This window comes from Balaenoptera ricei, chromosome 15 (genome assembly GCF_028023285.1).
Source record: "Balaenoptera ricei isolate mBalRic1 chromosome 15, mBalRic1.hap2, whole genome shotgun sequence".
Classification (NCBI taxonomy): domain Eukaryota; kingdom Metazoa; phylum Chordata; class Mammalia; order Artiodactyla; family Balaenopteridae; genus Balaenoptera; species Balaenoptera ricei.
Window position 1 is genome coordinate 229,968 of NC_082653.1, and position 136,836 is coordinate 366,803.

Here is a 136,836-nt window from a genome sequence, read left to right on the forward strand (position 1 = left end):
CTCCTTTGCCCTGCGGAGAAATCAGATGGGGACTGGCCTCGAGGCTGGCTCCGTAACAGTGACCTACTCCCGGGGGCTGTGCTGATGGCCCACACCCTGCCTCAACTGGTGCCTCCGCCAGGGTTGGACCGTCTGGCACGAGCCCTTCTTGACAGCCCAGGTGATGCTTCTGGGAGGCCTCTCCTGATCCTCACCTTTCTGACTGTAATCTTAGGGACCGGAAGCTGCTTTGAGGTTTCTCGGAGATACATCCGCCCACTCCAGAGGGGAGAGGCTGAGTGCTTTGCTGCATGCTGACCGTGTGGTTGACACGCTCTCCCCTGTGCTCCAGCCTTTGTCAGAAGCCATGGCTGAGCTCAGCACCTCAGGATGCCCTGTCGTGGTGCTTGGAGGAGGAATTTCCTCCTATCAGTCCTCGAATCAGCTTAACTTTGTCTGTTGGGGAGGCCTAGCTGCGCAGCCTCCTCTGTCCTGGCTTTGAGTGAGGGAGGCTTCTATGTGTGGGACTGGGTTGGATGTTCCAAGCCACAGAGACTCTAAAGCATGACCTAGAAGCTGGTTAAGAAGGAAGGGCCCTGCCCCTTGTCCCCCAGGGGTGGGGCCCTAGGGTTTTGTCCTTTCTCCTCAGGTGGCAGAGGCACCGGCCCCCAGCCAGCCGGGTAGACACTGAACATTGGGCACACAGAGGAGGGCAGGGGCTTGGGGACTGTATTCCAAGGATGCAGAGTTTGTACCCCAGCCCCCGTGACCGTATCCAAGCTGCCAAGAGGGACAGAGGCGGCCGCAGGACAGGGACCAACTTGGGGCGGGGGGCAGAGATGGAGACAGGGCAGGTCTGGGAGCTGAGGAGGGGGACTGGGTCGGGGGGGGAGGGAGACTAGGACAGGGTGTCAACCTGCGGGTCAGGAACCAACCCCCTGGCAGAAAGACTGGTGGGAAAGACTCCCGGTCGCCTCTGCATTGCTCTCTAGGGGACACGTATTGTCCCTTCAGTTACGAATGAAGCAGTGAACCACGTGTCGCAGCAGGGCTGGGACTGACCACAGCACAAACTAGAGCCACTTTGTGTCACAGCCATCCTGCTGATACCCCAGCGTCCTGCCGAGGCCCACTGCTGTCGGGAGCTGCAGCGATAAAGAAGCACTTAGGTTCCGTATCACACAGTTTAGAAAATAATTTGGTAACTGTGTTTCAGTGTAATTGGTTTCCATGGTAACCCCATGGGCTTACTTTGTGCGCTGCCCCGCGATGTGGCACCAGAGCGAGGACAGGGAGGCGAGGAGGGGCTGTCAGCTGAGCACCAGGGCCCTGCCCCGGCTCGGCCAGTGGGAAACCCAGACCGCCCACCTCAGGCCCTCGTCCTCGTTCATGAGAGGCCAGGTGGTCTCTACCTCTGGAGCTTCCGGCAAGGGCCACAGAGACAGTTCGTCAGGAGCCTGACATGTCTCAGAAGCTCTCGACTAAGGCCACCAAGGCTGCACACAAAGGGAGACCAAGACGCCACGGCGCTCGAGAAGAGTGGCCAGGAGGTGGGGCGTCCTGCGGCAGGAGGGCCCAGCCTGGGGAGCCTGGCCCGGGCAGGGCATGTGGTGGGGAAGGGGGAGTGGACGGGCAGGCGGGGGTGCGTGGCAGGGGAGGCAGGGTGCTTCCCAGCTGGGGACCTGCGGACCACGGCCCTTCGCCCCATCACGGGAGCTCTGAGCCCTGACACGGTGCAGTCCCACGTGGAAGCCACCCCCACGCAGGGTCCGGCCCAGGTGACCCGCCTTGTGTCCTGCAGGTCCCACAATGAGCAGAGGCCGCTAGGTGGCAGGAGTGAGCCACAGACGGCCTGCGGGCCAGGTGGCCACCACCCTCCCCACCCCCCAGGAGGTCCAGTGGGTTCTAGCCACAACCTCGAAGCAGCCCGGGTGGGGCTGTGGTTAGTCCTGGAGAGTGACCCTCACGTGTGGGGTCTGTCGGTGGGTCCCACCGTGGCCAGGGTAGCACTGACTGACCAACCCCGAAACCCCCAACTCCCCACCTTAGAAGTCCCTGGTCCCAGGGCCCCTCATGAATTCACAACCCCCAGAACCTTGCTCAGGTCAGTCACGGCCCACCCAAGACCCCTCGGACCCTACCCAACCTTGAGAACTTCTTCCTCCGAGGAACGTCCCCCAACAAGCTGCCTGGGCCCCCAGACCCTCCCGCGCCCGCAGAGAGCTGTGCCTGCAGGGTGACACCAGGACCGCGAGGCTGGCTGTGCCCACAACAGCGTGCTTACCGGGGCTCCAGAGCCCGCGTCCTCCTTGCTGCACCCGGGGAGTCGGCATACCGCCCGGGTCACGTGGGGGACGCGTGAAGCTGCCCACGTGCGTGCACGCCGGGCATGGCACAAATCACACGCACACACGCACAGGGGCTGTGAGACGTCTGTCTCCCCGGGCTGCTCGGCCAGGAGAACCAGGCCTGAGTTCCACCCTCTGCTGCATCCCAGCCCCCAGACACCTACTGGGTAACGGAAGGAACGTGGCACCCTGGGGGGAGCTGGAAAGAACTTACACCTTCACCTTCTGGCCACCCCCAAGCAGGGGAGCCCCCAAAACACCCACCCCCCACCCCGTGAGAGGCCAGCTCGGGACCAACTTGCCTGCTACTCCGGGCTGCAGGCCTGACACACAGACTTTCCTAGAATCAGGTGGGGCCCTCTCCCTAGGACCCCAGCCCCTCCACTTCCTCCTGAGATGGGCCCAGGAGGAGCAGGAGTGGGGCACGGAGAGTTGAGGGCCAGGGGCACCCAACAAGGAGGTGCCAGGCCATGTCTGGAGACTGTGAGCCATGAGCAGGGGTGGGGTGGGGGCAGGGCTCCTGATTAGAGGTCAGAGGTGAAGAGGAATCAGCAAGGAGCAGGGACAGAGCCCCCAAGGGTGGGGGACAGACGAGCTCACCTTCCCAAACCCACCCAGCCGCCTTACTCCAGGATGCCCTCCTGGACACCCCACCAGCCCACCGCCAGGGGGCCTCCCTCCGTCCCCACGATAGTCCCCAGGGAAGCGCCTGGTAGAAGCCCTGTTCCTGCCCCCACCCTGGGGCTGACCCCCCAGCTCCCCCTTAGGGCTTGTGTCCCCTCCTGCAGGGGTCTTCCACGCTTGACCCCTTTATGGCGAGAGATACATGGGTCTGCCCTCAGGAGTCCTGCTCTGTAGGGAGCCTGGCCCTGTCCTGGGGGCTCTGAGGGGGCAGACACAGCCCTGACAGGGGTCTGGGGACACCCCAACAACACGTCCAGGGTCCATCCCCCAAGGGACGGGCTGCACCTTTGGCCCAGAGGCCTGCCCCTCCCCCGTCCTCAGTGCACGGAAACGTCGGAAGCTCAGGCCATTTATTTTTCTATTTGTGTCCCCCACCACTTGCCGCCCAAAGCCGGCCATGACCCCAGCAGGTCGAATCTGTGCTTCCCTTCTGGCTGGGGCAGGGGCCTCGGTGGGAAGGCCAGTGCTGCCAAACTCACACGGAGACCGCTCCCCCGTCTCCCCATGGCCACGGGGGTGGGGCAGGGAGATCTCTCAGCCCCAGAAGCCCCCACCCCTCCCCTGTCACCCTGTCGGCAGCTCTCCCCCGACCCAGGCACCCAGCTGTTTCCGTACCCTATTTCATCAGACCCTCCTGCCCACCCCGGGGGCTGCAGTCCCCCACCACAGGGGCTCTGTGGAGCTCGGACCCCAGCCAACCCCATCCAGGCCTCCCTCCGATCCCGGCCTCTGAGCTCAGGCAGGGCAGTGACCAGGGACCAAGTCCAGCACGAGTCCCCTGTCCCATGTGCCAGTGCATATCTCGGCTCTGCCATCCAGCCGCCCCCTCTCTGGGCCTCGGTCTCCCAGTCTGCAGAATGGGAAGAACCGCTGCCCCCAGCAGCCTCTCGCGGAAAGTCCCCAGCCCAGCCCACAGCCTTGGCCCAGGCCCAGCTCCCTCCCCCAGAGGCAGAACTTTGGGGGAGGCAGGAGGCATCCCCCAGAGGCCAGCAGCAGCCGGCCCTGGCAGCCTGCTCCAGGCTCGCTCTAACAATGCGCTTCCCCCACACAATTCCCAGAAACACCGCCCTCCCTGCCCTGCCAGCCCGCCAGCCTGGCGGCCACTCCACCCTCCCCCTCCACAGGGGCCCCAGCAGCCGCAGGGTCAGGGGCTCCGGTGAAAGCAGGGGGTCTGACTCACAGGGGTCCCCAAGGCAGTGCCTCCTAGCGGTCCAGGCACACCAGCCCTGCCCTGGTGGAGAGAGACAGAGGAAACTCCTGGGAGAGGCAGACTGCGGGCCGAGGAGCCAGGCCTTGGGAGGTGGCCTTGGCCAGCCCCACTCCCACAGCAGACCCCTGCCCTTCTCTCCCAGTGGTGAGTTGGTGAGTCCGTCCTTCTGCCTGCACAGGCCCATCTCCACACAGCAGCTGTGGAAAGCTAAACCAGATCACACCCCTCCTCTGCTCAAAACCCTCCCAAGCCACCAAGTCTCCTTCAGATAAGAAAACGAGACCCTCCCAGGCCCCACACAGCCCCTGGTCCCCTCTCCAGCACAGGTCCCTGCCCCAGGGCCTTTGCATGGGCTGTTTCCTCTGCATAGAAGACTCTTCCCCACGTGTCCCCTCATTGCTTTCACGTGTTTCCTTCAGGGTTGGCTCCACGGTCACCTCCTGAATGGGCAGGCAGTGAGCACCCCGACATAGCCCTCCCTCCTCCACAGCCTGGCGCTCTGGATTCTGACTTGTTTGTGGATATGTTGATCGGCTCCCTCTCCAACAGAGAGGAAACTCCCCACAAGCAGGGCCTGGGGCTGTTTTGTTGCGCTGCTAAATCCCTATCTCCTGGAACAGGGCCTGACCCACGGTGGGGTCGATAACCAATCGATGGATGGATGAATGGATGGCTCCTGCCCCTGAGCAAGAAGGGGTAGATGGTCCCCAAGAACACAGGCCTGCCCCCCGGCCAGTTGGCAGCCCCAACCGGTTGGACCATCAAAGCCATTTGTCACCAAAGCCAGGGCATCAGCCGAAAAGAAACTCACAGCTGCCGTGCCCACCAGGCCCCGTGGGCCAGTGACCGACCACCTGGCGGGCTCTACCCCTTCTTTCCATGCTTCCCAGGGCAAACGAGAACTGTCACCAGAGCCCAGTAGGAGAGACGAGGAGCCAGGCCAGCCCAGGGCAGGGCAGTCGGGGTGGGAGCCCGGGATACGCAAGTGTGTCAACACAGAGTCCCCCAAGCAGCACACACGGAGAGCCCCATCTCTGCCCCACCTCCCCTGAGAGGGACCAGGGCACCATTCCTGGAGAACCTGGGCCGGGGTCACCGAGGTCTGAGCAAAGACAGCCTTCCCAGAGGCTGCCCGGGGCCCGGACTGAGCGGCATGGGGGTGGAGCCAAAGACAGGAACACTGGGCCTGGCTGGCCAGCTGGGCCGGACAACTGGACAGACAGAGTGTCTGGCGCCTGCTCAATCAGGCTGGCCCTCCTCTCCCTCCTCTCAGCTGCGGCCTTCCTTCCTGAGCTGGTGTTTCCTGGCTCCTCCCTGCTGTTGCCGTGGAAACCAAGAGGGGCCTGGGCCCCCTGCCCCCGGGTTCCCACGGAGCCCCCGCTGAGCACCAAGCGGGGCCCACACAGCACGCAGGTCGCTGGATGATGAGCATGGCCCCGATGCCCCCGGGCTCGCCGGGCTCAGCACCCCAACTCCCCTCCAGCACAGCAGCCCGGCGTTTGGAAATGCCTCTTCAAGACCCCAACACCTGGGACACCCACAAAAGTGACCTAACCCAACTGCCCACAGCCCGCCTGCCCCCCGGAAGCCACCGTCACGGGGTCCTCCTCACACACACTGCATTCAGTGCCCCCTCCACCCACAGGCCCCTTCAACCCAGAGAAGCCCCCCACCCATTTGTTCCTGCTGGCCCAAAGCACTCAGGGGCGGGCCCAACCCCTGCGCAACAGCCCTGAGACCTGCAATGGCGCCATTCTCTCCACGCGCCCAAGATGCCCACGAGGCACCCCGACGAGCACACCGACACCCTAGCTCCCACAGCGCCCAGCTCTTCTGGGACTCCCAGGTCCCACGACGGTGGCAAACCATGCACTGACCCCAGCACTCCTGAGAGCACCGCCCTGCAAGCGTGAGCACCGTGCCAGCTCCCTCGTACCCCCGTGGCCCTCTGCACACTGGGCCCGGCACCCCAGGACTGAGCAGCAAAGCATGGGTGGCGCGAGCCTGCAGCCCCAGGCCTGAGCCCCAGGGTCCACCAGGGTCAGGCCTGCCGCTGGGCGTGTGCCCACTTGGTTCTAGGCCATCGGGTGGCCTCCCCAGAAGCCACCCCCATCCCCACCCGCCTCCAGCCTTTGGAGCAGCCTCAAGGACAAGCCGGAGGATCCGGGCCAGTCCTGGAGCCCTGGTCTCTAGGGCCACAAGGAAGGGTCTGAAGTGGGCGGCCTGGCTCCAAAGCCGAGGTGTCAGGAGACCAGAGCCCTCTCCACCTGCATGAGCGTCTGACGGGGACCCCACCCCCGCCCTCTGGGAGCAGGAGGGTCCTGCCCCGCCGGACTCAGTAACTGGTCCCAGCCCCGCGGCTCCTGCAGCAGCCAGGCCCGGGCGGCTGGGAGCCTGTGAGGTCTATGCCCCGGGCAGCAGCGCCTGGGAGGTCTGCCACCCCCAGGGCCCAGCCAAGCCCCCACTCAGAGCCACCGAGGGGATTACCCAGCATCCCTTGCAGGCTTCGACCAGAGCCTCGGGGTCCAGTCCAGGCTGAGGGAGGGAGTGGGCGGAGGGCCAGGAAGGCAGTGTCCACTGGACGCCCAGGCCAGCCCCCGCTCGCCGAGCAAGCTTGCCCTCCCTCCCACCTTCTGTCTGGGGAGATGCGGGCTGCAGACAGGGCCCCCCCAAGGGTGGGCGGCAGCAGACCTGGACCAGGCCAGCCTGAGGGGGGTCCTGGAGACGTAGGAACGCCCCCAGACTGTGGATGGATCAGGGGCCACAGTTTGGTAGCCAGAGAAGTCTTGGGGAACCCCTCCCTTGGTGGGTGTCCAGGGCCAAACCTCCACTCTACTCCCCGCGGGGCCCCATCTCCCCACGGCAGAGTCCAGCCTCACCCCCACACCCGGGCAGACAGACACGAACACACAGACCACATACAGATGCACAGACACACACCTCGGATGCACAACTGGCCACACCCACGCCGGCCCCCCTACAGCCCCAGGGAGTACCCCCAGCCCTGAGGCTCCAAGGTCAGGGCCACCCTGACTGCAGCTCCCACCCCTCTGTCTTCCCAACTGGACCATGGGCCGGAGCCACCGTCCTTGTGCCTGCCGGGCAGCACACAGGGAAGGGTAGCCTGACCCCCAGGAGGTGGGTGGTTACCCCAGGAGACGCTCCCCTTGCCTTGCCCAGCCCTGGCCCACAGGACGTGACAGCCGGACACCTGAGTTCCGCAGCCCAGCCAAGAGGGAGGGTCGCTGGCTGGCGCCAGAAGAAGCAGCCGCCCTGGGGGGCAGGCACTGTGGCCACTGCGCTCCCAGCAGCTTGAGCAACTCAGCTGTCAGGGGCTGCACGGGGCCAGGCAGGGCCCCTAGGGGAACCCAAAGTCTGTCCCAAGGTAGGGCGCTACGGTAGAGGAAGCAGGAAGCCTCCTTCCCAAGCCCAGTGACGATCATCCCAGACCCACGGCTGCCCAGGCTGAGCCAGGCCCTGGTGAGCCTAGATCACACCCAGAAGGCTGCAGGGAGAGGCCACCTCTGCCGAGTGCTGGCCCCTTGGACCCATCCTTCAGCCTGGAGTCCTCCTCACACGTCTCCCCCCTCAACCCCTGCAGGCTGCCCAGTCCACCCACCCACACTGGTCAAAGGCGAGCTGGCACCACTGGGAGGGGCTGTGCACCTGTCCACCCCCAGGCCCCCCGTTCTTGCCTGCCTCCCAGGAAAAGCCAGTCTTCCCCTGAGACCCAAGAGGACCCACCTTGACTATCCCCAGTGTCCCAGCATGGGGTGAGGGTCCATGAATTAGGTGCCAGGGCCTGGGAGATCTGGAAACCAGTCTGAGCCACCCAGCCCTACACCACAGAACCTGCCCTGGGGACAGGGTGCACGCCCAACGGCCCTCAGAGGACCCCTGTGGGCGCGCTGGCCTCTCCCCAGGACAGCTCAGGAGCAGCCGTTGGGGGGAGCTGTCGGAGCCACAGGGGACCCGCCCCACTCATAAGCACTGACTGTGGCCTAGAGGGACTACCAGGGATGGAGGACCCAGAAGCTCTGGCCACACAGACCCAGGGTCACCGACACCTATGGTCACGCACGCACCGTGGAGCTCCCAGCACATGGGGTTGGGGCTCCTGATGTGGTAGTGGGGCTACAGAGCTCCCAAGCTGCGAATGGATGTGCAGGAGGGAAAACTCATGCCAGCCCCAAGAGAACCACCCTCAGCAGGAGGGGCGGGGAGGGAGCCTGCCCTGGGGGAGACCCCTCCATGTCTGGAGCCCAGAACCCCTCCTGATGGGGTGGGAGGGGACTGCAAGAAGGCTAGAAGCTCCTCTGGAAACCCTCTGGGGTCTGATGGCCCAGGGGAGGGCCCCTCTTCGCCCCACTTGCCCCAACTCGAGGTCCAGCCTCATTCTCTTGCTGCAGCGCTGGTCTGGCCCGCTGGGTAACCAGCTACTACTGGTCCCATCAGGCCCGGGGGAGGGGGATGAGGCCCCGGGCTCCACCCACTCTGGACCCCTCCCCTCCGGCTCTGCTAGGGGTCCGGGGCATCTACCCTCTCCCTCCCGGTACTCAGCTGCGGCTGGCCCGGTTCCCACTTGGTTTGGGAGTGGGGTGGGGGACACGGAGACCATCTTCTCCTTTAACCCCATGAACAGGCCTGGGGTGGCGGAGGGGCTCCAAGCCCCCAGCGCTGCAAGTTCCACGTGTGGGTGGAGGGTGGGCGAGCATGATGCCCCGGGGTTATCCAGAGCAGCTCCCCCAAGACACAAGTTGCTTTTCCCTAGGCGCCCTTCCCTTGGAGCCAGCCTCTGGTTGGGAAGGCAGCCTTCCCCAGTTCCTCCCCGGGGGGTCTGACTCTTTGTGTGTGTGGGTTCGTCTCTGAAAGCCTGACAGCCCCCAAGAGGACGCCCCCTGCCAAGCTTCGGGTCACATCAGCCACCCTCTCCCACTCGGGGGGGGTCTCTCCTTCAGAGGGTGCGGGGGGCGCCGCGCAGAGGAGGCGGAATCCGACCGGGCCGAGAAGAAAGGGAGCCCCCGGGCGGAGGGGGAGGCCCGGGCCCGCCCCGCCCCGCCCCGCCCCGCCCCGCCCCGTCCGCCACGCCGCCCATTGGCCCCGCGCCGCTATATCTGGGCGCCCACCCGGCGCGAGGCCACCGCCGTCCCTACCGCCGCCCACCCGCCCCACGCGTCCGACCCCGACGTGCCCGCTGCCCACCCTCCGCGCTCCCGCGCTCCGTTCCGCCCAGGCCGCGCCCAGCTGGAATGCAGAGATCGCCGCCCGGCTACGGCGCACAGGACGACCCGCCCGCCCGCCGCGACTGTGCATGGGCTCCGGGCCCCGGGGCCGCCGCTGAGCCGCGCGGCCTCCCCACCGCCCCCGCCGCGCCCGCCGCGCCCGCCGCGCCCGCCTCGCCGCCCAGCCCGCCACGCAGCCCGCCGCGCAGCCCCGAGCAGGGGCGCTATGGCCTCAGCCCGGCCGGCCGCGGGGAGCGCCAGGCGGCCGACGAGTCGCGCATCCGGCGGCCCATGAACGCCTTCATGGTGTGGGCGAAGGACGAGCGCAAGCGGCTGGCGCAGCAGAACCCAGACCTGCACAACGCGGTGCTCAGCAAGATGCTGGGTGAGTGGCCGCCGGGCGCGGGCGGGGGCGTGGGGGGGCGGGCGGGCGGGGCGCGCGGGGACCTCACGCCAGGGCGCTCGCGGAGCTCGGCGGTCCGCCCGCCCGCCCGCCCGACGGCACCCGGCTGACCCGCGCCCGCCGCCCGCAGGCAAGGCGTGGAAGGAGCTGAGCCCGGCGGAGAAGCGGCCCTTTGTGGAGGAGGCGGAGCGGCTGCGCGTGCAGCACCTGCGCGACCACCCCAACTACAAGTACCGGCCGCGCCGCAAGAAGCAGGCGCGCAAGGCCCGGCGTCTGGAGCCCGGCCTCCTGCTCCCAGGCTTGGCGCCGCCGCCGCCGCCGCCGCCGCCCGAGCCCTTTCCCGCGGCCACCGGCCCGGCCCGGGCCTTCCGCGAGCTGCCGCCGCTGGGCGCCGATTTCGACGGCCTGGGGCTGCCCACGCCCGAGCGCTCGCCGCTGGACGGCCTGGAGGCAGGCGAGGCCGCCTTCTTCCCTCCGCCCGCGGCGCCCGAGGACTGCGCGCTGCGGGCCTTCCGTGCGCCCTACGGCCCCGCCGAGCTGCCCCGGGACCCGGGCGGCTGCTTCGGGGCGCCCCCGGCCGAGGCGCTCAGGACCGCGCCCGCCCCCGCCGCGCCGCTCTGCGGCCTCTACTACGGCGCCCCGGGTGTGCCCGGCCCGGGCCCCTACCCCGGCCCGCTGTCGCCGCCGCCCGAGGCCCCGCCTCTGGAGGGCGCCGAGCCGCTGGGGCCCGCCGCCGATCTGTGGGGCGACGTGGACCTGACCGAGTTCGACCAGTACCTCAACTGCGGCCGGACTCGCCCCGACGCCGCCGGGCTCCCGTACCACGTGGCGCTGGCCAAGCTGGGCCCGCGAGCCATGTCCTGCCCGGAGGAGGGCAGCCTGCTCGCCGCGCTGTCCGACGCCAGCTCCGCCGTCTACTACAGCGCCTGCATCTCCGGCTAGGCCGCCCGGGGCGCCGCGTGTCACCGTGTCACCGCTCTGTCTCTCTCGCAGGCGGAGTTGCCGCTACTCGTCATAGCCCCGCAGGAACCGGCAACGCCGGGGCTTGGCCGGGCGGAGGGCGCCCCTACGGGGGCGGTCCCCACACGTCCCGGGGCTTGGCCGGGAAGCCCAGGCCTAGGACGTGTGGGCTGGCCCTGCCAGGGCTAAGTTTTTGAAGCGCCTAATCCTTTTCTTGCCGTGTATTTTCTAGAACTAGGCTGTATTTTTTACTTTGCCTTTTTTATATACGTGAAACAATATATTTAATTTTTAATTAAACTTTTAAACTTTTTCTTGCAAGGGGTTTCAGTGATGCAAAGCACCAATGTAGCAAGGGCTCTTTAAATAACGTTCGTTTGCTGTAAAGGAGGAGCCGGGAGCTGGGTGCCCCAGGCGAGGCCACAATAAAGTGCCTCTCCTTTCCCTCCCGCGTCTGTGGTCGCTGGGGGTGGGGGAGCAGTTCCCCCCAGGGTCCTGGGCGTGCCCTTCCCTCCAAAGTCCAGGGACCCTGACTCGCAGCTGGGCTCCAGGGCGTGCACTTCTCCACCCTTCCAGGACACTCCGCACCCTGCCAGCTCTCCACCCTTCCAGGACACTACCCCAGACAGCCGGCGGGAGGCAGGGGCTGTGGGCACTCCGCACCCTGCCAGCTCTCCACCCCCCCAACCCCCATTTTAACTCAAGCCTCATCACGGTCAGACTACACCCAGAAATTCCCTCCACACCCTCACCCGGGTTTCACCATCCTCATCTCATCCTGAAAACAACTTCCTTCAAGCCCAGTGAGTGCCCAGGACAGCGCCCCTCTCTGAAGGAGGCTGGTGGGGTTGACGCCTGTCTGCAGACGTGACATCCTGGGACTCCCATCCGTCATTCTCTCTCAACCCAGTGTCCCCAGAGAGGGCAGCACCATGACAAATCCACACTGCTTGCCAGGGTGACGTGTGTGGGCTCTACCAGTGGCACGCGGTCAATGACCAGAGCAGGGGAGCTCAGGCCTCACGTCTCAAGCCTCCACCTCTGGAACCCATCACACTAGCCTTGGGCCCTCTCCCAGCAGGACCGGACACCCTCTTTCCACACGGCTTCCTTGGTTCCACTAGCGCCCCCTCACTGGGGAGCCCATGGGTTCAGGGAAAGTTGGCAACAATCATCTTGGGCGATTCTTCTCTCCTGGGACCGGGTCCTGAAGTGAGGCGTCTACACACTCACACCCTTCCCAGGGCCTGACGGGTCTTCCCAGCCAAGACGAGAGGTCGTGTGTCCCCCTGGCCTGTGCTGCCCCAGTAGCATATGGGGGGGCGTCCCGCTGACCTCTGACAACTCTGATGTAGTGCGTGCGCCCTGGGGCGTGGGCATCTTCTGATGACGTGCACTGCCGTGTGGCTGCCGTGAGCCTGAATCCGACTGCGTGTGTATGAGTGCGTGTGAGCAAGTGCGTGCACGTGCTCCGAGCATGGCTGTGATGCTGTGACAGTGTGACCATGTGACTCGACGGGACCCTCCGTGAGGATGACTGTGTGTGACACCCGGGGTGTCTTGAGACTCTGTGTGCGCGTGCGTGTGTCTGTGTGTCAGCCTGGGTGTCCGTGCACGTGGGTCTGCTGCCTGAGCGTGTGTGCAGAGGTGAACAGGGCGTGGGGCTGTTCTTACAGGTGTCCTGCCTCTGAGAGGCACGGGGACATCACCTCTCTGTTAGCTGGAATGAGCCCCACACCTCGGTGGGTGGAGTCAGGGAGCGACACCTGGGCCCCCACACCCACCTCATAGTGAGCAGGGCCCAGAAACCTCAAAGACAAAGGGACAGAGAAAGACAAGCTGAGGAGGGCAGGAGATGGATTCGGAGGTGGAGAGAGGAGCCCTGGGCGGGTCGAGGCACAAACAGAAATGGCCCCCAGGACACCAAGGACGGCGCTGGTACACAGGAAGGAGACAGGGAATGAGGCCCAAAGCGACAAGGGTGGTCCAGTCCAGCCGCATCTGTCATGGCGGAGGGAGCTCTGAGACACCAATGCTGAGTCCTGGGCTCACGCACGAAGGCTCACGTCACCCATGAGTGTGCACACCCAGCTCTCATGGCCCCTGACTCCCACTCTGGGCCTGCCCCTGGTAGGGGGACAGGTGACCCACCCACTGGAGCCCTGGGTTAGCAGGGCCAACGTGCGCCCCCCCCCCCCCCCCGTGGGGATGGCCTCTGTACGGATGGGGACCCATAGCCGCCAGAGTCCAGCAGCCTCTGCCCCCTGCCACCCCCTGGGGGGCAGACCCTCCCATCTCCTCCCCCCACCCCCTGGCCAGGGCCGGGGGAAGGGAAGACCAGCCCAGCCTCTCCTACCGCCTAGAGCCAGGTGACAAGCCCCTCGGAGGGCCCCCCTGCCCGGGCCCAGGCATCGCCTCACCTGTGCCCCACCCCAGAGACAGCCATGGACACACACAGAGAGAGGCTGCAGACGGGCAGGCAAGGCTGTCTCTCTAGTACGTGGAACAGTTTTCTAACGTCCTCCTCACCCCACCCTCGGAGGCAGGAGGATGGGGGCCCCAAGGTGCCTGGGGTGGCACAGGCCCCGCTGCCCAAGTGGGGAAGGGCCGAGTAGCTTGCTCCCCAGAAGACCCTCCCTCAGTGCCAGGGTGGGATGCCAGGAGGGGGGCATGGGGGGGTCCGGGGGTCCCAATTTGGACCAAGTCCCTGGAGCCAGGGGCTGGGGGCATTCAGGAGCAGAATCAGGACTGGGGACACACATACACACACACACACACACACACACTCACACACACACACACACACACACACAGAGGGCAGCTGTTTTCAGGGAGTGCCTCAGGTGGGCACCATGCCTGGGACCCTCCCAAGGGACCCAGGGCAGGCTGGGCAGCCCTCCTAGGCAGGACCACAGCTCCAGGGCCTGGGTGGTTCCAGCCCTGGGTCAGGCTTCCCCCCCTCCACGCCCCCCCCCCGGCTCCACCCACCTGCTTCCCCTAAGGTCAGAGAAGGGAAGTCCCCACCCCCAGCTCCCGCTGAGTCAGGCCCGCCAGGAACAGACCCAGGCGACCTAGCTCCTGGCGGGAAGTTCTAGCAGCCCGGCCTGGCCTAAGCCACAGCTCCCACACCCAGGACCCAGCCTAGCCCGGGGGTGACCTGAGCCGAGGTGTGGAACCCTCCCCAGCAAGCCGCCCACAGGAGGAGGTGGGGGGGGAGCAGGTAAGGTGCACCCCTCTCCTGAGTAGGCACGATCATCACCTCAGCACCTTCAGGAACACCCCGTACACAACCAGCCACACACCACACCAGGAGCAAAGCCGTGCTCACACACCCGCCCCCAACAAGGCCAGGCTGGGCAGGCGAAGAGGAACTTAACTGTCCACTTGATGGACAAATACGCTAGACGTTCCAGCTGCTCAGCTGTCAGCCTCCAACACCTACAGACACTTCTAAGGGGACAACTCAGTGGTTTTTAATCTATTCACAGGGTGGTATAACTATGATCACTAACTTCAGCACTTTTCCATCACCCCAAAAGAACCTCGTCCCCACTAGCTGTCACTTCCCATCCTCCTTGCTCCCAGCTCCTGGGAAACACTAATCTGCTTTCTGTCTCTGTAGACTTGCCTATTCTGGACTTTCCATGTAAGTAGAATCACACAATAAGTGGCCTTTTGAGTCTGGCTTCTCTCACTGAGCACTGAGTCTTCGAGGTTCATCCATGTTGTAATTTGAATCAATACTTCATTCCTTTTTAAGGCTGTATAATATTCCATTGTATGGATGGAACACAGTCTCTTTATCTCTTCATCAGCTGATGGACATTGAGGTTGTTTCCATGTTTTGGCTACTGTGATCACTGATGCTATGAACATTCGTGTGCAAGGTTTTATGTGGATGTGTTTTCAGTAAAGTAACATAAGTGTGTATCTCTAATGACCAAGTCTGAACAAGTAGATTACCTCAAATTCATGTGCTGGGTAAATGACCCTGAGAAAACCATAATTCAAAAGGACACATGTACCCCAATGTTCATTGCAGCACTATTTACAATAGCCAGGACAATGGACAAAGAAGATGTGGTACGTATATACAATGGAATATTACTCAGCCATAAAAAAGGAATGAAATTGGGTCATTTGTAGAGACGTGGATGGAGTTAGAGCCTGTCATACAGAGTGAAGTAAGCCCGAAAGAGAAAAACAAATAGCATATATTAACGCATATGTGGAATCTAGAAAAATTGTACAGATGAACCTATTTGCAGGGCAGGAATAGAGATGTAGAGGTAGAGAACGGACATGGGGACACAGGGCGGGTAGGGGAGGGTGGGACGAATTGGGAGATTAGGTTTGACATAAATACACTACCATGTGTAAAACAGAAAGCTAGTGGGAACCTGCTGTATAGCACAGGGAGCTCAGCTCGGTGCTCTGTGACGACCTAGATGGGTGGGATGGGGGGTGGGGGTGGGAGGGAGGTCCAAGAGGGAGGGGATATAGGTATACATAGAGCTGATTCACTTCACTGTACAGCAGAAACTAACAGGACATTCTGAAGCAATTATACTCCAGTAAAAAAAAAAAAAATCATATGCTAGAGCAGCTACCCCCAAAGGGGGGGCTCCAGAGCAGCTGATCTCCAATCCCAACTGGGCGCCCACAAGCAAGACTCAACCCTCCACCCAGCCCACCCACCCCCACTCCTGCCCCAGGCTCGGGGAGGGGCCCCCAGGAGCAGGCTCCAGTCCAGTCCACAGTGGGTTTTGGCCAAGCGTGTGGGAGTTCCTGGCCCGGGACTGGGGAGGAGGAGGGATGGGAGCACCCGTGTTCCTCCTCTTTGTGTTTCAGGACACAGCCCACTCCGCTTCCTTCCACCCCCTCTACCTCTGCACAAGCACCCAGCCTCCCAGGGAAGCCCGGCTGGGCTCCCCACCCTCTGCCTTACCTTCCACGCCCCCGACCCACGCCCCCGTCCTGCTCTGGCCAGCACAACCCGGCCCATCCCCCAGGACCCCTCTCCCACGCCCCCGCGCCATTCCCCCACGACCCCAGCCCCCTGCCCCACGCCCCCGCCCGCCCGCGCGAGAAAACAGGAAGCGGCCCGCGGCGGCGGCGGCGCTGGAAGGAAACGCAGGAAGCGGCGGCGGGCGCGGCGCTTATCTCGGGCCCCAGCCGGACCCCTGGCCTCACGCCCCGCGCCGGCCGGGCAGGGGACGTGGGGGCGGCCGGAGGACAGGCCTGCTCACCTGGCGGGGGGCCCTGGCCGCCTTACCACCGAGCCACAACTGTCACAACTGGGCCATGGAGGGAGGCGACAGGACTTCACTGGGCCAGGCTGTGCCCCTCCAGCCCGGGGACCCAGGGGCCGGTGTCCAACCGCAGGACGCCCCACCTCCCCACAACGCACACTGGCCCGCCCCGCCCCCCCCCCCAGGCCCTGACCACCCCGTTTCCCCCCTTACGAGGACTCGCTTTGCCCTGCAGGTGCGGGCTCCCTGCTGCTTCTTCCGGACTTTAACTCTTGGGTTGAGGGGGGACGGCGCGCCGATGGTTGTTTCTGTGTTTACAAAGCTGGGTCTTTTCCTGGGGAGGGGGCAGGATGGGGACTGTCCCTGGGCGCCCCCCAGGGTCCCGTAGGCCACTGGCAGGGACAATGGGCCTCCAACACCTGGCACTCCCTCCCCCCGCCCCATGAGTATGTGCTTTGCTTCCTGGAGTGGGGGGCCGCGTGTGTTTCCGCGTCAACCACGACTGGAACGGCGCCTCCGCGCACACCTGCAGGCAGGGACCCCACACTCAGGCTCACAGGCAAGAGCCCGAGGGCCCTCAGGTCTGCTGCAGGTGTTTCCTCCGCGCCTTCGCGGCACCCAGCGCCAGATGCAGGGTCCGGCCGACTCACGTCCTGTCCCAGAGCCCTGGCTCCGCGAACGCGGAGGTGTGTCTGTTCAGGGCCTGGCATGGCGGGCACCCGTCTTTCCCACAACCTCCCACCGCCTCCTGGTGCTCAGCTGGGCTGGGGTGGCGGCCAGTCGGGGAGGGGACACGGGGGAGGTGCCGCTGGGGCCCATGAGTGGGCCCCAGGCAGGGCAAAGGCGCTCTGCCGCCCTCAGAAGGACCAGTGCTCGAGGTTGGCACGGACCCCACCCCTGCGGTCTGTTGGCAGCCTGAGGAGGGGCAGAGGTGGGAAGTGGGGGTCGGGAGAGAGAGGGGCCTGTGGGCGGGGGCGGGGGACACACAAGTGGCACAGTTGGGGTCACGTTTTTGGTTTTCTGAATCCAGAGACTCGTTTGCCTGTCGCCCGTGTTCCAGATGTTCTTTCAAAGGCTCCCAGTCTGGGAAGGCCGTGGGACCCGGACTACCCTTCAAAGCCTGCCTGGCCCCTCCTTGCAGCGCTGCACATGGGCGGTCTGGCTCCCTGGCCAGTGTCTGCCACCCCGGCACAGCCCCTCCCCCTGGGTCCCAGCGCCCACTCCCCCCACTCTGCCCCGGGGAAGCAGCTGAGAAGGCACGCGTGTAGGACAGGACACCACGGGGTGCAGGCCCCAACCCCACCACGTGTGTGCCCCAGAAACAGTGTTTTATGGGGGAAGAACCAGGCTCAGGCCACATGCCCGGGGCCTTGGCAGGGAAGGCAGGGCACTGGGGCCTGGCAGATACCTCGAGTCCACGACAGGCGGGGCCCATCCACCGGGTCACACCGCCTACACTCTGCCCTCTGTGGCGCCGTGACCCGTGGCCAGTGGCTCTGTCCTCACCGTTGAGTCTCTTTCCATCTCTCTTTTGGTTCTGGTCAGTTCCAGCCAGCAAAGATTTGGGTAGTTCATGTGCCCCGGTGCCGAGCCTGGAGGGCCAGACCTCAGGGCTGAGCAGGGTGGCCCCAGCTTTCCCTCCACCTGCCCCAGACGTGGTCTGGTTGGGATGTCCCCGCCCTGGACAAGTGAACTTCGTCCCAGAAGCCAGAAGCCCACCCTGCCCTCATCCTGCATGAGCAAAGATGCTGAAGTGGGTTGAATGGTGGCCCCAGAGATACGTCCACCTCCCAGAACCTATGAGTGGGACCTTAGGTGGAAAAAGGGTCTTGGCAGATGTAATTAAGGATCTTGAGGTGAGGAGATCATCCTAGATTACCCAGGTGGCACTAAATCCAGCAGCAGAGATCCTCAGGGAGGAGAGACGGCCACACGAAGCAAGAGGCAGGTACTGGAGCAACGCAGCCACAAGCGAAGGAATACCCGGAGCCACCAGAAGCTTCAAGAAGCAAGAATGGTTTCTCCCCTGGAGCCCCTGGAGGGAGCACAGCCCAGCCCTACAACACCCGATTTCAGGCCAATGATACTGATTTTGGACTTCTGGCCTCCAGAACTGTGAGAGAAGAAAATTTTATTGTGTTAGGTCACCTAGTTTGTGGTAATCTGTTATAGCAGCTCTAGGAAACTAATACAGATGGTTTCTGAGATATGGGGACAGCGGCCCACGTCCCCACAGCCATAATGCTGACCCGTCATCGGGGCTGGCAGAAGCAGGCCTGGGCACGATGTGCAGAGCCTCTGCCTGGCACCGAGGCCTCGAGAGAAAGTGCAGAGGGTGGACAGCGGCGGCCGGGGCAGGGGGTGGGGGTCTTGTGCTGAGAACAACTTCGAAGTGAGATGAGGGAGGGACCACTGGGGTCTTCGAGCTCAGGCCACAGGCCTCCAGCCCCCGCGCCCAGGCAGTCAATTTGCCAGGACAGACCAGGGTTAGACGTCAGGAGGGTGTGCCTGAGAGAGGGGCGCCCTGCCAGGCAGCGTGGGGCAGGAACCTGGACCCGTGCACTCACACATCCCTGCGCACACACACCTCGACATATACATTTGTGTACACACACACACACACACACACACACACGCTCACTACCAGGGAGGCTCTGGCAGGAGACCCCAGGGAGGAACAGCCGGGCCAGGGCGCAGGAGCATCTCGTCCACCACCATGGCTGCAGCCCAGGACTCAGGCGGAGATTGTGTCCCCGTAACTGAGGCCTCTGCTCCTCCTCCCGGCCCCCCTGAAACGGGCTTGTTGGGAACCGCCTCAGGCGTGGGCGGCCGGAAGGGCTGCCCATTGCCCGCTCACCACGGCAGCAAGGAGTGCTGTGGGCGGGCGGCCGCCATGACGGCCCAGAGGCCACGCCCAGGCGCCCTTAGGAGAAGCGCTCTCCCCACAGGCCCTGGCGCGGAGGCAGGTCCGAGTGCAAGGAGCCAGGTGCCCTTGGGAAAGCAGGAGCATGGTGGGGGCCTCTGTGGAGGGCCTGTCCCCTCCCCGTCCCCACACCCAGACCCCCGGACTCTCTTACTGACCTTCTACCAGGCCCGATTCAGCTCCCCCAAGCTTTGTGCTCCAACCAAAGCAGGACTCTTCCCTCCTACCCGGACAACTGGCCACAGCCCCAGGCTTGCACAGCGGGAGCCAGCGACGTGACCGCGCCCCTCAGCTTGCTCCTCCACCAGTGTTCCCCAAGTTCAAGATGAGGACTCCCCCAGGGACTCAGGCCAGGACCCTGGGGTTGCCCGGACCTCCCCTCACCCCATTCACGGCCAAGCCCACCTCCTCCAGCTGCACCCCAACCACACAGGCCCCATGCCCAGGCCACCCTCACACTCAGAGTGCGACCACGTGGCCGGGGAGCCTATAAGGTGACGGGATGCACCCTGAGGTCCCCAACCTGCACACAGGGCACAGGCGGGCTGTCATCTGCTTGGGGCCTGGCTCTCATTGCGGCTCTTACACTTCCTGGCTGTGAGACCTGGGGCAAGTCCTGAAAGCTCCCCGGGCCTCAGTTCCCTAGTGTACGAACCAGGGACAGTAGTTCCTGCTGCTCGGGCTGCACGCGCTCACACGCACACAGTGGGGGCGGCCAGGGCCAGCTGCGCCCTGCTGACGGCTCCGCCAGCAAGGCCTGTCTGCATCTCCTGCTTGCCTCTGTTCTGCCAGGGTGCCCAGGGCAAAGCCTGCTTCGGTGCCTACTGGGTCCGTCCACCTGTCAGGGAAGAGCATGACGACAGGTGTGCCGACCAGGCATCCACCTTGACCAGGTGCTCTGCCTGCCCCGCTGCGCCCCCCTCTCCACAGGCTGTGATCCGGGAGGGGGCCGCGGACCTCCAGGCCTACGCGGCTGTAGGTGCGGGACTCCAGGGATCAGCCCTCCACCCTGCCACGCAAACATAAGGTCCCGGGACACAAGACGGTGGGTCCCTGGCTGGCCTGGCCAGTCCCGCAGAGGAGCTGCTGCCACCCTTCCCAGGCCACAGGAAATGGCCTGGCCCAGCTTGCAGCCAGGGCCGCAGCTCGCTTCCCTTCAGGCCCGTTTCCTTTATCCGGTTGTTTTGCTCCGAATTCACAAAGCTCAGCCTTCCCCTCCCCTCCATTTCCACCCTTCCCCCATCCCAGAGTGGAGCAGGACGGATACGATGCTACATTTTAGGACCAGCAGGAGTCCCCATCTGCCCCCGCGCCCCCCGCCCAAGCCTGCAGCGCCGACTTAGCAGGAGTCCCGTCCCGAGGCGCCCCCTGCTGGCCGAGCCTGGGAGCACCGCCGCTCCCCCCCTCCCCCACACCGCGTGTGCGGGAGGCCCCAGCGCCCCCTCCCCACCGAGGCGCGGAGCCGGGGCTGCCTGGCCCCACAGCTGGCAGGCGAAGAAAGAGCGAACAGGGCCGCAGCACCAGCTCAGTTTATTGGGGCCTTGCTGGGGGCGGAGGGCGGGCCCACTCCGGGACCAGCTCGCCAGGCGGGCCCCGCCTCCCAGTCCCGGGCCCTCCGAGGAGTGCGGGCCGCGGCGAGGGAGGGGCCGGGCCGCAAGGCCCTTTCCCAGACCCGCGCGCTCGGGGCGCTTAGGAGCCCCAGGAGCCGTCGGTGGCCGCGGCGCGCAGCGCGAAGAGCTTCTCCCAGCAGGTGGCGACGGCGTCCAGGGCGCGCAGCAGGAGCCGCCTCCGGCCGCCCCGACGCCGAACAGGGCGCGTCTCGGGCCGCCGGCTCCGCTGTCGGGGACGCGTCGGTCAGGGCGTGGGCACGGTCCCCGCCCGCCCCCTCCCCCGCAGCTCGTGTCCAGCCCCTGGGAAGGGAGACCGCGGGGCCGTGGGAGCGAGCGGGGACGCGCACCTGGCGCAGCGTCCGGCAGTGGCGCCGCATCACCGCCTCGGTGCGCACGGCCACGGTCCAAGCCGCCTTTTCCAGAGCCCCGCGGCGGCCCCCGGCCACCGCCCCACGTAGGGTCCGACCCAGGGCCACGATGGACAGTAGGATACTGTGCTCCTGGGGAGGGGAGGAAGCGGGGGACTGGGGGAGGAGCCCCGTGGGGAGGGGGCTGGAGGGCTTGGGTGGTGATGTCTCCATACCTTCTGGGCGCCACAGGAGGCTCCCACCCGGCCCCGCCATCGGGAGGCCGCGGCTCCAGTCAGGTTTTTCTGAATGAAATGGAGCTGCCTGGAGCCCGGCCCGGTCCACCGCACCGCGGCCTGCAGGTCCTCGAAGATGACCGCGCGGTAGTGGTGGAGCACGTCGGGGACGCTGCAGGCGCCGAGCCTGGCCCGGCCCGGTGCAGCCCCCAGCAGCGCCAGCAGGAGCGCCCAGAGCGCGGGCCTGGGGGGCCCCTGGAAGGGATACAGGCTCAGAGTCTGCGGAGGGGCCGACCCTCCTGCAGCACTGCGGGCAATGTGCTCCCCGCCTCTGCACCCGACTCCACACACACGTACAAAGGAATCTCTGAGCTGGTATAACGGAGACGTCGCCATGCCATTCAACAAATGCTCTAGGCACAGGGCTGGCAGGTTTGGGGAAGGACAGACGACAGCACCCGCAGCTCTGGTCTGCATGGGTGTGAGGGCCCAAGTGCCCATAAGACTGGAGGGCAGGACTGACCTAGGTCTGGCTACAGCAGGAAGCACCCCCTGTACAGCCTCACCCTTGGCCATGCCCTGACCCATGCCCACCAGAGCTGGGCTCATCTCCAGGTGCCCCACAGGAGAGGGCAGAACTGATCTGCCCCCTCGATGGCCGGGCAGCTCCTCCTCACCCTCCCCATGGCTCTGCTACCAGCTCTGAGAGCCGTGGGAGCTGGGGTTCCCTTGCACCCCCAACCCAACCAGGACAGGGGTGAGGGCTCAGAGCTCAAGGCCACACCCCCTTGGAAGGGGAAGGCTTGGGGAAAGCCCAAGGCGAAGGGAGGAAGGGGACTGCGGTCCACACCACCAGGGCTCCCCTCCCCCAGAATGAAGAGAACTGGCTCTCACGGGGAAGAAGCCCACCCCCACTCACAAGCCCAAACATCAGAGAGAAAGAGCAGCTTGTCTGCAGGCTCCCAGCCCCCAGGCTGGAGTCACACAGCACTGGAAAATCAATCATGCGAACCCAGCGAGACTTGGGACTCCAGACACAGGACTCGACTCTGCTTCCCAGTCTGGCAGGAGAGCCTGACCACGCAGGGCCGGACCTGGAGTCCGTGGGGGCTCCCTGCCTGAGGCACCTGGCAGCGTTGGCCGGAGGATCAAATGCAATTAGCTGTGGGCCCTTCTCGAAACCCACCCCCTCCCTAGACAGGCTTAGCATGATGGTCGACTCGGTCGCCCCCTCTGCCTGCTGAGGGTCAGAGATCATAGTGAGAACAAGAGCCGCTGGTGCTGGAAGGATGTCCAAGTGGGGTAGGTTGGTTGCCCAGGGGGTCCCGGGAAGGCCTGTCTGCCCCTGACCAGGGCCCGAGGCTCAGGCCAGCCCAACCCATGAGGACACGGTGGCCCCAGCTCCAGGAGGGAGACTCCCCGCCCCCCCCCCCACCCCCGCCGCTGCCGGGAAGGCCAGTCAGGAGCACTCCGGGCCAGGCTGCGGTGACGGGAACCAAGGGGGATTTCCCGGTGGGGACACAGCGGGACAGCAGCCTCTCCTGGGCTGTGCACGCTCCCTGCCCCTCAGCCGAAGTCAGCCCCCTCCCCAGCGGCCCACCGCTGCTCACCATGGGCTTCTCAGGGTCAGGCCCTCCCTCACTCCCGCCAGTGGGCCTCGGACATGGTCCTGGGGTCCTCAGGTGGGGAGTGCCGCTGCGCTCCAGGTCCTGCTCCAAACCTGGCCAACAAGGCTTCCCTGGACGGCAGGCAGACGAGGCTTTTGAAGTTGGCTCCTCTGAGCAAAGGGGGGAGGGAGCAGCAGGGAGGCCCCAGGATCCCAGCCCTGCCCCCTCCCTCTCCCCACCGCTATCCAATCACTTCTTCAATTAACCTGACCCTGGAGCCCAGCCCCAGCGGGCTGTCTTCCCACCCAGTGGATCTTGGATTAAGCCATCGGACCTGGGAGATCTTCTCTGCCGGGGAGGGGGTAGGGTGCTCCGTGGGCAGAGAGCAGGGCAGGGCCCAGCTGGTGGGGAAGGGCAGCCAGGAGAAGCGGGGGCTGCCCCGCGCCCTCCTCCAGGGCCTTCCTCAGTGGTCAGCAGGCGCTGCCTCTGCCAGGAGCCTGGCCACCAGCAGGACCAGGTGAGCAGGACTTAACCCCCCCCCACCCCCCAGCTCCCCCACCCTGACGTCCGGGGGGTCCTGCCCCAGCAGGTCCCAGGCAGGGGACTTCCCGGGCTCCCCGCTGGCCCAGCACTCAGGGGAGAGCTGCTTCCCACTGCTCGCCCGTCCTGGGCTCAGGGGGGTCTTTTGCTGGGGGAGCTCACGGCCACTCACCCAGCCAGGCTTGCAGGGAGCTGGGCCGCAGCGCCCTGCTGGGCGGTATCCTGGTGCTGCCCAGCCCTGCCCCCAGCAGTGCCTCCGAACAAGGGAAGCCTAGGAACTCAGCTAGCCTTGAGCTGGAACTGAAAAATGTCAGTGGAAGAAAAGCTAAGATATGTTTTTCCCAGGGAGAAAAGTAGTTTCACCACCACCTCGAGGCACTGAGAAAACAATCCCCAGGCAAATGAGGAAAGACATTTGCACGTGGACAATCAGATGCTCTGGAACGTTCCAAGGGCCCTGTGGGAGGCCTCACCTGACCTGAGATCAGAGAAAGTGTCCGGGAGAAGCCACAACCAAGGGCTGCCAGCTGCCCTGTGGCCGCGGCCAAGTCACTGCCCCTTCCTGGGCCTCAGTTTCCACATCTGTACAGGGACAGGCTTTCAAGCTCCTAAAAACTTCAGGACTCGCTTTTCAGCGCGACGGGCAGGATCCCTCCCACCTCCTCCAGAAGAGACCAAAGGCGACTCCTGAGGGTCAGTGCACACACCCAGGAACCCCCGGCGCGGCCCTCGGGGACCGGCTGACCTCGGGTGAGGAGAGGAAGGGTTTCCAGAGCCACAGACCATCCGTGAGCGGGGCCTGCCCCGGCCGCCCACCCTGGCACCAACAGTTCCTGACCCCACACAGGGATGGTCCGATCCCGCCCAGGGCTGGCCACGTCCCTGTGGCTCCCAGAGCATCGGAGGTGGACCCGGCTGGGCCCGCGCTCTGCAGGCAGACGCCCACGCCCTTGGTGCTGATGAGGAGGGCATGCTCCCCAACCTCGGCTGCTGCCAGAGGGCTAAGCCACGGGTCAGTGACTGACCCGCAGAACGAGGCACCGAGGAGCCCCTCTGGGATCGTTTCTTACAGAAGAACGTGTGGGAATAACTGCCAGCCGCCCTTCTCGTCACCACACGTGACAATCTGCATCTCTTCTCTCTGGCCCATGGCCTCTGGACCAACCCTGGCCTCCGGCCAGATGTCTCCAGCCGTGGCGAACGCACCCCCTTCCAAGAGAACTAGCTAGTTTCCAACTGGACACAGACGCAGGGATCCAGAGCCCGAGGAAGTCTTTCATCCTCACATGGTGAAAACACACTCAAGTCTCCCAAGTAATGAATGCATTTTCAGTCTAGAGAGAGGACAGTTATAAGTGCTTTAGCATAAAATTGCTGACTACAAATTAGCAAAAGTGAATTCACCTGCCAATGGGAGCGAGCCTCTCACACGCTGGGGGCAGCACCTCAGGGGCCAGGCCCGTCCGCACCCAGGAAAGTCACCTACCCAGGGGCACACGCAGCCTGCCGCTGTGGGCGGGTGGGGGCCGCAGACAACCCCGGGGCGGGAGAGCGCGTGCACCCGCAGGGGCACTGGAGTCACCGGGCCAGCCAGACCCCGGCTGTCCCCACGCAGGGCTTTTACCCAGGACATGAGGTCCTGCCACCATCTCCATAAAGCCCTGGAGAGCCTCACCGCTCCCCTGGCGTCTCCCCTGTGGGCACGGGCTCTCACGAGGCCTCCTGGAAAGTGAGCCCCGTCCAGCGTGGGGCAGACTGGGGCGGCCAAAGCGCGTGAGGGGAGGGCTCGGAGAACACCCGCCGGCCACGAACCCCACAACTACTAGAAAGCCTTTAATCAAAGACAGGACAGACAGCTCTCGCACCCCCCGCCCCGCCCCCAGCCAGTGCAGGGCCGGAACAGTCAGAAGGCGTTCTTGATGCAGGCTGCCACCAGCACCAGGATCTCCCCGATCTTCCGCTGCCAGTTGGCGATGTCCTTGGACGTGGCGCACCACAGCTCCCCGTGCCGGGGCTCGGCGTTCTCGCAGCGCCTTCTCACCTCCTCCCGCTGCTCCTGGGTGGGGACCGCGGGCGTGTGAGGCGCCCCCACTCCCCCGCCGCCCCCAGCCCCGCCCCCCGGGAGCAGGCCCGCCACATTCCACCAGGCCTCACACCAGTGCCCGCACCCGCCCCCCAACTAGGAGCCGACCAGCTCCCCCAAGCCTGGCTTCCACGTCCCGTGGGGACCCCACGGGACTGGGCTCCGGGAGGGCTCCTGCACAGCAGGACAGGGCCCCCGAGGCACAAGGACGACCCCCAGGCCTCCGGCTCCAGCCCCATTTCTGCCATGGCCCGAGCCCCCATCACAACCAACTCATTAAAAGATGCCCCAAACAGCTAAATGTCAGGCTGAGAGGCTCCAAGGCTGTAGCCAGAAAGCCGCGTGGAAGCTGAATCGGCCGTCAGCGCTGCGGGACAGGCGGGGCGGGGGGAGCGGGCGGCAGGTGACTCACCTCCGTGCCGTGCTGCAGCTCGAACTTGTAGAAGAAGGCCCAGGCATCCCCCAGGTCCGAGTCGATCTTCACGGTGCGGTGGAACCACTCCCGGGCCTTGGTGATCTTCCGCTCGCTCCAGAACAGCCTGTGGGGAAGCAGCAGGGCGGGACCGAGTGAGTGGCCAGGGCATGGTGCTGGGGGGCACTCTGGGGCCGCAGCAGCCACGCTGGGGGTGGCCCTGGCCTCCTCGGGCCACAGCTCGCTCCCGGGTGGGCTGGACGCCGAGCCTGGTGAGCCCAGTGGCCTGCCACAGGCAGCCACGGCGGCACAGAGCCTGGCGCAGGCGCTGCTGGTCTTGTCCTCTCCCTGGAGAGCTTGGGCTTCCCACAGGGGTGCCGAGGAACCAGTCCTGGCCACCCGGAAACCACTCCAGGTGACTAACCTGAAACCCTCCTTCAAGTGTCTAACCAAAGCATTTCTTAAAAAACCACCCACAGAGCAAGAACTTCAAACTCCCTTAAATTATTTTCCTTTGAGTAAAATACAGGGAGATGAAAGTAATAAACCTGACAAAAATTAAGTCAAGGCTTTGATTAGGGAAAGTGAAGTTTCCGCCTGCTCCTCCATATTCACCTTCTGGAACGTTCTGCCCTACCAGGCAGCTCCAGCAGGAACCCAAGCCCACAGTGAGAACCTGGGCTATACCAGCAGACACAGAAACGTGAGAACTAGGCCCAGGAGAGGACCCACAGCGTCAGAGACCAAGTCAGGGGCCCAGGGAGCCTTGCCGACGTGCCAGCAAGGGGACGGCAGGCCAGCGGGGAGGCACGGTGGGCACTGACAGCCGGGGCCTGTGGGTGGCTTCCATCCTCCACCCAGCTCCGCAGCCAGAAGCACCAGAGCAGACGTGCACCACGCACCCTCCAGGCAGCTGTTTGGGCTGGTCTCAGCTACAAAACGGAACAATTTCACGCTCTGATAGCTTGATTGTTTTTTAAGCCTTGTGGTATTCTTAATTGCTAATGTTAGATAAACTGTGATTTAAAGAGCACAAACCCAGATAGCAGCACACAGAGCACCAGCCTGGGAACAGCAAGGAGGGGCCTGTTTACCTTACAAAGCCTTTTATGAGGTTTTATGGCAGCCCTATCAGAATGGAGTAGGAATAGGAGGCGGAAGCACAGGGCGGGCGGCCGGAGGGAGGGAGCCGCCAGGTGGGGGGCAGCCCAGGCTGCGGCCCAGGCTGCGCCTCAGGGGCCTGCGGGAAGTCCCACGCGCAGTGCCCTCGGCCCCCACGGAGGAGGTGCTGGCAGGAGCTGAGCAAGCAGCTGGGCCAGGCTCCTGCCGGGGCAGCAACAGCGCACAGGAGCTCCTGGGCCCCACACACCCCCGGCCCAGCTGAGAGCCCGAGGAGCCCTCCGCCCCAACCCCAGTCGCTCCTAGCCCGGCCACACCCAACCCCGGCCCGGTACTCAGGTTGCTCCTCTCAGGCCGTCGTCCTCCTTCTAGAAGGGAGCAGAGACCCTGCGGGGCCAGGAGGTTCTGAAGGCCCTCCACGCCTCCCCAGGGAGCCCCGGACCCAGCACCCTGCATGAGCTTGCAGTGGGAGGTCGCTTGCTCACCTCCTCTTGCCCTTGAGGCTGGGAGGTGGCCTCCACACCCCCAGGCACACTGACGGCCTGACCAACGGGCCCTGGGTTGTTCTCGGGGTCACACAGGTCAAAGGGTCTGGTTTCTGGAAACAATTGTCTTGCTTACAGCCCTCTGAACCAAAGAAGGTTCGCTTGTAACCTAAATTCCGTGTGGACCAGCCTCAGCAAGCCTCTGTCTGTCCTGCAACCCAAGGCCCGCATAGGAATAAACTGAGTAGTAGAGACAGAGAGAGCAGAGCCACAGGAAAGAACCAGGACAGAGGGTCGGGGTCCAGAAGAGGCCGCCCTCCTGGGGGTCCAGGACGACCCAGGCCATCCAGGTAGCCCATGTCCAGGGGGCCTCTGCCCAGAGATGCGCGCGGTCATGGAGCTGCAGAGGCCGCGGACCAGGGGAGCCCGCCCTGCTCCGGGGCCAGTGGGAGGCGCCGCACCGCCACCAGGACGCCGACTCACTTGGCCACGGCCAGGAGCACGTGCGGGTCGTGCTCACACCGCTTCAGGGCGTCCACGCTCTTGGTCTTCCGCTGGGGCCTCGCCTCCAGGAAGACGGCTTCAGACCACAGGACCCCTGAAATCCAGACACACAGACGTCTGCCTCAGCTTTCAGAGATGTGCCCGTCCACACACAGGTTGCCCAAGGGCAGCCTTCGAAGACTGAGGGTGTCCGCAGCTGCACCTCCCGCATGGCCGCTCACGTCTGCTCGGGCAGAGAGCAGAGGCCGCCTGTGCCGCCGGTCCCACTGCCCACCTGGAGCCACAGGGCCCCACTGGCACGGATGGAGGCGGCGAGGCTGGAAGCCCCAACAACTTCCAAGGGTTCACTCCCAGGGCCTCAATGACTTCACAGCTGAGAATTTATTGTAACAAAATAACCAAAAGTGCTACTAAAGATTCAGGCAGAAAGACAACCTGGGATTGATAGCAGCCTGCAAACTGGCCCCCAGTGAGTGGTGTATTTCTGACATAACACGCAGGTAATTCTACAATGCCACTAAAAAATGTGCGATCTTAAGAATTCAATAATGAAAAATTGGGCTTCCCTGGTGGCGCAGTGGTTGAGAGTCTGCCTGCCGATGCAGGGGACACGGGTTCGAGCCCTGGTCTGGGAAGATCCCACATGCCGCGGAGCAGCTGGGCCCGTGAGCCACAATTACTGAGCCCGCGCGTCTGGAGCCTGTGCTCCGCAACAAGAGAGGCCGCGATAGTGAGAGGCCCGCGCACCGCGATGAAGAGTGGCCCCCGCTCGCCACAACTAGAGAAAGCCCTCGCACAGAAACGAAGACCCAACACAAGCCATAAATAAATAAACAAATAAATAAAAAAAAATTAAAAAAAAAAAAAAAAAAAAAATGAAAAATTGTCACAAAATTTTCAGCTTTAAAAAAAGGCACGGGGCTTCCCTGCCTGGTGGCACAGTGGTTAAGAACCCACCTGCCAATGCAGGGGACACGGGTTCGAGCCGTGGTCCAGGAAGATCCCACATGCCGCGGAGCAACTAAGCCCGTGCGCCACAACTACTGAGTCTGCGCTCTAGAGCCCGCGAGCCACAACTACTGAAGCCCACGCGCCTAGAGCCCACGCTCCACAACAAGTGATGCCACCGCAATGAGAAGCCCACGCACCGCAAGGAAGAGTAGCCCCCGCTCGCCGCAACTAGAGGAAGCCCACGTGCGGCAACGAAGACCCAACACAGTCAAAAAAAAAAAAAAGCACAAAACCAAACACACAGTCTGACTTTTTGTGCAATAATACAAGTTGTAAAAAGACAAACAAGCTAAAAGCAGTGATTTCCGAGTACTGGGCTTACAGGTGATTTTCATGTCCTTTTCTGCTCCAAATTCGTTTACACTGCACATGCACTAACTTACAGACTTGAGATGAAAGAGTAAAAAATTAAATCATATAAAAAAAGAAATGGTAGCACCTCAGAACACGAGGTCGAACGCCTCACGTTGAGGCTTGGATTCAGTCGTCTAAATGACCGCGTATAACAGATGTATTTCTGTCTATTTGCACCTGACGCCCACTGTCTGGCCTGGGAGCGGGGTGCTCACCGGAGTTGGGGCACTCCTGCAGCGCCTTGGCCATGAGCGTGCTGGCGATGTTCTTCAGCCCCGCGCGGTACTCCAGCCGCACGGACTCCAGCCTGTGGAGAGAGGCCCAAGGCGGGGGTCGAGCGCCGTCCACTGGCAGCCCGACGACAAGTGGAAGGTCCTGGGGAGCCGCAGGGGCTGGATTTCCCTGCTCCGCCCAGCGGCTCACCTAACAGAGGAGGGAGACACTGGCGGCCCCCCACCCTCAAGCCGCCACCTGGGACTCCGATGTCATCGAGCTGCGGACAGGCAGGCCTGCTGACGGCTGCTGGGGCGCCGCGGTGAGCTGACGCCCTGAAGGCGCACGCTGCACCCCTGTGTGCACGGCCTCCTATGGACACTCTTCACCCGGCACACTCCTATCCGTCCCTCAAGGCCTCTCCCGGACACCACCTCTTCTGTAGAGTCCACTCTCTCGGTGTCATCCACCCCCGATGCCCCATCAACAGCTCCTGGCTCTCCTGAGGAACCCTTAATCTGAACACAAGCTACACTGTGTCCAACTACCTTCAGGCCCGTCTGAACCCTCCCACGGCCGAGACAGGACTCCTCACGGCTGGCACCTTCCCACGGAGCCTGAGCTGGAAATGCTGCACCAAGGCCTCGGCCTGAGGGTGTGAGCGAGGTTGGCTCACGGCGGGGCGGCGCAGGGGCTCACCACAGGCCGGGGTTCTTCGGGTTCTTCAGGCGAGACTTCTCCAGAATGGCCCGAGCTCGGGTCAGCTGCCCAACCTTCTCCTCCAGCCGGGAAAGCAAAAGCCACAGGGGTGTGGAGTGGGGACATTTCTTCAACTGCAGCCACAGACACAAGTGAGAGAGGGCTCAGCTGGCATCTGGGAGGGGCTGTAACAGCCGTGGTGGCTCCTCCAGCCGGGAGTGAGGGCCACCTTTGCCTCCAGAGACCCAGCCGCTTCACGCCCAGGCGTGTGTCTACACGCACGGCTGCCTTGTGCACACGTGCACGGGGTGCGTGTTCATGAGCACGCTGTGCCATGTGCACGCACACACGGGTGTTGACCCAGCAGCCTGTGCCTCACGTGGGCCGTAAACCGTACTCTGCTGAGTGCACAGCCTGGTGGGGGGCAGAAGCCGGGACCAGGTTAGGGGACGGGTCTGCCCCGAGCCCGCAGCTCCTGCGAGCCTGGGCCCGAGCAGGCCGCTGAGCGGCTGCTGCGGGAGGAGAGGGCGCGCGGGCCCGGGCGGAGGCTCACCCCCTGGCTGTAGGCCTCCCGGGCCTTCTCCACGAGCCCCTCCTGCTCCTCCATCTGGCCCCTCATCATCCAGAGCTTGGGGAAGTCCTCGTAGTGCCTCAGCGCCTCCTCGCACAGCTCCTGGGCGGCCGCAATCTTCCCCAGCACCCACTCCAACTTCACAGACTTCATGAACACCTGAGGGATCAGACGGCCTCAGCCCGGCTCCGGCGCTGGGCCTGGGCCGGGCCGGCCCCTTCCTGGCACTCGCCTCACCGAGAGCTCACCCCGAGCGCTGTCTCGTATCTTCTGGGACAAGCTAGGGCTACACACGTGAATGCATCTTAAAGCCAAGAGTGAACAAATGAGCTCCGAGCACCGTGGCCTCAGGCGGGGCGCGGGGGCGCGGGGGGTCCCCGCCCGCAGCGGGCAGGGCGGCTCTGCTTACCCGGGCGGTGGGCGCGCTGCTCCGCGCCTTGGCCAGCAGCCTGCGGGCCCGCTCGTACTCGTTGTTCTCGGACTCTAGCTTCACAGCCGCCAGCCAGATCTCCTCGCTGTTGGGGTTAGCCTGCGGGGCGAGCACGCAGCATGAGAAGCGAGCAGGGCGAGGGCACCCTAACCAAAGGCAGCCCGCCTGGCGGCCAGACCGGGCCTCACCCGGCAGCAGGACGTCTGACCCAGGCATGGCCTGGGCTAACGGGGAACACAGCAGAGTCCAGCCCCGGGACACCGACTTCCTCACAAACAAGCCAGCCTGTCTCACTGGCACAGACGTGCAGCCTCCATGGCACTGGGGCCGTGGTGCCAACCGCCACCCTCTGCCTGCTGACGCCGTCGCTCACGTCCCACCCGCGTGGATCCGCCCACCCAACCCTGCTCTTTCCCAAGCCTGGCAATGAGGAACTGGCCGTCCCAGTGTGTCAACGTGGATAGGACGGAAGGCTGCCCGGGACATCACGGACGGCGCGGAGAGGGCTCCCAGGGTCAGGACTGGGTCACGTACAACCCAGAGTCCAGCAGACACGGGGGTGGCGCCCTCCGGCCTCCTGAAAGCACAGCCAGCTGCTGGCCACGCTCAGCTTGACCACGTCCCCAACCTGAGAGGCAGCCCCCCGGTGGCAGCTAAGGAGAAGAGGGGCACTGCCCGGGCAGTGGCGGGAGAGCGCCGGGACCACTGGGAGGGGAGGAGTGTCCTCCACCCTGGGCGCCCAGACGACAGCTGAGAGCAGACGGGAGACCCAGGCCAGGCCCCTCCACGTATTTACTCAGGGAAGGACAGGCTTGACTATGCCAGCCTGGGTGACAACAGAGTGACGCAGACTCCCTCGTTTATACAAAAGCGTGCTGCAAACCACTGGCTAACACCCCTGTGGTCATAAAGTATTAGGATGTTACACGTGACAATCAAAATCAGGTCCTAAGAAAAACGCACAGGGACTGCCCAGGTGGTCCAGTGGTTAAGACTCTGCGCTTCCAATGCAGGGGGCGCGGGTTCGATCCCTGGTCAGGAAACTAAGATCCCACATGCCATGCGGCGCAGCCAAAAAAGAGGAAAAAAAAAAATCTAAAAAAAGAAACGAAAAATGCACAGCTCACGGCATCAGCCGAGGTAAGCCTGCTAGGCGCAGCTGTCTGAGCCCAACTCCACCCGCCGACGGGCCTGGGCAGCGCCAGGTGGCCCACGTGTGACCCCAGTGCAGGCACCCATGCTCGGGCCTTCCTCCTGCAGGGACTGGGCACCCTAATGTTCACGTAGGAAAGCGGCTGTCGCCGTGCCCTCGTGTGGGGACGTGGCGCCCTGGCTGCTGCGCCGTCCCTCCTGTCTCCCTGAGTCTGTGTTGTGGAACACTTAGCCCGAGGTCAGACTGAGTGGCGGCAAATGAGAGGTAGGTGTCCATCGTCTGGGCCATTTTTCCTCCTCTCCGGCCCCCTCAGGGCCCCACTGCCCACAGAGCAGCCCAAGTCCCACGCGGCCTGACCGTGCTCGGCCCCTCTAGGGTCAGCTCCTGTCGACGAGGGGGGAGGGCTTGAGGAGGGCACGGGACCCTGGCGCCCTCAGGCCAAGGCTCACCCCTCACCCACCTGGAAGGCCAGGGCCAGGATGCTCCTCGCCGCAGGCACGTCCCCGGCCAGCCACTTGGACTTGGCGCCCATGAGCCACAGCACCTCTGCTTTGGGGCAGTGGGCCACGGCCCGCTGCAGCAGGGCCTCCAGCGACTCCCTGCAAGACAGGGGCTGGTCACCACCAGAGCACGCAGGCCGCTCTCAGCCAAGCCGCGGGCACTGAAAAGACAGTTAGCGCTTCAAAGTTCGACGCTGTCAATGATTTACCAGACTTTTACAATGGGGAGAGTGTGGGGAAATCTTTTCTCTCCATAAAGGCTCGAAAGTCAACTACTGAAGAGGGTGCTACAAAGCAATGCATTGTTCAAACAGCAGAGTCTGATGGAACTTCTCAAGAGAGCCTTTTACAGCCGTGTGTCCTGGAGGCGTGATAACTTCGCGGTCTGGGGGCCGGGGGCCTTTTCATCTCTAACCACAGATCCGCCGATAAAGATTACGACCCCGAGTCTACTCTCCGGCATCCAGAGAAACTGTCTTATTGGAAGAAAGTTATTTTAGGTCACCATCAAGCAAGAAGCCTGGGTTTCAGGTGTGAAGCCCCCAACCCCTGTGCAGCCCACCACCCCTGTAATACCCCCGGCACAGACGACCTCCCCGGGCCTCGGCAGCAAGACCGAGTGAGCGCCCAGAATCGTCTGCATGGCGTGAAGCTCGACACCGGAACCAAGACCCCCAGGTCTGAAGCACTTGGCCCCCCAACCCCGCCAAGGACGCCAGAGCCAGGGGAGGGGAACTGCCCCTGAACCCAGGGACCAAGACCCTCGGGAGCGGCCCTGCTCTAGACAGGACTGTCCGGGTGAGCTTGTACAGGGTGAACCGGCAGGGTCATTTCAAAATGTCCCCAAAGGAGTTAACTGCAAAACACACAGCAGCCGGTGGGAACGGGAACTTCAGCAGCAAAGACTCCCTGAAAAGCCCAAGACTGATCGATGAGACAAAAGAAAAGCAACAGGGGCTCCGTGCTCCCAGCTGCAGCCCAGGTGGGACCAGCAAGGCCCGAGCAGAGAGGACGCAGCAGAGGACCCGGGCAGAGGCTGCCCACCTAACTGCAGACGTTGCAACATCTAATTTAATCAGCAGTTACAGCCAATAAGGCAGACCCGAAAGGTTTTTTCAATTAAAGAGCACAATTAAAACTGTCAAGGACCTCCTCGGAGCACAAAAACCAGCCCAAACCCAAATGCAGCACAGCTGAAACGAAAAACAGGCCTGCCGGGGCCCAGATGCTGCACCGCCCACACTGCCGAAGGCAGAGCCCCCACAGACGCGGGACTTTGGGCTCCAGCCCTGCCCCAGGGACCCCTCAAACCACCAGTGCCCCTGGCTCAGCTGCAGGCACTTGGGCAGATGGGCCCCTCGGTGCCTTGGCACTATACAACAGCAGCAATGCTAGCGCAGAAGGTGCCAGAAAGACAGCCTGGCTGAAAAGCCCAAGAGCTTCCGCCCCTCGCTGCAGAGGCTGGACCTCGAACAAGGCCCTAGCCCACCCGCGGGGACAAGAGGCCTAAAGCCGGCGCAGAAAGGCGGGCCTGCCACGTACCTGGTGCCGTGGTTCTTCTCAAAGTACGCGGCCCGCAGCCACACACTCTTCTTGCTGGGGAAGACCTGCAGGGCGTAGGCGTAGATGGCTCGGGCACACTCCAGGGCGCTGTGGGCCACACACTAGGGCAGAAAGAGGGCCATGAACAGGGCAGCCCGGCACTGACCCAGGACGGGTACCTGCTCTGTGACTCCTGACCTGAGCCCTGTAGGCCAGTTACAAAGACTCTGGGGCTTCCATGGCCCCACGGGACCAAGTGACAGTCGCTCAGGGCCTGGGGGATGGGCAGGCCAGCCCATCTCTGGGGGTGAGCCCTGGAAAGCCCCACGCTCGTGGGCACCAAGGGCTTCCGCTCTTCCTGCAGGTCACAAGGCGCCAAGGACAGCTGCCTGCTCCAGCCCAAGTGAAGAGACGACAGAGAAACGGAAGAAAGTCTGAAAGGGCTCCAGAGTTACTGCTCCCACAGTCTGTCATCTGTCTGCAGGGTGACGCCCACCGAGGCCCCTGTGTTGTCAAGGGCGATGAGGAAAGTAAGGAGAAGCACAGAGTTCAAGTCCACACTCAGAATTAAAAGGGCTCAACAACCAGAGGGAGCTGGGCTCTTCCACACGTTGGGGGGGTCTCCTCCCAGGGCGGAGACCGTGGGAGCCTGTGAGGTCATTCTTCACACTTTTCTGTCTTAAATGTCATGTAACAAAAAGCCTTGAAACCACGATGTTGGCACTGGAGACTTCAGTGCTCACGAGGCACCCGGGTCACACGTGTGACACCGCGTGAGTTCCATGCAGACAGCGGCCACGGCCTGCATCCAGGGACCGGAGGAGCAGGAGAGCGCCCACACGAACAAGGGAGAAAGAAAAGCTCTGCACTGCAGGAGTCCAACTGATCAACTCTCGTCAAACGCAGAAGCCACGATATTTAGAAAACCAGCACCTGACAGATACCACAGTAATAACTGACAGAAGCCAGAAGCGTCATTAATGGACCCGCAAACTAGCAGGTCAGAGTTTGGTGAGCAACGGCATGTTCACACAGTCTCAGTGTCTCCCCGCAAAACACTGACTAGTTACAAAGGGCCACAGCAGCCTTCCAGGGGAGGGGCCTGGCAGGCACCGCCTGAGCTGCTCAGGGGATGTGCCCCCACCGACCCAGCAGGACAGAGTCCTGCGAAGATCAGAGCCCGGCCGTGAGGACACAGCGTGGAGACCGAACCAAGGGGCCTGTCCCCTCAAAAAAGTCACACTCATGAAACACGACAAACCAAAGCCCTCCCCCGAACTCTCGGGGCCACGGAGACTTGTGGATATGACCCTGGGCAGCTCCCGGGCAGCTCCTCAACCAGAACACAGTTGGGTTTTTCCTTTTGCCAAAAGGCACTTAGTGAGCCAATCGGTGAAATCTGAATAAGGCCTCAGATTACATCATAGTCCTACATCAACAGTGATCTCCTGAGCTTGATAGCTATGCTGTGGTTGCATAAGAGAAGGTCCCCTTTTAAAGAAACACACACTGAAATGTTTAGAGGGAAAGGGCCACCACATGTGCAATGTACTCTCAAACAGTTCAGGGAAAATAAGGGGCGTGTGTGTGCATGTGTGGAGAACACAAAAGCGAATGTGGTGAAACGGGTAAATCTGGGGGAATCTAGGTGTAGGGTGTAAAAGAATTCTTCTTACATTTTTGCAACTTTTCTGTAAGTCTAAAGTTATTTTTAAATCAAAGGCTATTGGACTTCCCTAGTGGCGCAGTGGTTAAGAATCCGCCTGCCGATGCAGTGGACACGGGTTTGAGCCCTGGTTCAGGAAGATCCCACATGCTGCAGAGCAACTAAGCCCGTGCGCCACAACTACTGAGCCTGCGCTCTAGAGCCCGCGAACCACAACTACTGAACCCACGTGCCACAACTACTGAGCCCGTGCTCCGCAACAAGAGAAGCCACCGCAGTGAGAAGCCCGCGCACCGCCACGAAGAGTAGCCCCCGCTCACCGCAACCAGAGAAAAGCCTGTGCGCAGCAACGAAGACCCAACACAGCGGGGGGGAAGAGGCTATTAAAAAGAGAGGGCCACATTTAAGGTATTAAAAGCCTCAAATGTTTTTATTGATTTTGAACACATCATCTCTTCTCTGGAACACCACTCCAAGGAAATCATTTCAGAGGGGGCAAGAGCTTCATGTGCAAATGTTTTCTGAAGCTCAGGTTATAGCAAAGACCAGAGGTAGGGACGGCCCAGAGGTCAGTGGTGAACAGCTGAGAACGCTTGGGAGATGGATTCCAGGTCCAGGTTAGCAAGCGCTCAAATTCTAGCTCTGCAGCAGACTAATAGAAAACTGTACTCCTTACAGTTGCAACTTATGTTTAAAAATCAGGGACTTCCCTGGTGGCGCAGTGATTAAGAATCTGCCTGCCAATGCAGGGGACACATGTTCGAGCCCTGGCGCGGGAAGATCCCATGGACCGTAGAGCAACTAAGCCCGCGAGCCACAACTACTGAGCCTGCGCTCCACAAGAGAAGCCACCGCAATGAGAAGCCCGCACACCCCAACAACGAGCAGCTCCCACTCGCTGCAACTAGAGAAAGCCTGCGTGCAGCAACGAAGACCCAATGCAGCCAAAAATGAATTAAATAAATAAATTAATTAAATAAAATAAAAATCAGCAGATCAGAAAGATTTCCAAACCAGAGCGGGTTCCCCACAAACACAGACTCCAGGCCCACGCGGCCACACTCACGCTGTCAGCGTCTTCCATCCACGTGTGCTTCCGGTCTTCCTCCTCAATGCCAATCCCAATCACGGCACGCATGACCGCCTGGCAGGTGGCCACACTCCCAGCCTTGTCACACTCCTCGGCGTCCTGAAAGAGGGACACAGAACTGAACTCACCACCCAGAGCTGCAGGAGCCTGACAGGTGGACGCAAGGCCTGGACGGAGCGGGCTGCAGGGGGTGAGCGCGCAGGGCTCTGATGCCCTCGTGGCCCTGCCAGCGCCCGCTGACTGTGATCACCCTTCCCTGCCACAAATCCCTAACCTACCCACTGAACAAACATTACATAAGCACCGACTGTGTACAAAGTACTAGAGTAGGCTACTCAGTGGCCATAAGGGGTTGCTATGCTAAGAAAGTTCCAAAGCACTTGGGGGTAAAAGATGAGGTCACTCACACTCGTACTGTCGGCCTGGGATCCAGATTCGAAATGGACAAAAGGAAGAGCCACTGTAACCCAAAGAGGCAGACCTGACGGGGGGAAGGAGCCCAGCACATGGAGGGTGAGACGGAAACCTGGGGAGGGACCAGCCACCAGGGCGTTCCGGCAGGCAGGGGGCGCGGGCTGACCAGCAGAAAAGCACTGGACCTCAGGACAAGCAGAGAGAAGACAGTCGTGGTTCCAGAGACGAGACACCGAGTGCCACTGAAGCCTCCTGCACGGCCGGTGGGAAGGACCAGCAATGCAGAGAGGAACGCGCGTTTACACACGTCAGACCAACGACATCGAAGTGTGCAGGCAAAGGTGGGGACAGAGGTACGTGCGTGCGGCCGAGGATGGACACAGGGACGACCTCTACCGCGGGCAGCTTCAAGCTCCCTATCAAAAGAAAACTCACACAGGCTGACCCAGCAATGCCTTTTAAGGAACGTACTCCCAGTCGTTCAAAACGACGGATGCGCCAGGACGCTTCTGTAGCACTGTTTGCAGCAGCTAAAGGAGTAGGAAGCGCCCTGCTGATGCCATCACCCAGAGACTCCAGGCCGGCTGGACACGCGGAGCCAGGCTTCCCCGGTTGTGAGAGGAGCACAGCACGGCAGCCCTCGCCTGAGCCCCTCGGGCACGGTAATAAGCATCAGAAAGGCCTCCCAGGCAGAGGAGAGCCCAGGGCAAAGGCTCAGGAGAGGGCACAGGCTGACCCACAGCCAAGGGGCAGAGCCCAGCGCCCCGCAAGAGCTCGGAGGGCAGAGCACGCGGCGCCAGGCACGAGAGAGGAGAGCCACACGGGGAGACAGCCCCGGGTACCCGCTCTGCAGAGGGTCCCCCGTGGTCTCCCCTGAGCACAACCCAGCACAGGCGGGCTGGAAAAAACCATCCAAAAGGAGTAGTGGGAATGGTCCTCGGAGTACACCTGGGTCCAGGAACAGCGCCTGTTCCCACCGGCCAGAGCGGAGACCCCCAGGGGATGCATGGCACTGAGCACAACACCCAGAGGTCACCTCCACAGGAGAGCGAGTCCCAAACTGCTCCACACTGACTACGGTCGGTCCCACCCAGCAAGGGTCGAGGCAAGACCCACGGGGTCAGAACGTTTCCAATAACAGAACCGCGCTCCAACACCGAAGCCCAGAACGCTCACAGTGGCACAGAAGCATCTGGCACCCAACAGGGGACAACGCACAGCGTCCGCAGCAAAGCAAAGGTTGCCAGGCAAAGAAAGCGGGAAAGACGGCTCGTAAAGAAGAAGAAAATATTCGATGCCTACCAAGAGCAACCCCAAGCTGACCCAGATGTTAGAGTGAGCAGACAAGGACCCGAAAACAATTACTATAATCATGATCCCCGTGTTCAGAATGTTATATGGCAACATGAAAGATGTGATAGAAGGTTTTTAAAAAGATCAAAATTCCTAGAAGTGAAAACTGCCAGGATCTAAGATGAAAAATGTCCTCGATGACATAGACAGCAGATTAGACATTACAGAAGATTAGCGAAACTTGAGGACAAAGCAATATAAGTTATCCAAGACGAAACTGAGAGAAAGAAGAGTATTTCTGTAACCGACCAGAGCATCAGAGGGCGTATGAGCTCACACCACACCCACAGGAAAGACTAGACGTCCCCCAGGTCCATGACCAGAGGTGGGGGCCCTCACCACTGCTCTTCTAGCCGGGCAAGCAGATGGGAAATAAAAGGTACCGTGCTGGAAAAGAGGAAGTAAAACTGTATTTACAGACGGTAGAATCCTATACATAAAAAATCCTGAAGAATCTGCTGAAACTATTACAATTTGATAAATGATTTCAGCAAGGTCACAGGACATAAGATCAATACTTAAAAATCAATTGTATTATACTACACACTAACAACAAACAACCGGAAAATGAAAGTAAGAAAAAATTCTATTTATGACAGCATCAAAAATAATAAAGTACTTTAGATTACATAAAATAAGTGTAATACTAGTACACTAAAACATTACTGAAAAAAATTTTTTAAAAACTAAATAAATGGAAAGACACCCCACGTTCACTGACTGGAAGAGTTACTACTGTTAGGATGGCAACAGTCCGCCCAGATGATCTGTAGTATAGATTCAACGCAACCTCTATCAAAATCCCAGCTGGCTATTTTGTAGGATCTGACAAGTTGACCCTAAAATTCATATGAAAACACAAAGAACCAAGCATAGCCGAAACAATCTGTAAAGAACAAAGTAGGAGGACTCACAAAGCCTCCTCATTTCAAAGCCACAGTAAGCAGAACAGTGTGGTGCTGGCATAAACCCAGACATACAGCCTAACGGAGCAGGACTGAGATTCCAGAAGTAAACTTGTACATTTATGACCAGCTGGTTCTCCACAACAGTGCCAGGACTACTCAACAGGGGAAGATCTAGTGGCGCCGGGACAACAGGACACGCACTTGTAAAAGCATGAAGTTCAACTCTTTTAAGGCAAATGGATCACAGACCTAAATGTAAGCACTAAAAAAATAAAAATCTTAAAAAACACAGGAGTAGTCTTCATAACCTCAGGTTAGGGAAGGTTTCTTTGATATAACACCTAAAGCACGAGTAACAAAAGAAAAAAATAAACTGGACTATATCAAAAACATTTGTGCTATAAGCGATACAATCATCTGACAAATGGCTTGTATCCAAAATATATACAAAAAATTCTTAAAACTCAATAATAAAAATAGACAATAAACAATAAAAAGATAAATAACCCACTATATTAAAACCCACTGAATTACCCACTTTAAATGGGTAAATTTTATGGACGGTTAATTATAGCTTAACAAACTGTTAAAAAATGAAACAGAAAGAATAATTTAAAAAATGAATAGCTCACCATGAGCTGGAAGACAGCTTCAAGTAGCCTAATGAGCAGGTAATTGTGCCTGAAAGAGGATGAGTTGAAGAAACAGGGGACACAAATTTTCCAAATCTGATAAAATCTATAAATCCACAGATCCAAGATACTGAACGAACTCTACACACAAGAAACATGAAAAACCACACCAAGTCAGATTACAATCAAACTGCTCAAAACCCATGATACAGAAAAACATCTTAAAAGCAGATAGAAATCTTTTAATTTAGAAATTTAAAATTTTTTAATTTAATTAAAAAAAAAAGTACTTACAGAGGAGCAAAGATGACAGCAGGTGTCTCGCTGGAAACAACCCAGGCAAGAACAGTGTCTTTAAAACACTGAAAGAAAAAACTGTCAACCTAGAATTCTACACCCAGAGGAAATATCTTTCAAAAGCAGGGATGAAATAAAGACTGTTTCCAGACATTTAAAAACTGGAAGAACTGACCACCAGGCCTGCACTGAAAGAAATGTTCAAAAAAGTCCGTCAGGCAGAAGGAAGATGACACCAGCTGGAAACCGGGATCCACACAAAGGAATGAGAATGTCAAAAATGGTTAAACAACACTAAATAAATAAAGGAGCTGAATCTAGATGATTAGATTTTAGAGATACATATGAGGCCTTGCACCTGAGATTTTAAAACATTGCCCAAACACAGGAAGGGAAGAGAACAGAGGCACTGATCCATCGCCACCTCCTCGGGAGGAGGGAGACGCTGGAGCAGCTCCGGCGCAGCAGCTGGAGCCACTGGCAGAGGGCAAGCAGCACTGCGGCAGCAGGGGCGCGAGACGGGAGGCGGCAGAGGTCTGGGGCCGCCTTCCGAGGCTGAGGGCAGCGGGTGAAGCAAAGGGGCAGGAGGAGGCAGGAGAGGGCAGCTGTGGCCTGGCGGCGGGTTAGAGCGCTTTCAAAGACCTCGCTGGCCACGATCTACAGAAGGAGTTAAAGACGGGGACCTGAGTGACAGAAGCTCTAAGGCTCACTCTCTTTTAAATCGTATCCTCTCTACTGGAAAAGCGGGGCTGGTCGCAAGCATCGGGACACTGAAGTTTCCCCCAAGGTGCACTCAGGCTTGCACCTCCATAAAAAGCCACGAGGCGGTCACATAAGGAGAGGCCACCCCTGTGCCTGCTGTGCCTGCCAACGTGAGGACGGGCCTCTCAGGTGCCACCCCGGTGTCCCCACCCTCCAAGGGAGTCTGACAAGCAGGAGGGCGCCCGTGTTTAAAGCGGACACCACGGCACCTGCCAAGCTCACCTGGATCCACTGCTCGCGGTTGATCTCCACGCCGTTGGCCCGCAGGGAGGTGATGGCCCGGTCGATGATCTTCTCCACCATCTGCGTGTTCCCATTGGCCTCCTCCAGCTTGGCGGCCGTGATCCAGATGTGCCGGTCCGTAGGGATGTTCTCCCGGGCCTTATTTAAGACCTTGCGGGCATTTTCGTAGGTCTCTAGCCTGGCCAGGGCGAGCCAGAGCTGCACGGAGAGACCCGCCAGGTCAGGTAGGCCCTCCACAGGCCACAGCCCTTGCACAAAATCCTCTGTACAAGTTTTCAAGGACCATTTAAACAGGGCCCAGGAACGTGTGCGGCGGCATTTTCTGCCTCATCTGAAAGCTGTTTGGCTATGCTTCTGACTTACTTAGTGATGTGGGCAACATGAAGAGTTGACGGATTCTCAGCCCCGCGTTCCAAACACTGGTTAAAGGTACACAGTGTTAGGACAGAAGGTGAGCAGGGTGTGACTGTCGCCTGCGCAAACTGAAAGGACACAGGTGTCCAGCTGCCTGGAGTTCTCACACCCCAGGCCTTGATTCCGCAACAGTTTATCACCAAAAATGTGTGTGGGCTCTATTTATTTTTATGTAAATAAATTAAGATTAATTTTGTTTGGAGAATTTCACAACACCCCTTAGGATAATTAAAGACAGATTGGACATCATAAAATCATGACTAAAAGTCACATCACAAAACGCTGTGAACCAGAAAATTTAAAACTAAAGAAAGCAGCTCCAAGTAGCTCTGAGGCAGAGCCAACCTCCCGCTGGGCCGGCAGAAGGACACGCCAGTCTTTTGTGTCACCCTTCACCCTTCAGGTCCCAGCGACAAACTCCGAGCTGAACCCGGAGGACCGGTCCCCGAAGAGGAGTGCTCAGCGCGGAGCGCCCCACGGGGTCGGGCCGAGCTGAGGGTCTGCTCTGCGTCTCCTTCGGGAGCATACGGTCACTGTGCGGCCCGGCAGCTGGGCCACAGGGCAGCGGCCCAGGAGTCCCTCCCTCAGCGAGCTCGAGGCCCCGCCGACACCTCCTGCAGACACGGGCCTCGGGCTCAGGCCTCCGCAGGGCAGGCGACTCACCTCCACGCTAGTGGGGCAGCATTCCACAGCTCGGCTGAGCATGATTCTAGCATCTTCGGGCTCTTCCAGCTCCACGGCCGCCTTCCACAAGCGAACTGAGTTTGGAACGTGCTCAAGGGCTGGGAAAGGTCAAACAAGAAACCAGATCACAGAAAAACGGAAGTGAAAGCAAGACACTGTGTCACAGAGGACGCTGCTGCCAGCAAGTCCAGATGGTCTCCGTCCGGGGTGACAGGCCGGGACTTCACACGGGTCCCTCGGGTCTGGCCAGACACCAACGAGACCAGTGCAGACGTCCCGAATCGGCAAGCAAGGGTGGCAGAGAAGGCTGTGCGTCACCTCACACCCATTCACACTTGAAAATCAACACGAGAAAACGAGGCAGCGCAGACCAGACACCCGCTGCCCAGGAAGGGCCAGCCGAGCAGGCTACATGCGAGTGAGTGTGCGGAAGTCACGGGGACAGAAAGTGCCAATGACTCTGGGATCCGCATCTGCCCAGGACGGCAGAGCAAGGGCTCCTCCCTGGACCCCAAGGAGCACGAGCGCAAAGGCACCAGGTGCTGCACCACACTGGCAGCCTCGGGGCCTCAGTTCACACGAGTGACAGCAGGAAAGGGGGACCAACTCCCAGGAGAAGCTATGACATCCTGCAGTCCGGAAACTCCCAAACCTCTGTTTAAGCAGCAGAGCCCTTCCTTCAGATGCAACATACTGAAAAGGTCAAAACACTGGGCAGCTAAACACAGAGCCCTGCAGCAGGGGGACTAGGGAGGCTGAGGCAAGGCCTCCACAGTCAGCCCCTGGCAGGAGTGACGGCGACTAAGAGCTGATGAAGGCAGGAAACCAGAACAGCCCAAAGGAGATCTCCTTTCCAGAAACCACACGGGCCAAGCTTGCGGGAAACAGCCCTAAGGTTCAATGGTGCAGAATCTGCAGACCCACCAAGTCTCTCGCGTTCCTCCCTTCAGCAGAAGCAGCCCCTCCCACTTCTGGGAGACGGGCCTCCCTCCTTTATAGGCCCTGTAAAAACGGGGCACCCCTCTCCCCTTTATAGGCCCTTGAAAAAGGGGTGCCCCTTCTCTCCTATGGCCAAACCAGATGGCAGTGGCTCCAGGTCACCGCACACCACGCCAGTCCCTCCCTGGCTGGTGAGCAGGAAGCAGCACGTGCCCGAGATGCTGAAGACCAGTGGGCCAGAGGTGGGGAGACACACCCCACGAACCCCAGGGGCCCACCCCCAGTGAGTTTCAAAGGTTGCCATGGTCCAGGGCTCATGGGGACCTCCCCTCTAGGACAAAAAACAAGCTGCCACTCCGGAACCACCTGCCATGCAAGACGATGCCCAAGCCTGAGGCCCAGGGCTCTGCAAGGACCACAGCGCCACCAGCCTGCAGAAGAGGTGCAGCCAAGGGCTTGGCCCCTGGGCTTCCCTGGCCTGACCACACCTGATACTCGGCCCAGCGCCAGCAGGGCGCCAGCTGGGGGACCCTCGCAGGAGGCCACACGCAGTGACAGCGGTGCTTCTCGCTCGAGCAGGACCCCCCAGGGCCAGGAGGGAGCGCCGACAGGCACATGGCCATCCCTGGGGGAGCCTGGTCCCTGTCCCCACGGGTTTGTACTCAGCTGTCCAGAGGTCTCATCCCGAGGGACGATGTGGCCGTGGTTCTCCTGCACTGGAGGCAGAGGCTGAGCCAGCTCTCTGGCCTCCACGTGTTGCCAGACCAGCCCCGGCTGGCGAGGTGAGCCCTGACCCCCACGGTGAGACCGGTCTGCCACCGTGTGCGGGAGGGGAGACCTCAACCACAGCCCAGAGCGTCCTGAGGCCTGGCTGAGCAGCCCCACTTCCCGGAGTGACAGTCACCAGGAAGCACAGCAGCCCAAGAAAGCCAATACCACCGAGAAAACAGCCCCTCAGCAGTGACGTCAGAAAAGGAGGTCTGCGGGGGCCTGCCCCGCCCGCCCCCTCCCCCTGGTCACACTCCACGCCAGTGGCCATGGGGTCATTAACTTCATCCCGCGATGGGCATGAGGCCCAGGACAGTCCCCACTTTTCGGGAGAGACTGGGAACTCCTCTGTTGGCATTTCATCAATAGCCCACAGGACCGGAGCTGAAGCCAACCACTGCTGGCGAGTCCAGATCTCACCAAGGTGCTCCCCAGAGACCATCCACCACGCCAGGTCAAGGCTATCTCCAAGTGCTGTGGCCAGCCGAGGTGGAAAGGGCGGCCCGGTCAGGAACGGAGCAGTCTGAACTAGACAGCCTGCGATCAGAGGCCAATGCACTCTCTGGCCCTTGGCCCCAAGGTGGGACACACGGTGCCATCCTGGACTCACTTTACGGACCAGAGCACACTGTCTGGAGACAGAGCCACTCCACTGCTCCAGGCCCGCATGATCAGCAGAGGAACATGGTGCCTGACACCTTCATCGCGAGCGAAGCCCACAGGAAGCAGCCGCAGCCTGGCCCCCGGAGCGCAGCGCTCACAGGCCCACAGGGGCCCTTACAGACGACAGCACGCAGATTGAGGCCAAGCACCCACCCCACGTCACTCAGCCTCCTAAGGCCCCAGGTCTCAGAGTAGCATGTGAAGCTCAAGTTCTCCCAACAAAGGACCACGATGTCAGCTGCACCAGCTGGGACCCAGAGCTCAAGCAGAAACTGAGAGCTGGCACGAGTCCTCCCCAGTCACTGATGGAAGTAACTGTCACTGGTTTCCAAATATCAGATCCTTCCGGCAGTAGCTGTCACGTTCACCAAGAGCTAAAGGAGGCATCGCCAGCTGTGCCCCAGGCACCTAGAGAAAGAGCACTGTTTTTGGAAACACTCTAAGGACGGGGAAGGCCAGGAACAGGACCAGGGAGCAGGGCGGAGGCCAGCGAGGGGCTCCACGCTCTCCCCACCTTCGCACAGCCAGAAGGAAAGCAGAGCCGGGAAGCCCGCTCCCCTTGAGGCCCAGGATGGCCTGGAAACCAATCACTCGACACTCCCCTGGAGGCCCCCTTCCAGGCCCAGTCCCCTCTCCAAATCTGAAGCCAACTGGAAATGAACCCAGGTAATCTGGGGGTGAACAGGGAGTGGCCACAAAGCCATTCTGACCATTCATCACACTGTGGCAGGGGAAATTCAGTAGCGCTTTCCTAAATAAATCGTGCTAATTACCCAGAGTTTAATGTGCTTGTCATTAGAGAACTATTTTCCTGGCTGAAAGGAGATGAGCTGATTTCTATAAACCAAGACAGGGGCTAACTTTCCGCCCCGGCCTCATTTTAAGTGTGGCAGGGCTGCCATCAAGAAACCAGACCCAAGAGAGGAAAACACACTGGAACACACATTCACACACAGTCAGGGTCACACACAAGGTGGCCACCACCTGGCCCCTATCAAGCACAGAGACTAGAGCACCACAGGCCGCAGCCAACAACCCCTGCATATCTGACATCACACGCCCCGGACGGTTCACGCAAACACACACCTTAGAAACAAGAGCTGGAAACTGCCCACTGCAAGCTGCCCTCAATTCCCCAAAACACACCTAGTTTTACCCACGCTACAAATTCAAGGGGAACAAGCGGTCTGCACAGGCTTACTCCAGGTCAGCCCTCCGACCAGCTGGTGCTGAATCTGGAACAAAAGTCAAAAGCAGCATCTCCTCTACAGCTCCAGTGAAGGGAGCAACGCTGTTCTTTTCTCACTTCTGCAACAATGAAAAGCAAACCACCCACAAAAGCTCCATCTTGGCCGTGAGCCCTAGGTGGACTCAGTTTCCCTGGCGTGCCAACCGTTCAGCGTGCCAACCGTTCAGCGTGCAAACCGTTCAGCGTGCAAACCGTTCAGCGTGCAAACCGTTCAGCGTGCAAACCGTTCAGCGTGCCAACCGTTCAGCGTGCAAACCGTTCAGCGTGCAAACCGTTCAGCGTGCAAACCGTTCAGCGTGCCACAAGCCAACGGCGTACACGCCAACACGCTGCCCTGCAGGAGTTTCCCAAGACGGGACAGAGTTAATTCACGTGCCACTCTGGTGCGGCCGCCGAGGCCGTTAAGACTCAGACCCGGGTGGCACCTTGTACCTGCTGCAGGCGGAGGCGGGAAGGCTAGCGCCGCAAGGCCAGCTTCTAGTGGCCCCCTCGCCCTGCACACAGCACCTGCACGCGGCACTCCACGGCGCCACAGAGCACCTGCCCTCACCAAGGCCACACGGCAGGAAAAGGCAGGCGCGAGCTCTACGCCCGAGCACCTCAGCCAGAAGCTTCCCTGACAGAGGCTCCTAGGGCAGAAGCAGCCCAGGCCGGCCGAAGGCCTGGAGAGCGTGCCCCGCCCTCTAAGCCCTCCCAGCCGAGCCCGAGCGAGGCAGCGGCGAGCCCGCCCCCACCTTCAGGTACGCAGCCCGGCGGCGCCGCTCCTGCCGGGCCCGAGGGAGGCTCACCCTTTCGAAGAACCCGCTTCTTGGCGCGGATGTCTGTCTCCAGCTCTGCTGCTCTGATGTAAATCCTAACGGACTGTGGGAGGTGACGGACAGCTTGGGCCACCACGGCCTTGGCTGTGTCCCCAGGCTGCAACCTGGCTGCTTCCAGCCACACATCTTCACTCTGGGGGGCAAAGGGACAGGACAGGCAGCGTACGCGCAGGCTGGTGGGGCGGCAGGCGCCCCCGAAGGGCGCACACGAGCCTCGGAGACAGGGGGGGCCAGGGTCCTCCCACCCAAGGGGCCCGAGGTTTACGGTGAGCTGGGCACCCAGCACGCCTGCGCCAGAGACCCCCTGAAAGCCCCACACGTGGGAGCGTAGCTACAGCACGTCTGTGCCTGTGTGGGAGACACGCCACCACACTGTGAGGAGAGCACAGCCTGCCCTCAGGGTAGGAAGTCAACCCACGACGAGGTGGAGACACACAGGCAGGCAGCCTTGCGTCTGCCTGGGAGGTTCGGATTGATGTTAACGTCCTGGGGGAAGAATTCACAGGGCACCTCTGGCTGTCAGGGTGCCCCAGCCTTCACAGTGAGCGTACAGTCCCTCAGAGGGTCTCAGGACTTTCTGGAGCTGATCTACTCCCACCCCCTAAGAGTCAGGCCCACCTCCAGGTTTCTGACATCGGGGAGGGGGAAGGGCTGGCCAGTCTTGCTCTCTCCAGTTAAGGTTATCTCCCTGTTGAAGCAGCGGCAGTCGGGCTTTCACTCCAAGTAAAAATAAGCAGGAAAAACCCTTTCCCGCTTTCTTCCCCTCCTCGCCTGTCCCACCGCCTGCAGCTTCAACACCAAAAGGCAGGCAATTCCCTCCAAGTCCAGCTCACGCCCACGGCGTCCTGCACGGCCCAGACGCCGAAGCCCCTCAGGGGCCTGGTGCGGCTTGGGGAGGGCGCCCACCTTGGGGCACATCTCTGTCCCCTTCATGATGAGGTTCCGGGCCACCTGCAGCTTCCCAGTGACTTCCTCCAGGCGGGCCGACGCGATCCAGGCTGGCGGGTGGTGAGGGTTTGTCTCCCGAACAGACTTGAGGAGCAGCCTCGCCTTCTTGATGTCGCTGTACAGGCGAGAAAGCACAGGGTCAGGCCGCCACCTGCCGAGGGCGTGCCCGGCCCGGAGGAGGGTGCCACTGCAGACACGACGTCCAAACTGTCACATCGGATGCCCCTGCTGACAGAACCAAGTCAGAACTCAGTCGGCACGCTTCCAAGTCTGCGGCACCTCCACACACACAGGCGTCGAGCCCAAGGTCAAGGTCAGAAACATGGGATGCAATCGGCAAGCTGCTCGCTAGCTCGGCACACACACAGATTTGGAATGTTATCTGTAACAAATTTAATGTCCACGATGAACGGGTACGGATATGCTTTAAACGAGAAATCAAACAATTCCACTCTACCTTTCTTAGAATATCCACATCCTGTTTTGGCTGCATATTTTTCAAATAAAATCCAACACGTTCCCGGCAACCTGAGCCCACCCAGCTGCCGGCCCTGCAGGGTACTCACTTGATGTCCCCTCCATGAGTCGGGATCATGGAATTCAAATCTGTCAGATAGCCTTTGGGGTCAACCACAGTCTGCCCACTCACCGAGTCAGATACCTGCAAGACAGGCCAAGCCCAGCTAGTCGGACAGAGCCAGGAATGCCTGGAACGAGGTCCTCGGAGGGTCCCTGAAGCCCCTTCCCATAATCCCGACTACCAGTGGACACTGGAACTTTTAAGTAAGAAAACAACCTTAACTCAAACAATAGTTTGTAACGATAATAAGCAAATTTCACCCATACAGAACAAAGATTTTATTAAAAAAAGAAAACATAAAAGTCCCAGGGGGAAAAGCCTAACTGACATAAGGTCCATCTAAGAATGAGTGAAACCCAGAAATCACAAAGATTGATGATTTCAACTAACGTTCTTTACATTTTCATGGAGCAGTTCATTGTAGCATTCTCTCAAGTTGTGTCTTAAAGTTACCATGACAACAACAAAAACAAAACCACCTGAGTAAAAAATGGGCAAAAATGCAGCAGGACAAGAAAGGGATGAGAGGAAAAGCGATGGGAAGGAAGAAATAAAACTCCCTTTGTTTGCAGGTAACTTGATTGATTATCTATGTGGAAAATTTGAAAAAATCAACAAAAAACTCCCAGAACTAATAAGTAATTACAGCAGGGCTGCAGGATACAAGGTTAATATCAATCACTATCCTACATACCAGCAATAAATATGTCGAAACTGAAATTAAAAACACAACATTTACAAGAGCACCCAAAATTGTGAAACACAATGGACCCTTGAACAACACAGGTTTGAACTGCGTGGGTCCATTTATACTTGGATTTTTCCCCTCAACACATACCACACCGCTACACGATCTGCAGCTGGCTGAACCGATGGCCATGAAGGGCCCTCGACTGCATACAAGGGTCAGTGCCCCTAACACCCCACACTGTTCAAGGGTCAACCATACCTAGACATTAATCTAACAAATACGTACAAGATCTGTAAGAGGAAAACTACAAAGCCTTAACAAATGAAATCAAAGAAAAACTAAATCAATGGAGAGAGATTCCATGTTCATGCACAGGAAAACTCAGTATTGTCAAGATGTCAGTTCTTCCCAACTTGATCTGTAGATTCAACACATTCCCAATCAAAATCCCCGTATGTTAGTTTGTAGATATTGACAAGCAGATTCTAAAGTTCACATGGAGAGGAGGCAAAGGACCCAGAACAGCCAACACAACATTGAAGCAGAAGAAGAAAGTCGGAGAACACGACCCAACTTAAAGACTTACTATAAAGGTATAGTAATGAAAACAGTGTGGTACTGGCAAAAAAAACTCCTAGACAATAACATAGGAAAAAATCTACATGACCTGAGGTTTGGCAATGACTTTTTAGATACTACATCAAAGACACAATCCATGAAGGTAAGAATTGATAAGCTGGACTTCATTAAAATTAAAAATTTCTGTCTGTGAAAGACACTGTCAGGAGAAGGAAAAGACAAGCTATAGCCAGGAGGAAACATTTGGAAAAGACATATCAGATAAAGAACTGTTATCCAAAATACACAGAGAACTCTTAAAACTCAAGAAAACAAACAACCTGGGGAATTCCCTGGCGGTCTCACTGCCAAGGGCCGGGTTCAATCCCTGGTCGGGGAACTAAGATCCCGCAAGCCGCGCATCTCGGCCCCTCCACCCAAAAAAAAAAAAAAGGGGGCAAATGACTTGAATAGACATCTCTCCAAGGAAGAGATACAAACTACCAATAAGCACATGAAAAGATGTTCAACGTCACCAATCAGGGAAATGCCAACGAAAAACCACCATGAGCTACTACTTCACACCCATGAGGATGGCTACTATCAAAATGCCAGGAATAACCAATATCGTCAAGGATGCAGAGGAACTGGAACCCTTGTGCAGGGCTGCGCTGCTGGGAACCTAACATGGTGCAGCCACTGTGGAAAACAGCATGGTGGTTCTTCAAACAAGTAAACCTAGAATTACCATGTGATCCAGAAATTCCACTTCTGAGGTTATATCCAAAAGAACTGAAAACAGGGACCTGAACAGATATTTGTACACCAAGGCTCACAGCAGCATTAGTCACAATTGCCAAAAGGTGGAAGCAACCCAAGTGTCACGACAGATAACAAGATAAACAAAATGCAGCTTATACATACATACAGTGGAGCATCATTCAGCTTCAAAAAGGAAGAAAATCCTGACACCTGCTACAACATGCGTGAGCCTTGAGGACATAAATGAAAGTATGTGAAATAAACCAGCCACAAAAGGACCAATACTGTATGAATCTATTCATATGAGGTCCCTAGAGCAGTCAACTCACAGAGACAGAAAGTAGGATGGTGGGGCCAGAGGCTAAGGTCGGGGATGAGGAGTAGGTGTTCAATGGGGACAGAGTCTCAGTTTGGGAAGATGAGAAAGTGCTGGAGATGATGGTGGTGACAGGGCACAATATGGATGTACTCAATGCCCCTGAGCTATACACTTAAAAACGGCTAAAACTTTAAATTTTATCTTATACATATCTTAGCACAAAACATTACAATTTTTTCTCTACATTTTACACACAAGTGTGAAAGATAAACAACAAACTAGATCCACGCAACATAAATGAAGCTCAACTTCACCACTCACAAGGATGCAAATTAAGTGGAGGCTTGTTGGAGGGAATGGGCCTCCCAGATTGGCAAAGACAAAGACAAAGGCCCCCTGACCAGAGCTGCCAACGGGGTGGGGGTGGGGGGCGATCGATCGCACAGCCAGCTCCCCCATGTTGCCGAGTGTGAAATGTCGTGCCTTTGAGAGACAATTTGGCACCTAAGTGAAAATACGCCAATCCAACAATTCCACTTTAAAGATACTGTAAAAATATTTACTTAAATCTGCAAAGATAGAAGCACGAGGAGTTCATCAAAACATGGTTTGTGGGACTTCCCTGGTGGCGCAGTGGATAAGAATCCACCTGCCAATGCAGGGAACACGGGCTCAATGCCTGATCTGGGAAGATTCCCACATGCCACGGAGCAACTAAGCCCATGCACCACAACTACTGAGCCCGCGTGCCCTAGAGCCCGCGAGCCACAACTACTGAGCCCGCGTGCCACAACTACTGAAGCCTGAGCGCCTAGAGCCCGTGCTCCACAACGAGAGAAGCCACCACAATGAGAAGCCCGCGCACCGCAACGAAGACTGGCCCCCGCTCACTGCAACTAGAGAAAAGCCTGTGCGCAGCATCGAAGACCCAACACAGCCAAAAATAAATAAATAAATTTATTAAAAAATAAAAAAAAAACATGGTTTGTAACCACGAACAAGCAGAAACCACCCAAAAGGTCCATCAATCAAAGACTAAATCATGATATTCACAATGAACTACTCTCCTATTTATAAAGTAAATACATATCTAGTAACATGAAAACGTGCAATTTTTTGGATCTGTAAGCTACTATTTTTTTTTTTTACTGTAAAATATCTGCTCACCATAAAAAACTCAAGTATAGGCTTCCCTGGTGGCGCAGTGGTTGAGAATCTGCCTGCCAATGCAGGGGACACGGGTTCGAGCCCTGGTCTGGGAAGATCCCACATGCCGCGGAGCAACTAGGCCCGTGAGCCACAATTACTGAGCCTGTGCGTCTGGAGCCTGTGCTCCGCAACAAGAGAGGCCGTGATAGTGAGAGGCCCGCGCACCGCGATGAAGAGTGGCCGCCGCTTGCCACAACTAGAGAAAGCCCTCGCACAGAAACGAAGACCCAACACAGCCATAAATAAATAAAAATAAAATAAATTTAAAAAAAAAACAAAAAACCTCAAGTATAGCAAAAGCTCAATTAAAATTTAAGTTTTCCACTGCAGCAACAGGAATGGTTGAGTACTTCACTCTGCTGTTTTTCTAAGTATGTGTGAAATTTTTCCATAAAAATGTTTAACACAAAGCATTCCGCAGTGGTGTGGGTGCGCCGCCCTGGTCACGTCCTGGCCTGTGCAGATCCACACTCTCTTCAACACACACGACTACTCTGGGTCTGGTTTTCATGTGCATGATGACTCCTTCCCGATTTGCTGGTTCTCTTGACTTTACAGTGCTTTCTATTGTGCAAAAGTTTTTAATTTGTATGTAGCCAATTTGAAAATATTTTCCTTCACGGTTTCTGACGTGCATGTCATATGAGAAAGGGTCTTCACTCTGCCTGGGTTTTCTAGAGCACGGAACCAAGTGCACGCCCCGTAAGGACACAAGGATTCACTAGGGTGCAGGAGGAACACACGTACGTTTAACTTTTATGTAAAGAGGGAAGGGCATTAAGCGACATCAACAGTAAGCACGTGGCTTGTCACGAGTGCCTGTCTGGGCTGCTCCTCAGGCAGCCCTCTGTCACCTGCCACAGACCCCAAGCCCCAAGGGAGCAAGAGAACCGCATCAGGTGGCCCTTTGCTGCCGGCACCGAATGCAGCACACCTGTGCCCGCCCTCCGGGTCGACACACGCGCCAGCCTGAGTGCAGAATCCCGTCACACTGTGTAATGGGACAGGGAACTGGACATGTCACAGGTCTGTTTTAACATGTGACGAAGCACTTCAAATGGTGAACTTTTCACAGATATAAATTAGTTTTATAAGCAAAACCAAAAATTCTTTAATATAATCTGTAGGAAAATGACGCATGACACAACCTCTCACCTGGCTCAGCCTCATGTCCATCAAAGTGTTCCTGGCTTGGCCGATCTTCCTCATGTCCAGCTCACCTGTGCCGGGTGTCATCAATCCAGGTGTCATCCCACCTGGGTATGGAGTGTTCAGTCCGCCTGGATAGGGTGTGTTCAGACCTCCAAATTGCTGGGGGAAGCAAGGACAAAACGCTGGCTTGCATCTGCATGCATTTCATTCTCACCTCTGGAAACTCTTTCCACTGGACCCCGACATCTGGACCAGCGGACAGACTCAGCCGCAGCACAGCCGCAGCACAGCAGGAGCACGTACTCCGGCTCCTCCAGCGCCGCCCCCACCCCCCCGCACTGATCTGTCCGACCAGACACAAGGAGCCCCGTGTGCCTTCTCTGTGGGTGCTCACAGTCTGCCGGGGATCTACTGACGTGTGGTTCTCTCCAGTCTGTAGATGCTTGGCAAAGAAACTGTCGGGAACAGGGGTCAGCTTCTCATAGCGGGGGTTCCGCTGGCGCTTGTTTCTGGCGTCGCCGACCTCAGGGATGCTCAGCCACTCTTCTTCTGTGACTTCTGCCAACTTCCTCTGGGAACACCCGGCCCCCAAACATTAATTCTCTGGCAGAATTGCACATGCACAAGAAAAATTATGTTCTCCCTGACCCCTATCGCCCAAATCATGATGCCTTAAGGACTCTGATGCAGACATGGTTTATCTACTTCCCTTAGAAAAATCAACCTGTTGGATCTGCTCTACTTCACTCAGATGTAAATTGTTCTGTCAAAGCCCAGGGAACACAGTTCAGAAAACGTGATGCCTAAATGGACATAGTTACAAAGTTACAAAGAAAATCAGCCCCTCTGTCCCCCCTTTTCTGGGGAGGAGAGCTTTTCTGCACACACATGTAGGATTCAGCACACCCAAGCAGGGCCCTTCTTCTCCCCCCGGAATGAAAGAAAGAGCAGAGCGAGCACAGCTGTGATCCAGAGCGTCTGTCCTCCGCTGGGAAGCCCACGAGGGACAGCCGGCCACCCATCTGCTCACTTTGAGATCTGAGAACTGCTGCTGGATTTTGGGGCGCTCCATACGGTATTTCTCAATTTCTTCTTTCTCCCTTTGCTCCCTAGAAGTAAAATGTGTGCACATATTAGAAATCCTGGATGTCCATTCTGAAACAAAGTCACTTTATTATCCTTCCTACTTAAATCACCAAAAAGAGTAATTCCAGGGCTTCCCTGGTGGCGCAGTGGTTGAGAATCTGCCTGCCAAAGCAGGGGACACGGGTTCGAGCCCTGGTCTGGGAAGATCCCACATGCCGGAGCGACTAGGCCCGTGAGCCACAACTACTGAGCCTGCGCGTCTGGAGCCTGTGCTCCGCAACAAGAGAGGCTGCGACAGTGAAAGGCCCGCGCACCGCGATGAAGAGTGGCCCCCGCTCACCGTAACTAGAGAAAGCCCTCGCATAGAAACGAAGACCTAACACAGCAATAAATAAATAAATAAATAAATAAATAAGTCAGGAGCTCTTTAAAAAAAAAAAAAAAAAGTAGTTCCACACACTAAGCAGTTAAATCAAATCTATTTTAAGGCAACAATGGATACATTCACAAATATCTCAACTCGCTACCAGATGAAAACATGCAGAACTCACTAAAATAAAAAGCAAGTTGTCTTACTCCATTAAATACTTGCATTTGAACACAAGTATATTTACTGCTTTAAAATTCTATAAAATCCCAAAGGTAGGGCCATCCTCTGAATAACTCAGCTCAGAAGAAAAGCTGAACCGTTGTCCTAGTTGCCCATCCAAATGGGTTCCTGGTGACTTAGGACCAGGTCATATGTGAACACAAAGAGCCGTGGGCAATGGTGACAAAGTGTCGACCAAGTTAGGCAAACCGGAGTAGACATGAGCCCAGCAGCTAGGGCTTCCCAACGCTGAGATTTATATTTCCCTCCATAAGGTTAGACAGGAACTTGAATGCGTTGTGAATAATGACGTGCTTGGAAAAGACAAACACCTCTCGACCGGCTGGAGACAGCCTGGCATCACAGCTCCTGATGGGAAGCAACTCGCACAGATACCGTCAGGTTTTCTGGCCAAAGATGTTCCACCTGATCTGAATCAAGCCTCAGGCTCCAACTTCCAATCCACAGGAAACGCTGAGAGCGTAACAAGTAAAAGGGTGCCATGAGGAGGTGGGCAGTCATTCCATAAAGGGGGGGTGGCGGCTAGGAGACATGCCCGAGGAGTGGTGCTGATTGCGGCATGGCTCGTCAAAGGCAGTCCTACGACGTTCTGGGGACAAGCAGGGAACGGTGGATGTGGACCGGCTGCCGGGTAACAAGGATGGACTGCTCAGCGCCAGGGCGAACGGACCCCAGCGGGACCCAGCAAAGCCCACCTGCAGAAGCAGAAGCAGCGAACGTGCAAACCGAATAGCGCAGACTCCGTGCGGGCACATGCCTGTCTGCTGCGCGGTTCTTTCTGCTTTTTTGTATTGTGAAAAGTTTTCAAAAGCCAACCACTTCCCTAAAACCACTTAATACAACAACTTTCTGTATGTATCCACATCACTCAGATTTTTTTAATGAATGAATTCCAGAAGATTGGACTCAAGTCTTCTTTAATATGCAAAACCACCTAATTACGATACGTATAAATTCATGCACATTGATTAAATAACGTGCTTTTATTTTTTTATTTTTTTTATTTTTTTTATAATTGCCTTACAATGGTGTGTTAGCTTCTGCTTTATAACAAAGTGAATCAGTTATACACATACAATATGTTCCCATATCTCTTCCCTCTTGCATCTCCCTCCCTCCCACCCTCCCCATCCCACCCCTCTAGGTGGTCACAAAGCACCGAGCTGATCTCCCTGTGCTATGTGGCTGCTTCCCACCAGCTATCTATTTTACATTTGGTAGTGTATATATGTCCATGACACTCTCTTACCCTGTCACATCTCACCCCACCCCCTCCCCATATCCTCAAGTCCATTCTCTAGTAGGTCTGTGTCTTTATTCCCGTCTTGCCACTAGGTTCTTCATGGCCTTTTTTTTTTTTTTTCCCTTAGATTCCGTATATATATGTTAGCATACTGTATTTGTTTTTCTCTTTCTGACTTACTTCACTCTGTATGACAGACTCTAACTCCATCCACCTCATTACAAATACCTCCATTTCATTTCTTTTTATGGCTGAGTAACATTCCATTGTAAAATAACGTGCTTTTAAAAAACTCCCCTGAAGAACGGTACTTCACTCTTCTAATATGATTTTGAAAAAGCTAAAAATTCTACAAGTTATGAAAAGAAAACTGTATGTATAATGAGCAATAGAAAGAAAAAAGTATACCCTGAGAAAACCATAATTCAAAAAGAGTTGTGTAACAAAATGTTCACTGCAGCTCTATTTACAATAGCCAGGACATGGAAGCAACCTAAGTGTCCATCATCGGATGAACAGATAAAGAAGATGTGGCACATATATACAATGGAATATTACTCAGCCATAAAAAGAAACGAAATGGAGTTATCTGTAGTGAGGTGGATGGAGTTAGAGTCTGTCATACAGAGTGAAGTAAGTCAGAAAAAGAAAAACAAATACAGTATGCTAACACATATATATGGAATCTAAGAGAAAAAAAAAAAAAAGGTCATGAAGAACCTAGTGGTAAGACCGGAATAAAGACACAGACCTACTAGAGAATGGACTTGAGGATATGGGGAGGGGGAAGGGTAAGCTGTGACAAAGTGAGAGAGTGGCATGGACATATATACACTACCAAACGTAAAATAGATAGCTAGTGGGAAGCAGCCACATAGCACAGGGAGATCAGCTCAGGGAGATCAGCTCAGGGCTGTGTGATCACCTAGAGGGGTGGGATAGGGAGGGTGGGAGGGAGGGAGATGCGAGAGCGAAGAGATATGGGGACATATGTATATGTATAACTGATTCACTTTGTTATAAAGCAGAAACTAACACACCATTGTAAAGCAACTATACTCCAATAAAGATGTTAAAAAAAAAAAAAAAAAAGAAAGAAAAACGTAAACCAAAATGTTAACTGTCACCTTCCAGGCTTGTGAATAAACATTATGCTCTTACTTACACTTAATCTTATCGTCCTAATATTCTAGAGTGAGAATGCATTCTTTTTGTAGTAAAAAATATAAAAATGTTATAAAGCAATAAAACTTATCATAGTTTGCAAGATCCTATGTTGACTTTGCATATATTTCCCCAGAAAACGACAAGGAATCAGAAAGTTGCCAATGAGGTAACATCAGTAGGACAGACGTGCTGGGCCAAGTTCAGTCCAACACACCCACCTGAGAGCCCCAGAGGGAAAACAGGAGGGCTCTGAGAGGGAGTGGTCTTCCCCCAACGGACCCCCAGGAACAGAGGGTGCCCCTCCCTCAGCCTGCCTGGGCCTCGCACCCTCCAGCTCACTGGAGTCCGTCCCCACCAGCCCAGCTCAACAATGACGTGTGCAATAAGATTCTCAAGACACAGCCGCATGCCCACGAGGACCGCGATGGTCATTTGCCATCTTCAGTGAACCTCCAAATTACTTAATATACACTCATCGACATCACCACGCCCATTTCAAAGATGGTAACCCTGATGCATAGGCAGAATAATCCCCCAAATTCTGTCGATTTCTGGGAAGTCAAACATGGAGTTCCTAAGCTCTCCACTCCAGTCCCCAGGCCCCAAGGCTACTCTGCAACAGTCCAGGGTTTTCCAAGTGTGGCTGCCACAGACCAAGCCCCAGGCAGCCTCAAAGCTGAGCAGACACACGTCCTATTCTTGCAACTTTTCTCCAAGTCTGAAATAAATCGAAACAAAACTTTTTGGGACTTCCCAGGCAGTCCAGCAGTTAAGACTCTGCGCTTCCACTGCACGGGGCACGGGTTTGATCCCTGGTCGGGGAACTAAGATCCCGCAGGCCACGCGGTGCAGCCCAAAAACAAACAAACAAACACACACTTTTTTTTAAGTTGGATAAACACAGCATGAAGAGCGATAATTTGTCTTACCTTCTCTCTTTCCTTCTTTCATCCATCCTTTTATCCAGGGCTGCATAGATAGCATCTGCTTCCTCGTCATCTTTCTCGTAGGGCCCACTTGAGAAGAGGCTCCCAGCATAGCCGTTAAACTGAGAACCAAACAACACACTTAGAGTGTCAGCTTTTCTCCAATACAACCCCCACCAACAGAAACATCAATAGAACACATCTAGCTGCAAAATGCTTGCTCAACAATTTTTTTCAATCAGTCGAACCCAAACTGAAGGATAGCAAAATAGCTGATGAGTACTCTTCAAAATTGCCAAGGGCATGAAAGAGAGAGTACCCACACCAACCAGAGGACACTAAGGAGGCACAACTAAATGCAAGGTGGGGTCCTGGGCCAGAAGTAGGACACAGGTGGAAAAACCAGTGGAATTCAAGTAAGATCTACAGGTTAGTTAATATTGCTGCGTCAGTGTTAATTTCCTGGTTTCAATAACAGTACTAGGGTGCATATACCCAATTCAATATCCTGGGATAAACCATAATGGAAAAGAACGTATACATCTGTATAACTGAGTCACTTTGCTGTACAGCAGAAATTAATACAACACTGTAAATCAACTATACCTCAAAATAAAAACAAAAATAAAATAAATAAAAATTTAAAAAATAGGGACTTCCCTGGCGGTCCCGTGGTTAAGACTCTGTGCTTCCACTGCAAGGGGCACTTGTTCGATCCCTGGTCGGGGAACTAAGATCCCACATGCCATGCGGTGTGACCAAAAAAATGAAAATTCTTAAAAATTTAAAAATAAAATAATAATAATAGTACTAGGGTCATGTGAGATGGGGAGAAACTTGTGAAGAGTATGCAGGAAGTCTCCATATTATTTTTGAAAGTTCTCTGTAACTTTAAAATTACTCGAAATTGAATTTTTAAAAAACTTTTCTCTGAGGAAAAATGTTGTAATATATCTGTAGAACACTTCAATAGACCAAACATGAATTCATTAAGAAAATAAGCACTAAAGCAAAAGAAGGTAAATATTACCAATTCCACTTAAAATTTTCATCATTAAAGACCAGCCAAGACACAACACCAACGCAACAGTGCTAATATTTGCAAGTGCATCTCTTCTGAAGAGACCACAAAAAGGCACATCTCTTTATACCTTTCCTGCTCCCCTCTCAAACTCCGTTTGAGCTATCCCCTACCCCCTGACTAGCTGAAGTAGTCAATGTACCCAGCACTCCAAGCCACTCATCACAGATGCCAACAGCACACTGGGTTAAGAGCATGCACGCTGGCCGGGGGGCCCCTCACAAGTCACCTCATCATAGTTGGTGTCATTCAGATCCTCGTCATCGTCATCCGCGGCCTGGCTCTTCTTCATCTGGTCCCCGACAGTCCTCTTGCCTGGGGGCGCATGGCGGTCATCCACAGGATCATTGGCATCCCGGGCAGGCCCGATGTCCGAGCGGGTGGTGAAGCCAGTGGCACTGCAGGAGACCCCAAGATGCCCATTTATCTGAGTGGCCTTGTTCCTGTGCCAAGACCCTCCACAGCTGTCACCTAATGACACCTTTTTTTCTAACTCCTCTGGGAAACCTCCAAAGAGCCCAGAAGCAGTGAACTCCACACAGCTGTCCTCTTCAAGAGAGAAACCTGAGAAGGTTGTGAGGCTACCTTCTGCCACCCCACATTCTCCTTGAGGGAGATTCCCCCGGGCACCAGGCCTCTCTGCTCCCAGGTCACAGTCTCCCGTTCCCAACAATCTGCCAATCAGCCCTCTGTCTGAATCCAACCAGGCCCCCAAACCCAACGTGGCCCAGTCGGAGTTCCTCTTCTGCGCCTGCCCTACGGTTGCTCTGGGTTGTTTCAGCCGATGGTGGCAGTGCCGTCCCAGGCACCACGGCATCAGCTTTGCCTTCCTCTCCCTCCCATCTGTCTCTAAATTCTGCGGGGTCTACTGCCAAAATCCCTCCTCCGAGACCATGACTCCCATCACGGCTGGGATCCAAGTTAGCTACCCCCGCGCGTAGCTTTCCTCTGCTTCAACACAGCTCTGAGCACGGCGTACTGAGGTGTCTACTTCTGCAGTGCCTACGGGGGCTCTGGGCCCTCTGCTCCCGCAGCGCCACGCCACCCACCGCACGTCCCACCCACACAGACTCCTCACAGTTCCTTCCTCTTCCTCCACGCCTCATCTTCCTTCTCAAACGCCCAACACGCAAAGCATCAGTTTCTCCTCTAACCCTGCCACATCTGTACACCCCTACGTCCTCCTTCTGAACTTGGCGCAGATGTTGACCGCGGGAACCCCAGAGTTCTAAATCTGTTCCTCTTTATGCACTTATTTATGCAACCACCTCGTCTCCCCTAGTAAACCGCAGGTCCTCCGAAGACACTGTCAAGATCTTAGACTTGTGTGCGCCCCAGATTCTAAAGTCCATAACGCTGGACATAATACTCCCAACAAGAGAAACCTGATCAAATGAATAACAAATAAACAGGGTGACGATGCCTGCTCACGTACTCGACAATACGTGGTGGTCATCTGACCTGGGGGACCCAGTCACAAGGCTCACAGATGCCATCCCCACCCCCGCGGAGCAGAGAGTCTGAAGCAGCAGCAATGTGACCACCAGCACCTCAGGGGAAGAATAAGGTACCACCGTGAGAGGCCACACAGAGGATTCCAGCCCGGATCGTGGGGAGAGAATCAGTCACGTTCAGGACAAGGATGGGGGGGGGGGGGGGGCCGGTCTGCCCGGCCTGGTGGGGGGAGGGTAGCCACGGTACTCCGACTACATGACGGAGATTTACGTCCTCGCCACGGCAGACTCGCAAGACGGTGCTGCCATCCACCCCGGGGACAGAAACCGGGCTCAGAGCCGTCGCTTCAAGCCCAAGCGTCCCGCCTCCTAGGAGCAGACAGCCTCCCTCGGGTCTGCCCTAACCCAGAGCGCCGTTCTTCCCACCAAGATCAGGCCAACCCCGCGCCATCCCTGTTCTCGTCCTCCCCGTCGCTGTCGGCGGCCGCCCAGACCCGGGCCCCTTCCCCCAGCGCGCGGCCCGCCCCAGGCCTCACCCGCGGCCCAGCCCCGGCACGTAGCCGAGCGGGGCGGGCATGCCCAAGAACGGCTTCTTCTTCTTGTTCATGGCGCCGGTGACGCCGACGGCCAAGAAGGGAAGGGATGGAGGCCGCGGCCGGAGGCGAAAAACCACAGACGTCCGAAGCTCTGTAACAGGAAGGATCACGGCCCGCGTCACCCGCACCCCGGAAGCAGAGCTCGTGGTCCCACGTAGCCCCGCCCACCGCGGATTCCCTGGGCGGAAGTTTCCGAAACTCGACTTCCGGCGGCTCCCGGCGGCTCTGGACCGAGGCTAAGGGGACAGAGACGCGGCGAGCGCATGTGCTGTAGCGCCCGCTCCTGGTGCGGCGGGCAGGCGATGTGCTCCTGGACTAGCCCTGGGGGACCTCAAAACTGAGCAGGGGCGGCCCTGCTTACTGCGTGTTTTCGATGCATTTCCGAGACCTGCCTGTACGAGCAGGACCCATGGGTCCCCTTCCTCCCTGAGCCTCCCACCCTGCCCTTCAGAGTCGCCTTGGCCGCGGGGTAGGGCCTAACACACCTGAGCAGGCTGCACACCTAGCCGACTGTGTAGGGCTTGTGCGGGGTGTATGTGCCCTGATCGCGGCACAGACTGCTGCCCTAGCTCTCCGCGCTCAGATTCCTGGGCCCAGTTCGGGCCCCGCCCACACCCCCACGATACCCTGAACATTCCGGTGATTCCGGTGACCGTGGGAGCCCAGACCCTAGAGAGCTAATTGACGAAAATAAATAAATGCAGCAGAACAAGTCAGTATGTGGGCATGGGCGGTCACAGCATGTGGGTGAATTCCGTGTGTGTTGGTGCGCACGGGTGCAAGTCCGACCACCCGTGCTCATATTTTAGGTGGACGCGCAGGACTGTTACCTGGATACATGACTGTGTGTCCATGTGCACCTTTGCTGAGGTGGCAGTGGAACATTCTTTGGTCCCCACATACACCTGGGGAGAGCCCTTGGGCTCTTGGCAGAGCAGGCAAAAAGCTGGTCACAAGTCTAGCCTTCTGCTGGAGCAGGCAGCCCCCAGCCCACCCTGACACTTCTCACTGGAGTCCTGAAGCAAGCACATCCCTCCTGCCTGCTGCAGCCCCCTCGGAGTTTCTCTCTCCTCCCTGTCCCCAGCCTACCCCTTTTCGGTGCCACATCCTGGGCACTGAGCCAGATTCTGGGGCTACAGAGGGAAGGGGAGAGACCCTGATGTCCTCCTGAAGTTCACAGAGTGGGGAGGGGGAGGTAAGAGAGGGTCAAACTGGCTTCTCTGGGGAAGCAAGTGCCCATTCGATGGAGAAACCTCCAGAGAGGCCTGGAGAATGCATGAATAAAGGAATCAGTAAGTAAATTGACAAAGGAGAATGGAGGGAAGTGGTGGGTCTGGCCCCTGACCTAGGCCCCATGGGGCAGAGGGTCCCAGGAGCAGGTAGGACACCCCCTCCTCTCCATACGCAGAGAGGACTAAGGCACCCTCAGATGCTCCTGCAGACGCCTGGACCCCGGGCGGCCGCACAGAGTCACTCGTCCTTGGAGCCATGCCCAGGTGCGCACAGCCGCCCCTTGCCCTGGCAGACGCCCTCCGCGCTCGCACATCCGCGCGCCGCCGACACCCCTCGGAGCTCCCGGAGCGCGCCCCGCTCTCAGGGCTCGGCAGCAGGTGCCTCGCCGCGCAGACTCGCCGGGCGCGGGGACCGGCTCGGGCGCGGGGCCGGCTGGGGCGGGGCAGCGGCGCGCGTTCCCCGCCGGCCACACGGCCGCCCTGCGCCCGGCGAGGGGCGTGTGCACCGGCTGGGGACCCGCGGGCCCCATGTTCACGGAGCTGAGGCCCAAGCCGAGCCCCCCGCGAGGCCGCGCCGGGGCTGTGCGCGCCGGCTTCGGGGAGCAGCGGGATGTGGACGGTGAGCAGGGCTGGACCCGGGCGCGGAGCTGTCGCGGTCTGGGGGCTCGAGGACCGGAGGGACCAGGGCCGGCTCCTAGCGAACTCCGAACTGCAGCCGCGCTAGGAGTAGGGGGCGCGTCCCGGCCGAACGGGGTTCCCGGTGTCTTTATCCCGCGCTGGGGCGAGGGCGGGGGGGGGCGGGCGGCGGTCAGGCCTCGGGAATCTGCGCCCCCTGGTTTGGGGGAGGTGACCCGCCGAGGCTCCTGTCCCCAGGCTAGCACCACCCTGCGGTCACCTTTTCCTTCGCGCGGAGAAAACCTTCCCCGGCCCCTGCAGTGGGGCCCAGAGAGGGTCCCCGCCCCATTTCCTCCTGGAATTCTGACGTTGGGGCTGGAAAGGAGGGACGGACCGACAGCCGGACGGAGAGCCCTCCCCCAGCGCGGGCAGGAAATGGGCGGGGCCCGGCTGGCCCAGGACAGGTGCGGCGCGGGCAGAGGCATCCGACTGGTTCTCCCGCCTGGAGGCCCCTCCAGGCGAAGCCCTGCGACCCGGGCGCCCGTCCCCCGAAACGTGCCTGCTTAGAATGAGTCTCCTCCCACCGTACTAGAACCACCCTCGGCCGCGCCCTCTGTCTGACCCCAGACCTCAAATTTAGAGTTGCCATCCAATTCCAGAAAGTTGCGAGACTGGGGAAGGAGGAGGGGGAGGAAGATGTGGGTTTCCCTCATTACTGAAACCTCCTGGGCACACCACCAAGCCCTGCCCTCAGTGGGGGTGAGGGGCTGTGTCTGTGGTAGCCGGGTCACTGACTCTCCTGCTGAGGGGGTGCGGGAAGGACCCCGGCCTGGGAACCCGATCCTGCCTGCTGAGTCAGGGCGCGGATGCTGTAAGATGGGCCAAGGCTGGGCCCTGCTTCCTGTCTCTCCCCAGGGCTCTGTTGACTCGTGGACACCACACGGAGCCTTCATCCATCCATTCAGTCATTCACCGTGTTTCTGGGCACTTCCTGTGTCCCGAGACCTGTGCAAGGCCTTGGGAGGAGTCAGTCCGGGTGTCACCCTCCCCTGACTCCTGTCAGCAACCAGCACAGAAACGATGGTAAAACTAAAACGCGATGAGCGTAACGAAGCTGGCGTGGGAAGAGAAAGCACAAGGCGTCAGCCTGGGTCCCCGAGCGCGTGGTTGCAGCCTGCGTGCCTGCGCTGCCGCTGCCGCGCACAGGAGCTGCCCTGGGCCGGGGGGCCTGCAGGAAGGGGGAGCAGGAACCTTGTGGGCTTGCCCAGAGTTCAGGCTTCTTCTTGTTCACAAGTCACAGCCAGTGAGCATAGCAGGACAGAGGCCAAGCCTCCAACGAACGCCAGGTGGGGCTGCAGGGACCAGGTGCCTTCGACGACGTGGGCAGGCAGCCCAGCCACAGGGGTCTCCCCAGCGCACAGAGTGTCCCAGGACGCGGGGGCCGCGTTTCCTCACAGGCAAGCCTGTGCGTGCGTGCGCCCTGGTCTGATGTGGCTGTGCCAGCCCAAGGAGAAGGTCAGGGGCGTCCCAGGAGAGCCCCAGCTGGTTCTGAGTGCGAGGCTCCCTGGTGGGCATGTCTCTCTCTAATTAAACAGAATCCATCCTGCTCCCCAGAGCACAGACTATGCTTCTGGAAGGTGGAGTCCTCAGGACAGCTCGCGCACACTTCCTTCTCTTTGGGGAGGCTTGGGAACCCCTAATTGGGAACGTGCCTCTCCTCTTCCGTGGAGGGAAGATGGGCTGAGCAGGAAGCCAGATCACAGGGAGGGAGGCCCTGCCCCTGACCGCTGTGACCAGGCACCCCTGCTCTGCAGCCACTGCCCACTTCAGCTTCTGCCGGACCCTCCTGGAGCACACGGTGTCGGCCGAGAGCATCCCCTGCCCCCTGCCTCGGACCCAGGGCACCAGCCTCACGTGGCACGACTCCCGCAGCCAGAGGGCAGCTGGCAGCCGGCAGGTCAAGCTCCTTCAGCAGCCCGGCACCGAGGCCCCCCAGGTACCCACCCACACACTACACCCACCTCAGCCCCTGCCCTCCTTGCCACCCCACTCCACCGGCCACCCCTCTTCCCACAGGGCCGGCTGTACTCTGACCACGATGGCCTGTACCACACAAGTCCCTCCTTGGGTGGCCTGACGAGGCCCGTGGTCCTGTGGAGTCAGCAGGACGTCTGCAAGTGGCTCAAGAAGCACTGTCCCCACAACTACCTCGTCTACGTGGAGGCCTTCTCCCAGCACGCCATCACCGGTGCCGTGGGGGCTGGCGGGCTGGGGTGTGGCAGGGGCCGGCTCCCCGGAGAACCTCCTCCCCCTCCCCTCTCTCTTCTGCTTCCTCCCCAGTCTGCCTCTCCGTCTGGGTCTTTGTCTCTGTTTCTGTCGCCACCTGTCTTTGCTCTGCTCAGCCTCTATTCCTCCTTGCCCTCCCTCCGCCTCTCTCCCTCGCTTGCCCTGTCTCTCTGAGTCTCTCTCTGCATCTCTGTCTCTGCCCACCCGACCCATTTCTTTCTCTCTCTCCCTTCTCTCTCTCCGCCTTTGCTCTCGAAGCCCCTTGGATGGCAACCTCGGCTCAACCCCTCTCCCCTCCCTCCCAGGCCGGGCACTGCTGCGGCTGAACGCGGAGAAGCTGCAACGGATGGGGCTGGCGCAGGAGGCGCAGCGGCAGGAGGTGCTGCAGCAGCTGCTGCGCCTGCAGGTGCGCGAGGAGGGGCGGAGCCTGCAGCTGCTCAGCCAAGGTCAGTGGGAGGAGCCAGGAATGCCCACAGGTTCAGAAAGGCCTGGGGGGGGGGCTGGGCCTCGAGGTCCCGGAGTGCAGGGTGGGTGGGTTGACCTCAGGAGGGTGGCCGGGGACCCCAGTAAGGGCTGTCCTGCACCTGGGGCAAGAGGGGATGATGCCAGAGGCCCCCGACCCTCCTCACCCCCATTCACCCCATAGCTTCCTTCGGAAACATGTCCTAGCTGCTGCCTAGGCTTGAACGCCGGACCTCAGCACTGTGACCGGAGCCCCTGACGAGGACGAGGCAGAGCCGGCCGTGCAGCCCCTCTCAGACCCCGCGTGAGGCCCCAGGGGCCAAGCCCAGCCCCAGCATCGCCACCTCCAGCCACCTCTGGGTGTGCGCTCCGGGCTGTGCCTGCGAGTGGGCGGGCGGGCGGGCGGGCAGGGGCTGCCTGAGTGGGGCCCTTCCGCCCGGGACCTGAGCCCAGGCCCACCCCCTGGTGCTGCTGGCAGCATGCAGGACAGTCGCCCGGAGCCGGAGCCGGCCTGGACACCCCCCCCCCCCGGACTCCCAAGGAGTCTGTTTATTTACATTCCCTTCCCCTGCGCCCTCCGCGCCCGCTGAGTCACGCGTCTTCTAAGCATCCTGCCCTCTCCCGGGGCCAGAGGTCTGCCCCCTCGCCCCGTTTACGCCCTCCCCCGGCCTCTAGAGGACTGCCCGCACAGGTGGGGTAAGCTGCCAAGGCTCCCTCTGGTGTGTGCCCCTCCCCTGCCCTTGCCCAGAGAATGGTCATCGGCCCAGCCCAGCCAGCCACCGTGCCAAGTGCTCTCACGCATTTTTGAAACCCTTACCACGCCCCCATCTACTCATGGGGACTGGACACACGCCCAAGACCTGACCCCCAGGAGGACCCCACGCCCAGTGCCCAGCACCAGGCTCACCTGTGTCCTGGCCTTAGGCTGGGGGACAGCTCCCTCCTCCCAGGGTCATGGAGACTGCCTTCCAGGCTTAGTCATGGGTGGGCGTTCCCACTGCCCCTTTCCCAGGAGAACCCGGATCCACACAAGAACTGTTGCGACAGCTGCACCCCCCCATGCCCACCCAGTGGAGACCCAGCCAGCACCTGAGCAACCGCTCCGTGGGCCCAGCAGAGGGGTAGCTAGGGCAGTCCTGGCAGCCCCACCCTCTTGCACCTCTGCCCACTCAATCCCCTAGGGGATTCTGAAAATCTTGGGGACAGATGAGGCTGAGCCACCAGACCCCAATCCGTGCCCTGTGCCAGCCTCAGGATGGGAGGTTGGTTGTTGCAGGTCCCATGTGGAATTTGAACAACTGGCCTGGTGCCCCCCATCCCGTGTGCCTCCCCATGGGAGGCCCCTCATCCTGCCCGGCTGCCCTGAATATCCCTGGCCACCTCGTGCCATCACGACACGACCCTTTCCAGGGAGCGCTTCCTGTCTCTCTCCCCTTTTCCCTCCCTGTCTTGGACCCTCAGCCCCGCTGTGTTCCTGTCTCATCTTCCTTGTTTTGCGCTTTTTTATATTCTGACAAAAAAATGAGAAGTAAACTTGGTTCTCAAGTGCCGTGAGTGTGGTGTCTGACTCTGGCCACCCAGGCATGTGGGGGACACTCAGAGCCTTGAGTGGGGCCTGGGCCTGGGAGGAGGGGGCGCCGGGCCAGCTGCCTCCAGCTGGGGCCACCAGGGGGCAGTGGTGTCCCGTCCTGGTGGGGCGCCTGTTTACCCCAGGCCCCTGCTGGCCCCAGCTGCCCCATGGGCCGCACCCAGAGGCATGGACACAGGTGTGTTAGGTTCCTGGGGCTGTTGTGACAGATGACCACGACGGGGAGGCTTAACACAACAGAAACGAACTTTCTCACTGTTCTACAGGCCACAAGTCTGGAATCCAGCAGGGCAGCACTCCTTCCTGGGCTCAGGAAAGAACCCTTCCTCGTCTCTCCAGCTTCTGGGGGCTGCCCTGGGGGGATCCCTGGGCTCATGGACACACCACTCCATCCTGGATTCCGGGGTTACATCACCTCTTCCTAAATCTCCAAATCTCTGCCAAATCTCCCTCCTACAAGGACACTTGTCACTGGACATAGGGCCCACCTGGATAATCCAGGATGATCTCTTCATTTCAAGATCCTTAACTTAATCACGTCTGCAAAAACGTTATTCCAAATAAGGTCCCATTCATAGGTTCCAGGGATCTGAAGTGACTATCTTTTGGGGATCCCCATTTAGCCCCCCACACAAGTGAAAGCCCTGACATAAGAAACACATGTCACAGCACATGCCCCCACACATACCCACACAGCAACCAGACACACAAATACTAACACAGAGGCATAAACCGAGCCCTGCAGTCTGGACACACATGCACCAACACACAGAGACACGATGACACCAGCATCCAGACACACAACACACTGACACACAGGGTCCCAGCATCCCATGACCTCCTAACATACAGAAAAACACCAGGCACAGTGCACCCCATACACAACACACACAACATCACACGTTGCCCTGACATGCAGACGCGCTGTGGCCTGGACACACATCCACCAAGACCCAGACATCCCCCCACACCTTGTGTCCAGTCACTCGGATACTAACATACGACCAGCATCTTTGTCACCTAGTATGGGACACAGAGACATACCCTGACACCCTGATGGCCAAACAGGACACAGCTTGACATATGTGGTCATGCAGACACACACCTACCAATTGGATGCACCTGAGGGCACACACACTGAGCCCCCCCTCCCAAAATCCTGCATGTCTTGACCCTGGGGTGGGCACAGTGAATGAGGGAGGGATTACACAGGTCTCTTTGGCTCTGATTTCCAAAGGAAGGACTGACTGACCCCTCCACAGAGGGCCCCTCCCTGCCTCTGCCCCAGTATGGACACGTTGTGCCTCGAGAGAAGCAGCTCCCAAAGGTTCCTGTGAGAAAAGGAAGACTCCAAATCTGCCCACATGTTTTGTGCCCTGCCCACAAACAGTGTAGCCGAACCTGCTCCAGCGTGGACAGAGCAGGTAGAAAGAGCCTCGGGGAAGGAGGAGCACCTTTTACCTCTGTCTCCAAACTAGCGCTCCTTCCCTACTTCATTCATTCCCAAGTCTTGGTGAGGTGGGTGCCCTGTCACCCCCAGACCTGATACAAGCATCCCTGCCAAGAGCCCAGTTCTGGGGCACAAAGGAGCAAGGAGGGCACTGGCTGCTGGTCTAGGACCACCGCCCTAAAGTAGACAGGCTGCTCAGTCACCCCAATAAAGCCCACGGCCTCAAACTGCCCCGGCAGTGCCAGGAGCCGGGCCACTTCCTGAGCGTGGCCACAGGCAGATGTGGTCACAGGGCTGCTTGGCAAAGAGGCTGGATCCTGCTTTGCAGGCTCAAGGCCCCCGGGGGGCCAGGAGGTCAAGGTCCCAGGGGAGGGCGGCCTCCTTCGCTGCCCCTTCCAGTCGCTTCCATCCGTGCACCCTGGGCTTGGGGCAGCACCCAGCGCCCCATCGTGCCTCAGTTTACCCCAATGCCTGAAAAACACCTCCCGCCCGACGGAGGCATAACTGGCCACTTCGCCCTGACGGCCCAGCCCACGCAGGCGACGGACGGGGTACCGGGCAAGCGGATGGCCGCACGAGCCCCCTCCCCCGACCCGTCTCTCCCGTCGCGGATAGCGGCAGGAATACCGCGAGAGTTCGCCCCCTCCCCCCCACAGTAAAACTGTCAAAGGTGGGAGGGGCGGGAGCGCGCATGTGCGCAGCGCGGCGCGCAGCCTGCGCCGCCCGGACCCCGCGCCCCGCGCCCCGGCCCGGCCCGGCCCCGGCCTCCGCCCGGCCCCGGCCCGCTGGGCGCCGCAGGTAAGCGCCCGGCCGCGCTCCCGGCCGCGACCCTGGGCGGCCCCCGCGCCGGCCGCACCCTCGACCCTGACCCCGCGCGCAGGTCGGGAGGCCGGACCCGGAGCCCCCGCCCGCCGCCCCCGCCGCGCCCGGACCCCCGCGCCGCGCCCCGCGCCCCGCGCCGGCGTCGCGTCCCTGCCTCCTTCTCCAGAAAAAGTCGCCATTTTGGTTCACTGCCTTTGGGCCCCCCCCTCCCCAGGCGCCCGGGATCGGCCCTTCCGGGGCCACACCGGGCCCGCACCCGCTGCAGGTGACAGGTGGGTGGCGAGGCCAGCCCCCAGGTGTGCGTCCCCTGGCCGGCCTCACCCGCGCGCCCGGGCCTAGGCCGGGGTCCCGGGCCGAGCGGCCTGGGCCGCGGTCCCACCGCCAGCGTCGCCTGTGGTCAGCGCGAGGCGCTCCTATCACCCCCTCCAGAGGGTCCCACCTCTGCGACCCTGCTGGCCCCTCTGGGGAGGGGCGAGCCCTTTCTCCTCCTGGTGCGCGAGTCACAGGCCTTGAATGGAAGGGGAGTCTGCTTCCTAGGCCAGCCCTGGTCCCGGGGGCTCCCAACTCCGAATTCTCCACCCAAGCTGGAGGAAGACTGGAAAGGTGGGGCTCAGCAGGTACCCACAGTAGCCTCTGCTGGGGTCAAAAGGGCGCTGGCATGTCTCCTTGGAAGTATCAGTGTGAGGGCTTCCAGAGAAGTTTGTTTAGAGCCCTCTGGATCCTTACCGACCCCAGGCCCAGGATGTAGGCAGCCCCCTGACCATGGGCAGTGAGTGTCCCGATCTCTGATCTCAGCCGCCCAGATGGCCTCTGGACCTCCTAGGCACAGCAGATCCTTCTTTTTCTCTCTGTTAGAAGTTAGGAGACTTCCCTGGCGGTCCAGTGGTTAAGACGCCATGGTTCCACTGCAGGGGGCACCGGTTCAATCCCTGGTCGGGGAATGAAGATCCCACATGCTGTGTGGCGCAGCCTTAAAAAAAAAAAAGTTAGAAACCATCAGGGGAGGGGTAACCTGCCCACATGCCGCCCCCCCTTCCTCTGTGGCCTTAAGCGTCCCTGTGGGAGGACCCAAAAGGGCTGAACTCAGAGTCGCCCCAGCTCTCAGAGCCTGGGGTCCCCCAGCAGAATAGGCCCACAGAAGCCCAGCCTCAGTCGGCGGAATGTTCTCTGTGGCCAGGGGCCTGTGGTCTCTGGAGTGGCACTGGTGGGCCTGTAGGTTGGGGACAGAGAGTCTCTTGAGGGTGGAGGTGAGGAGGAGGTCAGCCAGGTGGAGGGATCCAGCATGAGGCGTCCGTCTGGTTGGAGGGGCCCCAGCGGGAAACCAAGCAGGGCAGGGGGTCAGGGAGGGTGGCTCAGCTGGCACAGGGACCAGAAGCCGGTGCTGCAGGGTCCTTGGTCTGCTCCCGTGTGTGCGCAGTTGGGGAGTGGTTTGGGGCCCTCGGTGCCCACCTGGGCCATCTTCCAACTGTGTCCTGGGGAGAAGGATGCGAGGGCACCCACCTGGGCCCCAGAGCGTGGCCTTGGGTCTGGGTGGGGCTGTGGGGGAAGGTGTTTCTAGGTGCTGGGCCAGCACAGCCTGTGAGCCGGCAGCCACGCTGGTGTCATAATTGGCCCCTGAGGGGTGTCACTGGCCTCCCTCCCCTGGGGCACTCCGCCTCTCCTGGAGCCATCCCCAGCTAAGCACCAGGTACGAGGTGCATGAAAGGTGCATGATTCTCTCGCTCTCTGGGATTGTGTGTCTGGAGGCAGGGAGCCCCCGGGAGCTGGTGAAGGTCTCAGGACAGGGCTAGATTCTTCCACGCTGATAGTGTTTTCTGGGTCATCCAGGGAGGCTTTGGCTGAGCAGCCCCTCCCCTAAACCGGAACACCCCCCCCCCCCCGCCCATCCACCCCTTCACCTGCTTTCCCTTGTGGCCAAAAACACAGGTGGGCAGGCTCCCCTTCCTCAGGCCGGAGAGTGGGCCTGTCTGGGGCAGGGTCAAGAGCAGCCCATGTCAAGTCCTGAGTTGGGCCCAGTGGACCTCATGGGCCTGTCCACTTGCTCTGCAGAGATGACCGATCCCTTTTGTGTTGGAGGAGGCCGCCGGCTCCCGGGGTCCAGCAAGAGTGGGCCTGGGAAGGATGGCGGCCGGAATGAGGTCCGACTTCCCATGCTTCACGACCCACCGAAGCTGGGTAAGAGGAGTCAGGGCAAGGTCAACTCCAGGTGGTCACGGGCAGCCGCTGCTGGGTGTGGGCCTCCCTGGATGTCCAGCTCCTGGGCGCCCAGCCTTGGCTCCTGAGAGGCTTCCCGGAGTGGGGGCAGCCTGGGGCCCTGGGTGGACCACGGCCTCCTGCCCCTCGTGCCTCAGTGCAGGGGGAATGAGGCTCCTTCCAGGCGGGACCAGCGCCCTGGGTGGCAGACAAGGCCGCGGGGAATGCAGCCTCTGAGCCTTGGTGTGTTGTGTGCTGCAGGGCTGCCGGTAGTCCGGGGTGGGCAGACAGCGCCCAGCCAGGCCCCGCTCTGCTTTGACCCGGGAAGTCCAGCCAGCGACAGAACGGAAGGGAAGAAAAAGGGGCGTCCGAAAGCCGAGAACCAGGCGCTCCGAGACATCCCTGTGAGCTCCCCTAGGGCTGGGTGAGGGTCTGCGGGGGAGCCCACTGCCTTGCCAGGCCCGCCTGCTGCGTGTCCAGTGCCGAGCCCTCAGCCCGGATCCGCTGGCTGCTCCGTGTGCGAGGGCTTCGAGAGACGGCCCGGGGCCCAGCGGGTCCTGTGCGGGGCTCCTGCAGGCCTGGGGACAGTGCTGAGTCGGGGGCTGGCCAGCAGAGGCCTGGGTGGCTGCAGGGTCAACAGCCTGGCCTTTCCCACGCCCAGCTCTCCCTGATGAACCAGTGGAAAGACGAGTTCAAGGCGCACTCGAGGGTGAAGTGTCCAAACGCTGGGTGTTGGCTGGAGTTCCCCAGCATCTACGGGCTCAAGTACCACTACCAGCGGTGCCAAGGGGTAAGGGGCTGCGGCCTGGGGAAGGGGAGGCCCGGGGCCCACCCTGCCCTGGCTGTTGGCTTGGGGGTGTCCACGCCTGCCCTCTCCACCCAGGGTGCCATCTCAGAAAGGCTGACCTTCCCCTGCCCCTTCTGTGAGGCTGCATTCACCTCTAAGACCCAGCTGGAGAAGCACCGGATCTGGAACCACATGGACCGACCCCTGCCTGCCCCCAAGCCTGGGCCGGTCAGCCGGCCAGTCACCGTCAGCCGGCCCGTAGGGGTCAGCAAGCCCATTGGAGTAAGCAAACCTGTCACTATCAGCAAGCCCATCGGCATCAGCAAGCCAGTGACGGTCAGCCGGCCCGTGCCGGTCACCAAGCCAGTGACAGTCAGCAGGCCTGTGCCGGTCACCAAACCAGTGACGGCCAGCAGGCCCGTGCCAGTCACCAAGGCTGTGCCGGTCACTAGGCCTGTGCCAGTCAACAAGCCTATACCGGTCACCAAGTCTGTGCCAATTGCCAAGCCAGTAACAGTCAACAAACCGGTGCCGGTCACCAAACCAGTGACCATCAACAAGCCGGTGTCTGTGACAAAGCTTGTGACAGTTACGAAACCCGTGCCAGTTGCGAAGCCGGTGACGGTCAGCAGGCCCATTGTGGTCAGTAAGCCGGTGACGGTCAGCAGGCCCATTGCCATCAGCAGACACACGCCACCCTGCAAGATGGTGCTGCTGACCAAGTCTGAGAACAAAGCTCCTCGGGCCGCGGGGAGGAGCAGCGGTAAGAAAAGGTATGGGGTCTCCTGCTGGGCTGGGGTTGGGTGTCCCCGGCTGCAGCTCAGGGGTAACAGGGCCCAGAGCGGGCCCTCCCGCCCCTTACCTCCCTGCTCTCTGCAGGGCTGCAGACGGCCTGGATGCCTGCCCCCTCCCGCCCAAGCAGGCGAGGCCGGAGAACGGGGAGTACGGCCCGTCCACCACAGACCAGAGCTCAGCCTTCCCGCTGAGCACAGACCCCAGCAGCAGCCCCCTTTCTCTGGGCAGCAGACCCTTGGGGGGCAAGGAGGCGCCGAGGGCCGCGGGCCCCGTGTCCCTGCCTGAGGAGGGTGCGGAGCGCACGAAGCACAGTAAGACGAGAGCAGGGGGCGGCGGCAGGGCGGGGGCGGCGGCAGGGCGGGGGGCAGCGGCCAGCCGGCCCGAGCCTCCCGATGGTTATTTGACCAGAGCCTTGTTCTCTGTTTTCTCTCCCCCGAGTCAGGAAGGAAACAGAAGACACCCAAGAAGTTTACGGGTGAGCAGCCCTCCATCTCAGGGACTTTCGGACTCAAAGGTGAGGCCTGGACCAGCCGGGCACCTGTGGGGCCGAGCACACGCGGCGGCCGCGCCCTCAGCCTGCACCTGCCCCTCCCGCGTGTGCACGTAGGCCTGGCCAAGGCGGAGGACAAAGCCCGCATCCACCGCGCCAAGAAGCAGGAGGGGCCGGTCCCCGAGGAGGCGCGGAAGAAGGGGCCAGCCCCCACCAGCGCCGTCAGCAAGGAGGTGCCGGCCCCCGTGGCCCACCCAGCCCCAGGTGGGAGCTGCCGGGTGGCGGGGCACAGGCCGGGTCTTGATGGTGGGGCGGGTCCTGAGCCGCGGGGACGGGGGCCGAGCGTGGACCCTGGGTTCTGTGCTTGGCGTCCAGGGCATCTGGGAGCTCCTGCCTGCCCCTGAGGCCCTGGCCCTGCTCCACAGGTGGCCCTGAGGAGCAGTGGCAACGGGCCATCCACGAACGGGGGGAGGCCGTCTGCCCCACCTGCAACGTGGTCACCCGAAAGACCCTCGTGGGGCTCAAGAAGCACATGGAAGTGTGTCAGAAGGTAAGGCTGCCCCCGGTTCCTGGGAGGGGAGGCGGCCCAGGGCCAGCTGCTCACAAGCGTGCCCGTCTGCAGCTGCAGGATGCACTTAAGTGCCAGCACTGCCGGAAGCAGTTCAAGTCCAAGGCGGGCCTCAACTACCACACCATGGCTGAGCACAGCGCCAAGGTACGCCACTGGGCCCAGCTGCCGTCTGGCCCTGCCCGCTGGCCGCTGGTCTGCTCCCCCCGCACCCGTGCAGCTCTGCCTGCTGGCCTCTCACTAGCAGAGCCTAGTGGCTCCCGTGCCTGACTGGGGGCGTCCGTGGCCCCGGCCCCTGGGCAGGGGCAGGGGCAGGGCCAGGGGCCCCGTGGTGGCGGGGGCACTGAGGCTGGCCTGCCCCCCAGCCCTCTGACGCCGAGGCCTCGGAGGGGAGCGAGCAGGAGCGGCGGGAGCGGCTGCGGAAGGTGCTGAAGCAGATGGGGCGGCTGCGCTGCCCCCAGGAGGTCAGTGGGCCGGCGGGTGCGGGCGCCAGGTGGGATGGGGCCCGCCGCGCTCCGGCCACTCACCTGCCCCCGGCACCCCAGGGCTGCGGGGCCGCCTTCTCTAGCCTCATGGGCTACCAGTACCACCAGCGACGCTGCGGGAAGCCGCCCTGCGAGGTGGAGACCCCTTCCTTCCCCTGCACCCACTGCGGCAAGACCTACCGCTCCAAGGCCGGCCACGACTACCACGTGCGCTCGGAGCACGCGGCCCCGGTGAGCGGCCCACAGCCCGGCCTCCTGTCCCTCGGGCACCAGGCAGGCGCGTCCATGTGCTGCCTGCCACGCGTGCTCCGCCTTCCCTCCCAGGGGCCCACGTGCATCATGGGTCGGGGGGAGTGAGCCTGGGGTGGGCTTCCGTGTCCCCAGGGCGCTTGCTCGTACATGCTCTCTGTGGCACGCGCCGCGTGGCTCCCGTGGCTCATCCGGCCTCCCCCTCCCCACCCCCGCAGCCCCCCGAGGAGCCTGCAGACAAGGCCCCCGAGGCTGAGGACCTGTTGGGTGTCGAGCGGACCCCCAGCGGCCGCATCCGCCGCACGTCGGCCCAGGTCGCTGTGTTCCACCTGCAGGAGATCGCGGAGGACGAGCTGGCCCGAGACTGGACCAAGCGGCGGATGAAGGACGACCTGGTGCCCGAGACCGCACGGGTGAGCCCAGCCTCCCAGTCTCTGAGCCTGAGGCCCCCAGGACCTGGGAGGGCGTGGTTGAGGGCTTTCTCAGCTCAGCAGGGAGTGTCTGGGTCACCTCCAGCCCAAGCCCCGAGCTTACCCTGGCACCTGCCCACGTCTGCAGCTCAACTACACGCGGCCCGGCCTTCCTGTGCTGAACCCCCAGCTGCTGGAGGAGTGGAAGAATGAGGTCAAGGAGAAGGGCCACGTCAACTGCCCCAACGATGTGAGCCAGGGAGGCTGGGCAGGCGTGGGAACGCTGGGACTCAGGACGGAGGGCCCAGGGGTGGCCTTGGGGGGGGGGAGCCCTCCACGTGGCCCCTGCAGGGTCCTCAGACGGAGCCCCACAGGCAGAGAGGCCTTGACCTCAGCCCTAGCGGCCCAGCCTGCCCACACCCCTGGGCAGGGGTGACTCCTGGGATCAAGTCCCCCCACTTGCCCGAGATGGGCCCCGGGTCCCCCGGGCTGGGCGAGGGGTGCACACTGGTCGGGGGGCGCCTGCCGGAGGGCCCGCCCCCACGGTCGCCTCCTGCCCCCAGTGCTGTGAAGCCGTCTACTCCAGCGTGTCCGGCCTCAAGGCCCATCTGGCCGGCTGCAGCAAGGTCAGTGTCCAGGCCCTCCCGGCGGCCAGGCGTGCGTGCTTGGTGCTCCCAGCTGCCCCCCAGGGGTCTGCACACACCGGGTGTGCGCCCCTGCCCCTGTGGGGCCAGGGCCAGCACAGCCCAGGACGCTCGCCGCCTCCAGCCCCGGCCATCAGTCACTCGGTCTCGGGTGGTTCTGCCTGTGGGGGTTGCTCGTCTGTGCCGGGGCAGCCCGATCTGGGCTTGGGGTAAGGGCCCTTAGCAAAGGGCTGCGACCCTTCCCAGGAGCACCTGCCTCCTCTCACCCTCTCCTTGCTTCCCGCCTCCCTTGCAGTGGGGGCACCTTGGTGGTCCTGCCACGGAGTGGCCTCGTGGGTCCCCAAAGCACACCTGTCAGGCACCCATCCAGATGAGCCCCACAGGTCGGGGTGGTCCTGGCTGCGTCTGGGTACTTCTGGCCCTCCAAGGGCCAGTGGTGGGGGCCAACCTCCAGGGGCCGGACTGCCCTGTGCCTTCCAGGGGGACCACCTGGTGGGGAAGTACTGCTGTCTGCTGTGTCCCAAGGAGTTCAGCTCCGAGAGTGGCGTCAAGTACCACATTCTCAAGGCCCACGCGGAGGTGCGTCAGGGACGGGCCTGGTGTGAGAGCCCTGCCGGGCCTGCGGCTGGATGCGCTGGCCCCACGGAGGGGGCCGGGAAGGGCAGGGGCGTCAGGGTGACGGCTCTTCATTTGAGCGAGTGGGCGACGTTGAGGAGTCTGCTGGTTTCTCTGCAGAGCAGCCTCCGGCTTCCTTAGAAGCTCGGGTGTCCCCAGGCCCCAGGTCCCCTGCCTCCCCGCCCTCCAGGGTCCTGGGGCCCAGGGTTTCCATCGCTGCTTCCCTCCCCCAGAACTGGTTCCGCACTTCGGCAGACCCGCCTCCCAGACACAAGGGCCCAGACTCCCTGGTGCCCAGGAAGGAGAAGAGTCCGGCTGGTGGGAAGAAGCGGGGCCGCAAGCCCAAGGAGCGACCCCCTGAGGATCCAGCCCCTGGGACGCCTCCCCACCGGGACGACTGGCCCCCAGGAGGCAGAGACAAGGGGGCCCGGGGCTCTGCTGGCCGGAAGGTGGGAGCCGGCAAGGCGCCCGAGAAGTGAGTTCGGAGCCTGGCAGGTGGGTGGGGCCCGGCCCCCTCTGTCCAGGGTGGGGCTCCAGAGCCTCCTGCCCTCCAGGTCTCCACCCCCCACCCCTGCCTGTTCATCTGTCCAGCGGGGGCGGCCAGCCCTCTCCCCTCCCCGAGGGTGGCCCTGCCCCACGCGGGCTGCCGCAGGGCACCTTGGGCTGGGGCTCCCGGGAGGGCCAGGGCAGCTGCAGAAGTGCAATAGTCTGGAGGGACCTTCACGGGCCGGCAAGAGGAAGGGCTACAGCCTGGGCTTCGGTGCTGGGGCGGCATGGAGCAGGCAGATGGCCTTCTGGTCCTCGGCATGTGAGCTCCATGCCCCATCTGCTTTCTCGGGCCCAAGGCTCGGGGGTCCCTGGTGGCCCATGGTTCTGGGCTGATGAGGGTACCTGAGCAGCCTCACCTCGTGACCCGACACTGGAGCCCCGGCACCCCCCAGCTACCTCCCGGGACAGGCCCCAAGTCTGACAGCTGCCGTGCTGACCTGCCCGCCCCACTGCACCCCATCCCCCCCACCCCCACCCCGCCATCTTCTGGTTCCTGCACTTCCGCTCTCTACCTCTCCAGGCCCACCCTCCCCTGCGGTGCAGCCCCTGCTGTGCCCGGGCGCTGCCCCACTGGCCCGTGTGCAGCATGGTGGCGGAGGCAGCCCTGCTGCACCGTCCCCAGTAGCGCTCCCCACTGGGGGCCAGGCGGAGGCTCTGCTTCTGCCACTGCAGGGCTGTGGAGCAGAGGCCACGTGAAGTGAGCTCTGGCCTCAGCCTCCAGCTTCGCTAACGCCGCTGGCCCAAGTCGGGTAGCCTGATGGGTTTAGGGATGGGCCAGTCTGGGTTCCGGGGTCACCTGGGGCCCACGGGCATGAGGGGCGGGGACCTGGGGCCTGGCTCGAGTAGTGACCACTGTGGGAAGCAGCCTCTGTCGCTGGCCTGGGTTGGCCCATGGCCAAGCTCCTGTGGGAGCCTCCTTCCCCGTTTTTTACCTGCTCCTTCGTTTCTGGTTGTGTGGCCTTTTGACGTGAGAGCCGAAGGCCAGGGGGAGCTTGGCCAAGGTCACAGTAGGTTGGTGGCAGCTCCAGGGCTCTGTCTTGGCTCCCTTTGGTGCCCTGAGGGCAGCGAGGTCTGTAGGTTGGGTCAGGTGGCGTCCAGGGCACCCTGAGGATGCGGCCACGTGGTTTCTGACCTCCTGCCTGGGCCCCACCTTCCAACCATGGCATCGCTGGGACAGGGAGGGTGCTCAGAGCTGCTGCGTTTGGATGGAGGCTGTTTTCCACGGGGGGGTGGGGGTGGGCTGAGGGCTCGGCCTTGCCGACCCTGGATGATGTGAATTTTGATATTTGCCCGTGTGCGTGTGTCTCCTGGGTGTAGTGGATGCCAGTCTTGTTGCTGTGACAAGTAACAAACCTTTTTTTTAATTCTGTTTTTTATACGAAAACTCACAACAATCTGACATTTTGGTGCTAAGGGTTTCCTGGTGCCGACGGTGGATCTGGGGGCTGGGCTGGGGTCCCTCTCCTGCTCAGGGAGGCGGTGCTGACTGGGCACCCCTCTGCCCCCCAGCTCCTGTCCTCCTCCAGCCCCTGGCGAGGAGGGGCTGCAATCAGGCTCAGCTCTCCTCACCCTGCGCTAGGGAGACAGTTTCCAGGAGGGCTTTGGGGCCGAGGCGCCGTGCTGCCCGTCTCCGGCTTCTTCCTTCAGCCAGAATGCTCTGACGCCAGGCAGTCCTGGCCTGATGTGCTAGGGAGGGGGTGTGGAGATGTGGACTCCCCCGCCACTCACACGCACCTGATCTGATCAGGGGGTGGAGGCCTGGGCAGGTGCAGGTAATCCAGCATCAAAGGCTGAGGCAAGCAGCATGACTTCGGGGCAGGAGGGCTTTCTTTCCTGTGTTCCTGGGTGTCACTGGGGTGCAGCTGGTGGAGGTAGAGGTGGGTCGGGCAGCCACTGCAGGGGCAGCTGCCGGGGGGAGGGGTAGGGAGCAGGCACTGATGGGAGCCCCACGCGCACTTTGTCCTTGTCACCAATGGTTGGAGGAGGTTGGACCTCAACACCTCTGCTGGGGATAGCTGCCTGCCCCGGCCTCTCAGGTACTTGGCCCTTGGGGAGCGGGGGCTGGTTTTGGCTGGGGGATGCGTTTCATTGTCACCCCCGAAAGTCCACGTGTGGTCCCTGGCGTGGGAACCCCACCAGATATGTGGGAAGAGGTGGGGTCCTGGGTAACTTGATGTTTAGCACTTTAACCCCCTTCTTTGTCTTTAAGGTGGGCGTGGGGACTGCTGCCAAAAGTGGCGCTGGGTTGGACCCCTCTCTCTCCCCTCTCCCCTCCCGGCTTCCATGCTCTGGCTGGTGGGTGGCAGCAGCAAGCTGGTCCTCAGAGCCCTCCTCCTACGGTGGCAGAGCCCTGGGCGGCTCAGCAAGATCTGCCCACTTCCCACTCTGGTGGGAGTGCAGCCAGGTAGCCTTGACTGACACCTTCAATGAGAGGGACTGAGCGGCAGACACCCGCCTCCGTGCGGTGGGTGTGGACCCTGCCTGAGACCCCAAACCCAGGGCACAATGTCAGGTCCCTTTCTGAAGATCTACCTCTGGCCCAGCCCACGCCCCCTTGCCCTGAGAACAGGAAAGGGTCGACTCAAGGGACCGACACGTCACACGAAAATAGGATGCGCTTTTGTGCTCATGCAAGGGCAGATGAGTGTCCCCTGGTGTGAGTGGTGGCCCTCCCAGCCGTAGGCCCCTCCTGTCCCTCTGGTTTGGAAGGGAAAGAATGGGTGCACCCTGACCCGTAGAGGGTCCCCCTGGGTGGGCCCCAGGCAGCTGTCCTGGAGGCCTGGGGTTTTGGCGGCAGCCGGCACCTCCTGCCCGGCAGCCACACGTCCTGTACTTGGGGTTTCTTGGTTTGGGTGTTTTAATGCCAGTTCTCCGTAATAAGTGCATTTCGAAAGAGAGGTTCCGGCTATCAACTTGTAACCATATATATACGTATATATTCTATCTACAAAGTGTTTATTTGCAAGATGTTTTGACGGTGAGCTCGGGCCCTGCCCGCCTTGTGACCATCTGTCCCCGGTCCTCGTCCCCGCACCCCGGCCCCAAGTGGCACGGGGGCGGGCCATCAACTGTATGTATTAAAAATGACTGTATCAAATAAATGTTTATTGATTTTTTTCCAGGGGTTTTGTGCAGCTGAGTTTGTGGTAAAGCGCGGGTTGGGGCCCTTCCCCGCACTCGCGCCGCGCGGCCTCGTGGGGCTCCTGGTTTGCGGGGCGCGCGCGTCCTGGTGGGACTTGTAGTCCGCGGGGCGCGCGCAGCCTGATGGGACTTGCAGTCCGCGGGGCGCGCTGGCGGGCGCCCGGTGAGCTGGCGGGCGCCTGGTGCCGGCCCCGAACCACAGCTTCCGACAGGCTGCGCGGCCGGCCCCCGAGCCCCGCCCAGCCCGCGGAGAGGCCCCCGAGCTTATGGCTGCGCTCCCGGCCTCAGCCGACGCACCCCGCCCGGTGCCGCCGCCCCTAGCGGCTGGAGACGGGCCAGACCGGCTGGAGGGGAAGAGCGAGGACCGGTAGGCGCGGCGCGCCCCTCGCGTCTCGTGGTGGGGGCGGCTCCGGGAGCCGAGCCTGGACCAGCGGAGGGTCCCCGGGGCCTGGCGGTGGCGGGCCCTCGCGGACGGCCGCGGGAAGGGGCCCGTGGGCAGGGCCCGCGTGGGGCCTCGGTCTGTCCCGAGCAGACGGGGCGCCGGGCCAGCGAGCACCCGGGCTGGACTGTGCGCCCGCCGGATGTTCCTAGATGGTCAGTTCGTTCCGGGAGCCGCACGGGCTCGGCCTGCCCCACTCGAGGTCGGAGGTCGTGATGCTGGGCGGCGCGGTGCTCAGTGCCTTCCGACTGACGGCCAGGCTCCGGGGGAGGGGACCCTGGAGGCTCTGGGGGCTTTGCAGGAGGGGAGGTGGTGGGGGTCGCTGTCCCCTGGTTGGGGGGTCGGCTTCCGCTGTCAGCCTCGGGCCAGGCCCCAGGGGGTGACGGCTAAGCGGCGCTCGGGCGAGGGCTGGCTCGTCACTTCTGGATCTGAACCGTCCCTGGGCCAGGGCCAGCGCTGGCCCCAAGTTGGGGCCAAAGGAAACTTTTCCAGCCAGGTACCTGTTCCTGGGAAGTGCCGTGGCCTGGACTGCTTGGGACTGTCTGGGTGCTGCCAGCAGAGCCGCTGGGCAGGCGGGGAGACGGGTCGCAGGGGTGAGCTGCCGGCAGGAAGAGGCTCCCTGGGCCTGGAGGAGCATCTTGTGTTCCTCTAGGCTCACCCCCTCCTGGGGAGCAGTGACTCCGAGCCTGGCTCAGGGTGATAGGGTGGAAGAGGGAGGATCTGAGTCTGTGACACCTATTAGTTCCAGAGAATCTGATGTAGCCTGAGGCCACATAAGCTCTTGAGAAGAACACTCCCTGCAGACACAGAACGGTGGCAGCAGCCGTCTGGCTCTGCCCCGTGCACACACCGCGTAGTGGGCATGGGTGCCCCTCACGGGGCCGGGGCGGCAGTGGCCTTCCTCTCCTCGGAGCGTGGTCCTCAGGGGACAGGAGGGGAGCCAGGGCCCGTGGGGTGGCCCTGGAGCTGCCTCTGGACATCACGGGGAAATCGCTCCCGTTACACCCTGCCTTCTCTGCGGTGTTCCTCAAGCACGTGCCCTCCCCCTCCGTCCCTGCATGGCCTGAGGGGGCCAGAGCTGGCTCTGGTCAGTGTCCGGGGGTCTGTGCAGATGTCTCCAAACCGAGGCTCTCCCCGCCTGACCACGGCTCCGGCTTCGCCTTCCGCATCATCGTGGCTGCACGATGTGGTCGGTCTACCTTGCCGTGGCTTCTTGTGTGCCTGTCCCTCCGGAAGGTCAGTCCGGTGAGGACGGGGACCTCGGCCTACCTTTGCACTGGACATGCTGGTGGACAAGTGAGCACCTCGCAGTGGTGACAGGGTATCCCTCGGGCTGTCCCTTGGTGAGGTCCAGGTGGGCACGGGCCTGGGGGCTGCCGCTGGGCGCCTGGAAGGAAGCTGGCTGGACTCACCTAGAGCAGCGAGAAGGAGGGGGTCCCATAGAGGGATTTCCAATGGGGGGGTGGGGACAGTGCAAGTTCCTGGAGCCTGTTGCACCCCTTTAGGGCTGCAGCCCCCCCAGCCCCCCAGTTCTCTCCCTGCTCTGAGAAAGCTGCCCTGATTTCCCTGTCCCTGAGCCAGTCTGGGACCGCCCCGCCTCCCCAGGCCAGGCCCCAGTGGGCCAGCTCCTCCCTCCTGCTTCTGGCTTCATTTGACTCACTCCCCTGGGAAACTTTCCTAAAGCAGGACAGGGCATCAGGGCTCCTCAGCCCCGAGCCTGAGTGCGGTGGGCAGGGCGGGAGCAGGAGGGAGCAGCTACCGTGGGGCAGGCCTGTTACCCTGAGGCAGCGCCCGGGAGGGGCCCCCTTCAGTGTGCGGACCCCAAGTGAAATTCTTTCTCCTCTGAGCCCCTGCCAGCCGTCTCCACGTTGATGTTGTCGGAAGCCGACTAGGAAAGCTGGTGTATGGGCTGGATTAATCACAGGGAGGGGGCCAGGGACCTGGGACAGGAGTGAATACTGCAGCCGCCCACCCGAGGGCCTGCTCTTCCTCCTGCTGCCAGACTGGGGCGCGGCTGTGTCCCCAGCTGAGCAGTGAGCGCGGGTGGCCTTGGGGGACATGCTGGAGCCGTCGTGGAAGGGGTGGGGCGGGCAGTTATTCTCGGAGGAGGCCTCAGCCGGCTAGAGTTTCAGGTTGTTTATGCCTCTCGGAGGCACCTGGGGGCAGGGGTGCCCAGCTCAGCGCCGCTCCTCGCTGACGGCTTGGCCGGCTGAGAGACACCTCCGATGTCCCTGTCCCGCTCGGGGGGGTGCGGGGGTGGGCCCTGCAGTCCCCGGCAGACCAGGGGTCTGGAGCTTTCTCCAGGCTCTTCTGGAGGAGGGGGCACAGTGGTCCTCAGCCAGCCCTGGGTGGGCAGCGTGCCAGCCTGAGCACAGGAGGGGCAGTTCACACCCGATGCTGGCCTGAGGTCCGCCTGGCTGTCTTCGGCAGGTCAGTGCTATTAATATCAGGCCAGCGCACGGCCCCCAGCCGGGTGATCCTCTTATGCCGGTAGCCTCGGCCTCGGAGGCCAGTGGTGAGTGCTGTTGCTTCGGCACGGGCTCCCGGGGCCTCTCACCTGCTGGCCCCCCGCCTCCCAGGGGACAGCCTCTGCCAGCCAGGGCTTGGACCCCACTTCGGCTCCTCACCTGCTGTGCTGCCCACCCGTGGAGGAGCAGTTCCGGGGGCTGCCGAGCTGTGCTGGGGGGCTGCCGGGGGTCGAAGAGGCGGCGCGATGATGGCCTGCACACACCTGGGATCGCCCTGCCGTCCCGGTTTCCCCTGTGTCCTGGCCATGAGCAGCCCCCCAGCTTACCCTGGCATCAGGGTCTCGGGGTGCTGGACCCTTGGCGCAGAAGGCAGGTGAGTGGCAGGCCTGCTGTCTTCCGGTGAGGATGCCCGTCTTTGCTGCGTCTCGGCCGCCCCCAGCCCCGTGTGCCGTGTCTAGTGGACATCAGGGCAGAGACAGGCCAGGCAGGTGCTCGTGGGGACCAGCTGCCGGCTTTGCTTGGGGCTCTCAGTTACCAGCCGACCTGTGTCCATGGGGCTCATAACCCTTTGGTTGAAATTGCCTTCTGTCCTTGTGGCTGGCAGCACCCTGGCCATCTGTGAGCAGGGAGGTGAAGTCCTTCCCACGTCACAGTTTGTCCCGTTGTGAAAATGGGGTGAGGCCTGCTCTGAGGGCACAGTGAGCTCTTTCCCCGGCTTTGAGAGGGAGCTGGGCTTTTGGAGGAGGCAGCGGAGCTGGACTTCGTTGCGGACCTGGCCCGATGCCGTTCAGGCCTGTTGCAGGCCTGTGGCCAGACGGGTTTCTGGCAAGGTCGTCCCTGGCTAACCTTCGGCTCTTCCCCGAGGAGGCGTCCGTCCCGGGCTGTTGGCGCCACAGGCCTTGGACGTCGTCAGTGGTAGTGGTCGTCGTCACCTCAGTAGGACAAGGGCCAGTCACCGAAAGGGGTGAGGGCTCCTGCTGGACGGGCCAAGGGCACCAGCCTGGGGTGAAACGCAGGGGAACGGGAGCAGCACCAGCCCAGGCCTCCCATCCCACATCGGTCCCGCGAGGCCGTCTGGCTGTCCGTGAGCGTGCTGGGCACAGGGGCTGGTTTGCTGGGGCACCGAGGCCCTGCTCCTTTGCAAGCCAGGCTTTCTGTGTTGGCTTTTCCTCCCCGGGTAGAGGCGCAGACTGGACTTTTTCTCTGGGGCTGTGCGGAGCTCCCCTCTCCGGCTGTAGGCTGTCGGTCATCTCCAGGGTCTGTGGGTCGCTTGCGGGCAGGGCAGCTGTGTGTGAGCCCTGGGGGCCCCGTGCTCGCTGTTGGGGGACAAGTGCGTCCAGGGCAATGGCCAGCGCTGCCCTCTGGCCGGGGCCTGAAGACACCACTGCTTGCGCTCCGTCCGTCTCCTGCTTGGCTGAGTGAGGCATCAAGTGAGCCGTCACTGCCCCGTCATCTGGGTGTCCCACTGTGTTGTTTGCTCCACGGACGCGTAATTGCTGCTTCCAGAGGCAACACAGGCAGCCAGTGACTCCCGGGGCTCGCTCCCCACGCCGTCCCAGTGACGGAGGACCGAGGCGGCCCGGTGCTCTCTGTCCCCCGGACGGTGCTGCATGCCTCCTGTCACATCCGATGGCCGGCTTTCCTGCTGCGTAACTTGTGCTGACACGGCCCTCTGTGCCCTCGAGAGCTGCTGGTGTGGCTCGTCACGTGTTAGGCCTGAGCTAATTCCTCCCACTGCTCTCCCCCCGCCCACACGTGTGTGCACGCAGACGCCGTCCTCCTGGCTCTTGGCAACGCTGAGTGTGCTGGGAGCACCGCACAGCTGGAAAGGCCAGTGTTCCTGGCGGGGGATGCCCGGGCCACCCTGAGCAGGAGGCGCCTGTCATGCCCTGGGCCAGCCGGCCCTGCCCTCGCGGGGACATCTCCCCGAGGCCACTTTCACAGCACCCTGCGCCCTGGCTGGGACAGCAGGCTGTAGCGGTGACAGCGAGCTTCAAGGACAGACAGAGGCGTGGTTTGGTTTCTGATAAAGCAGGGGCGTGTGCTCATAAAACATGCAAACCTGGCGGAAGTCCTTGCTCCTGCCCTTGGTGGCCGTCTCTGTGCACGCGTCTCACAGGGTGTCTCACAGGCTCCCGCTGGCTTTCATGGCTCGAGGCGCTCTGCCATCTCACCTGATGGCGCCTCAAGGAGGCCGGCCGTGTGTGTGATGCCGGCCGTGTGTGGCGCCTCCTCCGGCTCCCGCCCGCGCCCCAAGCAGCATCACGGGGGCTCCAGCCACGGGTGGACACGCGTCCTGCCACGGTTGTCCGCTGCACCCCCAGCTTCCCGGTGCTTTCTTCCTGCCTAGCCGATCAGCTTGCCTCCGGAGTCTCCGGGGCGGGCCTGCAAGCTGACGCCGTGAGCAGCCTCTCTCTCAGGCAGTGGTGGAAGCGCCTTCTCCCTAAGCTGGTCCTGCCCCCGGGGCCACCTTCACACTGGGTCTGCGTCCCAGCCTCTTAGCATAGGCTGAGCCGGCATCGGGCAGACGCTACCTCTCGGCGGGCCCTCAGCCGAGCCGAGCCTCCCCAGCTGTCCCTGAAGGCTTTGAGGCCTTGAGGCCTTGGGCCAGTCATCACTTCTGTGCCCTTTAGGGGTATAAACCTACAGAGAAGCTAGCACAGCCCCACTTGAGTGGCGTGGCACGGCGAGAGCAGGCACAGGTGGCGTCTGCGTCTCCCAGGCGGGTTCCCACCTTGTGCACGGCCTCTGGGGGCCTCCGCCCTTCGGCAGGGCGCCCTGGGTCTCCCTCCCGGTCCGTCCACACCACGTCCGGCCCATCCCTTTTGTCAGCGGCCTCTGTCTCTGGAGCCCCTCTCCCTGCGTGCCCCGCAGGGTGGCACAAAACTAGAGGGCCGCCCAGAGTGTGTCTGGGGAGAGGGCATAGTCCTCGACAGGGTCTTGAGTGTCCTTGGCGTGCCCACCTCTCATCTCGTGGGGGAAAGGGGGCCCTCGTGGCCCTGCTGCGGCCCAGTCCACGTGGGAGGAAGAGCTGGGCCCGGACAGCGCTCCCCTTGTGTCCTCCTTGCCACTTGCTGTCCCTCTGGATTTGTAGACAGTGACAGTCCGAGGCCCCGGGCCCAGCGGATGGGCCGCGGCCAGGTTTGCTGTGTCCCGCGCACGAGCCCGCTCACCTTGGCCGTGCCCACGTGCCTGCGTGGAGGCACCACGTGGACCAGTCACGCCAGGCCCAGTGTGGGGTGGCAGGGGGGCTGGTGGCCCTGGGCCGAGGCAAGCGTGCCCCCGCCCCCCCCCCCCCCCCAGCAGCAGCAGCAGCAGCAACGCGGAGTCCTTGGACAGGCTTCTCCCACCCGTGGGCGCCGGGCGCTCGCCCCGGAAGCGCACCACCAGCCAGTGCAAGTCTGAGCCGCCCCTGCTGCGCACCAGCAAGCGCACCATCTACACGGCGGGGCGGCCGCCCTGGTACAACGAGCACGGCACCCAGTCCAAGGAGGCCTTCGCCATTGGTGAGCGTGGCTGTGGTGCGTGGGTGGGCCGAGGCCGCTGCCCGCCCAGACCCCCGAGTGGGCGGGTCAGGCAGAACCCACCGCCATGCCCGAGCCGGTGTTTCCCTGACCCATGCCGCTCGGGCCCCTCGGTCCAGGTCAGCCCAGGGTGGAGGCAGCGTCGGGTGGCGGGCACCGCTGGGACCCATCTGTGAGGCTGACCTGGGCCACTCCGCTCAGGGTCTCTCTGCCCCTCCCCACAGGCCTGGGAGGCGGCAGTGCTTCTGGGAAGACCACTGTGGCCAGAATGATCATCGAGGCCCTGGACGTGCCCTGGGTGGTCTTGCTGTCCATGGATTCCTTCTACAAGGTAAGGATGTCCTGCACGAGCAGCTGCCTCCATGAGGTCCACGGCTCCTGCCCCTGCAGATGCTCCTCCCCCCGCAGGTGCTCCTCCTCCGCAGATGCTCCTCTCCCCTCAGGTGCTCCTCCCCCCAGGTGCTCCTCCCCCTGCAGATGCTCCTCCCCCCGCAGGTGCTCCTCCCCCTGCAGATGCTCCTCCCCTTGCAGGTGCTCACCAGGCAGCAGCAGGAACAGGCCGCCCACAACAACTTCAACTTCGACCACCCAGATGCCTTTGACTTCGACCTCATCATCTCTACCCTCAAAAAGCTGAAGCAGGGCAAGAGTGTCAAGGTGCCCATCTACGACTTCACCACCCACAGCCGGAAGAAGGACTGGGTAGGCCCCGCAGGCTCAGCTGCACGGGGCTGGCGCAGGGGCCTCAGGGCCGCTTCAACACACACGATTCCTTTGCAGAAAACGCTCTACGGTGCAAACGTCATCATTTTCGAGGGCATCATGGCCTTTGCTGACAAGACACTGCTAGAGGTGAGGACGGGCTCCAGGACGGATGGCCTGGCTCCCGGATCCTCCCGTGGGACTCACCTTAAACCTACCTCCATCCCCGTCCCGTGCCGTAGCCCCAGGGTTGGGTGAGGAACGGCATTGTCTCCTGAATCTCACCCCCCCTGAGTCAGGGTTTTGGCTGCTGTTCTCTTCGGTCCACGTGGCTGCCAAGGTCAGAGCGATGTTGGTGGGAGTGGGTTCACCTGTGGGTGTGCATGTGTGTATTCTTGCCTGGGAGGGAGCCAGCCTCCTGCGTCTGCACTGTTTGTGAGGACATCCTGTCCCCTGGGAGGCTCTGGGCAGCTGCCCCAGGTGTGACCCACTCCGGGCCAGGCCTTGGGAGCCACCTTCCCCGCCCTGCCAAGGCCCCAGGGGGCACAGCCGGCTATGCCCTTGTCCTTGCTCCTTCGCTGGTCCCAAGTATGAGCGTGCTCAGGCCCCAGGAACCCCACTGCTCGCCACGCACGCACACGCACAACACTCCACGTGCAATGCACACCCCCCCCCACACGCAGCCACACCACACGCTCCCCCCGCCCCATCCAGACCCGAGAGGTGCCGCGCAGGCCTGGTCTGCTCCTGGGCCCACACGCGGACCAGACGTCTCTGCCGGAGGCCGTCCCCTGTTGTTCACTCCGGTCCTGCTGGTGACAGGGCCTTGCAGCCCCCTGTGTCAGGCCCGCTTCAGCAACTCACTCTCCCCGTCCAGCTCCTGGACATGAAAATCTTCGTGGACACGGACTCTGACATCCGCCTCGTGCGGCGGCTGCGCCGTGACATCAGCGAGCGGGGCCGGGACATCGAGGGTGTCATCAAGCAGTACAACAAGTTTGTGAAGCCCGCCTTCGATCAGTACATCCAGCCCACCATGCGCGTGGCGGACATTGTGGTGCCCCGGGGTGAGCCTGCGGCCCACCTGGTGGGGGGAGGGCAGGGGGCGGGCAAGGCCGGACCTCACCCTCCCTCCTGTCCCGACCCAGGGAGCGGGAACACAGTGGCCATCGACCTGATCGTGCAGCACGTGCACAGCCAGCTGGAAGAGGTGAGCCGGTGTCCAGGCCCTGCTCCCCACTGCCACCTGCCTGGGCGGCGCCCACGTTTACTGCCCCGTCGTGTGCCGGCCAGAGGCAGCTGGGCTCCCTGAGGGACCATGGGGCACGGAGTATCTCCAGCGCCCCCAGCCTGAGCTGGGCCTCGTACGGAAGGGTGCGCTCCTGTCCCTCCAAACCCTTTTGGGCCACCGTTGGGTTTTGGTGCCGAGTCCCACGTCCTGAGCATCCTAGGAGGTCACACACCGCGGGGCGGCCCAGGGCGCCACCCACCCCTCGGGCAGGCTTTACGATGGGGTGCTCGGGGCCTGCGGAACAGAGCCCCACGGGTCCTGGCTCTGACAGCCCAGCCCAGAGGTGCCCACGCCAGAGGCCACAGGGAGCTGGCCCCCTCCCATGGCAGGCAGCCCCCTGGGACTCTCCCGCTACGGGGCTGTGGTGTGTCCGTGCCTGGGTGGGGGCGGCCCGGCTGGCTGAGGCACACGGTGGCGACAGGCCGTGCCGTCCGGTGACTCCGAGGTGAGCAGTCTGCTATCACTGATGCCCCACCCCATTCCCTTGTGTCTCCCTGTGTCGCTGCCGCAGCGTGAGCTCAGTGTCAGGTAAGACTTCCCACACCTGTCTGCACAGACGGAGGCATTTCCAACATCCACAGGGAGCTCGGAGTCTGGGTTGTCACCCAGGCAGGCAGCGAGGTCCCCTCCCACCATGCCCACCCCCTGTGGTGGACCCACCCCAGGCACAGAAGGAGTGGTGTGGTGGCCGCCACACCGCTTCTACCTGCCCTTGCCAGTAGTCAAGGGAATTAAGGCCCAGAGAGGTTAAGGTGTTTGCCCAAGTTCACACAGCACCCTTACTCTAGGCTGGCCAGACCTCTCTGGAGGCTCTTACCCGACTTGGGGCTGGTTGTGTGGGGTCGGACCCGAGGGCACAGCTGTCCTGAGCCAGCACCACTGTGCCCCAGGGCTGTGGCCACAGGCCTGTCCTTCAGCAGCCAAAGGGCCTGGGTCTGCGCCTTCTCTGCTTGAGCCGAGGGGCGGGTCTTTATTCCCCCAAGCGGTGCTGAGGCACCCCACCTCCCGCGTCCCGGCACCCCGGCCCACCCTGGCCCTGGAGCTGAGGCACAGAGAGCCAGGAGGAGCCCCCAGGAGTCCTGGGCTGCGTGTCCTTCCTGCCCACGAGAGGGATGGGGCGCCTGTCCCCACGCAGTGGTCAGCGGAGCTGGGAAGCACCAGACCGAGCCTCCAGCTCAAGCTGCATTGGAAATGCCTCCAGGCCCGGGCGCCGGCCTCCAGCTTCCTGCCCACGCATGAGTCTCCGCTTGCCTCTCACCCGGCCCGGGGCACCTGCGGGTCTGGCCACGTCATGTCCTCTGGAAGCCTTGGTTCAGAGAAATAGAAGTTTCCAGGAAGCGTGGCTGTGGTGGGTGGGAGGGAGGGACCCGCAGGGCCGAATGCAGTGGACTCTCGGGTGCTCGCGGGCCCGGGGGCGCGGGCTGCAGGGTCTCCCTGCCACCAAGCCGGCCTCCTGCTCTTCCCTTCCCCAGGCCAGCCGGTGGCCACGGAGACCAGCGTGCTCCCCGCTAAGTGGTCTTTTCTCTCTCTTCTTTTCCTCTTCTTTGTAAACCCTGGGGTTTCCTGCCCTGTTCCCTCCCTGACCTACTCTTCGCCTCTTCACCCGGTGGGCAGAGGAAGCTGCGCTGGGATCTGTGAGGACAGAGTGCTCTGGCCGTGGTGCTGCCTGCGCGCTGTGTGCCCGGCGCTCTGCAGGCTCCGCCCCTCCCCTCCCCCCTCCCCCCTCCCCCTCCCCCCACCCCCCCACTCCTCCTCCTCCTTCCCGCCCCACCCCGCTCCAGGCTGGGGCAGCAGGGGCAGTGCGAAGCCAGCTCTGCCCGCCTCTCCTGAGGGGGCCGCACATCACCTGGGGGGAAGCCTTAGGCGCGGCTTGGCCCCAAAGCTCAGCTGTTTCCCCAGGGAGAGGTGTCCTGAGGTTGGGGTCCAGATGCCCAGCTTGGGGGCTAAGATTCATCTGCACGTGTGAGGCCTCGCCCTCCCACTGCCAGGTCCCGAACGGGGAGGGGACCTGGAGCGGGAAGAGAGGCTCGCACCGCAGCCCCTGCTTCCTGCCTAACGGTCAGCTGCTCTGCCTTCCACCCTGTCCGTTAACCGTTGCCTGGCTGTTACGGGGGAGGGCATCTCGGGATGGGCCCCTCCCTCCAGATCAGCCACTGGGAGGGTGGCCTCCACCCTGCACACCCACCGTGCCCACCACGACTGCCCCCTACAGTCTGCAGCGGGAGGATGGGGCTCTGGGGGAAGATGCCCCTTCTTGAGTTCCCCATCGCTTTGTGTCCCCAGGGCCGCGCTGGCCTCAGCGCACCAGTGCCACCCCCTGCCCCGGACGCTGAGTGTCCTCAAGAGCACGCCGCAGGTGCGGGGCATGCACACCATCATCAGGTGAGGCCCATCCCACTCCCGCGGCCTGGCGGGCGGGCGGGGCCGACCTTCGCTAATCCAACCGGGCCCGCCCTTGGCAGGGACCGGGAGACCAGCCGCGACGAGTTCATCTTCTACTCTAAGAGGCTGATGCGGCTGCTCATCGAGCACGCGCTCTCCTTCCTGCCCTTCCAGGTGCGGGGCGGGGGGAGGGAGGGGGCCGGGGGAGTAGGGGGGAGGGGAGGCTCCTCGCGCTCACGCCCCGCCCCCGCCCTGCGCAGGACTGCGTCGTGCAGACCCCGCAGGGCCAGGACTACTCGGGCAAGTGCTACGCGGGGAAGCAGGTACCAGGGGCCCGACCTGGGCGACCAGGGGCTGTGGCGGCCGGAAGGCGGGGGCCTGGCTAGCTCATCCTCGTCCCCCCAGATCACAGGCGTGTCCATCCTGCGGGCCGGTGAGACCATGGAGCCGGCGCTGCGGGCCGTGTGCAAGGACGTGCGCATCGGCACCATCCTCATCCAGACCAACCAGTTCACCGGGGAGCCCGAGGTGGGGGGCCTGGGGACGGGGGTCGGGGGGGCGGGGAGCCCAGGCGCAGCCTTCCGTTTGGGCCGCCCTGACCCTGCGGCCGCCTGCAGCTCCACTACCTGCGGCTCCCCAAGGACATCAGTGACGACCACGTGATCCTGATGGACTGCACAGTGTCCACTGGCGCGGCGGCCATGATGGCGGTGCGGGTGCTGCTGGTGAGTGGGCGGGAGGGGGGCGGCGGGCGGGGGCGGGCCCTGGGCCCGGCTCACGCCCTCGCCGCACAGGACCACGACGTGCCCGAGGACAAGATCTTCCTGCTGTCGCTGCTCATGGCGGAGATGGGCGTCCACTCGGTGGCCTATGCCTTCCCGCGCGTGAGAATCATCACCACGGCGGTGGACAAGCGCATCAACGACCTCTTCCGCATCATCCCCGGCATAGGTGAGGCTGCCCGGGCCTGTCAGCGACAGCTGGGGTGGGGGGGGCAGGTGGGCCTGAGTCCCCACCACAAGGACCTGCTTCTTCCCCCAGGGAACTTCGGCGACCGCTACTTCGGGACCGACGCCGTCCCCGATGGCAGCGATGAGGAGGAAGGGGGCTCTGCGGGGTAGCCGCCCACCCCGCCCCCAACCCCTCCTGCTTCCCCGGGGCTTACAGAGTAGAGATGCTAACTTATTTGAATTAAAAAACGTGTTACCGGTGTACCTTGTCTAAATATTTTGTAAAATAAAACTTGAAAATGAAGCTGTGACTGGTTAGCTGGGGTGCGGGAGTGGTGTCCCGCCTGGGCCCCCAAGCTGCGAGGCCACTGTGGAGAGGGAGGGACTGAGGAGCCTGGCCTCCGCTGGGTCCTGGTTAGGCCCCCGCCTTCCCCGCAGCAGGACAGGGGCTTCTGGTCTTGTACGTGGCTTTCCTCACCATCTAGAGTCAGTGCAGATTTAGGAGAGGGCAGAGCTGGGCCTGCAGCTCCTGGCCCTGCTAGACTGGCCCCTCGGTGGCCACCTGGCCTGGGCCTGGGGCTCTGGGTCTTACAAGATGTCAACAGCCTCCACAGCCACTTCCCTCCCCCAGCACGTGTTTGTCCGCAAGGCAGGGGCGGAAATGGGTGTGGGCGGGGCTGGAGGAGGGAGTGAGGAACCGGCCCTGGCCTCGCAGGAACCCCACTTGCAGGGGACGTGGCCGGTGCCTCGCCGAGCCGGCCACACCGCTCAGGGTCAGAAACCACATCCCGCCCTGCCTTCACCGCTCCTGGGCAAGGGCACCGGCGAGGGTACTGCCAGCCTGGCTCGAGAGCCTGATGCCGATCGATTCGCAGCTGCTGCGGGTGAGCGCTCAGAACCATCCCCACCCCGTCCTCTGCCTCCTGGCCTGGCACTTGCCCTTTCCTGCCCTCCTGGTCTCCTCGGTTTCCCCTCACCTCACAAAAGCCATGTCATGGAAAAGCTTGTCATGGGGCGGGGACAGGAAGTCCGTGGGTGGGGCCCAGGCCAAGGGCAGCAGATAAAGGCGGGAGCTTGTCCAGAGGTGGCCAGGCGCCAGGGTAGAGGAGCGACACAGCCCCGAGGTCAGCAAGAGGGGCATCTCCTCCCCAACCTGGTGAGTTGACCCTCCCCCATATCTCCAGGGCCCCATTCGTTGGTTGGTTGGTTGGTTCATTCATTCATCCTGTGCTCTGTGCCTGGAGCCTGGAGGCCGCAGCAGGCCTGGCCCTGCTCAGGTGCTGTGACGCGGCTGATACCCTTCTGTCTGGCCAGCTCTTCCCAGATGAGCAATGGGGCAAACTGTTGACGAGGAGCTGGGCAGGAGCTAGGTCGTCCTGGGAGGGTCCCCGAGTCCAGCTAGAGGATGAGCAGCTCCCACAGAAGAAATCAGACCCACATGTGCTGATGCGTGTGCAGATGGCCACATGGCCCCAGACACACACGTGTGTGTGATGCAGCTCAGGGCCCCCACCTCACTCAGCCACCAGCCTCTGGGGGTGGGACGGCTTCCTCCCACTTCTCGAGGGTCGGTGGTGGCCTAGGGCCGAGCCCTGCCTGCTCAGGCTGGGGTTCCTCATCAGAGACGAGGTCACGGCTTAGGGGAGTTCTTGGGCCACTTCCTGCCAGGACCCCAAGGGGTGGTGGAAGAGGGTCACCTTCCAAACAGACCTGACAGAGGGTCTTCGGGGTGCCGATGGGAGGAAGGGTCAATCCCTCCAGCCCCAGGGAGCCTCCTGGTCCCAGAAACAGGACCAGGATCCAAGGTCCAAGGCCGTGCTGGGGACAGGGCTCAGCACAGCCACTGGAAACATCGGGGGCTTCCCGTCTGGGAAGAAACCTTGGGCGGTGCCCTTCAGGGCCGGAGGAGCCCACCCCCAGGGAAAACCTCTCAGGCTGTGTGGCAGCTGGGACTGATTAGCAGCCCCTGGTGTTGCCTTCCGGGCACCTGGGCTCCTGTGGGCCCAGCAGAGGCCGAGGGGTCGGGGGAAAGGGGAAGAAGCTGAGGGTGGGGCTGCAGCCTGCAGCCTCAGAGCCCGGGACAGGACAGGGGGCGGGAAGCAGAGCCGGAGCCCCTCCCTCACTTGTCCAGAAGTTCCTGGGACACAGGGTGAGGAGCCCAGAGGAGCAACGTGCCTGCTGAGGCGCCATCAGCCACCTGGGCAGCGCCTCCAGGACTGTCCAACCTGAGAATGGTGAGCATCCAGGGACAATCTCAGGTTCGTCAGCCCGCGAGGTGCCGCCCCCTCCCCAGCATCAGCTGCCACGGGGCGAGGGGCACGTGCACTTGGGCCGGTCGGCAGAAGGATCTGGAGGGTCGGTACCACCTGGGCAAGGACTCCGCCCGTCACGGTGTCTCCGCTGGGCCACCTGGCCTCAGGACGCACCCACAAGACGCCTGTATCCTGGGCCCAGCCTGACGCAGCCCTAAGTGCTCCAGGGTGAGTCCGAGGAAGGGGCACCTGTACAGGTTCCCGGGCCAGGGCCGGGGCACGAGGCAGCCAGAGATGCTGCGGGCCGCTGGGAGACTTCCAGGCTCTCTGAGGTCAAGCTGAGGGCTTGTGGGTAGCAGGAAGGGAGGGGGCCGTGGATTCAGATGTGAAGGAACAGGGCAGGGGCAGCAGGTGGGTTTTAGCTGTGCTTGGGTTAGAAGGGTAAGAAAAGGGCAGCTGGCACGGAGTTCACGGGGACCCAGGTCTGTGACCCCGGGATGGGAGCCATGGCGACATCAGCAGCGACACATCCGCTAGAGCGGCCGCACTGCCAGGCGGGCGGGCCGGCCTAACCCCCCGCGCGGAGCCCTCGGGCGCCGCTGGTCACCGATGGCTGCCCACTGCGGGGGCCGAGAACCGCCCCGGCGTCACGTGTCTGGGGGTGGGACTGGCGCTGGCTTGGACCCTCCCCAACCGCCACCACGCCCCCCCCAGTCCCAGCGCGAGCGGAGTGTCCCGGCCCAGGGCTGCTGGGGGCCACGCGCCCGGACGGAAAGGGCCGAGAGCACAGGGCTGGACGGAGCCGCGGTCTCGGGCGCCGCGGGTGCTGCCTCGGGGCCCCCCGGAGTTCTGGGGAGTCCGAGCAGGGGGGTCTCCCTGAGGCCAGAGGGAGCCGAGTCCCCGGGACTTGGAGCGGGTGGGCGGCCGGGCGCGCCGGGGGCCGGGGCCGCTCCACAGCGACGGGTTCCTCCCGCCGGGACGGGCCGCGCGGCGTCCTCGGGCCCGGAGCCCGACCGGGGAGACGCTGCTCCGCGCGGGCAGGTGACGCCGGGCGCGCCCGGCCGCCCCTCCTCGTGGCCACGCCCCGCGCGCCCGCGGGCGGGGCTGCCTCGTGGTGCTGCGAGTGGGGCGGGGAAGGGGGGCGGGAGGTGCGCCTAGGACCCTGCCCGCGCGCTGCGACCCCGACGACCACGACTTCAGCCAGGAGCTTCAGCCAGGGTCCTGGGACTGGGCACCGGAGGGCAAGGGGCATCGGGGGGACTTCGGAGTCTTTCCGAAGCGCCATTCAGCCACGCCCGCGGCCCTCGGTCCCCCTAAACCAGGGCCAGTAGGGTTGGCGGTCCCGTTGTCCACCACCCTGAATGCGCATCATTAAGGGTTGGTGTCACGTTGTCACGTCCTGTTTCTCTTTAAGTATCCCAGGTAGAAAATACTGAAAATAAGGAAAAACGTCTGAGGACGCCACGGCTGGCAGGGAGATGGGAAGGGGGCCTTCCTCTCTGTGGATGTGCAGGGCATTTGGGGCCACCAGTCAAGGGAGGGCTTCCAGACCCCTGCCCAGCGATGGTCCCCGGCGAGGGCAGTGCAGCTCTGCTTCACCAGCCAGTAACTAAAACCCACCTGTGTCCTCAATTAACAAGACCACCAACCACTTGTTTAATTCATATGATATATGCTGTACAGAAATTAAATTAACTAGACCTAGATGTAGCCACACGGATTAAGAAAAAAAAACCCTGCACTAAATGAACACTCACAGTGATTTAGTGCTGTACAATTTATGTAAATCTTAGAAATCAGTGGTACATGTTATTTATGGAGCTGAGACTGGTAGGCAGGGTTTAAAACCACAAACAGAAGTGAGCTGAAGTGCCTAGTGGGCCACCTCTGGGCCTGGGAGAGAGGTACAAATGGGTCTTCACTGTCATGTTTTCTTCTCTGGAAAATCTAAATTAAACTACTTCGTATTTGTTATGTACAAATAAAGAGTTTCAAGGTGTTTGTTATACAAGTCTTAGTATTTTTAGGCAGTTTTGATTTTTTGAAATCATTTCCGCCAGGCCCTTCACTAAGACCAAGGACACAGAAGGAAGACCCAGCGCCCGCCCCCGAGGGGGGCACAAGCGTGAGGGGCCATCACCCCCCGGGGTGTGGAAGGTGGCGACCGCAGCCGGGGCCTGGTGTTTCTGGAGGCACCTGCTCCCGACAGCCCTGCAGGGCCAGGTAGTCAGACCCATGGGCCTCCTGGGTTAGGGTGGCCTCTCCCACCTAACGCCAGGGTCCTCAGGGCCTGAGCACCCCGATGTGTGCAGAAGGGCACACGTGGTGGACGTGAACCCCCATGGACATACACGCCCTGAGGCAGAGATGGCGCCTCCTGCCAGAGCCCAAGAGTGGATGCTTGTCTCGGGTGGGGAGACAGGCACAAAGGCACCTGCCTGCACCACGTCCAGGGGGGCGTGGTGGTGCTCAGGCTGTCCCCTGCTCCTCTCTCCCTGTCGTCCAGGTGATGGGGGGGAGGTAAATCTCAGAACTCTCTGGGGGCCAGGTAGGAGGACGGGCCCTGCCTGGGAGATGCCAGAGAGCAGGGCCAGGTCCCCAGCAGCTTGGCGACAACCCAGGAAGACGGGGCAGCGGTGTCCAGGTGTGAGGACCCGAGCATACTCCACGCCGATGCCCTGGGTGGAGCTGGACGTGGGTGGGGCTGCCCAAGGGGCAGAGGAGCTGGCCAGGTGCCCTCTGTGGTAGCCCTTCCTGACTTTGTGCTGCCAGCTGAGGACAGGCCCAGGACTGGCCTGCTCTCCTGGAGAGCTGCAGCCCCGCTCACCCGGCCAGGCAGCTGCTCACGGGCAGCAGGATGGAGGGGCCGCTGTCTGAGGGCGGCAGGGATGGTTCCCAGAGGCTGAGGTGGCAGGACGGTCAGCTGGGTGGAGAGGAGGGGACAATGGGACCAGTGGTTGTTGGCCACTGGCTTGCTGGCCGTGTCCCAGGAGGGCTCCAGGACCCACAGTCCAAGCTGCCCGTGGCGTGTGGCTCTCCCAGCTCACACATTCCTTCCTTCACCCCAGTCGCGGTATTTAGAAAATGGAGGGGTCTGTCCACACTCGGACCAGGCAGGTGGTAGTGAGGTCCCAGCCTCCAGAGGACTCAGGAGGGCCGCTGAGGTCAGCTGCCCCCAGAGTGCAAGACTCCCCTAAAGCAGGATTATGCAGGGATCATTGAATAAGACATACACCCAGTCTGCAGTGAAAACATTTATTTTTTACAAGTTATCTTTATTATAGGTCAACATTCAGACGTAAGAGACCATCACCATGGGGAACCACCGTGACCCTCCAGCCCCGCCCCAGGTGTGTGCGTGGGCTCAGGGCAGAGGCCGGTCCCAGCAGCAGGACACAGCAGCACACGGACGATCGTGGTCCACGCGCCTGCGTTTAGCTTCTAACCATGACGCATACGTGTTTCAGTGTAAACTGCTCCCCTCACCCACCCTGAAACACCCTTAATTCCAGGGAGACAAAATCACCAAAAGCTGCTGCCCACAGGACCCCAGGCCCAGCCGCTTCCTGCCCCGGGGACCCTCCAGGGTGGATCTGGGGTCAGAACAGAGACCCCTTTGAATGTGGCTTTGTCACTGATTGTATCTGATGCTTAGAAAATTGTTTTTAATGTTTCAGGGGAGGGAGGGGTTTCCAGCCACTCACCTCTGGGTCAGGTGAGCCCCCAGGTATGGGTGTGACCTTGGCAGCCCTGCACCCTACCCTGGAGGAGCCGACACCGGCAGCGCTCGGGCGCCCGGCCTGCCGTCCACACTGATTCCAGGGACACAACAGGGCCGGTGTTTCCTTCTGTGCACCTGGCAGAGGAGCTCGCCCAGACCCCCTGCTCCTGCCCCGACTCGTCAAGAAACCAGAGGCTGTTTTGGAGCCCGCTTTTATTGTACTGTCGCTTTGCCCCGGACGGCGGCAGTCACGCCGCTGGGTGATATATACATATACACATATGTACACACACTGCCCACACCTACAGCAGAGACGACGCCAACCGTGCTTGAAAGGACAGTAAAAATGCTGCTTTTGCCAAATTCCACAGGAGAAAAGGAGTCACAACCAAAACAGCAAAACAGGTGAGTCCTGTGTCACACGGGCTCACAGCTCAGAACGCTGGGAAAGGAATGAGATCAGTCACTTTTTCACGCCCCTCACCACCACCCCCCCCACCCCGCGCTGTCCCCCTGGCGGGATGTGCTGAGAGCCAGGGAAGAATGGACGGGGCCCCTGGGCTCTGCCCCCGCAGAGCCTGGCCCCTCCAGGGAGAGCCCACGAGCCGGTGCCCACCCCCCTCACAGGTGGTCTCACACCAGGGGCCACGGAGGCTGCCCGTCTCCCCGGTGGGCACTGCACGAGCTCCCCTGGAACAGACCGCCCGAGGTTAGAATACACCAGATGGTCCCGGCAGGGCCCCTCCCCGAGCAGGAGCCCTGTGGACACAGCACGCCTAAGGGGCCCAAGCGGTGCTGGCTGCTCGACTCATCAGAGAAGTAGGAAAGCTCACGCACGAGCGGTAACATCTACAGCAGTTTGAAAACAGAAAAACGCCCGGAAAAGACAAGAGACCACGTCACCAAGCAAAAGCAGAAACCTACGGGCCGGCAGCTCCCGTCTGCACCCTGCGGCCTCTCCACGCCGCTCCCTGCAGGCCACAGGCGGGCAGTGCTGCCATAGCCTCAGGGCACCCAGCACTGGCCTCGGCGGCCCTGGAGCGAAGGCCGAGGCGCTCCTGTTCCCACCACAGCAGGCAGAGAGGGTTGTCCCCTCCGAGCACACGAACAGGGGACCCTCCAGACACAACACCCTGCTCACCAGGGAAGCAGGTGGGCCACACAAAGAAAAGCGAAATGCAACCAGGGACCTAGGTCTTCAGTCAGGGGAAGGGCCTGAAAGCACAGACAGGGAAGACTTTGAAAGGGCTTCTGCCTCCAAATCAACAAAGTGGACGTGCTTCGGGGTTGGGGTCAGGGTCAGGGGAGGGGGGGGCGTGGTCCAGACCCTGCGCCTGGCCCCTGGGGTACCCAGCTCTCATGGAGTCATCAGCACCGCCTCGAGGATTGTTGTCACCACCGTCACGATTTATTTAGTTTTTACAAATTCTACAGGAGACTGGGTTCAACAAACTTCCGGACCTGCCCCTCTGGCCTCCAGGGGAGCATCACGTTTCTAGCGGACGATCAGTAAGATTCAGGAACCAAAAGACACCTGGCAGGGACTCGCCCTGACCTGCGTGATGGGCCTCGGAGTTTTCTGCCCGCGAAGCAGTGACACAGTCCCGGTGGGAGGGGCAGCTGCCCACCTGAAGCCCCACCTCTGAACTTCGTGCTTGGCCACTCCAGGGAAAGACAACTCACTTCGTAAGTCATTTCCAGAAACGCCAGGAAGGCCGACTAGGGCCTGCTCTCAGGCTGAATTCTTGCTGGCCTGGAATTGGCACCTAAGACTGTCCTAGTGTCTGGCCTCCTCCCTGTTCCAGGGTAGGTCAAACAATGGATTTCTTGTCCTTTTGAGAGGTCGGATTTCAGCAGATTATTTCTCATTTAACATCAGCGCAGATCTCCCCTCTTGCTGAACATCTTCGTGATTGTTTTCAAGGGCAAAACCCCAAACAAAATGGAACCCACACGTGCCCATGGACCTGGTGCCTGCAGAGCCGGCTGCTCACCCCACACAGCACCGGGAGGGCAGCAGGCAAGCTGGGGCCTGGGCGGGGGCGGGGCGGGGCGGGGTGGGGGTAATCAGTGGCTCGGGAAGGTGTCCTGGTGCGTCTGACCTCCTTGCCTGCAGCCCTCTGCCCCACGGCCTTCCCTACTGGACATTCCGGAGGAGCCCAGCGGTTGCAAGGTGCACGATGGGAAACCAGACCCACTTGGGCCACGCAGGTCCCGGGGCAGGTGCTGGTCTGACACGGGCCCAGCACAACCACGTCTCCAAGGCCTCAGAGCAGGGGCCACCACAGATCTGGACGCGGACAAGACAGACTGGCTTCCAACAGCCCACAGACGGTGCACGGACAGACATGCGCGGGGCTTCCGTGGTCTGGCTGCAGGCTAACGAGCCCAAGGGCACCAGGGCCACTTGGGGACCCAACCCTCTGCCCAGAGTGTGCCTTTGGTCCAGCTGGTCCTTTCTCCATGAGCCCGATGTCTCTAGCTCTGCCCAAACCATCAACGACGGCCAAAGGGAGCAGTCGGAGGAAAGCGGGTGGGTGAGGGCTCTGGGAAGCACAGAGGGGAGGGCTGTGCAGCCCACTCGCCACCGGCAGCCGGGACTCTCAGCCCCCCTGACCACCACTAATTGGGCCGCTGCTGCCATCTGTGGTTCTTAGAGGTTCAAAAAAGCATTAGTAAGAGGCCAGGAGGGCCTGAAGGAATGTGGAGGGCGATGCAGGGAAGGGGAGAGTGGAGGCCGCGGGAGGCGCCCCTTCCATCCAGCTCATGGCCTGGGGACGTGTGGGAGCGTCCCCACCCCGGGAGGGAGCACGCTCGAAGTGCGGGGGCCTCAGGTCAGACATGGGGAACAACTGCCACGAGGCTGAGCAGACGGGGGGGAACGGGTCCCGCACAGACTGTCCTCGGGACGAACGCCACAGAAACACCCTGGCGCTGGGAGAGGGGGCCCAGCTCCTTCCTGGCAGGTGAGTCCAGAGGCCCTGCCTGTGGCCACATGGTAGGCAGGCACGGGGCAGGGAGCAGACCCCACAGCTCCAGCCAGGCAGCACCTGCCTCAGGCCCCCATGGGCACGAGGAACGGAGCGCCCGTCCCGCCCGAGCCCGCCTGACCATGAGGGACCACACAGGCCGTCCAACCACTGCGTCGACCTGCCCGAGAGCCCTGAGGCGGCCCCACGTCCGGGGAATGTGGCCTGGCTGCAACACGCTCACAACACAGACAGACATGGAACGTAACCCCGTACATGCTATTAAAAAAGGAAACAACAGAAGAAGAAGACCGTAGCTAAACTGCTTTAAATACTGCATGCTACGCACTTCGTGTGTCAGGGATCGGCGGGGTGGGCGGGCACAGAGGCGGGCTGGCGCTGCGCTCCCGGGGCCAGGGCGGCTCCCGCCCCCTCTCTGGGACTACAGTCCATGATTCTAAGGTCGAGCGGCTGGGTGCTGACTGACCCTCGAATCACAGCTTCTCCTGAATTTAGTTGAACCCATCGGTGTGATAGCTGGGGTGGGAGTCGGCTGTGAGCTGGGTGGTCTCCGTGGCGGACGCGGGCTGGATGACGATCGGCGTGTCTGCGGCCTCTGCAAGCAAGCGACGCGTGGCGTCAGGTCGGGCCGGTGGGCCTCTCGGCCCCTGACACCGTCTCTGGGTGACACGCTCGGCCACCTGGTGGCTCAACCGGGGTCGGAGGTCGTAAGACGAGCGCCCAGGGCGGGGCGAGGCTGCCAGGACCTCCGCCCCACGCGACCTTCCTCGGCGGCCTCGGCCCTCCCCGCCTACTGAGCCACCACAGTCGGCGGCGGGGACAGCCCTCCGCGCCTGCTTTACCTCCGGCGTCCACGTTCACACCTCAACCGTCCCGCTGCCACCACAAACACTCCCGCACAGTGTCAGTGCCCTCCTGTTTGACGAGACAGGGCGACACGTTCAGGGCCCGCTCCGGCCCTGCCCCTCGCGCACGCCCCGGGCGGCGGGCACACTCACCCCTCTCGTCGGACTGCAGCTGCGCTTCCAGGTCCTCGGGGGACACGTAGAACTCGGTCTCCTCGCCCTCAGGCGCCTTGGGCTTGCACTTCCCGCAGCAGCAGTTGAAGCAGCAGCAGAGGCAGCAGCAGCAGTAGCAGCAGGTGAGGAGCCCGCAGAACACGAACAGGGCCTGGGGGCGGGAGACGTGGCTGTGCGGCGAGGCCGGGACGCAGCGCTCACCCGGCCCCCCCCCCCGCCAGGCCGGCCCCCCCCCCCCGCCAGGGTCACAGAGGGGTCCCCACACCAGCAGCGGACTCTTTTCCAGATCAAGGAGAATAAAGAAAGCACTGAACACGGGAAGACAGGAGGGCAGGAGGGAGGAGACCCGCTGCGTAAAGAAGGGTGACTTCTGAGAGGGGAGGAGGGCTGACTGGCCGCTGCCAGACCGGCTTCCGACAGCCTAGTGCCCAGCAGTGAGCCACATGCTCGGGCCTTACACGACACATGCTTTGGACAGAATCAGGAAACCCAGTAATGTTACGATATAAAACAGTAATATTTCTTCAGAAGTTTCTCAAGCTAGATATTTCTAACAAGTCTTCCCTAATCACAAAAATAAATCTATCCACAAAGTGATGAAAAAGTTCGTTTCCTACTTCTACCACAGTGACTCACGAAAGAAAATGCTGTGGACGCCACCACTCAGCACAGACCTCGCTCTGTGCGCTCGGGCTGGATGCAGGCAGGCCACAGGCCAGCTACCATCCGCTGGGACCGGGCGTTTGCCCCTATCTACGGGGACGAGGAGCCCGCCACGTGCCCAGATCCACCTGGCGGGATGCGAGTGTGGGAGCTGCGTCCTCACCTTGGCCCACCAGCTGGAGAGCACGAAGTAGGTGTTCACGTTCTCCTCCCCAAACTGCTCGGCCACGTAGAGCCCCAGCGAGCCGTACTTGTCGTAGATGTTTCTTCTCGTGGCGTCCGTCAGGATGGCGTGGGCGTTGTTGATCTCCTTGAACTTGTCTGCGGCCTCTGGGTTATCTGGGTTCTTGTCAGGGTGATATTTCAAGGCCAGCTTCCTGCAAACCAAAACCATCTGTTGGCCTCACGTCTCATGCCCATCCACCGGATGGAGGGCCGGCAGAGGAATGTTTACCCGTCACCACCTCCCTTTCCAACCGGCCACAGAACTAGAGAACGCCAGGCTCAACAGAAATCTCTGCAATTGCCTCAGGGCAAGCCTCCCGTCCTGAACCATCCACAGAGCAGCAAGTGCCCGGGTGAGAGCTGACCTGCGGGCACTCCCAAGAACTTCCAACCCCGCTGCTGCCCTCTAGCGTCCTGACTGTACATTTGCCAAACGGAGGGACAGGCAAGGAGCGTGCGGCACAGGCATTTTATTGTACTGATGAGGAGATAAGCTGAGAACACAGAGGACAGTGTCGGTCTCTGGCAGCTGCTCAGTGACACCGCACGGGAGGGGCCAGCTCAGCCATACGGGAAGGCTACCCCGGGGTGTGCAGACCCTGCCATCACAGCTCAGCACATCCAGACCTGCCCCCCGAGCCGTCTGTTCCAGGGTAGGGAGTACACATGACCCACAAACTGCTATTTTTTTGTTGCCAAGAAAACATTAAGGTAATAATCGTAAGCTATAAGGGAACACACTACACACACACAAAGATGCAATGGAATGGCTACCAGTGAAACAGCGAGTAGGCCGGGGAAACACACGCAGATAAAAGACAGGAGGGGCGGGAGCCGCCCGCCCCGGGCCCAGGCCTCTTACCGGTAGGACTTCTTAATGTCATCCGAGGTTGCATTCTTGTCCAGCCCCAGAACGTGGTACAGGGATTCCCCAGAGGTAGAGAGTGAGCGCTGTCTCTGGTCTGCCATGGCAGGCTAGTCTACAAGGAGAACGCAGAGAAAACATCAAAAAGTACAGATAAAAATTCCAAGCGCAGAGCTGATGGACTTGATTCCATTTGACTATTTTAAGCAAAAAAAAAATCACAGCGCTTTGTAGGGGTCACAGCGTACACCAATATAACACATTCAACTACAGCAGGAAGGAGGTGTGGTCCCACGTGGGGGTAAGGGGCAGTTTCTAACTGTGCTACACTACTGTCACCCTAAGTAGACTGTAAAAAATTTAAGTGTGTTTATTGTAATCCCCTGGGCAAGCTCTAAATAAAGATGTAAGGAGGCAAAGCTAGAAAGCTGAAGGGAAAATGAAAATGAAACTCCGTAGACTAAAAACTCCATTAAGAGGAAGAGATTGTCAAAATGGATAAAAAATGCAAGACCCAACTAGACACTGTCTGCGAGAGACACTTTAAAAACAGAGCCTCAAAATACATGAAGCAAGTGCTGACTGAAATAAGGGGAGAAGCAGACAACTTCAGTCACAAAAATCTTAACACCCCTCTCTCAGAAACTGACAGAACAGACACACACACAAAATCAGGAAAAATACCGACAATCTAAAGAACACTATCAACCACCATGACCCAATTACCTCTACGACACCCACATCCACAGAACTTACACTTCTTAAAAATCACCAAGACATACCACATGATGGGCCTTAAAACAAGTTTTTTTTTTTGTTTTTGTTTTTGTTTTTTTTTTTTAGTTATACAATTTTTATTTATTTATGGCTGTGTTGGGTCTTCGTTTCTGTGCGAGGGCTTTCTCTAGTTGCGACAAGTGGGGGCCACTCTTCATCGCGGTGCGCGAGCCTCTCATTATCGCGGCCTCTCTTGTTGCGGAGCACAGGCTCCAGACGCGCAGGCTCAGTAATTGTGGCTCACGGGCCTAGTTGCTCCGCGGCATGTGGGATCTTCCCAGACCAGGGCTCGAACCCGTGTCCCCTGCATTGGCAGGCAGATTCTCAACCACTGCGCCACCAGGGAAGCCCCTAAAACAAGTTTTAACAAATTTAAGTGGACTGAAATCATACACAGTATGTCCCCAACCCTATCAGATTAGAGATCCAAAGGAAAATATCTATGAAAACCTCAAGTGTTTAAATATTAAACGATACACTTCTAAATAACATGCAGTTCAAAGAAAAGAGGACGGACATAATTTCTAAACTCATTACTGATCTAATAATCTGTGCGTGATTGTAGGCTACTACTTAAAAATAAGTTGACATATTCATAGTTGCCCAAACTCAGAAGCAACCAGGATGCCCTTCAGCAGGTGACGGATAAATAAACTGTGGTCCATCCGGACAGTGGAACATGATTCAGCAAACTTGTGTTTTCCATGAAAAGACAAGGAGGAACCTTAAGTGCATTTAAGTGAAAGAAGCCAATCTGAAAAAGCTACAGACTATAATGATTCCAACTCTGACATTCTGGAAAAGACAAAACTATGCAGACAGTAAAAAGATCAGTGTTTGCCAGGGGCTGGGAGAGGGAGGGATGAACAGGCAGAGCACAGAAGATTTTTAGGGCAGTGAAACTATTCTGATACTACAATTGCAGATACATGTCATTATACGTTTGAAAAACCCCACAGAACGTGCAACACCAAGAGTGAGCCCTGATGTAAACTACAGACTTGAGTTACTCTGTATCAATGGACCACACCAATGCTAATAAACTGTGGGACTGGGGTGGGCAGGGAGTACAAGGGAACTCTCTGCACATTCTCCTCAATTTTTGTGTAAACCTAAAACTGCCTTAAACAATAGTTCTGCTATCCTCAGAGACTGAGATTACAATAAGCTGTGAAGAAAAAGGAGCACAGAAGGATAAGACAGTCTCTGGAAATCACTATCTGAGCAGTGAAGTTGTCAACGAAGCAGACGGGTACAACGAACGATATGCCTGAAACGGCTGAGGGCCAGAGTACAGAGAAGGCACAATCCAGGAAGCGTCTGAACAGAACCAGCACAGAGAAAACAGAAAATGAGAAAATCTGCCAGGCAGGAATTTGAAAGGCAAAGAATACAGACAACTGAGAAAAAAGAGTCAATTGAAAACAAAACTAGAGCTGAAAGAAAACACAAGTGTGCAAACTGAGGCCCCACCAGGTAGAGCACCAAGGCCATGCTTCAACATCCTGGGCGCTAAGAACTTCCCCAAACAAAACACGTTTCGAATTCTAAGGAGATAGGAGTTTCACCTTAGGATTCCACTATCAACAGTGTAAAGTCAGAAGAAGGTATAAATGCAAGAGTCTGGGAAAAGTACTGCTCGCGCATCTTCAACGAAACAATGATCTGAGGCGTATTTCAACAAAATGTGGAAAGAAATCAAGAAACAGGAAAAGATGTGATAAGAGGAGTGGTGGTGTCCCGGCCTACGGGGGAGTGGCCCAGGAGTGCCCTCTCCTGCAGGTGGCATGGTCACCTCTGATCACAACACAGGACACGCACATGAACTCCCTCCAGACTGGGGTCCGCAGGGGCTGGGCTCCCCTGGCCCCCGGTAGCCTCACGACGCAGGCACTCCGACGGTTATGTCACAGACAGAGAGACAGATACACAGAGAGGTGAAGTCAGGACCTGAACCCAAACCGAAGGGCGCGGCCTCTCGGCTGAGGGACACCAGGTCAGCCACCTTGGTACGAAGCCTAAGGGACGGTGGTATACAGCTGAGGGCAGGAAATTAAACACGCCTCACTTCAATCCCAGAGATGGTGGGCTTTGGCATCACGGCGTGAGGACCCTTAAGCCCAGTTCCGACAGCTTCCAGATGCTGGGCGTGGCCAAGTCGCTGCAGTGCTTGGAGCCTCCCTCCTCACCTGGATGGACACAAGGACCCCCTTACCCCCCGCCCCATGGCAGGGCTTCACAGAGCCCAGGGACCCTCAGTGATGTTGATGGCGGAACATACTCTCGTCAAGTCTCCATTACTAGGAATTTTGTTCATTTACTCCACAACAGAAGTACCATGACTTCGTCAAGTTTAATTACTACTTGGCTAAGTAATTTTTTTGGTCCTTAGGTACTGTTACGGAAAATACAACTCTGACAAATTATTTTGTATTCTCAGTTACTCAGTGCCTACTAAATAGCACTTTTAGAAGCCCATCCACAGGAAAATATCAATACACACTTTTGTATCTGCTTATAGAAGTAACTATATAATTATCTAAGACATCTAGAGGCAGTCAGCTACTTAATTTGACTAAAAAGAATTCCCTGTGGAACTTTAGCATTTAAGTCATGATTCTCCAGCACCGCTTACACCAGAGATCACAGACGTTCTTGCAACAAGGGGCAACATTTCCTAGTCTAGGACAGAACCACCCTAAGAAAAATCAGCACACACCTGGCTTAGTTACTAGGTAAGCTAGTCACTGTGATTCATCATCACCTGCTTGTTCACAGGTACAGACAGATCACTGACTTTCAAAACCTTAGAATTAATTTTCTTTTGTTTTTTTTTTTGTTGGTGTTTGTTTTCTACTGCTGAGTTTTAAGAAAGCTTTCCATATTTAGTTATTTTTAAAAATTTTTATTTTTTATTTTTTGGCTGCATCGGGTCTCGTTGCTGTGCACGGGCTTTCTCTAGTTGTGACGAGCGGGGGGCTGCTCTTTGTTGCAGTGCGCGGGCTTCTCATTGAGGTGGCTTCTCTTGTTGCAGAGCACGGACTCTAGAGCGCAGGCTCAGTAGTTGTGGCGCACAGGCTTAGTTGCTCCGCGGCATGTGGAAGACTTCCTGGACCAGGGCTCGAACCCGTGTCCCCTGCATTGGCAGGCAGATTCTTAACCACTGCACCACCAGGGAAGTCCCAGAATTAATTTTCTTAGTTTCAATGAACTGCCAGCAACTATGACCAAACTTTAAAAGGCCAATACTTGTTTAATAATAAACATATCTCCTCAATCCCAGGGATTAAAAATCAGCTTCCGCATTCCCAGTCCTTAGTGCCCGGCAGCTTTCCCTCCCCTACCAGGTGTGGCGCGACTCTGTGACACTCGGTGCCAGAATGTGGTGGAGCAACGCCGGACATTCTGCCTGGACACTGACACCATCAGGCAAGTTCTCCCCACACAGAGGGCAGGTTAATGCTCATGTGCATTCAAGAACGTATGGAACCAAGAGCTTCCAGAAAAAACGACTTGGTGATAAAATCCAGCAAGTGAAGATGTGAACCAGAGGAAAGTCATCAAAAATGGAAGCCGGGGCAACAGGTCTGCAGGCAGGCGACAAACCCACAGAAGTGCAAGACCCCGAATGAGGAGCGGCAGGAGCTCCAGCAACAAACCCCCCACAAACCTCCTGGCCCCAGCGGCGGGTCAGGACACAGGTGGGCACAGTGTGTGCAGCCCCACGGCCCCAGCGGACCCTGGCACACGGGTGCCCCTGGTTAAGGGGGTGGGTCTGCTGTGGTGAGGGAGCAGCAGTTTTATTAGTATCACCGTGATCTTTTGTTTGCCAGATTCGAGGGAAACTGGAACAAACGCTTCTATTTAAAAGACGATGTGGGGATTTCCCTGGTGGCACAGTGGTTAAGAATCCGCCTGCCAATGCAGGGGACACGGGTTTGAGCCCTGGTCTGGGAAGATCCCACGTGCCGCGGAGCAACTAAGCCCACGTGCCACAACTACTGAAGCCCGTGCGCCTAGAGCCCGTGCTCCACAAGAGAAGCCCTGCTCGCCACAACTAGAGAAAGCCTGCACGCAGCAACAAAGACCCAACACAGCCAAAAATAAAATATAAATAAATAAATAAATTTTAAAAAGTAATAAAAATAAAATAAAAGACGATGTGAATATCTTCGGAAGGTAAGTATCTGGTAATCTGGTTGTTTCTGGGAAGAACCAGGGAGCAGAGGTTAAAAGACTTATTCTTTGTTGTCTACCATTTCTTTACCTATTCCCATACTATTGTTTGATTTTTAAAATCATGTTCTTCTGTAGCCTTTTCTGCATTGCATGAACTTTTTACAAATCTATATATGTATCTTTTTTAATAAAAACTACAAAGTTGTCGTTCTCCTTGTGCTTCCAGATGCATGTCTGCCCTCCTAGAGGCTCTGTCACAAGTCACTTCCAGGACACACGACTTTAGCACATGTCGGACTGTCGGGGGTACTGAGAACCCAGCCTTCCTGGGCAACAAGGTCCTTTAGCCCCAGGAGTCTGGCCCACGTTCCTGTGCACTAACTTCCCTCTCACAGCCAGCAAGCCTCCAACAGTCCCCACAGAATCCCTTCTCATCAGAGTTCAAGAGCAAGCTGTCCATTTGGGAATCTGTTTTGGCTACTAGCCAATCAAAGGGACCTTAATGGAGGATCCAGCCAACCAGGGTCTAGTCAACTCCAAATTCTCCTAGGAACCAGCAAACATCCTCGTGTGGACTCCCTCCAACCCAATTTTCAATCAGAGTTTTCTGACATCACAAACAGTAAAGAGTGAGAGACTAAATAAACTTCCTTATATTTTAATGAAATCACTGACAGCACAGCGATGGGTCTGGACAGCTCAAGCCTAATTTAATTATGTCTAAGCCAAGAAGTCAAACACCAGAAAACAGCAAGCTGGGGACAGTAAAAGTCAGCACAGACTTTAACACCAAGGCTTACTTTGGTGCTATTCATCCAAGTATTATTACTCTAGAAGCAGGTGTGCAAGCTTTTTGGTACAGGGCAAGATAGTAACATTTCCGTCTTGTGGGCCATCCAGACAGTCTCCGTGTCCCGAGCTCTCAGCTCTGCCTTTGAAGCATGGAAGCACACAGTGTCTAAAAGAACGGGCACAACTGTGCCCCCATAAACCTGACTTAATTACAGAAGCAGGCACAACCCTTGCCCCAAGGGTCAAGTAATGGCTCTCTTGTGAATTATTTTAGGGAAGTTGGGTGTTGTGAACAGGCACTTACATTTGTGTGCTGTGGGCAAGTGTCGGCTTAGTTACTGTGACTCCTTTTCGGTCCTCAAAGTTAACTCTGCACAAATACAAAACGAAGACGTGGGCAAGAAATGTTGTAAATATGCATTTCCAATCAAGATGGCAAAATCCAAAGAAATTTGTTGCAACGTGAAGCGATTAGGCCAGACAGCAGCAACAGCGCCCACCCCGAAAAGCTGCTGGAAAAGCTGTGAACGAGGTGATGGCATTTTTGACATAAACCATCCAAGAGTGCTCACTGTCGTCCCCCGTCAGTCACTCTTCTTACTTCAGATCGTGGTTTAAGCACCACTAGCTCTGGCTTCCGAGGGTTTTTCCAACTGGAATCTTAGGTTCCCATGTAATATGGAACAATGACCCTGATAATATCTTCATACCAAAGAACAGAGAAACGAGATCGTCTACTTTGTGAGTCTCTCCACTGACACGAGGAGAGCCCGCTGACTGCATCAGATACAAACTGTCCCCGAGGATGACGCCCCCCTCCTGTCACCGCTGGCGGGTACGGATGCCGGCACAGCGACAGTGCAACGCTACACCCACGCAATAAAGACGACTTTCAGTGTGCTTTGCTGGGGCTCCAACGACGATGACTCTGTTCACAGGACACACGTCTGTCTCGAAGGGCGTTGACCCTTCCCCAGGGTCACGGGTTCAAAAGCATTTACACACATGCCGGGTGCTGGGCAGGAGACACCACCCCTGATGCCGGGGAGTGCTGGGGCGGGAAGACACCCTGAATCAGGGTGAGCGTAACTCCCCTAGAACACTGTGATGGGAGCAGAAGAGGCCCATTGTAGGATCAGCTGGCTGCAGAAGACAGAATGAATATGGACAGAATCACGCCCAGGCCCCCCAGTCACACTGCTGAAAACCAGAGATCAAGAGAAAATGGACGCGTTGCAGAGGAACGAGCGTGTGAACCATACTCTCCTCATAAGAAATCACAGGACCCAGAGGGCAGTGGTACCCAACTGGAAAGCGCTCAGATAAAATACCTGTCAAACCAGAATTCTATTTCCAGAAAAAACACCCCTCAGAAACAAAGGCTGAAATGAAGACATTTTCCGACAGAGACTAAGAGAACCCATCACAAAAACCTAAAATTCAAGAAACACCAATGAGAGTTACCTGGACCGAGGGGAAATGACACCAGATAGAAACCAGCGTCTTTAGAAGGAATGAAGGCCACTGGAAGTGGTGAGCACGTAGGTAATAGATGATCTTTTCCTTTTTCTTTTTAAAAAATACACAGGACAGCTGGAAGCAGGAACGATCAACCTTGGCTTGCGGGGTTTGTGCTGCAAGTAAGACAAACAGGACACCTTCGCACAGAGAGGCAGGGGGTGGGGAGAAATGGACGCCTTATGTGAAGTGGGCAGCATGAGCTCTAAGAAAAGCAAACACCACACAGGGCCATCAACAGAAGGACTGACAATTTCTGGTCTATTCTATACAGAACACTACTTACCAATAAAAGAAGGATAACATACTGACACAGCAATGAAATCAATAAATCTCAAACACAATGTGTTACACAAACAAGCTAAACACAAAATGACTCCATTTATACAAAGATTAAGAACAGGAAAAACAATGTCGTGATATAAACCAGAAAAGCGGCTGTTTCAGGGAAGTAAGGGGACCTCCTAGGAGACAAGAATATTCTTAATTTAAATGCAGCAGTGATCTCACAAGCGTACACACCAAAACTCATTGAAATCCAGTTAAGATCTGTGCCTTTCACTGTATGTCAAGTTTACCTGCAGTAAAAAGAGCCGCTGTTGTAATTAATGTGATTTGTTCTCAACATTAATTAGATACTACAAGAGAACCAAATGAAACATAAAATTCTCTAATCTGTGATGGCAGGCTGCCTGTTTTTACAACAACTTTCATGGAGACACAGAAAAACATCCGTTTGTCTGTCATTCTGTGGCTGCTCTCAGCAGACTGTGTCACCAGGAAGCCGAAAATACTTACCGTCTGGCCCTTTAAGAATAAAATAGCTGCTATGAACATGATTCAAACCAGTATTTTATAATTTTGGGTCAGAAAATGAAATAAATGCTGTCCAAGCATAAAAATTATTAAATGTAAATTTCTACATTATTTTCACACACGTTTCAAAAGTTAACATTCTAGTTAGAAACTACCCACTGCCAGAAAATACGCACTTTTAAGTTTCACGCTCAGTTGGGACACGGTCTTGTAACTAAGAGAGAGACCTGAACTGCAAATGGACAGATCTGACTTCATTCTCAGTATGTGTGATATTGGGAAACGCATCTAGGAGGCTCCTGGCAAGCAGAAAGGTTGTGGAAGACAGTGAAGGGGAGAGAGAAAGAATCAAGTTTTGTGGGGTTTTTAAATCATTAAAATCAACTTTTTTCAAAAGTTGTCTTAATAGTTTATTTTCTTAATTTTCTTTTTTTGAGGTTTATTCTAATTTTATTTTTTTAAATTTATTTCATTGAAGTATAGTTGATTTACAATGTGTTAATTCCTGCTGTACAGCAATGTGATTCAGTTATACATATGTATATTCTTTTTCATATTCTTTTCCATTATGGTTTATCACAGGATATCAAATATAGTTCCCTGTGCTATACAGTAGGACCTTGTTGTTTATCCTTCTTAATTTTCTATAGTGATCGGGTATACTTTAATGATTTAAAAGGAATAAACATTTTTCCAAAGCGGGAAAAAAGATCATCCTAAAAATAATGTCCCACAAGTGACAAACTGAAGACCATCCCCTTTGCACCTGGTCAGCGCTCTCCCCTCCCCAGAGCTGGTTTCTCCCACGGTCTTGTGACCTGCCTGCTCCTTCCCTTGATTTCCCCCATCTCCCCAATACCTGGCACCACGGGCACACCGCTCCAGGCTCAACGCCGTGAGGAGGCTCCACTAGAGTGTCACGGGGGAACCAGGTGTCCTCTGCCGCCAGCCTCAAGGTCCAGGAACAGGCCAGCTGTGCTGAGTTGGTGACTAGCCTTTGCCTGAGGAGTCCAGGAGTCCACCTGTGATGTGTTTTGTTTTGTATTTTTTTGGCTGCGCTGTGTGCCTTGCAGGATCTAAGTTCCGCGATCAGGGATTGAACCCGGGCCACAGCAGTGAGTGCGCCAAGTCCTAACCACTGGACCGCCAGGAAATGTAGCATCTGCTATTTGAGGTAGCACCTCAGCATTTTGGTTTTTCCTAAACCCGTTTCGATTAAATTTCAAAGGCATCCCCGAGGCCCATGTCAGCACCTGGGGAGCAGCCACATCTACCTGAGCTACACCTGCTATAGCTCAGGAACCACCATCCCAGCTATGCTCCCAGCCTTGGCTCCAGGAGGGTTAGGTCCTGATTTTTAGGCTGCGTCATTTTTAGTAACACATACCTTTAAAAACAAACAATGGGCACATTCTGCAAATCTGTAGTGCGTCCTGGTGCTGCTAGGAAGAGTACTGGGGCTCGTCCACATTGCGGGGCGGACAACACAAGCCACATACGAGCAGGGAAAAATGGGCTTTAAACCAGTCAAAGCTCGCCAACCCCAAGAGGCAGGGGTCCGGTAAGGGGGAGGCTTTTCTGGAGGATACGCAGTCTGTCCTCCCTCACTGCCACCAGGACAAGTCTGTAAAGCATGGCTCTACTCCTGTCGCCACCCCACTCAGGTCCTTCCCCAACAGCCCACTGGCTGCAGCATCAAAGCCCAGCTCCCGGGCCTGCCCTACAAGGTCCTTGTGGACACAGACCCTGTCAGACACCAGCCTCCTCCCGCCACGGCGCCCACTGGGCCTCGCGGCCTGACAGCTCGCTCTTAGGCAGAGGCAGCGCTGCCAGCCCTGAGCACCCGGGGCCTCCTCAGCGTCCTGCCCCTCCTACGCGGAACCCCTACTTAGACCTCCGACCCCGAGGCGGCATCCCTGGTCCCAGAAGGCTGGTCCTGGCGCTCGCTCCACGGGTGCACAGCAGAGCCCATCACCTTCGATGGAGCCGTCCTGAACCTTGAGCACATGTCTGTGTTGTTTATTTGTTCAACAAATGGTTATGAAGCACCTGCCATGTGCCACACTCTGCTCTCAAAGCTGGGGATTCAGCGGTGAACAGAATAAGCAAAACGGACCAAAATCCCCGTGCTCACAGGGCACGTCTATGCTCCTTAGAAGACTTAAACATCTTCAGGGCAAAGAGATGTGTATTCTGACTCTTGTATCTCCATGTGTAATATCAGCATGCACTGAATGTTTATTAAGAGTTGCTGTTGAATTCAACCTACTATTGCAGGAAAAAATCATATGCCAACTTCGGAAAAATCATATGCCAACTTTGGAAGAAACAGATTTGAAAACGTCTTAAAAGGAAGGCTATTTTGGTTCTGTTTTTTTGTTTTTTTTTAAAAATCCCCCTCCCTCCCTTCCTTCCTTTCTTGGTTGCGCCGGGTCTTAGTTGCTGCAGGCGGGCTCCTTAGTTGCAGCACGTGAGCTCCTCAGTTGTGGCATGCAAACTCTTAGTTGCAGCATGCATGTGGGGTCTAGTTCCCTGACCAGGGAGTGAACCCAGGCCCCCTGCACTGGGAGCGCAGAGTCTTATCCACTGAGCCACCAGGGAAGAAGTCCCTTCGTTCTGTTTTAAATATTTTATATAATATTTGATACACAGAAAGGAAGATATGGCACACATAAGTCATGATGCATCATGATAAAATAAACACCATGATCCCATCCTTCAATTTAAAAACTAGAAAATTACCAATAATTTTGAAACTTCCTGCATTCTCCCCATATACATTACCCTGAAGCAATGTTTATTACAATCTCTTGCTTAAAGAAATTTACCTCATATGTTTCTCCCTAAACAATATTTCGTTTTAATTTTTTGAGCTTAAAAAAATGGTCCTGGGCTTCCCTGGGGGCGCCGTGGTTAAGAATCCGCCTGCCAATGCACGGGTTTGAGCCCTAGTCCGGGAAGATCCCACATGCCATGGAGCAACTAAGCCCGTGCGCCACAACTACTTAGCCTGTGCTCTAGAGCCCGTGTGCCACAACTACTGAAGCCCGTGCGCCTAGAGCCTGTGCTCCACAACAAGAGAAGCCACAGCAATAAGAAGTCTGCGCACCGCAACAAAGAGTAGCCCCCGCCCACCACAATTAGAGAAAGCCCGTGTGCAGCAACGAAGACCCAATGCATCCACAAATAAATAAATAAATAAATAAATTAATTAATTAAAAACACGTTGTTAAAAAAAAAATGGTCTTAACGCTGTGTATGCAGCCTTCTGTGACTTGCTGGGTTTTTTTTTTTGGCCCGTGACTTGTTTTTGAAACTCAATTTCTAAGATTCTCCCAAGTTGCTGGATGTATCTATAATTCACTCATTCCTAGTACTGGACAAATTCCATTTTGGGAACAGACCACAACTTATCAATCCATTCTTCTACTGGAGGATGCCTGGTTATTCCCAGGTTTTGCTATTACTGGGGTCCTCTGAACCTTCTGAGCAATTCCCACCTACAGTTTCTCTAGGGCAGTGCCAGGCATGGGGTGATGCCCTGCCAGCTCAGGTTAGTGCTAAGGGCAGAAGTTGACAGCAAGACTTACCCAACTGTCAGAGCAATAGCAAATAAGCACAGGAGAAGATACTCAACATCTCTACTCATTTGGGAAATGCAACTTCAAACTACAATGAGACACCACTACATATGTATCAGAATGGCTTAAAAAATAACCAGACAACACCCAGTGCTGGTGAGGGTGAACAACGGCTAGACTCGCACACTGCTGGCGGCACACAAAATGGGGCAGCCACTCTGGAAGAGAGTTTGAAGTTTCCTATAAAGTTAAAGATAGGCTTTCACATGACCCAGCAATCCCGCTCCTGAGCATTTATTCAAGAGAAATGGGAATTAACGTTCACATGGAAAACCTGTACATGAATATTTATAATCGCTAAACCCAGAAGCAACACATATGTCCCTGTGAAAGGATAACAAATCGGAAGGCGAACACAATGGAGCACCACCCGGCAGCAGAAAGGAGCGAAGCGCCCGCCACACGACGTGGAGGACTGTCAGTGACACCGTGCGGAGTGAGCGGCTGGCCGCAGAGGCTACAAGCTCTGCGATTCCATGCACGTGACGTTCTTGAAAAGGCAGCTGCACCTCCAGAGAGCAGAACAGCGGATGCTGTGGGCGTGGGGGCGGGTACCGATGAACGTGTCCCACAGCCTGAGCAGGGTGAGGGTTACACAAACCTCTATGTACTAAAACTCAAGAGAACCGTACATCGAAAAAGAGGTCAATTTTACTGTATGCTTATTTTAAAAACGTAAAAAGAAAAAAATCTGGGCTTGCATTTTTTTGTTTTGTTTGCGACTTATTCTTCTAGCTAGTCATTCTCATTGTAGTTTACAAAAGTATCAGCCTGTGACACATTGGAAATTAAAACAAATAAAATCTGGTCCTTCACCACAAACAGATTAGGAAGAACTGTTGTAGGGTGTGTACCTACAAGTGGAACTTTAGGGTCCCAGAGAAGGGGCCGGCCAACCGCTACCCAGATGACCACACCCCACAACGATGGGCGCCCCCAGGCTTCCCGATTTCCCACCCATCTCTTTTTACTTATCATGAACACAAGTTCATACATTTTTCTATTGTGGTAAAAACTATAGGACCGACCACCTTAACCACTCCTACGCGTACAGTTTGGTAGTGTTACCTATTTGCACATTATCATGCAGCAGATCTCTTTTTCTTTTTTTTTGGCCACACTGCATGTGGGATCTTAGTTCCCTGACCAGGGATTGAACCCGTGCCCCCTGCAGTGGAAGCGCGGAGTCCTGACCACTGGACTGCCAGGGAATTCCCTCTCACAATTTAATTTCTATGTAACTGAATATATCAAATCTTTGTGAACGTATTTTTTCTCTTTTTTGTTCAGTAAATCCTTCTCCACCCCAAAATCCAAAGTGAATTCTCCTACACTTTATTCTAAAGTTTTGTCACCCACAGGTCATCCGCTCCATCTGGGGTTAACCTGGGCCCAGCATGAGACACAGACCAGCATCACTCGTCTGAGCAATGCCAGCCCCAAAGTCCGAGATGCCCCCACAGAATGTCCAGTCTTCCCCTGGGACCTGCGGGTGCACTCTTCCACAGGGGAGGGCTATGGGTGGTGGTGAAGGGTCTCTATTTGGTTCCATTCTCAGAGTACTTTATTCAAAAACCTCCAAAATTACCTGAGGCAGTCTCAAAAATTTTTACAAAAGCTACAAATTCTGTTACTTCTACACACATCATTAAATAATACTTAAAACAATCATATTTTAATACAAGCATCCATTACAAAGACAAGGTGGGTTTAAAAGCAATGAACAGAGACTCCCCTGGCAGTCCAGTGGTTAAGACTTGGCCTTCCAATGCAGAGGGTGTGGGTTTGATCCCTGGTCGGGGAGCTAAGATCCCACACGGCTCAGGGCCAAAAAACTAAAACATAAAAAAATAAATAAAATAAAAGCGACGAGCAGGTAATCCCATGAGCCACACCTCCTGGTGCGCAGACAGGTTTGCCCCCTGTGTCCCCTGGGGACAGGCCGTGGTGGGAAGGCCACACCAGGGCCTCTCACTGTCTCTGGGGATGCCCCTCCGAGATGCAGAGGTTTCTAGGGCTGCCATGAGGTGCTCCGGCCTCCCCACCCGCTGCTGGTCATCGCAGGAATGTGGCTGGACAGGCAGCCTCGAAAGCCACTGTGTTGCCAGGGGTAGGAGGACAGAGTGCGAAGAGTAAAGAAAGTTCAGGCCACAAAGATAATACATCATATCATGGGTAGTCTGAAAATACAGACGATAAGAAAAAGGCTAATAATGTAAGAAAAAGGCTGTTAGGAACCTGGGGAGAGAGAGGCACTACTCTAGGAAGAAAACGTCATCAGAGCAGGGTCCAGGCTCTGTAATAAACATGGTTTCCACAAGTGGTAATAACGTAAACAATTTATGGATTTTCAGCAATAAACTTACAGACAAGCAACTATATGTTTACAAAACACAACGTAAATTTCTCTTGACAGTGTAAAAGTAAAAGGACAAATGAAAGTCAGAGGAGGGGAAGGGAAGAAAGGAAGAAAGGCCAACACCCTCCAGTTAGTGAGAGGACAATGCATGCTGTGGATGGAGCAGGACCAAGTCCTGTCACACAGGAGACAAGAGGTAAGCACAGCTATGCTGGGACAGGAGGACAAAGACACTGCTACGTCGGGTCAGGACAGAAGGAACAGGGGATCCGCCAGGTGATGAGTCAGGACACAGCCATGAGGTGCGATGCAGTGACCGTGAGCCAGCACCTCGGGGAGGGGATGGGGTGCAGCCCGGTGCGGGCACAGCTGCAGAGCCTCCCACACTTGGGGCCTGGCCCCACAGAAGGAAAACTTCACTGAAAATACAGATACTAAAGACGAAGTACAACTGGTGTTCCAAAGACAGCTGACCTGCTCCCATCAAGCCTCTTAGATAGCCTCAACCACCAGAGGGCAGACAACAGAAGCAAGAAAAACTATAATCCTGCAGCCTGTGGACCAAAAACCACAGTTACAGAAAGATAGAGAAGATGAAAAGGCAGAGGGCTATGTACCAGATGAAGGAACAAGAAAAAACCCCAGAAAAACAACTAAATGAAGTGGAGATAGGCAACCTTCCAGAAAAAGAATTCAGAATAATGATAGTGAAGATGATCCAGGACCTTGGAATAAGAATGGAGGCAAAGACTGAGAAGATGCAAGAAATGATTAACAAAGACCTAGAAGAATTAAAGAACAAACAAACAGAGATGACCAATACAATAACTGAAATGAAAACTACACTAGAAGGAATCAATAGCAGAATAACTGAGGCAGAAGAACGGATAAGTGACCTGGAAGACAGAATGATGGAATTCACTGCTGCGGAACAGACTAAAGAAAAAAGAATGAAAAGAAATGAAGACAGCCTAAGAGACCTCTGGGACAACATTAAACGCAACAACATTCGCATTATAGGGGTCCCAGAAGGAGAAGAGAGAGAGAAAGGACCAGAGAAAATATTTGAAGAGATTATAGTCGAAAACTTCCCTAACATGGGAAAGGAAATAGTCACCCAAGTCCAGGAAGCACAGAGAGTCCCATACAGGATAAACCCAAGGAGAAACACGCCGAGACACATAGTAATCAAAGTGGCAAAAATTAAAGACAAAGAAAAATTATTGAAAGCAGCAAGGGAAAAACGACAAATAACATACAAGGGAACTCCCATAAGGTTAACAGCTGATTTCTCAGCAGAAACTCTGCAAGCCAGAAGGGAGTGGCATGATATACTTAAAGTGATGAAAGGGAAGAACCTACAACCAAGATTACTCTACCCGGCAAGGATCTCATTTAGATTTGATGGAGAAATCAAAAGCTTTACAGACAAGCAAAAGCTAAGAGAATTCAGCACCACCAAACCAGCTCTACAACAAATGCTAAAGGAACTTCTCTAGGTGGGAAACACAAGAGAAGAAAAGGACCTACAAAAACAAACCCAAAACAATTAAGAAAATGGTCATAGGAACATACATATCGATTATTACCTTAAACGTGAATGGATTAAATGCCCCAACCAAAAGACATAGACTGGCTGAATGGATACAAAAACAAGACCCATATATATGCTGTCTACAAGAGACCCACTTTAGTCCTAGGGACACATACAGACTGAAAGTGAGGGGATGGAAAAAGATATTCCATGCAAATGGAAATCAAAAGAAAGCTGGAGTAGCTATACTCATATCAGATAAAATAGACTTTAAAATAAAGAATGTTACAAGAGACAAGGAAGGACACTACATAATGATCCAGGGATCAATCCAAGAAGAAGATATAACAATTATAAATATATATGCACCCAACATAGGAGCACCTCAATACATAAGGCAATTGCTAACAGCTATAAAAGAGGAAATCGACAGTAACACAATAATAGTGGGGGACTTTAACACCTCACTTACACCAATGGACAGATCATCCAAAATGAAAATAAATAAGGAAACAGAAGCTTTAAATGACACAATAGACCAGATAGATTTAATTGATATATATCGGACATTCCATCCAAAAACAGCAGATTACACGTTCTTCTCAAGTGCGCACGGAACATTCTCCAAGATAGATCACATCTTGGGTCACAAATCAAGCCTCAGTAAATTTAAGAAAATTGAAATCATATCAAGCATCTTTTCTGACCACAACGCTATGAGATTAGAAATGAATTACAGGGAAAAAAACGTAAAAAGGACAAACACATGGAGGCTAAACAATACGTTACTAAATAACCAAGAGATCACTGAAGAAATCAAAGAGGAAATCAAAAAATACCTAGAGACAAATGACAATGAAAACACGACGACCCAAAACCTATGGGATGCAGCAAAAGCAGTTCTAAGAGGGAAGTTTATAGCTATACAAAAGCCTACCTAAAGAAACAAGAAAAAGCTCAAGTAAACAATCTAACCTTACACCTAAAGAAACTAGAGAAAGAAGAACAAACAAAACCCAAAGTTAGCAGAAGGAAAGAAATCATAAAGATCAGAGCAGAAATAAATGAAATAGAAACAAAGAAAACAATAGCAAAGATCAATAAAACTAAAAGTTGGTTCTTTGAGAAGATAAACAAAATTGATAAGCCATTAGCCAGACTCATCAAGAAAAAGAGGGAGAGGACTCAAATCAATAAAATCAGAAATGAAAAAGGAGAAGTTACAACAGACACTGCAGAAATACAAAGCATCCTAAGAGACTACTACAAGCAACTTTATGCCAATAAAATGGACAACCTGGAAGAAATGGACAAATTCTTAGAAAGGTATAACCTTCCAAGACTGAACCAGGAAGAAACAGAAAATATGAACAGACCAATCACAAGTAATGAAATTGAAACTGTGATTAAAAATCTTCCAACAAACAAAAGTCCAGGACCAGATGGCTTCACAGGTGAATTCTATCAAACATTTAGAGAACAGCTAACACCCATCCTTCTCAAACTCTTCCAAAAAATTGCAGAGGAAGGAACACTCCCAAACTCATTCTATGAGGCCACCATCACCCTGATACCAAAACCAGACAAAGACACTACAAAAAAAGAAAATTACAGACCAATATCACTGATGAATATAGATGCAAAAATCCTCAACAAAATACTAGCAAACAGAATCCAACAACACATTAAAAGGATCATACACCACGATCAAGTGGGATTTATCCCAGGGATGCAAGGATTCTTCAATATACACAAATCAATCAATGTGATACACCATATTAACAAATTGAAGAATAAAAACCATATGATCATCTCAATAGATGCAGAAAAAGCTTTTGACAAAATTCAACACCCATTTCTGATAAAAACTCTCCAGAAAGTGGGCATAGAGGGAACCTACCTCAACATAATAAAGGCCATATATGACAAACCCACAGCAAACATCATTCTCAATGGTGAAAAACTGAAAGCATTTCCTCTAAGATCAGGAACGAGACAAGGATGTCCACTCTCACCACTATTATTCAACATAGTTTTGGAAGTCCTAGCCACGGCAATCAGAGAAGAAAAAGAAATAAAAGGAATACAAATTGGAAAAGAAGAAGTAAAACTGTCACTGTTTGCGGATGACATGATACTATACATAGAGAATCCTAAAACTGCCACCAGAAAACTGCTAGAGCTAATTAATGAATATGGTAAAGTTGCAGGATACAAAATTAATGCACAGAAATCTCTTGCATTCCTATACACTAATGATGAAAAATCTGAAAGAGAAATTATGGAAACACTCCCATTTACCATTGCAACAAAAAGAATAAAATACCTAGGAATAAACCTACCTAGGGAGACAAAAGACCTGTATGCAAAAAACTATAAGACACTGAAGAAAGAAATTAAAGATGATACCAACAGATGGAGAGATATACCATGTTCTTGGATTGGAAGAATCAACATTGTGAAAATGAGTATACTACCCAAAGCAATCTACAGATTCAATGCAATCCCTATCAAATTACCAATGGCATTTTTTATGGAGCTAGAACAAATCATCTTAAAATTTGTATGGAGACACAAAAGACCCCGAATAGGCAAAGCAGTCTTGAGGCAAAAAAATGGAGCTGGAGGAATCAGACTCCCTGACTTCAGACTATATTACAAAGCTACAGTAATCAAGACAATATGGTACTGGCACAAAAACAGAAACATAGATCAATGGAACAAGATAGAAAGCCCAGAGATTAACCCACGCACCTATGGTCAACTAATCTATGACAAAGGAGGCAAAGATATACAATGGAGAAAAGACAGTCTCTTCAATAAATGGTGCTGGGAAAACTGGACAGCTACATGTAAAAGAATGAAATTAGAATACTCCCTAACACCATACACAAAAATAAACTCAAAATGGATTAGAGACCTAAATATAAGACTGGACACTATAAAACTCTTAGAGGAAAACATAGGAAGAACACTCTTTGACATAAATCACAGCAAGATCTTTTTTGATCCACCTCCTAGAGTAATGGAAATAAAAACAAAAATAAACAAGTGGGACCTAATGAAACTTCAAAGCTTTTGCACAGCAAAGGAAACCATAAACAAGACGAAAAGACAACCCTCAGAATGGGAGAAAATATTTGCAAATGAATCAACGGACAAAGGATTAATCTCCAAAATATATAAACAGCTCATTCAGCTCAATATCAAAGAAACAAACACCCCAATCCAAAAATGGGCAGAAGACCTAAATAGACATTTCTCCAAAGAAGACATACAGACGGCCACGAAGCACATGAAAAGATGCTCAACATCACTAATTATTAGAGAAATGCAAATCAAAACTACAATGAGGTATCACCTCACTCCTGTTAGAATGGGTATCATCAGAAAATCTACAAACAACAAATGCTGGAGAGGGTGTGGTGAAAAGGGAACCCTCTTGCACTGTTGGTGGGAATGTAAATTGATACAGCCACTATGGAGAACAATATGGAGGTTCCTTAAAAAACTAAAAATAGAATTACCATATGACCCAGCTATCCCACTACTGGGCATATACCCAGAGAAAACCGTAATTCAAAAAGACACATGCACCCGAATGTTCATTGCAGCACTATTTACAATAGCCAGGTCATGGAAGCAACCTAAATGCCCATCAACAGACGAATGGATAAAGAAGATGTGGTACATATATACAATGGAATATTACTCAGCCATAAAAAGGAACGAAATTGAGTCATTTGTTGAGACGTGGATGGATCTAGAGACTGTCATACAGAGTGAAGTAAGTCAGAAAGAGAAAAACAAATATCGTATATTAATGCATGTATGCGGAACCTAGAAAAATGGTACAGATGAGCCAGTTTTCAGGGCAGAAGTTGAGACACAGATGTAGAGAATGGACATATGGACACCAAGGGGGGAAAACTGCGGTGGGGTGGGGATGGTGGTGTGCTGAATTGGGCGATTGGGATTGACATGTATACACTGATGTGTATAAAACTGATGCCTAATAAGAACCTGCAGTATAAAAAAAAACAAACAAAACAACTAATACTAAACTTTCATTGGGTTATTTGTATGGAAATATGTTAATATAAATGTTTCAGACATTACATGAAATTTCTAAAAATCTTATATTTGTACTTGTATGGAAATATGTATGGAAATATGTTAATATAAATGTTTCAGACATTACATGAAAAAAAAAAAAAAAAAGACAGCTGACCTCTCTTCTTTGAAGGAATCGTCATTTAAAATCCGTGAAGAACCTTGGAAAAAGGACATTCAAGAAACAGTTGGCCGGGGCGGGTAAGGGGGGGGAGCTTCCCTGGTGGTCCAGTGGCTAAGACTCTGCGCTCCCCATGCAGGGGGCCCGGGTTCAACCCCTGGTCAGGGAACTAGATCCCGCACGCATGCTGCAACTAAGACCCAGAGCAGCCAAATATATAAATAAATAAATATTAGGGGAAAAAAAAAAAAAAAAAGGAACCAGCTGGGTCTGGAGCACCTCACCTCCTCAGGCAAGGGAGGGCCAACTCCTACCGGTGCTGGGGACACACTCAGAACACGGTGGAAAACCAGTGGTTTGAATGTATGACTCTGAGCTCATTATCTGTTCCAGAAGGAAAAGATTAATACACTGCAGAGTAGAAGGAAATGGCCACCAATGACCTCCGCAGATATATCTGAAGAATTATAAGCAAGAGTCAACAAACGTGGAAGGGGTAAAAGGGCCGATGCTGAGGACCACAGTCGTCCGTCACCTTTACTCCTAACCTAAAATGAATTTCAAACGTAAAGAATTCCTAAATTCTTCCGGAAAACAGAGGAACCCCTAATGATGTCATCTTTCTTCCTTAATTCTAAGAAGAATAAAAAGCAACAGTGATGCCGAGCCTTAAGACAAAGAGAGAGAATTAGAGTCAAACGGATCCGTCTTTAAGGAGGGCTCCCCACCAATCATCAAAGCACGAGAGAGAATGGGTCTAAACCCCAGGCAGACTGGCCAACCTACCAAAGAACAGTAACTAAGTAGCACTTTCACCTAACAATAAGCACAATGCTTGGTCACAAAAAGAGCATGCATTCCAGTACTAAAGACACCGAACACTCGGCCCTCACAGAGGGAGCCCGAGGCTGACCAGCAAGGGCTCAGCAGACACCCCCGGGGGAGCCGAAAGGCCCCAGCACGGCCGCACCCTAAGCCCTTCCGAGGTATAATAAACTCAGCGACTGCCCCAGTACTGGCCGAGCATTCAGTACGGTCTATGGAATTAATTTTATCAGTAGTGACTTATGTCCAGAAACCAAATAAGGATTTTCTTTCATAAACTAACGCTTACATACAGTCAGTCAAAAGGAAAAGGTCAGAAGTTGAGCAAAACAACTCTAACTATGTGTCTGAATACAAGGAGGGTCAAAAAAAAACCTGAACATTCTCAAAAGCCTGTGCCTCAGAGAGGAGGCTGCCGTGGTCCAATGTGGACGGGAGCCTCACTTCCGACCCGGCCCTCCTGGCCCTGCCTGCTCAGCATCCTGAGGTGCAAACAACAGGGCGACGCTGCCTCTGTGTAAAGCGGGCCTAAAGCAAGCTGGAAGCCTGACACCAGAACATGACCAACAGACACAGGTGACATTTCCATCATCACAGCACTGGAGCCAACGGGTACTCACCTATGCACGAGGCTGCAGAAAGAGATTCTAGGCGGACCACTGCTATGACCAAACATTTCCAGAAAACCTTAACATAGTCTCAAAGCTAAATATGAAACTAGACAGTGGAAGGCAAAAATATTTCTTATAAAAGTAACGAGCAGGGGAGCTTTCTGGGTGTTGCTGTTCTAACCTCACAACCCCTACAATCTCAGGTACTCAAGTCACAGGTACCCTTCAACCCAGGCAGCCACCTGCTGCCCCCGGCCCTCCGCGGACTAGGCCTGCAGGTCAGCAGACAGACTGGAGAACCGGAGGTATCTGTATCATGACAGAAAGGGCGTAACGTTGACTGGCAACCAGGTGCAAGTCCACTCTCGTGAATGCTTACCAGGAAGGATTTCTCACTATCTAGAGACCACCACGACATTCAAATCCTCAACTTTGAATATCACATGAAAATACTTGTGACCAAAGTCACGGTCACACAGTAGCGCGTAGGCTAAGAGACTTACTTAACGCTTCTGGGAGAGCCCACAGGCTCAGAGCAGTGCAGTGTGTGACACCGACAACCCAAAGACCCACCACCTTGGAGGCAGCTCCGCCCCCACCGAGGGGACTGGACACTCCAACTCCAGAATGAGCAGACGCCTAAGACACACATAGTGGCTCTAAGTTCATCAAACGCAGCAGATGCAGCCACGACGTCTTCTGTGTCTCCAGCAGGAACGTGTCTCGAAACGCATCCACTAGAAACCGCGCTGCACTGGGACGCCCCAGCCGGGGCTGCCCCATGTGAAAGCCCCTGGGGCGGGGGCCGCCCAGGGTTCCCACTGCTGGACTGACTGCCTCTGATGAAGCAATGGACCCTGCAACGATGACCAAAACCAACCATTCCATCAAATCTAGTACGAAACCAAGTATGAGCTGCACGAATTACCCCAGGATGAGCCAAGTGTAAAGAGACGCCTGATGTCAGAAGCGTGTCAAGACACATGCATGTGCTATCACAGTTGTACTGGTGACAGAACTTACGATCACTGCTGTAATTTTACCAACATGGTACCTACAACCTAGGGAGCGCATACCACGTGCAGGCATTTAGGGGCACACATGCTCTGGACCAGGAAGCCTGTGGGGCAGGTGCCCGGTCCAGTGGGTGTTGAGAGTGCAGCTCTTGGGCTACCTGCCTGGGCTGGAGCCTGGCTCTGCGACACATGGGCTCAGTGACCTGGGCAGTTACTCAACAGCTTCATCTCCTCTTCGTCCAGTGGGGCCGCAGACAGCCTGGCACAGTGTGTCCGTGATCGAGTCGTGTGAAGTGCGGAGAACAGCGCCGGGTACAAGATTAACACGAACCGTTACTGTTACGGCCTCCAACTTACAGATGAGAAGACTAAGGCCCAGAAACGGAGCCATCGCGAGGTCACTGTGCCAGGGATCAGCAGCACTGCGATTCAAATCCAAGTCTGGCTCCAAGTGCTGTACAATCTGACTGACTCTCGGTAACCATTTTACAAAGGGGAGTAATTTTTCCCTGCCCTGAGCACAAATAACTTATTTTCTTGTACTAACCTACAAGCCTTATCTAAATTAGGTACTATATTAACCCTTTACTGTGTTTTTAAACTAAAATAAATACACAAAGTTTATAATGGTGAATAAAAGTTATGTAGGCTATACTTTTGACTCTCAGCTTGAACACTAATATTATCGTTGCATACATTTTAGATGTAAAATCCATACTTCACTGATTTGCCTTATTGTGTCGTTTGCCTTTTAAAAATATAGGAAAAGACCTGCCTTCAAGGCTTTACGGGGCAGGCATCTAATCAGGTAAGGCTGTACCGAGCTGCTAGTCACTGACACACGCTCTGCCCCTGTGACCACCGCAAAGAGGTGAGCTGTTGGCCAGCTGGATGGTCCTTCTGGGGTGAGGACAGGACAAAGACCCCTGCCCACTCCAGGGAGCAGCAGGGGGGTCTGATGAAGTGACAGGTCTGCCTCACGACACTGCGACTCTGTGAGCAGTTTAAGGAATGCCACAAGTAAAAGGCAGATCACAGACACTTATGAAGGTTGGCACAGCTCCCCCAGAGGAGAGCAGGTCCAAGAGTGCCCCTAACGCCTACGTGCACTGCAGTCCAGCAGCCTGAGTGAGGATGAGACGGCGTCAGGAGCTGGCTGGACAGGCTGGCCTACTCGGCCACCAGGACAGCCCCTCAGACAGTGGGCTACAGTCACCCTTGTCACGGATCAATTTTTATAAAAGAAAGGGAAGGGGCAGATGAAACAAGTGTGGGAGTCACATGGATACTACACACCAGGGAGAAGGATGCTGTCGGTTAACAGTCAGTTAGGGTCACCCAACCAGGTAGGATGATGCAAGAGAAAACGTCACCAACAGAAACAGCATTCTAAGAGGTAAATTCCGTGTTGTCATTTCAAGGTGTGGGACGGCATTATTTGTGCTTATTCTTCAATACCACACTTTCATACTAGAGAAAATATGTTCATCTCAGTTTCCTTATCTATACAATTGGATAACAGCTACCTTGCAAGGCTGTCCTGGGGATTATGGCTGATGCATATTAAGTGACCCTGGCCTGCTCACAAGCAGATTGCTTCAGAGGGTTTGCTGTAGGGGGAGGGGAGGCATCCTCTAAGTGAATTTTAGAAGAAAACAAACTGTTTCCAACAGACGACAACTATGCTTCGACAAGTTAAGAAATACTTCGTAGACAATCCTTAAATTGTAGACGTTCTAGTTTCATCTCAAAATGAAACTGGGCCATTCAATTGCATTAAAAAATTTCAGCTTTACTTGTGAGGAGCCTCATGATTCAAAGTATCAGGTAAATACAGTCCAGTAAAAATTGTTATCCGGAATACAATTTCTTTTTCAGTTAATTAAAAAAAAAAACCAAAACAGATGTGGCCTGGTTTCACGCATCTTAAAAAGCCTATTTATCACTAAATTATCACTCTTTATTTCTTAATTTACTTAAAATTCTTATTTTAAAGGACACAGCAAAATTTTTTGCAACTGGCTGAAAAAATCTCACATTTTATTATCCAAACCCTATAGCAGTAGTTAAATTAGCAGCAAAATATAAAATATAAAGTGTTAAAATCCTGTGTAGGTGAAGAAGAAAAGACACACACTGCCAGAGGAAATATAAATTTAGCAATATATGGCAAAAATAATAAAGTCTGTATTCTGACCTAGAATTTTTCATTATTTATCTTAGAGAAACCCTCTCACAATTAAAGACACTCCTTTTTAATAAAGGAAAATCCAATGGGACCACCTAACTAAAAATCAAACATTTGCTATGCTGCTAATCCCTTCCAATAACAGAAGGAAAAAAACTAAAGCCAGGCAGTGGCACACGCTCCCTCTGCAGAGCCCGGTCCAGCTCAGTCGGGGAGCCCATGGTCTCGGACCCCCGGCGCCCGAATTCATGACCTCTGAAGCACCACAGGGCCAGAGAGTACAGGAGAACTCAGTTCTGATGGCCTCACTATAACGCATTTCACTCCACCCAGTGAAAAGAATAGAGGTGAAGGGCAGAGCGAGCTCTCTAAGAAAGGGGCTGGCCATCCCAGAGATAGCCAGGGCGGGGCTCAGCCGGCAGGGTAGCAAGTCAGCATTCCAATCCTCTGACTTCCAGGCCTGCAACTTCATAACCAACTGGCACAGAATTCCTCAGAACACAGCAATGGAGACGCCAAATGACTGCACATTTCACCGCGTACACCGCCCTGTTTTCCGGTGTTACATGTTCAGTGTAGAGAAATTAAAGGCACAATAAAATTATAAGTAATTCAGGGCTTCCCTGGTGGTGCAGTGGTTAAGAATCCGCCTGCCAATGCAGGGGACACGGGCTCGATCCCTGGCCCGGGAAGATCCCACATGCCACGGAGCAGCTAAGTCTTTGCGCCACAACTACTGAGCCTGCGCTCTAGAGCCCGCGTGCCGCAACTACTGAAGCCTGCGCGCCTAGAGCCCGTGCTCTGCAACGAGAGAAGCCATGACAACGAGAAACCCACACACCGCAAAGAAGAGTAGCCCCAGCTCACTGCAACTAGAGAAAGCCTTGCGCACAGCAACGAAGACCCAATATAGCCAAAAATAAAAAAATATTTAGTAAATTATAAGTAACTCATGATGATGAACAAGGTTCATTTACACTCATACATTCAAAAAATATTCACTGATCACTCACAATGTATCACACAATTTGAAAATATTAGTTGGGTTTAATGTCAGGAAAAAAAGACTACGGTTTCTGCCACAGAACTAAGTTCTAAAAACCAGTGATGTAGATACACCTACAATGGAGTATGATTTTGCAGTGAAGTGGACCTTTGATGTATGCAGACAACCCTTGAAAAGCAAACCACTTACGAAGGCATTTTCAGTGACACCCACTGAACGTATGGTCTCACTACATACTCTCTCTTTGGAGAATGAGATTCTGTACTTCTTTTCTGCAATTTCAATGTGAGCTACCAATATGTTTGCAAAACTCTTAGAATTTAAAACAACTCTTACCTGCTAAAGACCAAAACCTATTAAATGTCTGCAAGTACTAATAACCGAGAGAACATACCATTTCACCCATACAACGTCCTCAAACAAAATTAATGCAAAAACAACGAAAGACAAAATCAAAACTAAAAATTGTTTGGTAATCTAATCCTTAAATCCTCTGGGTTGAATTTCGAGTGACCAGTAACAGACTGCTGTTAATCCTCTTCAGGGGATGTCACTACCTGAGCACTGGCCCTGCTATCAGGACAGTAAAAGCATAACAGTTCCCTCGTTTTTTTTTTTTTTTGGCCGCACCGCGCAGCATGCAGGATCTTAGATCCCCGACCAGGGATCGAACCCACGCCCCCTGCACTGGAAGCTTGGAGTTTTAACCACTGGACCACCAGGGAAGTCCCAACAGTTCCCCCTCTTAAATGAGGGATAGCATTTTCATAAAATATGACTACTGTCATTTTTCAGAATCTGTGTCTCTTAAATTTAGGAAGCAGTTGATGACATACCTTCCCACTTACCATCTCCTGTACTCCCCCGACAGGCAGTAAGGGCAGGTACCATGACCCTCATCTTAGTGGGGCCCCATCATGTGAGCCCGAGTCTCGTCCTCTTTCAGGAAGTAAAGTCTAGTACAGATTCTGCTGACACACAGACAGGGAAGGACTGTGACAGAGCAGGAGATGAGTCTGCAGCTGAAGAATGCTCTGATCTGACCATCCAATAAGAACATAAAAATGAGCCCAATTTGGGGAGCACTGCAGTTTTAACTATTGCATGGGGAGCACCTAGAGACTCACAGGGCACCGTCAAGAGCCAAGAGTCTCCTGTCCACCTCGTGGGCAAGAGCTGGCCGTCACCCTCCACACCTGTCCCCTGAAGACACAGGGTCTGTTTCCTTACTGGAAAATTGGCTGCCCTCATTGGCTGAGATACGGTTTGCCTACAGCACTGTATGCTCCAAACCCTGTACAAAGGACTTTACAAAAGCGTTCAGGAATTTTTCAAGGGTGATTATATCTGTGTCTATCATGCTCATTTTGGGGCTTCCCTGGCGGTCCACTGGTTAAGACTCTAGGCCTCCACTGCAGGGAGCTCAGGGTTCAATCCCTAGTTGGGGAGCTAAGATCCCACATGCTGTGCAGTGTGGCCAAAAAAAAAGAAAAAAAATCATTTGTAAATCAATTATACCCCAATAAAAATGTTTTTAAAAAATCATGCTCATTTTATTCCCTGACTTTAAAAGCAAAGTCCCACCTTAAATAAAATTCCACCTCGTCTGCTTACTCCCAGCCTCACAGCCTCAATTTTAGTCACCCATCCAGCACCTACTGAGCATCTTCCGCAGCCCAGGACCAAGGCCAGCATGTCACACCTGGGCTCTGAGATGCAGCACCAGCAGCTTCCTAGGGATCCTGCCCGGTGGGGTCAGGTGGGTCAGCACAGGAACCAGTGCAGAGGCCCGACTCCAAGTGCCAGGTCTGAGACTGGGCAAAAAGCACTCGTCTCCAGGGTAGCTCAGCACTGAGCACAGAGCCATCCTTCCTCGAGTGAGGGGGACTCAAGAACACAAAGGGCCAAGAAACATGCAGTATCTGTTCAGTCCCAGCACCACATTAATACAATGAATGAAAAACCAAGAACATAAATTCACTCTGAGTGAAGGTTCTGGAAATGACTTGAGTCCTTCAGTCACACATCAGGATTCAGAGCAGGCCTCGGGAACAGCTCACTTTCATGTGGTTCTAACAGATTACTCCACCTCACCCATTTAATCAACAAGTGTCGGGACTTCCCTGATGGTCCAGTGGTTAAGAATCGGTCTTGCAATGCAGGGGACGCCGGTTCGATCCCTGGTCAGGGAACTAAGATCCCACATGCTGTGGGGCAACTAAGCCTGCATGCCACAACCAGAGAGCGCGCGTGCCGCAACTACAGAGCCCACGCGCTCTGGAGCCTGCGCGCCACAACTAGAGAGAAGACGGAACACCGCAAGGAAGAGCCTGCATGCCACAACTGAGACCCAACGCGGCCAACAAATAAATAAATAAATAAATAAATTTAAAAACAAAACAAAACAAAACAAATGTCACTGAGTATTTGGGACTAGCATGTGGGTTTTACTTTCTGGGGGGTTAATCAAAGACAAAATTTCTAAAAGCATTACTACCAGTGGTAGATCTGACAAAAAACTTTTTATTTTGCACTAATTATAGACTAAAAGTTGCAAAAAGATTTACAGGGAGATCCTAAGTACCTTTCTGATCTTCCTCTTAACTGGCTGTCCTTTCCCAAAGGGGAGGTGACTTGCCACACACCTCCCTCAGAACCCAGCCACAGTACTCAGTACTCAGCCACAATGACTTCCGAGTGACAAGGTCACTGTATTGCAGAGCTGCTACTACGATCATCGCTTCCATTCATTCCAACAGTATTTCCTGGGCACGCAGTATGTGCCAGCCACTGTTCTCTGCACAAAACAGCCTCCCTGTGGACTTCACCTCATAGTAAAACATGAAGTATAATAAGTATATTACACAGGACATTAGAAGAATGAAGTGCTGTGGGAAAACTAAGCAGGAAAGGGAGACAGGAAACAGGAAGTGGCAAGCTGAAATTCCAGGTAAAGCAGTAAGGGAAGGCCTGCCCTCCCGGAGCCTAAGGGTGAGGGCACCAGGGATCTGGGTAGAGCCAGGGACGGAGCACAGGAGTCTGTTGAGAGCCTGGCAAAGAGGCCACTGTGGCGGGGGGCCCGCAGAGTGAGTCAGGGGGCCAGTGGTAGGGAGACTGGTCACAGAGGATGGGGGTGGCCTGACAGGCATCCCTGCCCCGCAAGGGTCCCCATCCGAGGCCACACTGGTTCCACAGCTGAGATGCCCCAGCAAGGCCTTGTCTCCTCCACGTGCCTCTCTAGTGTCTGCTCACCAGACAACCCCTGGCTGCTCTGACTTCACCAGGGCCAAGGGGGCCAGGCATGGGGGTCCTGCAACACGTGTGCCCCTCAGAGCCCCGTGCTGCTGAAAGCACCTGCCACTCAGCCCATGGCTTGGCCACGTGCCATCAGAGGTGCCCCAAGTCCCGCAACTCTGACACAGGTGGAAGGAGAGCTGCACGCCCTCAGGAAGTTTCTTAAAGCCCATAAGTCCTGCCTCATAATTTCATCTCTCAAAGTCTGACAGGTGCCTCGATCCTGAAACTCAGCACCACGTTTAACAAGAGAGAAGCAAATAAATGAACACAAAATCTCAGAAGCTTTGACTAGAGTTCTGCTTTCAGGCAACCAGATTTAAGACGGGGCATTGTAACTGTCGATGTCAGCCAAGTAGTTTTTAAACAGACAACTAGTAAGGACAAAGGCGTCCAGCACAGCACCTCTCAGTCTATGACCTCTATCACACCTAAACCTGAAAACCAAAATAAAACAGAAACTTTTGCTTCCTTTTCCTGCATAGCACAACCGAGCGAATTTTGAGAACTCATCTCTTAGGCACATGAAAAAGCGAGTCCTTGATCCAGCCGCTCAACACAAACAAGTTTGAACCCGCGGGAATGAGTTCCTAACCCTCTCTCGGTAAGACTACAACACAAGGCACTGCTTCAGATGTCCTCGCGAGCAGAGAAAACATTTTTTTCTTACAAACCAGATGATTTTCACCCGCGAGATTAATCTACAGCGCGTCAAGGAACAAAGCTCAATTCCGCGAGCTATAACCCTACGACCCAGGCACAGGTTACGTGGCTGCTGGACCGGCGGCGCCCCTCTTCTCTGCCCTCAGGACCGCAAAGACCCTCCCCGGGGCGGGGGCGCCCCGCGCAGACCCCGGCCCCGGAGCGCGAGCTGCGCTGGGGTGGGGGGGGGGCCCTGGCTGACGCACGTCGGGTCTCTGGCCGCCCCCAAGCGCGGGCCCGGTGGCCCGACCGCGGCGCACGGCCTGGGCCTTCCCGCCGCTCCTCCGGCCGCGCCGCCGCCCCCGGTCCCGAGGGGGGAGGGAGGGGGGAGGGAGGGTCGCCGCCATTTCCGCCTCCTGGCGCGCGGCCCCGCCACCCCGCACCCTCTCACCCCACCCCCCGTCACCCTCACCTCGCGCCCCGCCCCCGCCCCCTCATCCCGCTCTCGTCACCCCGAACCCCCGCCCGCCCGCCCGGCCTGACGCGAGGCCGCCGGCCCGCCGCGAGCTCACCTGTCCGCCTGCCCGCCCGCCCGCCGGCTCCGCTCCTCCCTGCGCGGCGCTGCTGGGCAGCCGGCCGACGCGCTCCTCAGCCGGGGCTGCGCCTTGGGACCCGGCGGCGGCGGCGGCGGCGGCAGCGGAGACGGCGGTGGGGGCAGTGGCAGAGGGCGCGGGACCAGCACCGGCAGAGGCGGCGAGGGCGCGCACGCTCACGCACGCTCACGCACGCTCACGCACGCACCCGCACCGGCGCGCGCGCGCTCCCGGGAGGACGTGAGCGCCGGCGGGTCGGAGCCGCGGGAGGGGCAGGCCGAGCGTGCGCCCAAAGCGCTGGGCGAAGGCTCCGCCCACTAGTGGGGCGGAGCCCCGAGTGACAGCCCACGGGCGGGGCCCCGGGAACTGTGGGTGGAGCTCGCACCGCGGAGTCGGAAGCGTCCACCGCCCCGCAGGGGCGGGGCCGAGCGCGGGGGCGGGGCCTGCTCACCAGAGCGTCAGGTGCTCTCCGGTGCGCCGGCAGGTGCTGCGGCCAGCCGCACTGAGGGAGAGGTGCGGGGACTTGTCTTGCAGCTGAGTTTGCCCCGCGCTTTACGTAAGATTGAGAAAACATAATTGTTCTCGTCAAAGAACGGGAGAGGGAGCTGGTGGGGATGACCAGGAGGCCGACGGCCCCTGAGCCACTGTTTAGCACTGACGTTTGCTCATCCCTGCAGCGCAGAGATGCGACTTCCTGCCTGCCTGCCCAATCATCGAAGTGCCGCCGCCATTGTCCGGGCCCTCCCAGAACCACCTACAAACAATGTCTTGAAAGGGCAGTTGAACCAACTTCCACTCACTTCCCTCCCTGTCCAGGTACGACCACTGCTCATCTCACTGACCCCCTGAGGGAGGGGAGACCTGCTCGTTACCCTTCCCTATCACTTCTTATGACAGAAACAGTTCTACCATTTACTGAGTGCCTGCTCTGTGCCTGGTACACCGGTATGTGCCAGTTTTAATCCTAGAAGCCATCCAACAGATTTTCTGGCCAGCCTCCCCACTTCCATACTTGCCCACTGGCCATTTTCCACTCAGCGGAGTCATATTCTTAACACAGAAACTTCATGACATCCAAGCCTCCCTATACACGTTGAGTAAAATCCAAACTCTTTGCCAACAAGCTCCAGCCCCGTCTACCTCTGCTCTCTTACACCTCTCTGCCATCATGCCGGCCTTGAACTGCCCAGTTTGTCCGAGGCTCAGGGCCTCGGTAAGTGGCAGAGAGCTCAGGAAGTCGCCTGGCAGCCATTAAATTGTGCAACATCAAGCAGGCACGAAAAGGCCTTTGAAAACCAAGAAGCAGAAGGGCCAGATTAGTGTCTATGTCTGTTGATTCAAAAGGATGAAAGGTTTCGGGCCAGAATCACAGGAGGAATAAGAGAACCAAATGAACCCGGTACCAATTTCAGAATGAAGCTGTGTTGGGCACTGCAAGAATGAATGAAGCAGGCCTTAGTGAGTCCCTCCTTGACCTACTAGTTCCACTTTAGGGATATTCTTTCTAAGAAAATGTTCCCAAATACAGAAAAAGTTGTGTGCACCAAGCTGCTCTTGATGGTGTTATTTATAATAGTGAAAATGGAAACCTGCACAACTGTACAAATAAGCACATTCAAATGGAATATAGTTATAAGATGTATACAAAGGTTACCTAATAGCATTGAAAATTTTTGTGATAGCTCCTGAAAGTAAAATGAGCAAAATGCACGACATATATTAGAAGTACATTATTACAAATATGTTTATAAACAAACAAGCCAACCTGTTTGGAGAAAATAAGAGGAAGAATACTGTCAAATACCAACAGTGGCTGCAGTCCAGCCCTGTGCTTTGCAGGCCCTTCAGTTGGGCCAGGTGGGTGCCCTTATCCTCACCTTGAGAAGAAACTGAGACTTCAGGGAAGCAGGTGCCATGGCTGCCCTCCAATGCCAGCCCCACCACTTGCTACAGTCCTTCAAGCTCTCAAAGCTCATCTCACGGGTCCGTTATTTAGGGGGAACACCTGAGGGCTAGGTCCATGTCAGGGTCATCCTTGTACCCCAGAACAAGAGCCTAGCAAACTCTTACCCACAGACGTTTAAATACTGAATTAAGTGAAGACCACATGGAACCCATTTCCATCGTCAATGAGAGTAAATGCTGACTGGGGGCAGCAGTGGTGCTTTCTCCACTTGGTGCCGCCTCATGTTGTGTTGGACTGCCGGGCCGGGGCGTGTATCTCATACAATCTGAAGTCATTAACTTCCCCTGCTCTTGC

The 136,836-nt window shown here is 57.6% G+C and overlaps 7 protein-coding genes across 18 annotated transcripts; 4 read left to right on the forward strand and 3 right to left on the reverse strand.

Annotated features, from left to right (window-relative positions):
* The first annotated feature begins 9,337 nt into the window (after positions 1 to 9,337).
* On the forward strand, positions 9,338 to 11,250 carry SOX18 (SRY-box transcription factor 18). The gene is made up of 2 exons (XM_059896615.1): positions 9,338 to 9,828; positions 9,977 to 11,250. Exons 1-2 carry the CDS (start codon positions 9,471 to 9,473, stop codon positions 10,786 to 10,788), a joined length of 1,170 nt encoding a protein of 389 aa, XP_059752598.1. The 5' UTR covers positions 9,338 to 9,470; the 3' UTR covers positions 10,789 to 11,250.
* A 9,338-nt stretch (positions 11,251 to 20,588) lies between these two features.
* C15H20orf204 (chromosome 15 C20orf204 homolog) lies at positions 20,589 to 23,261 on the reverse strand. The gene is made up of 5 exons (XM_059898160.1): positions 23,116 to 23,261; positions 22,785 to 22,912; positions 21,175 to 21,429; positions 20,939 to 21,091; positions 20,589 to 20,817 (listed from the first exon to the last, which is right to left on the reverse strand). Exons 2-5 carry the CDS (start codon positions 22,785 to 22,787, stop codon positions 20,671 to 20,673), a joined length of 558 nt encoding a protein of 185 aa, XP_059754143.1. The 5' UTR covers positions 22,788 to 22,912; positions 23,116 to 23,261; the 3' UTR covers positions 20,589 to 20,670.
* A 1,880-nt stretch (positions 23,262 to 25,141) lies between these two features.
* PRPF6 (pre-mRNA processing factor 6) lies at positions 25,142 to 63,881 on the reverse strand. Its single transcript, XM_059898546.1, has 22 exons — positions 63,807 to 63,881; positions 61,620 to 61,770; positions 59,859 to 60,027; positions 58,552 to 58,670; positions 54,547 to 54,625; positions 53,911 to 54,087; positions 53,520 to 53,675; positions 48,812 to 48,906; positions 48,204 to 48,360; positions 47,268 to 47,430; positions 42,840 to 42,958; positions 41,742 to 41,960; positions 37,130 to 37,252; positions 34,398 to 34,519; positions 32,816 to 32,954; positions 31,182 to 31,301; positions 30,755 to 30,931; positions 30,202 to 30,335; positions 29,505 to 29,596; positions 27,904 to 28,018; positions 25,817 to 25,943; positions 25,142 to 25,377 (listed from the first exon to the last, which is right to left on the reverse strand). The coding sequence occupies exons 2-22, from the start codon at positions 61,688 to 61,690 to the stop codon at positions 25,225 to 25,227; spliced, it is 2,826 nt and encodes a 941-aa protein (XP_059754529.1). The 5' UTR covers positions 61,691 to 61,770; positions 63,807 to 63,881; the 3' UTR covers positions 25,142 to 25,224.
* Positions 63,168 to 67,823, forward strand: SAMD10 (sterile alpha motif domain containing 10). Its single transcript, XM_059898548.1, is given in 6 exon segments — positions 63,168 to 63,384; positions 63,387 to 63,530; positions 65,341 to 65,522; positions 65,603 to 65,774; positions 66,118 to 66,258; positions 66,459 to 67,823. Coding segments are annotated over 6 exon segments (879 nt in total). The 3' UTR covers positions 66,482 to 67,823.
* Positions 67,824 to 70,053: 2,230 nt separating this feature from the next.
* Positions 70,054 to 81,040, forward strand: ZNF512B (zinc finger protein 512B). Of its 6 annotated transcripts, none has more exons than XM_059897924.1 (17): positions 70,775 to 71,821; positions 72,184 to 72,309; positions 72,589 to 72,731; positions 72,989 to 73,117; positions 73,274 to 73,887; positions 73,994 to 74,220; positions 74,352 to 74,423; positions 74,517 to 74,663; positions 74,825 to 74,949; positions 75,022 to 75,114; positions 75,333 to 75,431; positions 75,513 to 75,683; positions 75,920 to 76,114; positions 76,260 to 76,361; positions 76,675 to 76,737; positions 77,236 to 77,334; positions 77,604 to 81,040. In XM_059897924.1, the coding sequence occupies exons 2-17, from the start codon at positions 72,186 to 72,188 to the stop codon at positions 77,847 to 77,849; spliced, it is 2,649 nt and encodes an 882-aa protein (XP_059753907.1). In that variant the 5' UTR covers positions 70,775 to 71,821; positions 72,184 to 72,185; the 3' UTR covers positions 77,850 to 81,040. The 6 variants fall into 6 exon arrangements, with proteins under 6 accessions (XP_059753904.1, XP_059753905.1, XP_059753903.1 ...); XM_059897923.1 differs by having other exon boundaries at positions 70,776 to 71,821; positions 73,211 to 73,887; XM_059897921.1 differs by lacking the exon at positions 70,775 to 71,821 and adding an exon at positions 70,054 to 70,110 and having other exon boundaries at positions 72,989 to 73,887; positions 74,352 to 74,663.
* An 806-nt stretch (positions 81,041 to 81,846) lies between these two features.
* UCKL1 (uridine-cytidine kinase 1 like 1) lies at positions 81,847 to 93,120 on the forward strand. Of its 3 annotated transcripts, none has more exons than XM_059897928.1 (15): positions 81,847 to 84,340; positions 87,271 to 87,473; positions 87,716 to 87,822; positions 88,023 to 88,193; positions 88,272 to 88,343; positions 89,071 to 89,260; positions 89,342 to 89,403; positions 89,996 to 90,012; positions 91,768 to 91,866; positions 91,947 to 92,040; positions 92,127 to 92,189; positions 92,272 to 92,394; positions 92,484 to 92,591; positions 92,661 to 92,817; positions 92,908 to 93,120. In XM_059897928.1, exons 1-15 carry the CDS (start codon positions 84,213 to 84,215, stop codon positions 92,985 to 92,987), a joined length of 1,674 nt encoding a protein of 557 aa, XP_059753911.1. In that variant the 5' UTR covers positions 81,847 to 84,212; the 3' UTR covers positions 92,988 to 93,120. The 3 variants fall into 3 exon arrangements, with proteins under 3 accessions (XP_059753911.1, XP_059753908.1, XP_059753909.1); XM_059897925.1 differs by lacking the exon at positions 89,996 to 90,012 and adding an exon at positions 91,099 to 91,118 and having other exon boundaries at positions 81,848 to 84,340; XM_059897926.1 differs by lacking the exon at positions 89,996 to 90,012 and adding an exon at positions 91,099 to 91,118 and having other exon boundaries at positions 81,848 to 84,340; positions 87,274 to 87,473.
* A 7,055-nt stretch (positions 93,121 to 100,175) lies between these two features.
* DNAJC5 (DnaJ heat shock protein family (Hsp40) member C5) lies at positions 100,176 to 134,820 on the reverse strand. 5 transcript variants are annotated; one of them, XM_059896833.1, is made up of 6 exons: positions 134,556 to 134,817; positions 110,604 to 110,669; positions 104,549 to 104,666; positions 103,625 to 103,838; positions 102,778 to 102,949; positions 100,176 to 102,374 (listed from the first exon to the last, which is right to left on the reverse strand). In XM_059896833.1, the coding sequence occupies exons 3-6, from the start codon at positions 104,653 to 104,655 to the stop codon at positions 102,271 to 102,273; spliced, it is 597 nt and encodes a 198-aa protein (XP_059752816.1). In that variant the 5' UTR covers positions 104,656 to 104,666; positions 110,604 to 110,669; positions 134,556 to 134,817; the 3' UTR covers positions 100,176 to 102,270. The 5 variants fall into 5 exon arrangements, 4 of the variants coding, with proteins under 4 accessions (XP_059752816.1, XP_059752817.1, XP_059752815.1 ...); XM_059896834.1 differs by lacking the exon at positions 134,556 to 134,817 and adding an exon at positions 111,764 to 111,858; XR_009497580.1 differs by lacking the exon at positions 110,604 to 110,669 and adding an exon at positions 102,622 to 102,694 and having other exon boundaries at positions 102,284 to 102,374; positions 134,556 to 134,820.
* Between the last annotated feature and the right edge of the window lie 2,016 nt (positions 134,821 to 136,836).

Excerpts from the sequence above, each read along its gene's own strand:
- SOX18 (XM_059896615.1), top strand. The coding sequence starts at position 9,471 with ATGCAGAGATCGCCGCCCGGCTACGGCGCACAGGACGACCCGCCCGCC. Across the intron at positions 9,829-9,976 it reads GGTGCTCAGCAAGATGCTGG|GCAAGGCGTGGAAGGAGCTG; the intron begins GTGAGTGGCCGC and ends CGCCGCCCGCAG.
- C15H20orf204 (XM_059898160.1), bottom strand. Across the intron at positions 21,092-21,174 it reads CCTCCTGTGGCGCCCAGAAG|GAGCACAGTATCCTACTGTC; the intron begins GTATGGAGACAT and ends TCCCCTCCCCAG. Across the intron at positions 20,818-20,938 it reads ACTGCCGGACGCTGCGCCAG|CGGAGCCGGCGGCCCGAGAC; the intron begins GTGCGCGTCCCC and ends CGTCCCCGACAG.
- PRPF6 (XM_059898546.1), bottom strand. The coding sequence starts at position 61,690 with ATGAACAAGAAGAAGAAGCCGTTCTTGGGCATGCCCGCCCCGCTCGGC. Across the intron at positions 53,676-53,910 it reads CAGTAGATCCCCGGCAGACT|CAATTTGGAGGTCTGAACAC; the intron begins GTGAGCACCCAC and ends TGCTTCCCCCAG. Across the intron at positions 48,361-48,811 it reads ACTCATGGAGGGGACATCAA|CGACATCAAGAAGGCGAGGC; the intron begins GTGAGTACCCTG and ends TCGCCTGTACAG.
- ZNF512B (XM_059897921.1), top strand. The coding sequence starts at position 72,186 with ATGACCGATCCCTTTTGTGTTGGAGGAGGCCGCCGGCTCCCGGGGTCC. Across the intron at positions 75,432-75,512 it reads GGCTGCGCTGCCCCCAGGAG|GGCTGCGGGGCCGCCTTCTC; the intron begins GTCAGTGGGCCG and ends CCGGCACCCCAG. Across the intron at positions 76,738-77,235 it reads ATCTGGCCGGCTGCAGCAAG|GGGGACCACCTGGTGGGGAA; the intron begins GTCAGTGTCCAG and ends TGTGCCTTCCAG.
- UCKL1 (XM_059897925.1), top strand. The coding sequence starts at position 84,213 with ATGATGGCCTGCACACACCTGGGATCGCCCTGCCGTCCCGGTTTCCCC. Across the intron at positions 91,119-91,767 it reads AGGAAGCTGCGCTGGGATCT|GGCCGCGCTGGCCTCAGCGC; the intron begins GTGAGGACAGAG and ends TTGTGTCCCCAG. Across the intron at positions 91,867-91,946 it reads GGCATGCACACCATCATCAG|GGACCGGGAGACCAGCCGCG; the intron begins GTGAGGCCCATC and ends CGCCCTTGGCAG.
- DNAJC5 (XM_059896833.1), bottom strand. The coding sequence starts at position 104,655 with ATGGCAGACCAGAGACAGCGCTCACTCTCTACCTCTGGGGAATCCCTG. Across the intron at positions 103,839-104,548 it reads GACATTAAGAAGTCCTACCG|GAAGCTGGCCTTGAAATATC; the intron begins GTAAGAGGCCTG and ends TTTGGTTTGCAG. Across the intron at positions 102,375-102,777 it reads GCTGCAGTCCGACGAGAGGG|AGGCCGCAGACACGCCGATC; the intron begins GTGAGTGTGCCC and ends GCTTGCTTGCAG.